The sequence below is a fragment of the Desmodus rotundus genome, chromosome 5 (assembly GCF_022682495.2).
Source record: "Desmodus rotundus isolate HL8 chromosome 5, HLdesRot8A.1, whole genome shotgun sequence".
Classification (NCBI taxonomy): domain Eukaryota; kingdom Metazoa; phylum Chordata; class Mammalia; order Chiroptera; family Phyllostomidae; genus Desmodus; species Desmodus rotundus.
In genome coordinates, this window is record NC_071391.1 from 163,394,124 (window position 1) to 163,535,115 (window position 140,992).

Sequence of the window (140,992 nt, forward strand, 5' to 3'; positions counted from 1 at the left end):
CACTCACGGAGGAAGGAGCCACAAACCCGGGGTAGGTAGGATTCCATCAACTGGCTGTTCGGCAGTAGGTTTGCTTGATGGCAATTCCTCCGGGAAGATTCTGTGGCCAGATGAGTTTGCTTAGCTGCCCATACCTGTTGCTCTCTTGCCTGACTTCTTACCACCTTCAACATTTTCCTGTGCGCGTGGTGGGCGGGTGAGGGAGATACGTGTGAGGAGAGAGACAGGTGTTGCTGCCCAAACTTATCGTAAATAAGTGTATTGCATATAATATAAACATAGAAACGTGTAAACCCCTTCTTATTGCAGACACCTGTTACCACCCCCGCAAGCCAGGGTTCCGTGGCATACGGGTTGGGAAATTCTGTAAGAAGTACACAAAAATGACAAGCCCCTGTTAAAACGGGCAAATCCAATGTCTGGATTTCTACGTGAGAATTTTTATAGGAAAAAAAAAAGACTTTAATTTAAAACTCTGACTAGTTTTAACTTTTAAGCTAAAAAGAGCCAAAGATGAAACGATGTGTGTGTACTGGAGACTCGGACCGGCGAAGCGTCCCAGGGCAGTCAGCGAGCCCTCGGTCAGATGCTTTGCAGGACCTAGTAGTGTGCCCCTAAAATGATTTAAAAATGCCTCCTGTCTGTTTTAACTCGTGAGCGCGGTCAGCTCCTACCATGCTAAAACATGACTGCATCTTCCAATGTCACGACAGATGGCTGGAGCCTGGGGGTGGGCAGGGGTGGAGGGGTGACGCCACCAGGCAGGCCCCTCGGCGGTCAGCCCGGCCGGCCACGTCCACAGAGCCCAAGCCCGCGGGAACCACCTCCTCTCCTGAGCCGGGAGGCAGAGACAGTGAAGTGACAGCTTAAACCTAACATGGCTGTGAAAACCTGGAACTGAGATCTTATTCTCGGCCCGGCACAGGGAAACTGTGGAGACTGATGGACCAACAAAGAAAGGTCCCCTCGAGGCCCGTGGGCCGCCGTGGCGGGGAGACGTTTCGCCACCCGCCTTACCTGAGTCATTAGGAATAATTGTAAGGTGGGCTGACACCTGCCAGCCTGAGCTGCGGCCGGCACTACACGGAGGACCCGTCTCATCCTCACCCCCGTCCTGGCAGGCTTGCAACTCACGTTTCACAGAGCAGGAAAGGCCCGTGGGGTCGCAGACGTGATCTCACGGAAGTGAAGTGACCAGCCACCTTCAGGAAGCTGGCCGCCAAGGAGAGGGTTTCAAAGCCAAGAGCCCCTGCCGTGGGTCTGTGGCCCTAGCCCCTGCGCCATGCGGCCCACTAAATCCATCATTTTTACAAAGCCCGCCTTCTACCGCAGCTCGTTTCGCCACGCGCCACCGCTCAACTACACAATAATGTTCTCGAGGGCGGGAGCACATCTCATTTATGCTTTACACTTTTTAATGAGGTACCACTTACTATCACAAACACAAAGGATCGAGCGTGTGAGAGTAATCGCCCATTCGACAAATACAAAGCTAACAAAACAGATGCCTGAGAGGTGAGATTTCATACTAACCGACTCACTCACTCAAAATGACTTTACTGATTTGAGTAGAAATGGCTCCTGTCCTTAAGGAGATTGCAATTTAAAATCAGGTTCCAGCCCCATCTGGTGTGGCTCAGTGGATTGAGTGCCGGCCTGCAAACCAAAAGGTCGCCAGTTCGATTCCCAGTCAGGGCACATGCCTGGGTTGCAGGCCAGTTGGGGGCACATGAGGGGCAACTGACCGATATTTCTCTCCCTCTCTTTCTCTGTCCCTTCCCCTCCTAAAAATAAATAAAATCTTTTAAAAAAATAAAATCAGGTTCCTAACTGGGAGGTCTCCTTCTCTGGGCCTCAGCTTTCTGAGCACTAGAACCAGAGTGACCTCCTAGGTGCAGCCCGCTGATGCTGCAGGATCTCACCTTTCTCACACCACAGCCACGCAGCAAACATGGCGGCCAGTCTCACCTGTGGCTCCTCTGCTCCTCCCCACCCCCATTCCCAGGACTCTGGGACTCCTGACCTTCACACGTGACCTGCGAGTGGGCGCCCGGGTCTGAGCACCTGATCCCCTGTTCCTGTGTGTTTCCTTTCATTCCAGACAAAGTTGCAGGGGGAGAGCGCACCCCCAGGACTTTGTACACTGCTGGGGGGCTCCTCCAGAAAATGCCTCCTTGTTACATCATCAGGTAAGGGCGGCATTCTCGCCCTGGCTGCACAGGTGAGAAACGGAGCCCAGCCTAGAGAGGCGGAGTCACTGTGTTCCCAACCTCAGGATGAGGATTCCTGAATGGCCACGCTGCCCTGGGGGCTCTCTTGTAAGGGCTTCGCGTGGATTCCTTCTACTCCTCCTCACAGGGATCCTCCCAGGCAGGGAACAATTTCACTCCCCTTTACGGGGCATGAAGGCACAGGGAGGCCAAGCAATGTGGGCGCTTCCCCCAGCCGAGGGGCCGAGGAGCTGGTACCAGTCAGTCGGTCTCACTAAGCCGGCGCAACGCCGCAGGAAAATCATCCTGCCTCTCATTCCCTTGCTCAATCGAAGGCACAGGTGGCAAACACAAGGCCCGTGAGCCGAATCCAGCCCTTCACCTTGTTTTACCCGGCCCAGCACCTTGTGTCTACCCAGCGGCAGCACCAAGCTCCTTGCCCCTGGTTAGGGAGTAGTTACATTTACACAGTCCTAAAGTTACATTTGGCCCTTTGGAGGCAACCGTGAGGCTGATGTGGCCCCCGGTGAAAATGAGTTTGGCACCCCCGAATGGAATGTTATTTTCTGTGACCCTCACTAATGCCCAGAGTTAGGGATTATCAGCCGTGTGCTGGCACACACACAACCACCGGCTCTGGGGCAGAGGGCGCTGGTCGCAGTGTCTGCTGGTTTCCGTGGTGCTCACGTTCGCCCCCCTCCTCTCCGACGCACGTGGTTTCCATCCTGCATTTGCAGGTCACACCAGTGGCTTCCTAGATAACAGGGCCAGTCATCACAAAATGAGCAGTGAAGCAATTACAAAATAGGAGTTTTGAGTATTTCTTGCCTTTGTTTTTAATAAAGTACCTTCAACTGTAAGTGAAAAAGCAAGCTGTAGAATTCCTACAGCATGTTCTTATTTTTGTATAAAAGTGAAAATTCCCCACTCCGTGTATGAATATAAGTGATATTTGACCCAAAAACCGAGGCTGCTCATTCCTGGAACCCGTGCTGATTCCGCACCTCCCTCCGCGGCCACACGGAGGCCTGAGAGCCGCGTCTCACCTGCTTACGTTCACCTTTCAGACAAGAAACTGAGGCTTTAACACAGGAAATGCAGGGAAAACTGAACATGCAAAAGAAAAATAGACCTATTTGCAAAGATGAACTTGTGCTCAGAAATGAAAACCAGGGTGAGTCGGGTCTGCGGGCTGGGGCTCCGGAGGTTGGCCGACTCCCCCTGAACCTCCACCAATTCAAATCCAATTACTTCCTCCCTCCAAATTTCCCGTGAGCTACCCATGGACGTGCTGCCTTCCTCCCTACTGAACGGGGATCCGTAGTCTGTCTTCCACCCCGAGCGGCAGAGGTTGGCAGGCCACTAATTAAGCCTGTGAGGACGTAACACAAGTTGGTCTCGGCGTCTGTGGGGGTGACCTCCGCACCAGCGTGACAGAGAGCTGCTGTGGCCTCCAGGGTGCTCCGTGCGGCCCCAGATCACAGTCAGCGTGTCTTCTCCTGGACTCTGCCACCTTCCACGTGCTGGAAGCTCTGGTGTCTCTCAGAATCTTAGATTCCTCTCCCCCATGTGCTGAGTGGAAGCTTCACATAACTGGGTGGTTTCCAGGGCAAACTGACGAGAGAGAAAATAAGCAGGATTCCCCCGAACTGCGGAACACAAGGCCCCCTTTCCCAGGCCCTTGCCAGAGATGGGCTTTTCCTGGGCATCTCAGGAGCGTCCGCCCCGGCCATGGCTGCATCTTGGGGCAGGCGCAGGGCCAGGAGAGGAGGAGCGGGAGGGGTGCCCACAGCCCCGCTCTGGCTCCGACAGCCCCCGTCCAGTCCTTCCTGCGTCCTTCCCGTCCCGCCCGGGAGCTGTGCTGAGACTCACTGCTTTCGGGACAGAGCTGAGGTCCAGGCGGGGACCCACCAGCCACCGCCCTGCCGGTCACTCGTCCAGTCTTGACTTCCGTCCCCAGTCTGCCCACTGCTGCTCCACCCAGGGTCCGTGGACCCGGCTTCTGCTCTGTCCCGAGCTCGTGTTGTCATCAGGGGGGACGTCTGGCTGTGGACCGGCTCCACGTCGTGGCTCCAGAACGACGTGTTCTCTTTGAGAAGAGAAAGGGGAGGAAGAAAGTGAGTCTGGGGAGCAGGTGGACTAACTCTGAAGAAAGTGCACGGGGCTGTCTTCACTCACAGTCCTTTGAAGTGCTGCGTTGGGTGGCATGGCACGCTCTCATTTTCTTCTCTCCGGTTATGCTTCCTGAAGACGGTGGACGGAGTGGGCGGCACAGAATCCGGACAGGAAAGGGGGCATGCTGTCCCGGACGCCCCAGACACATGGTGTTTGTGCTGCGCTGCGTTTCCGAGTTGTGTGGTTTGGGTCTGGCCAGAGGCGGGACCCGCCGTCGGTGGCCCATCCCGGGTCTTCCTGACAACGCCTGTCCGTCTGTCCTGCTGGTCTGTGCCCCTCGCCAGCTGAATGAGGAGGGGTAGCAGGCCTCCAGGGCACTTGGGGAGCCCCAAGGGGGGAGAAGCTCTGGGTGCCTGAGTCACTATGTGCAGAGGGTGAGCCACGGCGGCTCCCTGGCCCACACTGTAGGACGTGAGGAGCAAGTGGGATTCACTGGGTTCAGACCCTGAAAAGTCCGTTGTGACAGCTCCACGTTGTTCCCCTCAGGACAGTCTCTGAGGGGCAATTAGACTCTCCCTGGCTTGACCACTGAGTAGGTGTCAGATTTTGATGAGTCACTTTCTGTCCCTCATCTTCATTTAACCCCCAGTGGAATGCGGTGTGTTCATTTCACCCACCAGCATCACTTGCCCCTTCTCGCAGCCACGCTGAAGACAATTAATTGGAGCCACCTCTGGAAGGAGCGCACACACGAAGACCAGGTAGCACTATTACCATCATGGTGAGCACCATTCTGCCAAGTGCACAGAGAGAATCATCCCTTACCTTTGACAGAGAGTGCGAGTATGGTCTCTGCAGCTGTGACCTGCAATCAACAAGCACACGTCCTGCGGATGGTGCCGCCTTCCATCCGATCATCGTGTGTCCCCGAGCAGCGTCCGTCAAGCACGTCCCCTTGACAGCCGCCAGGACCCGGCCGAGGCTCCGAGAAGGTCTTTTACGTACTTGGTTAAGTTTATTCCTAGATGTTTGTCTTTTATTGATGCAATCGTAAATGGGATTGTTCTCTTAGTTTCCCTTTCTGATACTTCATAGTTGGTGTATAAAAATGCAACTGATTTCTGCGTGTTTATTTTCTACCCTGCTACTTGACTGGATTCATATGTCAGTTCTAGGAGCGTCTGGTGAAACCTTGAGGTTCTCTACATACAGAATCTGCAAATAGTGGCAGTTTTACTTCCTCCTTTCCAATGTGGATGCCTTTTATTTCTCTTCTTGTCTGACGGCTGTGGCCAGGACCTCCAGCACTGTGCTGACTGAGAGAGCTGAGAGCAGGCACCCCTGTCTTGCTCCCAATCTTGAGGGAAACGACTTTAGCTGTTGTCTGTTGAGTATGATGTTGGTCGTGAGCTTGTCACAACTGGCTTTTGTGTTGAGGTGTGTTCCCCTTATTATGACTTTACCCAGAGCTTTTATCATAAATGGGAGCTGGATTTTGTCAAATGCTTTTTCTTCACCTGTTGACATGACCGTGTGGTTTTCATCATGTTGTTTATGTGGTGAATCACGTTTATTGATTTGCAGGTATTGCACCAGCCTTGCGTCCCGGGGGTAATAAAGCCCCTTGATCGTGGCGTGTGATCTTTTCTTTTTTTATAGCATCTATGTTCATCATGGAATTGCCTATAATTTTCTTTCTTTGTAGGGTCTTCATCTGGTTTTGGAATTAGCATAATGCCAGCCTTGTAAAAGGAGCATGGGAGTCTTCCCTCCCCTGGAGTTTTTGAGATAGTTTGAGAAAGACAGGGGTTAGCTCTTCTTCGAATGTTTGGTAAAATTCACCTGTGAAGCCATCCGGTTCGGGACCTTTGTTTCTTGGGCGTTTTTGATTACTGCTTCAATTTCATTCGTTGTAATCGGTCTGTTCAGATATTCTGCTTCTTCCTGAGTGGGAAAGGTGGTATGTTCCCAGGACTTTATCCTGGAGACATTCGTCCAGGCTGCCCCGTGTGTTGGCGTGTGGTTGTAATGTTTTCTTACACCGCTTCGTATTTTGGTGGCGTCGGGTGTTACTTCTCCTCTCATTTCTGATTTTGTCTATTTGGGTTGTCTCTTTTTTATTTTTTCTTTTCTTTTAAATTGAATTTTAGATAAAGAGAGGACGGGAGAGAGAGAGAAAAAAATACCCATTGGTTGTTCCACTTATTGGTGCATTCATTGGTTGCTTCTGTATGTGCCCTGAACAGGGATCGAACCTGCAACCTCGGTGTATCAGGACAACACTCTAACCAACAGAGCTACCCAGCCAAGGTGAGTCTCCTTCAGTTTTAAATAACAGCCTTGCTGGGTAGAGTAGTCTTGGTTGCAGGTCCTTGCTTTTCCTCCCTTTGACTACTCTGGGTCAATCCCTTCTTGCCTGAAATGTTTCTGTTGAGAAATCAGCTGACAGACTTGTGGAAGCTCCCTGGTGGGTAACTGTCTTTCTCTTGCCACTTTTAAGATTCTCTGTCTTTAATTTTTGCCGCTGTAAATGTGATGTGTCTTAGTGTGAGCCTCTTCGGGTTCATCTTGATTGGGGCTGTCTGTACCTCCTGGCCTTGTGTATCTTTTTCCTTCTCAGGTTAGGGAAGCTTGCTTTGTTTCTGTTTGTTTGTTTGTTTTTTATATCCTCACCTGAGGACATGCTTGCAGAGGGGAAGGGGGAGACAGAGAGACATCGATCGGCCGTCTCCTGCACACACCCCGACACGGGCACAAACCCACAAGTTTTTTGGACGACGCTCCAACTAACCGGCCCGCCCAGCAGGGGCAGGTTAGGGAAGTTTTTAGTCACTATTTCCTCCAATAGGTTCTCCACCTCACGCTCTTTCTCTTCCGCTACAGGCACCGCTGTGACGTGACGTGGGTGTCGTTACGCTTCATGTTGTCCCAGAGGTCTCTTAAATATCCTCATTTTTTCTTCTTTTTTTTGCTGTTCTGATTGGGTGTTTTCTGCTACCTTGTCTTCCAAACTGCCGATTCGATCCTCTGCTTCATCCAACCAGCTGTTTATTCCTTCTTCTGTAGTCATTCCAGATGCTGTATTCTTCACTTCCGACTGGTTCTGTTTTATTGCTTCCAGTCCTTTTCCATGCTTCCCATCTCTGTGTTGGGGTCCTTACTAATGTTGTCCATTCTTCCCTCAGCTCCTCGAGCACCCCTATAACCATTGTTTTGGACCCTGTGTCTGGTCGAGAGCTCACCTCCACTTCATTGAGCTTTTCTTCTGGACATTTCTTCTTTTCTTTCACCTGGGGCAGGTTTCCATAGTCTGAGATCAGCCGTGTGAGCTGAAGGGCTCCGCAGAGTGTCCATGGGTTCTCAGAGGCCAGCGAGCTGCTTCCCGCTGTGGGCGATTCGTGGGTCCCTGGGATGCAGCCATGGGGCGAGAGCATGCTGGGGTCATGCAGCTGCCATCCCACCACCCTGTCATGAAAAGGTTAGTCCCCTTGTGCGTGGCGGATCCTAGCAGATGCGTCCCTCCGTTTCCTTCCTCAGAGAACTGCAGCTCTGTTCCGACATCTGACCAGATGCATGGTCACTGGCTACCCGCACAGCACCCTCCCTGCCTTTCCTCCAGGACTGGGTGAGCCAGGCTGGCTGGGGTGCGTGGGAGGGTGGGTGGGTGCATAAGAGTCCCTCGGGAGGGTTGAAAATGCTATCAGAACCATTAAGGTTTCTTTTTTCAATTGTTTTCTGTGTCTGCTCCCACTCTAGAATGAGGCAGCCTGAGTGACTGCTTAGCACACTCGCAGGGAAGCACAGCTCTGCCTGCACCAGGGCCAGATGCCCCCAGACCAGCAACGGAGGCACCGGAGGCACCGGAGGAGACAGGCCACTCCCCTCCCCGCAGTGTGAGTCCGTCCGGCAGCGAGTCCGTCTGCACCGCTGACTGCGGCTGCAGCCAGCAAGGCTTTTCGGCACGAGAAGGACAGGATCTGATTTATAGTTTTTAAAGGTCACTCTGATTTACATTTTTATTTCTATCTTTTAAAAATAATTTAAAATATTTCAATTAGACTTGACCTTCAGTATTAGATTCAGGTGTACAGCATGGTGGTTAGACGTTTTAAACTTACGAAGTGATCCCCCCAATAAGTCTGGGACGGGGTGACTTTAAAAAGGGTGTTAATCCCATTCATGAGGCCCCACCTTCTGGTCATATTCACTTTACCCCGTCGGGGTGACACTGGTTGACGAAATGATGCGGCGCAGCCGTGAGATCCAGGACACGCTCAGTGACCTCCCCGGGGCCTCTTCTACCCCGCCCCCTGCCCCCCCACCCCGGGTCCCTCGGCAGGCACACCTGCGCGCTGCGAGAATCTTTAAAATGTGCCCCACCTGATGATTAACCCAGGGGCACTGGCCCCTTTTCAGGGCGGTCGTTTTCTTTTTCTTTTTTTTCCTTTCTTTTTTAATTTCTCTTTTCCCCTTTCCCCCCTTTTCTCAGGTGTTTCTCTCTGACGAACGGACCATTACACTCCTAAGTTGTGGAAAGGGCAACAGACATTTCTTTCGGCTCCAACTTGAAGCCACGCTGCCAGTTTTTGGCAGCCGAAGGGGCCAGGCCAGTGCCGTGTCCGCACGGCCAGGCGTTGTGTGTTTTACAACTGTGCAGGCACCCCTGGTTGCTGCGGCACGCGGCGGGAACTCGCCCGTTCAGACAGGAGGGTGAGGCGCGGCTCAGGTGCAGAGGGCGGGCACGAGGCCGGGAGGCAGGAGAGATGGAGACAGGGGCCCGGCACAAGCCCCACAGAGGCCAGTGAGGGCGGGCACAGGACAGGAAAACAGAAGACCCCGCAGGAGGGAATGCAGACCCTCCATGGAGGGGGCAGGACAGGGTGGAGAGGGGGCCCAAGGAGGGACAGGCCAGGGGGGACAGGAGAGCACAGAAAGGACAGGGCAAGGGGGACAGGGCATCATGGAAAGGGGTAGGGAAGGGGGGCTAGGGGACCCTCCATGAAGCCGGCTGGTTTCCCTGTCTCTTGTCCCTCCCACACTTTTGCCCCAGCCCTGCCTCCTGGATAGAGTCCCCTACCCCTCAGCCTGCCCCCTCCATGGAGGGTCCCCTGTCCCCCCTCTGCTCCCTCCTCCATGGCGGGTCTTCTGTGTCCTTTCCCTGTCGTGTCACTTACAGGTCTCTTTGGGGCCTGTGCTGTGGTCTCCGGTGATCACGTCTCCTGTCCCCAGGACACGGGCTGTGCCCACCGTCCGTACCCGAAGCACACGCCTCACCCTCCTCTGTCCCCACTGGACCTGCGGTCTTAAGACTCGTCTCAAATACCAGTTCAAATGTCAAGTCACGGAGTGACCTTTAGAAAACATAGATCAGGTCACGCCATTCCCGTGCCTACAACCCTTCATGGCTGTGATGGCGTTTTCAACCCACCTGAGGCCCTTTTCCTGCCCGTCCACCCTGCCCTGCACCCCAGCCACTGGCTGCCCCCACCCTGGGGGCACTTGCTGTCCCTTTGAGGGTGGCTTCACCAGTTCTCCATGCCGCCTTCTCTGTCTCAACAGCCAAGTCTGAGTTTGAATATGACAAGGTCTTAGGAGCCCTTCCCTGACCCTGCTGGGGAGCCCTGCAGAGGCCCCAACCCAGCACTGTTTGGTATCACAATGGTAGCAACAGGTCGCAGAAGTAACACAGGTCACAACGGTAAGACAGGTCAGAGAGGTATCCTAGCAACCATCCCAGGGCGGTCAAGGTAATCAGCTGAGGCTGGACGAAGGGACCACGGGCCAAGGTTTTCTGGGCCCCCTGGAAGCTGGGAGTGGCTTTGGCAGGGACACAGGAGGAGACTGTCCCATAAAAAGCGGATTCTGTCAGCACCCCACGAGCAGGGGATGGGGCCTCCCAGAGCCCCCGGGGCGGGGTGCAGCCCCATGCACCCCCTCAGCGTTCTGACCCGCAGCGCCTGAGAGCGCCCCTCTGTGGAGTGGGCCACTCGGTCTGAGGCCCTCTGTTAGGGCCACGGTAGAAAACCAGTGTTGTCCCTATCGCCGCCCAGTCACACGGCCTCAGTCTGCTTTCTTCATGGCTCCCAGTGTCTCCCCAAACACAGTGCAGCTCTGCCTACCTGTCTCCCTGCCCCTCTCAGTGCCTGAAGGGGGGCTGTACGGCCCCGCACCCGAGACCAGGCACAGGGAGGGATGCAGGGGAGCGGGCAGTGGACATGTGTCTGCTTTATAAAGTTTTATTTTTGTGATAAAGCTGATTCATGAATATGATCCTCAACCCTCTTTAGGACATCTCAAATAAACTCCGAAATCTTTAGACTTTTTTGTCAAACCCGCATCTCAGTTTTTGGTTCAGAGATGTGGCTGCCGCCCTGCGCGCCGCCTCACGAGGGAGCAGGTCCTGGCTGCAGACAGACTCACCCAGGGACATGCCTCCTGTCCTTGGCCCCACACGCCAGCCCTTTGGCCTCTGGTGGCCAGTTGACACTGCTGTTGCTCCTGGCGGGGCTGTGACGGCCCTGGTGATCTTAGCTCCCCGGGTTAGAACTTTCACTCATTTCTCACTTGGGGACATGGAACTATGGCCACTGATAGTGGGGACAGCTCAGGTGCTGTGTTGTGTGGCTGCCGGCGGGCGGGGGGGGGCAGACGGTGTGGGGGGGTCCTCCTGAATCCCCCCACTAAGCTGGTCCACTGCCCACCCACCATCGACAGCAGCTCCCCTCTGGTTCCGTGTGACGTTCCCGGGGAGAGTTTCAGGGACACAGTGAGGTCAGGTCATGATGGAACAGTCTGTGACCCTGGCCACAGGGGTTGCCAAGGTGGCATCTGTGTCCTAACCTTGCTAACCTTCAGCTGTGGTCCTGGTGGTGAGGGCTGAGCAGGGGGTCTTGGGGGCCTCCGAGCGGGCTAAACTCTGGACGCTGGAGCCGGACTGAGGTGCAAGGTCCTTGGGTCTTTGGGCGTGAGCGGTGGCTCCACCAGGGGTCCACAGGCCCTCACCCTGGGGTGGCCTGGGAGCTGCCCCTGCAGCTCCTGACCTGCCCCGGGGCTGTGCAGGCTCAGCTTCATGGCTTGAGAAGTAGGGCTGCCAGATACAGCCAATCAGACATAAATATTGCAGGAGACACGTGAATATGGAAAGGTTATTTGTTGTTCATCTGAAATTCAAATTTAAATTCAAATTTAACTGGGTGCACTATTGACAAGGTCTCCGGATGCAGGGTACCAGGAACCCCGCCTCAGACTCTGGAGCCTGGGTGGCTCAGAAAAACTAGGTGGTCCTGCAGGCCTCAGTCTCCCTGTTTGTCAGGTGGGATGGGCCAGACAGCTGCTATGTAATTCAGGCCCAAGCAGCTCAGAAACCAGCTCACGGAGGCCTGAGGGAGCCAGACACCCAAACTCAGGAGGGCCCTCCCAGCCACGGCCACCAGGGGGCAGCAGCACCCAGTACTTGAGGCTCTCTGGGGGGGCACCCCCCCACCAAATTGTCAGGTCCTCAGTCACTCTGCAAACGCTGACAGAGCCCATTGGGACAGGAGGGCTGTGGGGACAGGAGTGAGGCCTGATACAGGTAGACCCAGGGCCTGCCACATCAGGGTACCCAGGGTTTTGAGGAAGGGGCTTCCAGCAGCCTTGTTCCCACACCAGGCTAGTCCCCCCCTGAAACCCTTCCTGAGCCCGCACAGGGGATGCCAACCCCAGCTCAGCCCTGGCCTCCTGCCTCAGGCCCAGTGAACAGTGAGCGGGTCTCTGCAGCCTGTCTTCTTGCTGCCCCCTGCTGTCAGGAATGGGTAACGCCAACACTAGTCACCTGCGGAGGTGCCCTCAGGGCCCTGCCCTGGCTGTGCAGCAGGTGAGGGCGGGGGAAGCGGAGGGTGCTGCCCTCACCCATCCCCTGCGCCTGCCCTGAAGCCAGGGTCCAGGTCCTTACCCCTACCCACCAATCCCAGTGCCACCTGCTCCCCATTCTGCACGGCTGCGTCTGAGCTCTGCCCACCCTGGGGCTGCCCAACAGGGGCACCTGGTCCCAGCCCCAGCTCTAGCCCCTCATCTAGAGGAGCTGGGGCCACTCCCAGCACTTGCTGTGAGCCAGAGTCGGGCAGATCCTGGCCCATGGCGGGGCTTTGCACACCTCCCGGCCCTCTGCCAGCTGACATGAAAGGTCGAGGTCAGTGACCCTGGCTCTCTGAGTCCTGTCTTACTGGTGGGACAGGGAGGGCCTTGTCACACATAGCCAGGGCCACATAGGCAAGCTGGGCCTTGTGTGCCAGCCCCACACGGGTGCATTTCCCGGCAGTGGACGTGGGTGGGCCAGAGGCTGGCTCGCTCACTGGTCACTCACTCCTTGCTGAGCTACTCACTCAGAGCCGAGCCTGGCACTGGCTGGGGGGGCAAAGGTCAGCATGAGCGGAGCAGCACCAAGTGAGGGAGGTGGGGAGTGTGGGGAGTGTGCAGGGAGGAGTGGGGACTGCTTCCGGAGGAAGGGACATTTGCAGGGAGGTCTTAGGAACGGACTGGCATGTGAAAGGGGGTGGGAGGAGGTAGGAGCCGATAAAGGGAAATAAATGGTGATGGAAGGAGACTTGACTTGGGGTGGTGAACACAATACAATGCGAAAGTGATGGGTTATTGAATTGTGCACCTGAAGCCTATATAATTTTATTAACCAATGTCACCCTATTAAATCCAACAATAAAGTAATCATTTTTAAAAAAGGAATGGCCTGGAACATGGACGAGGTGACATTCAAGGAGTCACTGTCAGCCCAGTGGGGCCGGGGCAGGGCGGGGCCTACTGCAGGCCGGGGCAGATGAGCTTGGGATTCCCACGCCACCCACTGGAATGAGCTTCCAGGGCTGCCGCTCAACACAGCCTCACACACGTCCCCAGGAGCCACGTGTCTGCCGACACAGACCGGGGCCAGACGCTCTGGACCCTCGACACCGAGTCCTGCACAGGATGTGCCTGCATCTGTGCCCCCCACACAGGAGAGACACACTTCCAACCGGACCTGTCCCACAGAGCCACTCCTGCAGACTCAGCCACTGACTACACCGATGGTCCCTCCTCAAACACAGACACACGCCCAACCACACGCACGTGCAACATGCACACGCCCCAGTGAAAGGGGTGCATGTCAGGGGCGGGGGGGTCAGATGATCTCGCTAGTTTGGATCCTGCCCCTGATGTCTGGGACGGAGGAGCCCCGAGAGGCCCGGCTGTGGCTGGTGAGGGGTCTGCGGGCAGGTCCCTTCCCGTCCCCGCTTCCTGGCCGCCTGCAGGTGGAGCACGTGAGCTGTGGAGGCCCTGGTACAATGTCAGCTGGTGCCGGCAGGACAGCAGTGCTGGGGACTGCGTGTGCGACAGGCAGCAAGGGCATGCGCTTGTGCCTGGAGTGTGCACGAGCAGTGGGCACGCCCAGCTCCTCTGGGCAAGGCCAGGACGGGCTCAGTGTGCCCTTTTAGGATGCAGGAGGGCAGGTGGCCTGGAAGGCCCTTGGAGACGGCCTCCCCTCAGGTCTGGGCCCCAGGGACGCCCACCCCCCCTCAGTCCCAGAAGCTGGGGAAAGAGCATGCAGGTGGTGAAGAGCAGAGCCCCACTACTGTCCTCCCTCCTGGCCCAGGCTCCTGCGCTCACCTCCTGGCTCCTGTGGCCCCAGCAGTGCCCTGCGTGGCCACACCCCAGGCCCATTCCCCAGAATGTTCACTCCATCAGCACCCCTCCATCCAGACCTGGGTTCACAGCACTGCCTCACTGCGGGTCTCCAACACCCCACACCGCAGACAAGCATCACTGGTTGCTTCCCTGGAGGGTTCTGCTGGGCAACATCCCTGCGGCAGCACCGCCGACCCCTGCCAGCACTGCCCAGTCAACGCGGCCAGTTCCACTCCATACAACTCAAGCCCCTCTCTGTGGGGGGGAGGGGTACCGGCCTCCAGGCAGGGCTGTCCAAAGCACCCTCTTGCCTCTGGGTAGCAAACCGGGCCCACGCCCAGGCCGCCTGGCCTCCCCGCCCACCCCATGCTGGCACAGCTCTTTCAGGCCATGGTGTGGGCGGCAGTCAGAGCTGCACCGCCCGCCAGCTTGGGAGGCACTTGCAGGCGGGCTTGTCGCTTGTACTCAGAGGCATGACATCTTAGAAAGCAGTAAGAACACTAAAGTCAGCAGGACAGCAGCCATCTCTGACAGCCTGCCGGGAGTCCGGCTCCAGCTACAGGCTCGGACCCCTTACCTTGCTCCCCCGCCTCCTGGTCGTGCCTCTTCTGCAGCTGAGGCTCAGAGGGCGCCACGGGCAGGTGGGACAGACGCTGGGGGTGCCCATCTGGGAAACAGAACCCCATCCTGCTCACTTCCCCAGGGCCACACCCTGTGCGGGGGTGGTTGGGGGTCCTCAGCCAAGAGTGCATCTTGACTGGCTTGTCACGGTCACCTCCTGCTCCTGGCCAAGGCCTAGCCTGGGTTTTGGCCAATGAGAAGTGAGACTGCTGGGGAGGGAAAGTTCTAGAAAGTTCTCCTGAAGGAAAAACAGAAGACAGGTCTGCTTCTCTTCCTGTCTGGGGAAGGCTCCCACATCAGCTGTCCCACCGAGAACAGTGACAGTCCTGAGGGACACCGAGAAGACAACTGTGTGGACAAATCACAGGACAACTGTGCTGACTCTGAGGCTGGGGGGTGGCGGGGTGGTCTGGACAGAACCTGGGGGTCCCTGAGCTGCAGAATCAGCCGCGCCTACAACGGGCCGCTTTGGACAAATGTCCCTACAGTTGCAACTTCCGCTGAGTTTTCTGGGACTGGAAGTACCTCGATGTTTGCCCCCAGGGCCAGAGCTGATGCCCCCAGTGGGCCCTGTCCTCAGTGGCGGTACATGCTGTCCTGCTACCTTGCTGATTAAACCACAGGGTGGGGGGAGGCGGGGGGGGGGGAGGCAGAAGCGTCGCAGTCCAACCTGCCAAGAACAGTCATCTGTTATTGCCTCCTACAGTTCTCGGCATTAAACAGATATTGAGGGACAGGCTGCACAAGATTTGCAGACACAGTGATGACTCCAGGGAGACAGGAGGGGGCATGATTACAAACGGCAGCTGTGCCTGCTGGACCCCCGTCACCGGGAGCAGTGGGGTCCACGGGCAGCAGAACGGGGCTCGCACAGGCCAACACGCCACTCCGAGAATTCTGTTTATTGGATCGTCTCAATACAGGAAATGCCAAACCGACCAACAGGACAGACCTTACACAGACGCCGCATTCACCACGTGGACGGGAGCGTCTCCACAGCAACGGGCACGCATGCACTTCCTTTTGAAAGGGGCAGACTGAGGGCATAAATACCACAAGAGAACCGGGCTCAGAGGGGTCACAGGCCACGAGGGAACCACGCTTCAGAGGCGATCGAGGCATTAAATACGGGACCTACACGTGACACGCCACATCACCATACGCGTAATTTGTGTGTTCAAAGGAGGGAGACCACAGTATACAGACGTGCAGTGGCTTTGGTCAGAGGACACAGACGAGCTAGGTGGTGCCATGCACGGGGAGGGCCTGCCGTCTCCTCTCCCTCCGCTCGCTCCTGTCCTCACCTTACCCACGGAGGCACCAGCAGTCACAAAATCAATCAGCTGGCTTTGGTGCCATCTTGCAAAGTCCCACCAGTGTCCTCGGGGCCCCCTGCAGGTGGGGCAGTGCCCTGGAGGCGCGAACACTGAGCCCTGCAGGTACACATCCCTGGAAGTCACACTGGACGGGATGGGGTTGGGGGCGGGGAGGCTGGGCAGCGGAGGCAGGCGCAGCCACGGGGCCAGGCAGGTGCTACAGGTCACCTGGCCGGCCCGGGAGAGCAGGAACGGTGGAGGAGGCATCCACTTTTGCAGGCAAAGCTTCAACAGCGGGACAAGCCTGTGTTTCTCTGCCACCGTCCAGACATCGGCCCCTCAGAACTGGCTCGCGCTGCTGGGGTCACACTGCAGCAGCCGGACGATGGAGGGGTCACTCTTGGCACCTTTAATGAACTCTTCCAGGGAGAGTTTGCCTGTGGGGGGGGCACGGGACCGGGGTGTGAGCCGGCGCTCACTGCACTCCACCTTCCAGAGCAGGCGGTAGCCCCCAGTCAGGGCTGCCTGCTCCAGTTCCGCTCCTGAGCCTTCCCGAGGCGGATGCTCTCCCAGCACCACTTGCTCCGTGGGCTTTTCTGGAAAAACTCTCTTTGCTTTCAGGGCTGGCTGCAGAGCACCGGGCCACTTAAGGACACGCCCAGCATGACAGCATGCACTGGCGGGCGGGCAATTTGTGCCCTTTCAGAAATCACCCTGCTCTTCACCTAAGGAAGAGGTGACTTGCCTGGGAAGACCATGGCCTCAGCCGCTAACCCGCAGCCAGCCCAGGGTGGATGGAGCCCGAGGCCACCCAGGGCCCTGGGGTAACTGCCCGCTCTGGCGGCACAGGCCCAATGGTGGCGGCCGGGGCCTGCTGGGAGAGCCACCGTCTGCTTCTGCACCATTTGCCCCTGGGTGGGGGCAGGGGGACTAGAGCGACTGCCCCACCGACCCTGCCACTTCTAGGATCAGGAGACAGGAAAGAGGATTTTAAAACTAAGGTGCTGCAGAAACTCCAGTTCCAGAGGGAGCTGTGCTGGAACACACACGTGCCCCGTCCCCCGCCCCCGGCAGTCCTTGTCCTGCGGCCTGTGCCCCGGGAGCTGCCTGTGTGCCTGTGCTGAGGCTCCACAGCTGTGGGGGGAGGAGTGACGCCCACTGGGGACGGCAGGTGCTCAGGAGTGGCCAGCTCTGAACCCTCCCCTCCCCTGCCCTCAGGGACTCCATGGGCACCTCCCTCAGAGGGCCACCAGGAGGGTTCCCGGGGAGGAAGCAGCAGGGCCAGCGCAGGCCCGGGCCGGAGGACGAGCTCAATCAGTGGGCTTCTGCCAGCAGCCAGGGACAGGCGGCAGGGGACAGGCACAGCTAGTCCACAGGGACCTTCCACTGTGCAGCGGAGAGGGGAGCCCCCCCCACCTGCCCCATGGGCCCACAGCAGGGGACAGGGTGTCTGGCCCAACAACAATGCCCCAGCTAAGGGGTAGAGTGGGAGGGGAGGGGACAGCCGCCCTCCCCAGGAGAGAAGTTCTGGGGCCCTGCACCGAGGCAGAGGGCTCTGGGCCTTCATTTTTCTCCTTCAGCTGGTGGAACTTGTAGCTGCCTCTCCCCAAACCCTCAGGCTGAGCAGCTTCTGAAGGCACGGCCCCTCCTCCAGGGCCCAGGGGGCCAAGCCCACAGGGCTGCTGGGGTCCCATTTAGAAGCTGGGAGCCTGTGGCTCAGGGGTGCGGCCCCACACAGGAGGACAGAGCCAGGATGCAGCCCCAGGCTCCCTGACCCCGACTCCCGGCTCCCCGCTCGGCACAGCAGAGGGGTGGGTGGTGGCGCTAGAGGCCGCCGTCCCAAATGCACCTGTGCTCCCTACAGCGCCGCACAGACACATGGGGACCCGGCACCCTACCGTCATTGTTGGTGTCCATCTGCCGGAAGATCTTGTCCGTCCGCTTCTCCGGCGTGGACTCGTCCTCGGGCATCTTCATCACGGAGGACACCATTTTGTAAATAGCCTGCAAAGCGGGTGGGGACGCGGGTGCTCAGAAATTCCAAAATGTTGCTGGCTACGTGGGGCAGGTGTGAGCCCCACCCAGCCCATGTCACTGCATGGGGAGGCCGGGGTGCTCACGGGCCCTCAGGACCCTTCCCCACAGGGAGGAATGTCCCCCACTGCTCCTAACAACTGGGGCGGACACCGCAGATGAGATGTCGGGCAAAGGAAGCCAGACACCTCTATGGGAAGTTCAAGAGCAGGCAAAACAGGAGATGGTGCATCTCCCTGCAACAGTCAGGAGATGGGGGCTCTCTGGGGGTGGGGCTGGGGGTGGGACGGTGCCGGGAAGGCGCTTGAGGGAGCCTTTGGGGGGGGGCCGAGGCTGGGAGCACTCGGTGAGTCTCCGAGGGCGGGGGGGGGGGGCCGCAGGCCTGCACTTGAACAACCCATCGCTGCCCGCTGGGCTGTGAGTGCATCACCGTGGGGTCACTAGACCCCAAGCACAAGAAAGACTCAGGCCCTGAAGCCCCCAGGAGAACCCCGGGCAGGGCGGGCGCTAGGGTGGCACAGGGCGCCTCAGCAGGATGTCGAGCTGCCTCCTCCCTAAGGGCCCTGCTGCCTGAGAGCTTGTCCAGGGTCCTGGCCCAGCAGTGACCCCCACCACCACGCAGCGGGGGGGCGGGGTGTGTGCATGAGATCCAGGGGGAGAGCGGGGCAGCGGTGGGGCCCTGCGGGGGTCTGGGAGTTCTCACATCTTAAAGGCATTAAGAGCATTAAAAAAGGCATTAAAAAACAAACAAAAAAAAAACACCAAGCAGAATGATCCCGAGGGAGGCTTCTAGAATCTACTGTCCTTTCCCCTCCACACCATCTCCCAGGAGCCTCCAGATCAGGCAGCGTGGACTGCAGGGCCTGGCTGCACAGGGCCGTCCCTCTCTGGGCCAGCACATCCTGGGCGGTGCCTGCCCCAGGGCAGAGCAAAACCAGGACCCTCTGAGGTCTCTCGTGGGCTCGGAGGTGCATAAAACAGAGAAAGGTGTGGCAGCTGGGCGTCCCAGCCAGCAGGTGAGGAGCCACCCGCAGGTACCAGGGGAAGGTTCTCATGGTTTGGGCACTTGGTTTGGGGTGCAGCAGCCAGACCCCCTTTGTACGGGGGTAGCCGCCCCTCACTGTCCCCAACAGTCCTACCAGACTCTAAGGTTTGGCCAGGTCCACGTGCGGAGCCAGGGATGGACAGGCCCGTTTGCAAAAGGGTAAGGCTGGCACGTGGCCTCGGACAAGTGACTTCTGGGGAGGGGAATTCTGACTTCCACCAACGCCACAGCCACCGGGAGTGACACCAGCCACGGAGTTCCCCTAACTGGCGTGCTTCAGTTTCACCGAGGGAAAGCCACCCTGGGAACTGGGCTGGTCACGCCTCAGACCACTTGCTGCTGGCCTAGGAGCTCACGGGTCTGACACCTTAGCTCAGACCCAGCCCCGAGGCCCCTTACCGGTGGACAACGCCCGGGCTCTCCGCCGGATGCCACACACCTAGGCAACGGGATTTGGTTTCCTTCTAGAAAACAGCCCACCGCCAGAGCCGTGGATAGGCGTGAAGGCAGAGGCAGAGGTCTCACACGGGGGCCTGAGCTCACGCAGAGACGACCCACGTGTTTGCGTTTCAGTGTAAGTAGCACTGCGCGTGCCTGGGGATGGGGCAAGCTCTCTTGGTCTGTGGCTCTCAGACCCAGGGGCCTCTGCGAGTGTCCAGGGTCCCCGACATTACCGGAGTTCTCAGCTCTGCTAATTCTTAGGACACCGCCTCTCTGAGACTCAGAGTTTGTGAAAGGCAGAGAGCAGCCCCCCTGTGGGACTGTGAAGACCAAAGCCGATGTATCAATAGATAGATCGTGTTTAAATCAAGCCTGAGGGCTAGCAAGGAACTCTTATTCTCACTGCTGGCCAGGTGAGCAGCTCCCTTTCGGAAGGGGCGGAGCAGGGGGTGGGGGAGGGGCAGGCAGGAACCTGGTGGAGATGACCCACCGGTGCCACAGGGACAGGGTGCTCAGTCTCCAGGGGGCCTGCAGCCCAGCCGCCCCGCCCCCACCCCCTACCCCCAGCCCTACCTGCACGATCTCCAGCATCTCGCCGCGGCTGATGTAGCCGTTGCCGTCCAGGTCGTACATGCTGAAGGCCCACTTGAGCTTCTGCTCCAGCCGGCCCCTCGAGGTGACGCTCAGCGCGATGATGAACTCCCGGAAGTCGATGGTGCCGTCACCATTGGTGTCGAAGGTGCGGAAGACGTGCTCGGCGAACTTGGAGGCATCGCCGTAGGGGAAGAAGTTGGCGTAGATCTTCTTGAACTCGTCCACGGTCAGGTGGCCGGTGGGGCAGTCCTTGAGGAAGCCCTTGTACCACTCCTGCAGCTCGTGGTCCGAGAACTCCGTGTTCTCCCGCAGGTCCTGCAGCACCTCAGGCCGCAGCTTGCTGTTCTGCTTGCCCATGGCGCGTGCGACACCTGCAGGACAGGACTCTGCTGGGGGCGCTGGGACGGGGCCTGGCTCCCGTCAGCAACAGCCACTGAGCAGGCAGAGGGAGGCCCCCAGCGTGCCCCGTGCCCAGGGATAGAGAGCCCCACAAAGGGCCATCTATCCCTGGGCACGGCCGTCTCAGCCCCCCCAGGACCCGGCAGGAAAGGGGTCATCGTCCACCAGCACTGCACCCTTCCCTTCCCCGGCACACGGCCGCATGGCACCACCCAGAACCCCTTGCAGCCTGGTGGGCATGGCCGTGTGCTGGCAGGTGGAATGTGGGTGGAGTGAGTGTTTCCACCACTTCCAGGCCGGGCCCTCGGCTGCTCTCCTGCCTGCACGCTGGACAAGGAGCGCCCAGGGGAGGACTGGGGGGCCCCAGAGAGACCCGTAGTCTCTCTCAACCGGGCTTCCTCCTCTGACCACAACCCCTTCTCGGTCCTCTGAAGGGTGGTGCGTGATAATCAGCACCGTTCTCGGTGCGCACGAGAGAAGTTGTACAGCAGCCACCTGCTCTTCCCTGGCCCCCAGCTGAGACAGGGTGTGGACAGCAGAGCGATGACACGGAGACCCCTAAGCCCCTGGGCGACTGGATGGAGCAGAGCTCACCTCGCCCCCACACCACGTGACCCTGGACCCCGATCAGGAAATGCACCTGCACCCGGTGGAGCAGGGAGATCCAGGGCTGCTTGTGCCAGCAGCTAAGTGGCCCCTCAACGCGACAGTCAGGCTACTACTCCCCCATCCCCAAGGCAGGAGCCGGTGGACGACCCCAAGCAGGGGACAGGAGGCCCAGGGAAGCGGGGTGAGGAACCAACCCAAGAGTTAAGGGCTCGCCCACACACCGAGCGCCCCGGCCCACTCCCCTGCCCTCACCAGCACGAGGCCAGCCTCAACCCACAAAACTGGGGGGCCCTTCTCTGGAGGAACCGAACCACCCCTGTGCCCCCCGATCAGACCTAACAACACTACACGTGGGGTCCTCCACAAAAAGCTGGGCGCCCTATCAGCGGCTGCTATTTTTGTTGTAAGGTGCAGTCACAGAGCATGAATGTAACCCAGTGTTGACCATCTTTGAAAATCTCGGAAGAACTCTGAGCAAATATTTAATATGAACAAATGTTTAACGTGAACGCAACCGCGGCCACCCTGGCTGTTTCGGGGAGACATGGTCCTGCTTCAGAGCCCCGAGCAGCCCAAGCACACCGCGAGTCACTCACACGGGTCCGTCTCCGCAGCAGATACACCAACGGCGGCAACACGAACTGCAGCCACCGCTCACCCGGCGCTGTGCCGTGCAGGGCCTGGGCGGCCGTGTGACACAGGGTGACACTGAGGCCCGGGGTGTCAGGGAACTTGCCCAGGGCCCCACGGCTCAGAGTGCTGGGACGTGGACACTAGCCCACCCTGGGCTGGACCACGGCTCTAGCATCGACACTGGCCCCTGGGGGGTGGGCAAGGCAGGCAGGCAGCACGTCCGGCCGCACAGAGAAAGGCTGGGAGCGATCGAGTGAGGGGTCCAGGAAACAAAAGAGATCCATTTTATTTTGGAGAAAAACTGTCAAGAAGTGATGGGTGGAAAAGCATGTTTTCCGGCCATTGTCTTGAACGTGGACCGAGTACAATCCTGGCTGACGGGAGACCACATTTTTGGGGAGGGAGGTACAGAACTATATCGCTGACTTTCCAGCCTCCCACATGGAGACCCCACAGCTCTGACCTGAGGCCCCCCCTCTGGCATCTTGACCACCGATCAAGATGACCACCCAGTCAGCCGAGCGAAAGGGCTATAGAGCACAACCGGTTTTCAAGCTGGGGACATTAATTCTACCATAGAAAGTTCACGACAACTGCAAGGAGCAGAAGCCGACCTGGGCACCAGGGGACACTCAGAGCCAGGGAAAGACAGGCAGAACTCCCCGAGAGTGCAAGCTGAATTTACACGGAAGGGCTCTTCTGGAGGCCGGTCGCACAACAGCGTGAGTGTGCTCGACACTGCCGAAGCGCACACGCGAAGATGGCCGATTTTATGTTGCCTATATTTCTCCACAATCGAAAAAGAAGGACTCGGATTCCCGGTGGGGGTTGGGGTGGGGAGGGAGCCTCCCTGCAGGACTGTCGCCTTCCTCAGCCCCGTCCCGGTCTGACAGCCCAGCTCCCTGGGTCTGGAGGTCCCAGGCGAAGACCCCTGTGTCCCTATTTGAGGTGTGGGAGCCTCTCATCATGAGGGCGACCCAACCAAGCTAAAGGCAGCAGAGTCCGGGAAGGTGGCACAGCCTTCCTTGGAAAAACCTAGGAACACACTGTCTGGAAATCCCACGTGCCTCATCAACCCCCCACACCGTGTCCTGCGTCACTTTTTTGTGTGGGGACACTTGTGCACGCGTGTCCCTGCTGGTGCTCTGCTCCCCAAGAGCCTGAACCCAGGAGTGCCAGCCGTCCTCTCCCCGATGTGTCCCTGGGGCACCATGCCGGCTGGTTCCTGTCCAAAGCCTCTGCGTGCCTGAGGATGCGGGCCCGGGCTCTCACAGTCCTGGGCTGCTTAGGGATGGGGGCAGAAAGTGACATGAGGTGAGGGTGCTCGTAGGAGGAATCTTTCATTCCCACGGGGGCCGAGACAGGGTGCTGAGGAAGCCGGCAAGTGGGATCAGAACTGAATGATGAGGACTTGAAAAGGCCCCTGGGGGTTTGACCCCCGCTGGCCACCTCTAGGGAGCACTGGCCAATTCCAGGCCCTGGGGAGGTGTTGGCCGTGCTTGTGCAGGCTGGGAGGAGGCAAGGTCACCTCTGTCTCAGAGACAAAGAACTGAGGCCATTCTGGGTTCTAGGGCACGTGCTTGTTTGCTGCGACCTTCCCGGGCCCTTTCAGGCCCAGGTCTTCAGGCAGCATGGAAGCCACCAAGGGGCTCCCAGCAGGTGTTCACCGCTGCTCCCTCAGCAATAAACTTGTTGGCCAGGACAGTTCACAGGCTGCCTTGCCCCTGGGACTTCCACGGAGCATGAAGTGGGGCCCATGAACGCCAAACACAGCCCCACACGCAGCCCAGTCCCGCGCCAGCCCGGCCTGCGAGTGCTTGCCGAAGGCTCGACTAAACTAGTTAATGGGGAACCCCATTTTCAGTCTCTCCTGGAGGGTCTCGGCCCGGAGTAAGCAACCTCTCAGGACCAGGGCAGTTGGACTTGGGGTGCTGCGTGCGTGTGACCCCTCCAGTGTCAACTGAGCCAGTGAGCTATCTTTACTGACGACTGGCTGGCTGGGGAGACAGCTGACAAAGAGTAAGCTTTTCTGCAGGACAAAGCCACCACTCCGGTTTCAAACAGAAGTGGCCCCACACAAGTTCTCCTCCAGGACGGGGCCCTGTCCTGGGAGAGGCAAGCGGCCTGCAGCCTTGGCTTCTAGCGCAGCTGCTCCAGGGAGGGGCCGGCTTCCCAGAACCCGAACTGGAGACCCCGCCTCCTGGCTTCCTGGCCCTGCCCCTGCCCCGCCCTGTCCCCCCCAACAGCTGCCTCAGTATCTCCATCTATAAGCTAGATTTGTCCCATGTCCCATTCTAGTAGTTACTAGAATTCAGTAACTACCTGAATTCATACACATGCCCTAAGAGTAAAGTACATACTGGATTTTGACGGCTTGTTTTTGGAAAAAATAATGTGAAATTTCTTACAAATAATTTTTCCTATCCTGAGTACGTGTGAAATGAAAAATGATACCACTTGAGATACAGCAGGGTTCAGTGAATCATATTGGTAACATTAATGTCATCGGTTTCCTTTTACTTTTGTAAACGTGGCTCCCAGAAAAGTTAAAACCACACACGCATGTGGCGCTGGATTTGCAGTGGCTGCTCGGACCGGGGTGATCCCTGGGACACTACAGATCTGTGGTCCCAACAAGGGACTCTTCAAGGCCCTTGGCACCCTGTTGGCAGGCCCAGTGCTACCGGTAACCCAGCTGGGAGAGGGGACCTTTGCCTACTCCCCTGCTTGGCCCCTTCAGTGAAAGATAACGGTGTTTGCCTCTCACAGGTACGTGTGAGCCCACGGGCTTCTACCTCAGCGGCTTCAAGAGCTTTGCCAGAGGCCAGCTGCTATGAGGACCGCGGAGCCGATAGGCACTGACGGGCGTGCCTGGACCCAGCCCTGCGGCCGACCCGGGGCGTGTTTCCGGAGGGCTTCCCGACACCCTGTTTCAGCACGTTTCACCAGCTGGGTGGGCCCCAGGCCAGTGGCCTGTGATTGAGAAATCCAACGGAAAACCCTGCTGACTTCTGGGCTCACCCCAGCAGCTGAAAGTCCCCACGGCTCCCCAGAGCTTAACAAAATACAATGAAGGGAGCCTGGGGGCGGGGGGGTGAGGGAGGGATGCAGACGGGGCAGGCCCAGAACCGCCCCTGCCCCTTCCCCAGCCATCCTCCCAGTCCATGCTTCTGAGGTTGCAGCGCCCTCTCTGAGGCTCAGGGAAAGGAAGAGGTGGAGGAAAGAAAAATCCCTAAGAGAGTGTTCTTTCCCTGCAGAAATGGCTACCACCACGGGAAAAGGACCTGGGGGTCACTATCTCCACACGCCCATGTCCCTGAAAACACAGGTCTGTCCATCTATGGGGCTCCTCACCTCAGTCGCCCAGCAAACTCCTCCTCATCCAGCAAAGCCCAACTCAAAGGTCACCTCCTCGGGGGTGCATGTCCCGGTCCCCCTGCCACTGCGCTTCACTCTGCATTCTACCAGCATCATTTTGGCCTGTCTCTACTAGGACCCCAGCTTCCCTTGCGCCCCTCACTCGTGTCTTCCCTCATTAGACTGAGCTCCTGAAGGGAAGAGAACTCAGCATGCATGCCAGTCAGGGAACCTGCTAAGCCTGTTCCAGCCCCCGTGGAACCTGCTAAGCCTGCTCCAGCCCCCGTGGCTCGTCCTGCCCTTGGCACTTGGTGGGTGCATTTGTGGGCCGTCAGCCTCCGTGTCCTCTGCGTCCCCACAGCACCCAGAGCATGGACTGGTGTGACCAGTGCTCAAAAAAAGCACGGGAAACAACGGCTGCGTGTCCCCAGGGCTGGGCCAGAGCCGGAAGGAACAGAGAGGAGTGAGTGACGGCTTCTCCTAGACCCGCTTCGCTCTAACAAGTCAGCCCGTCCCAGGACTTGGGACAAGGGAAGGAACATCAGGGATTAGGGTGGCAAAGACATTCTGTGATTGAGACTTGGTGTTCTGGAAAGCTCCATTTACCAGCACAGGAACATCGGGGTAGAGCAGAGGGCCTGGGGCTGTCAGCCTGGGGGGCTTCCTGCCCTTGAACCTCTCCCTTGAGGGGGAGGTACCATCCCAGACCCAATGCCACTTGAGTGCTCCAGGGAGAAGCTTCCCAGTGGGACAGGCATAAATAGGCCTCTGGGGACAGAATGGGGAAGGAAGGGGAGGGGAAGGCGTGAAAAAGTGTAGTGTGCCTGGGACGGGCTGGCTTAGGGGCACACAGCTGCGCAGGCAGCTGCGCCAGCCCTGCACTTCACCCTGGGGATGCCCCTCGGCTTCCCTGACCCCCAGACCCGAGTCTCTGGAGGGACCATGTCCAGCAAGTGCCTCGTCCCTGCTCCACAGCTCTGGGCCCGTGACCTCCCCAGGCACCTCCATGCGCAGGGACAGGACTAACTACAATGAAACAGACCAGTACAGATCAGTATGGGACAAACGGACAGATCAACAAATGTATTAGGGAGGGGCGGCGAGGGGAATGAAGGAAAACACCTTCAAGCCCTAGGAATCCCGTCTAATCTCTAGAAGGACAGCTCAGATCCCTGAGAAAGGTGCCTGTGAATTCTCTTTCAGGTAAAGGGGAAGGACTGAGATGACAGGCAGGTAGATGAGTGGGCGGCTGTAGGAAGCAGGTAAGAACTGGTTGGTATTAGCTCATCTGTCATTTCCCCGGCAGGACGGAGTCGGAGGCCTGTGTGACCCCGATCTGTCACAAGTGTCACCGCTGACTTCCCTCATCTGTACAATGTGACCTTGGGCAATGTGGTGCGAGGCACGCGGGGGCCCTCCAAACTGTCCAAGTCTCTCCCCACTGGTGGCTTTCACAGCGGCTGCGGAGTTCGCTCACTCAGCTGGGATTTACACCCCTCCCCCCAGAATTTCGGCTGGCAGGTTGCTTGCTCACTTAGCTCTCCTCCTGGTAGACGGCAGAAAGCTAAACTTCTGCCAAGTTCCTGCTTGGGTGGTGACTAAGTTTTCAATTCATGGGCCCCAAATGAATGGAGTCAGGCCACGTGCTAAGACATCTTGGATAGAAACTGCAAGCAATGTCATTACAAGTGTTAGACGTCAGTGGCCCCCCAGGTGCTGTGTCCGCTGACAGTGGGCTCTGTCTGCAGGGCTGGGTCCGCCCCGCGGGGGGCTGCCCAAGGCCGAGTGCCCGGAGGGAGGGCTGCTGCCAAATGCCTGTCTGGCATCACGTACAGCTCGGCATACCAATCCAAAACATTCCTTTTCGTGTTTTTACACTTGGAAGAAAACTTCCAGTGACTCATCTCATATGCTTTTTGATTCATGTTTAATGTCTTTGGGAAGAAATAAAAACAGTAAGTCATTCTCAGTAAAAATGGCATCAGCCAGGAGCAAAGGCCAGGCGCCCGGACGGTCCCGTGCCCGCTGCCCCTTGGCGGCCTCAGCAGCTGCAGCTGACAGTTGTCAGCAGAGGCTGTGTTTAGTGTCAGCAGTGAAGACAGCTCATCAAAGCTGCCTTCTGCCATTGAAAAAAACCACAGCGCCAGGAGCCAGGGATTCTGCAGCGACAGCTGGCGCCAGCGCACAAAGTCGCACTCTGGAAGGGTGCACACACATCAGGAAGCACACACCTCTCACCGACTAGGTGAGAACCAGCGCTGGGGGCGGGGAGCATAATGTGTACACTGCTCACAGCACCAACAGCCTCGCCTGAAGGCCAGGCATGGACTTCCTCTCCTCTGCACCGAGGCCTCACCTGCTTGGGGCCAGGCACCCTGCGCAGGTGCCGCACGGCAGAGTCCACAGACCTGGCTGGGGCCGAGCTCCCCTCCTGGCCCATTTCCCCAATGACCTGGGGCTGAGTTCCATTCACCGGGGGCCTAGCGAGGGATCACCCGTGACCGATTAGCCCAGAGCCTGAGACGCAGGCAGGACCGGTAACTGAAGTCGGGAGGCAGGGAAGGGAGGCAGGTCCGGTTGACATGGGGGCTCCTTCCAGCAAACCCCAACTCCTCACAGGCCCAGCGGTTTCAGCGTGGGTCTGTGGGCACAGGCCTGTCCAGGGTGCCCTTGGGGGCCCGCCTTCCTCACAACCCCCCCACCCAGGCCTCCAAATTTCCATCGGACACTCCCTGACCCAGATCGTCCCTCACATCAGTGACGCAGAGCAAGCGTTTGTTTGCTGAGCACATTCCCTGCGTAACTTCTGAGCTGAAAACTTGCACACAGGGTCTGACGGGGCTGAGACTACTCAAGTGGTCAAGGACAGAAAGTGTGGAACCTGGACTCTCCCAGCCAGGTGGTGAGGCCGGGCTGGGTCTCACTCAGTCGGGACCCACACAGCAAGTCACACAGAAACGCCCCAGAGCAGAAGCTCAGGGCGCCAGAAGGCAGCGATTCCCTCGCCTGGGGCTGGCAGGCCTGCGGACCGGTCCCGTCCCCCCACTGACTCCACAGTGGATGAGAATGCAAGCTGCCATGCAGGCCCACACTGTGTGGGTGTGTGTGCCCACGGTGTGCGCATGTGCATACCCAGTGTGTGCATGTGAGTGCCTACTGTGTGCCCTGTGTGCGCCCACAGTGTGCGCATGTGCATACCCAGTGTGTGCATGTGAGTGCCTACTGTGTGCCCACAGTGTGTGCGTGCATGACTACAGTGTGTGTGCTCACACATGGACGCGTGTGTCTGCCCACAGGAAGGGACACTGCAAAGTCATCCTGAGCCACTGTGAAAATAACCCTCAATCTCCCACACAGGCGGGATTTCCGCCCCCTCCAGCCCTGCCTCGGCCACCGAAGTGCACCCCTGGCTGGCCGGCCAGCCGGGCGGCCCTCTGAGAGGCCACCTGGGATATGCAGATTAGTCAGCACACTGGGGGCCAGCCAGCAGCCCGACACCCAGGGGACAGGTTAGTTGGGACCATGCCCTCCTGGCCTTTCTCCTGCAGAACCCTCATTCCCCGTTAACCTAACACCTTCTGGAAGAACCAGAACTAAACAAATCTCTATGAGCAACAAGGACCTTTGAGACATATGAGGAGGGGTCACTATTTCAGGGACCTGGAAGGCTCACCATTGGGGCGACTTTGGCTGTATGCTTCTCACCTGTTTTTCTCGACGGGTTAGCACTTCCAGGGGCCTGCCCCTCAGGTAGGACCCCTCCCGCACACGCCTGTCTGGCCCACCTGCACTCCCCTCTCGCTCATCCCCGCTGGTGACACTGACCTCCCTGCTGCTGCTCAACCACGCGGGTGCCCTAGGCCGCCGGCCCTTCGCGCTGGCTGCTCCTCTGATGTAAGACCGCCTCCTCGCCTCCTGCCCAGACGCCTGTCTGCCAGGCCTTCCCCGAGTGCTCTGTCCAAGATGGAAGCCCAGGCACAGCTCTGTACCCGCTTTCCTACTCTGGTTTCCCTCTACAAATGTTTGAGGTCCTGGCCTCCTGCCCCGCGACTACAATGCAAGGTCCTGGGGGCTGCTCCACTCTGGCTTGCTCTCCGTGAGCCCAGAAGCTTCGCGGCACAGAGTGAGCGATGAGCAAATCCTTGTGCAGTCGATGAGCACACGGCTGCGGGGGCGGGGAGGGGGGCTGGGACCCATGACCGAGCGGGCTGGAGCCTCCTGTCCGGAGCCCAGACCAGGGGCAGCAAGCGGGGGGCCTCCCACTCACCATCCCCTGACCATGGATGACCATTTACACCCATGCTCGTGGGCCACCTGGTTCCCAGAGCTCCTCACCTCTCAGTGGCGGCGGGGGTTGGGGGAGGCTGCTGAGTGTTTGCTGTGTGTGCCGTGAAATACCGGTGGGGGGTCTCCGGGCCCGACCCAGCAAGCACCTTCACAAAGGTGAGCAGGAGACGGGGTTATGATAAGCCAGGACGCCTGGCAGGAGAAACAGCCCCTCAGGATCAAGGTGGGAGGCCCACCCCACCATCCAGACTGAGTGAAAGGAGAGCCCCACCCCGAGCAGCAGCTTCCAGGGTGACAGTCGGCAGGAGCAGAGCGCTGGCCCTGGAGGCGCCGGTGTGGGCACGCCAGCAGCTCCGCCCTGCTGGGCGCCTGTCACCTGACCCGCAGAGCCACACCTCTGCTGGGGGTCCTCACATGGAACCAGCAACCTGCCACCTGTCCTCTCCCTCGCCACAGCGGCTGTCATGCTGGGCCACCAGCAACCTCTGAAATTCAGGCGGTGACATGCCGTCGGGCCTAGACCTCAGCCCTGGGGCTGAGCACTACAAGGTGATTCCCTCCAGGTGAAGATGAGCATCACAAAGAGGCGCCCTCTGCTTCTGGTGTGGCTCAGTGGACTGAGTGCAGGCCTGCGAACCAGAAGGTCACTGGTTCGATTCCCAGTCAGGGCGCATGCCTGGGTTGCAAGCCAGGTCCCCAGTAGGGGGCGTGTGAGAGGCAACTACACATTCATGTTTCTTTCCCTCTCTTTCTCGCTCCCTTCCCCTCTCTCTAAAAATAAATAAATAAAATCTTTAAAAATAAAAAAATAAAATTATTAGAAAAAAAAGAAAATTCCAGAGCATCAGGGTGGGCTCTCCGGGGCTGGGCTGAGACCCAATGGCCCCTCCCCCAAACCTTCCCCCATGGCTGCCTCCCCCAACACCCCCAGGCCTGTCAGGACTCCCAGAGTGACTTACCCAAGGCCAAGTGAAGGCAGAGACCAAGCAGGGATCAGAAGCTCCAGGGGCTGGTTCCTCGACCTGGGCAGAGCCACTAGACCATGCCCTAGAAGAAAGACCCACCGGTCACTCGGACTGTGGACACCACCCCCCCCCAGAGCCCTCTGCCTTTCCCTCCGGTTGCTTCCACATGCCCTTTGGTGGACCGCCGCTTCCACCAGCCCCACTCCAAGCCCAGAAAGACCCTGGCTCCTGGCCTCCTTCCAGCCATTTAGGACAGGGACCACAGCGCATGCACCCCCCGCACCAGGAGGGAGGGAAGGCCACCGCAGTAGTGACAGAAGTCCCCCCAGTGAGATGCTGGCTGTCTGCTGGGTAGGGCCGGAGCCAGAGCGAGGCATGACCTGGGGCCTCCGTTGCCTGCACCCTGAGTTCGGGTGCCGGTAGCACCGCAGAGTCACTGCGGCCCATCACGCCTCTACCTGCAGCCTCACCAAAGTCTCTGTCCCTCAGGGTCACAGTGAGGGCCACCTGACACAGGGCCGGCTCTCAGGAGCACTCATGCCAAACTCTGGCCCCTGCATGCAATGAATGGTCAGAAGGCACCACGGCCAACAGGCTCAGGAACCAGCCAGCTCCGTGAGAGGGGACAGCATTTGTAGCCACAGGGACACCTTCTATCACAGCCCACCCTGTCTCACTGAGACGCACGCCACTCTTACAGGGAAAGCACGGGTCCCAGGTGTGACTCTGCCTCTGAGTGGCTCTGGGACAGGCACGCCCTGAGGTCCCTGCCTGTCAAGTTTCCCATCTGTGACAAAGCGGGCGGGCTGGATGCCCTGGAGGCTGGGCCAGCTGGGACCCAGGCTTCCCCGCAGGAGGAGGGCCCGTCTCTCCCAGGGTTTTGAAGGTGCAGCTCCCAGGCTGCACAGGAGCCAGGCTGGCTCTGTGGCTAAGCCATGGGGCTCGAGGGCCTTCCTGTGACAGATAAAGGCTGCTGTCATTGCTCCAGGCGGAGTGAGTAGCAAAAGCCACTATGCAGAGTTATGCCTGGTGGCGCCCGATTTCTGTCTAGCGGCTGTCCTACAAATGGTCATGGCTCTTCCTCTCCAGGAGAGCAAACCGCGGAGGCCTGGGTGGTTCAGGCAGACCTGCTGGGAGGCCCCCGGTGACATGCTTTCCCCCAGCACTTGGGACAGGAAAGGCAGAAGAGAAAGCCCTGGGAAGGCCACACTTCCAAAGTCACCCATCCGGCGCCCCTGCACCAGCCTCTCCTCCCAGGCCCAGTTCACGCCCAGTTCCTTTTCTCCCTGGGGTCCCTCCTGACACCCCGATTTTGTGAGCCTTTGTGCACGCTAGGTCTCAGGCTCCCTCCTCTCCTAGGGTTGAGGTCTCTGGGCGGTGGCCTGGGCAGTGACCAGGTCTGACCCAGGCCCTTAGCAGAGCAGGGCAGGAGAGCCCAGAGGGCTGTGTGGCCGGACGGCCCGGGCTCGAATCCCAGCTCGACCCTGTCCTAGCTGCGTGACCCTGGCCCAGTATCTGACTTCCTAGCGTATGAAATGGAGGTGATAATCCTGCCCGGCTCATCGAGTTCCAGTAAAGATTAAATGAGCTCGTGCGCTGAAAGATGCTTGGCACACGGAACTCAACAGGAGTCCACCACGGCTGGAAGCAGAGGCAGGCCCTGAAAACCTGTGGAAGAATCGAGGCCCACTAAGGACACAACCCACCGCCACAGACTCAAGAAGAAATAGACGGTCCGGAATAAAGATGCACAGTGGACCCTGAACAATGCAGAGTCACCGGCGCAGGGGTCCCCCCAGTCAAAACCCTCGTGCGACTTCGACCCCCCCAAAACTTAGCCGCTAATATCCTGCGGTTGATCAGAAGCCACACTGATTACATAAACAATCAATTAACACATACTTTGTGTATTTTATTTATTACATACTGTATTTCCACAATAAAGTAAGCTAGCCATGGCTGGTGTGGCTCAGGGGATTGAGCTCTGGACTACGAACCAAAGGGTCGCTGGTTCGATTCCCAGTCAGGGCACATGCTTGGGTTGTGGGCCAAGCCCCCCAGGAGGGGGTGCACAAGAGGCAACCACACATTGATGTTTCTCTCCCTCTCTAGCCCCCTTCCCCTCTCTCTAAAAAGAAATGAATAAAATCTAAAATAAAGTAAAGTGAGCTAGAGAAAAGAAGATCTTATTAAGGAAATCACGAGGAAGAGAAAACTCTCTCGCAGCGAGCGGCACAGCATCAATGCCGTAAGTCCACACCGTCGGTTTACGAGATCGGCAAGATTGCCGGGAACCGCCTCCGTGTACCAAAATCAACTGTGTGTCCACAGAGACGCCATGAAAATTCGAAATGACATTAAGAAAACAACTGCATTATGAATAGCCTCAAAAAGAATAAAATGCACAGGAATAAATTTAACAACACAAGTGCAAAAGTTACACTCTGAAAACTACAAAACATTGTTGAAAATTTTTTTTAAAGCTCTAAATAGCTGGAAACTATCACACATTCATGGATCAGAAGACTTAACAGCATCAAGAGGGCAATGCTCCCGAACCAGCCCACGGATCTGATGCAGATCCAAGCTCACTCCTCTGCAGAAACGGACAGGCTCACCCTAAAGTCCCTTCGGAACTGCAGAGGGCCCAGACCAGCTGAAACAGTCCTGAAAAGGGACACGGGGGGACTCACAGCTCCCCATTGCAGAACCTAGTACAAAACAATGACCAGTGAGACAGGGAGATATTGGCACAGGACAGGTGCACAGGTCAACGAAATAGGTCTGAGAGTCGGAAGTCAACCCACATATCTGCGGTGAACTGATTTTCAACAAGTGTGGCAAGTCCATCAGGTGGAAAGAATATCTGCTCAGCAAATGGCGCTGGGACCCCTGGGCAGCCGCATGCAGAGGAATGAAGTGGGACCCTCCCCTCACACCACATGCAAAACTTAACTCGAAATGGGTCGCTGACCTAAACATCTGAACTAAAACACAGGGATAAACCTTCATGATCCTGGATTTGGCAATGGATTCTTGGGTAAGACACCAAAAGCCCAAACAACCAAAGACAAGACAGACACATTGGACTTACTGAAACTTAAAGCTCATGCCCTGGCTGCTGTGGCTCAGTGGATTGAGTGCTGGCCTGCAAACCAAGGGGTCGCCGGTTTGACTCCCAGCTGGTACACATGCCAGAGTTGCGAGCCAGGGGCCCGGTGGGGGGTGTGTGTGAGAGGCAACTACACACTGATGTTTCTCTTCCTCTCTCCCTCCCTTCCCCTCTCTCTAAAAATAAATAAATAAAATCTTTTAAAAAATAAGACAAATAATAACCCAATTAAAAAAGGATCGAATGACTTAAACAGAAATGTCTCCAAAGAAGATATGAGGGGCCCATAAACACACGAAAAGATGCTCAACACCATCCGCTGCTAGAGAGACGCAGATCAAAACCACAACGAGACGTTCACACCTGCTAAGATTTCTAGAACCAGAAAGTCGGGCCAATACAAGAGCTGGTGAGGGCGGGGGAAAGCCAAGTCCTCACTCACTGCTGCTGGGAGTGTGAGTGGTGCAGCCCCTTTGGAACGGAACACAGTCTGGCAGCTCTTTCAATGATCAAACACACAGCCATCGTATAGCCCAGAAACCCGCTCCCAGGCGTGCACACCCGAGAGACTGAAACGCATGCTCACACAAACCCTCGGACCCAGGTTCACGGCATCATTATTCACGACAGCCAAAGGGTGGAGACAAGCCGAATGTCCATCAGCAGACGGAATGGAAGAGCAAAATATGGTCCACTCGCACCATGGAGTATGACTCAGCCACGAACAGAAACGAAGTAGGGGCTGTGCTGCGGCAGGGAGGAGCCTTGAAAATGGTAGGTGAAGAGGCCAAGCCCCGAAGGACAGCTACTGCAGGATCCCCTTACATAAAACGCCCGGAGGAGGAAATTACTCTAGAGAGAACAAGATTAGCAGTTTCCTAGGGCTGGGGAATGGGGGGTGGGGGACCCGGAAGCAACCGCTCTAGGGTACGGGCTTCCTGTGGGGGTGATAGAACTAATCTCGGCGTGACCACAGTGGTAGGTATGTACCTGTGTGAGTACACACCTGTGTGAGTACACACCTGTATGAGTACACTAAAAACCACTTCAGCGCGTTGAGTGAGTTGTGTGATATGGATACTGTGTCTCAATAAAGTCGTTTTAGAAAAGGAATCTAAGCCAATGCTCTTGAACTTCTCTATCCCAGGGGCCAGAAGGGCAAAGAGCAGGGTCACAGGTGTGGGCAGGCAAACCGCAGGGTTTCCCAGCGCTGCCACCAGGGGCATCTGGGCCTCCACGCTCATCACCCCAGCTGCCCATGAGGATCTGGCCGCCTCAGGTCCAGGGGTGTGGCCCGGTCCCAGTGTGTGTTAGGTGCAGGGACAATCTGAGGCAGCCACGGCCCAGTGGGGTTCCCTCAGGCATGTGCTAGATGTCAGGGTGGGCTGTGGGCACAAGGTCTGGAGCTCTCTGCACTCACAGGGGTGGGGGCAGTCCCTTGGTGTAACCCTCCGCCCTGTCCAAGAGGAGCTTCCGATGACATCAGCTCGGTTCCTGGAACAGCCCAGGGTACGACAGTGGCCACCTAGGAGGTTCAGTTCTGGGGCCGTTTCTGGGGTCAGTTCCTCCTCTACTGGCCCAGGCCTGGAGGGACTCGGTGCCCATTGTCCTTCCTGCCAGCCCTTGGGAGAAGCAGCTAGAAAGGCACCTCCTCCCAGAGCGGGACAGCCTCTGGGCCAGGTACCCACGCAGACTCTGGTCTGCAGGAATCCGAAGTCTCTCCCACCCGCCCACACCAGGGCGCGTGTGTGCTCCAGAGATGACCGATCATTTCACTATGTCCCGAAGCCCAACTTCAGGAAGCAAAGCCCCTGAGGGAGGAGAGCAGAGCGGGGTCCAGGTCAGAGATGGACGGGCTGGGGACCATGACTCCGTCTGAGGGGACTGTGGCTTCGGGGTGACTGATCCCTCTGCGGGCCCCTGGAGTGAGGGCAGGAGCGTGCAGAATACTTTCACGCAGAGTGTGCCCTCCCTCCACGGAGGCATTTTCTTCCACTGCCCGATTCCAGCACCGAGTTAGCGGGGCTGCAGGTTCTGCAGATGTCACCAGGGTGGGTCTGGTCTGGCAAGAGCCCCAGAACACACTGTGGACGCCAAGAAGAGCAGGGGAGCCCACCCTCACTGCCAGATTCACCCACGGGTCCCTGGCTGGAAAGGATGGCCAACTTGACAGTGTGCTAAGCCCTGAGCCCTGTGTGGCCATGACCAGGACCCAGAGCCAGCCCTCTGGTCCCCTAGGGCATCGGGCACTGGCCGAGCACGTTCCCGACTTCCAGGCAGTGTGCATGTCCACTCCCACGACCAGAGTGTTGGAGCTCTTGTCACCCAAGGAACCGACTGCCCCCAACCACTCTGTCGGGCACATTTCCTAAAGATGACCCCACACACCCCATGACCCAGCAATTCAACTCCTTGATCTACTCCCAACAGAAACACAGACCATGTCCGCCAAAGACACACGCAAGAATGCACAGGGCTGCACGGTTGGCGACAGTCCCCGCCAGGAAATGTCCCCATGTCCATCTGCCACAGACAGACAGAAAAGACAATAGCGTGCCCACCCCACAGAAGTCACAGAGCAACCAGAACGATCTCTGCGTGCCACACGCAGCGCAGACGGCTCTCCAGACGCGTTGCTGAGTGACATTGCGGCCAGACACAAAAGGCTACACACATACTGCATGGTTCCACTTACAGGGAGACTGGAAACAGGCGTATCTGGTGGGGGGTGACGGAAAGCGAGGCACTGGCTCCCCGTGCTGGGGGGTAGTGACCAGAAAGCGTCGTGGGAGGGGGGCTCCTGGGTGCTGGCTACACCGCTTTGCTCATTCTGTGAAAATTCGACCAGCTGTACGCCCATGACGTGTGCACTTAAACGCACGCAGGTTCAACAGCAGTACAGAGATAACAACAGACAGGGAGGCTCCCCTCCCCCGTGCCTGCCCACCCTGGCCCCACCCAGGCTGAGGCGCTCACACTTTATTCTAGGTACAAGTGTTGAGGAAGAACAGGGAAAACCAGAGAGCACTACATCCAGACTGCTGGAATGCCGCCCGAAAATCAGCCACCTAAAAGCAGGTGTCCAGGGCCTGGGGCATAAAGGCAGGTTCTCCTGCCTGAGCCACGCATTCAGCAGCCGATGGCTTATCCAGCTGCCTGTCTGTGATGAACTGGTAAGTCATCTGAAAACACAAATAAATTATTCACTCCCCACCAATGAGCAGCCTCTGGTCTCCCGCAGCAGCCCCTGCTCCACAAACACTCAAAGTCTCAGTGCGTCCCACTCGCAGCACCGCCGGGCAAGCAGACCCGGATGCTGCCGTCCCCCGGCACGCAGACAGCTCTCGCTGTGATCTGCCCACGCTGCTTTCCATCCTGCACTGTGAGCGAAATCAGCGCAGCGTCTGACGGAAAATCACAGCCGGCCCAGCCAGCAGCAGGCGGGGCTCTGGAGCAGAGTGCGTGTACCCCAAAGGGGTCAGTTTCCGGAGCTGCCCTTCACCCACGGCTGCCCCAGTGCTCCCTCCAGGGTCTGAGTCACCTTCCAGGTCATGGACACAAGCCTGGGGTCAGAGAATGCAGATCCCTGGGCCCCACGGCCTCCAGGGTGCCACCCGGACACTTGCCTGTCTGACAAGGGCCGGAGCAGAGGCCACCAGGAGGAAGGGCTCAGGTCCCAGAGTACCCCCGGGTCAAGTCCAGTTGGGCGGCCACACCGGGCAGGCAGCCCCTGGTCAGGGTCTCAGCCTCAAGGGCTCCAGATGCTCCAGTGGGTTTTCGATGACAAGAAGGAACATTTGCAAAGCAACTTTCCCGCACTGGCGCTCAGCAGAGGCCACTCACGGCTGAGTCTGCCCATAGCCCCTCGTCTCGTCTCCATTTTCCCGTCTTTGATTCCAGGAGGCTCAGCTCATTTCATGACTGGGAAGACAGGTGATGATGTTTTCAAAGAGTGCCAAGCTCTGGCCAACCAACGGGCCACTTCCTGTGCCTGGAGCCTCTGTCCCTTCCAATCCCGGCTCGATGCCCTCCTTTGGGATGCCCCCAAGTTCCGGGCTCCTTCCTTTTCTGGCAGGGCACTTGGCTGGGATTTGGGTTGGTGTCTGTGGCCCCACAAGGGGAGGGACAGCAGAGGGGACAGGGTCTCAACCGGAACCCAGCTCACCATGGGGCACACAACCCCATCAGTGTGGGGAGGGAATGGTGAGCATGTGACTCGACATGAATCATGCTCTGTCCTTGCAGAGTTGTCCCATGTGACGTGAGGAAGCAGGCTCTGTCCCTCTGTCCCTGTCCCTGTCCTTCCATGAGGGGTCTTCTGCAAGAACAACACTCACAGGCTTCCAGCCCTGGTCTGCTCCTTTCTGACCTGACCCAAGAAAGCAATGACTTTCCAGCCTGGTGCTCTTCTCACCTCTTCTGTCCCAACAGCAGAGGTTGACAGCTGCTCAGCTGTCTGCCTTTGATGGGACACTTATTTTAAAGATGTGGACAAGCAGAATGAAGGGGATTCTGGCCAGAGAGTCAGCTTGCCCGTCCAGACTGCCAGCAAGAAGGCAGGTGTGTGTGTGTGTGCGTGCACACATATGTAATCCGTGGTTCTCAACTTGGGCAGTTTTGCCTCCCCGGACATCTGGCCACATCTGGAGACACGTTTGGCTATGACACCTGGGGTCGTCAACTGGCATCTAATGGGTGGAGGCTAAGGATGCTGCAGACCACCCTTCAAGGCAGTGGACACCCTCCCATGCAACAAAGAATCGCGAAGCCCAAAACGTCAGCAGTGCCGAGGGGGAGAGACCCTGACACGAGCACTTCCCGTGTCACCTATCCACTGGTTACACAGGCCAGTGCAAGGGGAACACTGATGGAAGCACCCCCAAGGGGACTCAGGCAAACGAGGACACCCCACATTTGACCCCGTTTATTGGAGTGGTGGGCAGGTCTTTGAGCTAAAATTGAAGTCTCATTTATGCATTCTTTTCTCTAGTTCAAACACATTTAACTGAACTCTCAGTAGGTGCCAGCCCCGGGCTAGGTGTCACAGGTGCCCTGTGGACATGAACGACTCTGGCTTCCAAGGAGCTAACGTGGGTGCCCTAGCAGCTGAGGGGGCAAAGTGGCACTGCCGGTGGGGGCGTGCAGGATGCTGGGCGGGGAGCACCGAGGCGCATACAGTCAGTCCTATTAAGGACCTGGCAACGCTTCTTGGAGGAGGCGACATCTAAACAAGAGACCTGAAGGATGAATAAGAGTTACCCAAGCAGAGAGAGAGAAGAAATGTGGAGAGGTGGGGTGCAGGGGGCAGTCTTACCAGGGACTCCCCAAGAAACTCCCACACCCAGGCAAGGGCAGGCCCTCCAGTGACATGCCACAAAGGGGTGGGGTCCACACGGTCAGCACCTCCAGCTCTCACAGGAGAGAGGCTGGAGTGCATCACAGCAAGAAGGGCTTTGCCCAGGTACCCACAGGGCTGGCCTGGCTGGAAAACGCCCAGGGGGCTGATCATACTAAAGACGCAAACAGCATGGGGGAGGGGAGGGAAGAAAATGCAGACAACTGTAGTTGAACAATAAAATAATTTTTTAAAAAGGAGAAAAAAAAGAAAAAGTGTAAAAAAAAAAGACGCAAACAGCAAACCCTCACCCACCCCCACCCTGCCCGCGGCAGAGCCCCTGGGTCAACACTCTCTGATTCTCTGACATCAGGGGCTTTTCCGCAGACCTGCCCACATGCCTCTCGCCAGCCCCGGAGGGCAGGCGCCTGCTGTCTCCAGACCAGACCTCACGCACTTCCTGACTGAGAGCTGGATTGTTTTCCAGTGCAAATCTGCCGCCGCCAAGGGAAAAACCGCCCCAGAGCTGCACCACCAGCTCCCGGCCGCTCGGCGCTGTGGGCGCTTGCACAGTTAGGACTGTTCAGGGCTTTCCCGGGCACTTACAAGTCCTGAACGCACCTCTCGGTGGACGCAGCCATGGAGGCCACCTGCCCTTGCCTTAATAAGGAAGGCACCCCTAGCTCCCAGAAGCTTTGCCCCAAGGACCCACAGCCCGGCTGCCCCTGGTTCCAGCTCGTCGGCGGATCCGCGCAAGCGCACAAGCTCCCACATCCATTTTTTTTTTTTTTTCCTCAAGCGTGCACACTCATAAATGAATGAATCTTTACACCAAAGGGCAAAGCTTGCCTGCAACCTCTTTCATCTTATTTTCAGCTCATCCTTTCAATCTCCCAGAGCTCCTGGAACTTAATATCTGCCCCGCTTTTTTATCCTCAGCCAATCAGACAGACACGCCACGGCCCACAAAGCGGAGGATGAAAATGCCGTCGGGTCAGGGCCAACGATGCAGCACCTGTCGTGAGACGTCCGGGGCAACTGTCGCCAGCACTCAAGGCCTTTGGGTCCAGTCGTTTGCCCGTCCTTGAGACCACCCAACTACCATTGCTCAGCTCCGTGGCCAGAGGCCCGGCCCGCGCCCCGCCCGCGCCTGGCGGGCTGAACTCCAAGGGCTGAGCGCCTGGCTCTCCTCCCGCAGCTCCGCCCACTAAGAACCGAGGCCCGCTCTGGTGCCCCCCGCCTGTGGCCCCCCTTCGAAGTAAATCCCACGAGTAACGCCTGCCTCACCTTCACAATCTTAGGAGACTCACACAAAGAGGGGGAGGCAGGGTTTTGAGCGAGACCGCATCTTCAAGTCCCGTCTCTGGAATGACCCATCGCATTGGCTCAGGTGGACGGGCCTGCGCAGTAGAGACTGGAACACGCGCCCAGTAGATAGAGGCGGACCATTCAGGTGGGGAGGACACCAGGGTGGTGTCTGGTCCCAAGTCCCGGCTCTGCCCTGACGTCCCGCGGAGGGTGCTGAGCGCCCAAGGATCACCCTCCAGGGACAGAGCAGACTGGACTGAATCATGTCCAAGTCCAAAACCTTCTGTGACTAGCCATTAAAAGTGAAGTCTACAAACACTGTTTCAGTGACACAGGACAATGGGATGATGATATGATAATAGGTAAGTGGGACATGAAATGGATGTGTCACCAATGACAACCGTTCTCTGTGTCTCTGAGACTCTCTGTAAATAAATTCCCGCTGGAAGAAACAGTCCCAGATGTCAGCTAGGGCTTCTCTGAATCATAGAACTGGGGATTATACTCGCTTTCTTCTCGTCCGCACTTCTCACCTTTTTGATAAAGGGCAGGTACCACGTAAAAGCAGACCGGAAATATTCTGAAGGACATGCTCCTCCACCACAGGTGCGCCTCAGAGAGCAACCTCATACTGCCACGGTGTCCAGGACCAGGCGGGCCCTGCTCACCCGCCCCTCGCCCCGGTGCCTTCTAGAAGGACCAAGCGCTGCACAGCAGGGCAGTAGTTAAATAAACTACAGCGCAGGCCCAGGAGTGAGGTACTGCCAAAGCCTGCAAAGTCAGGCCACAAAGGATGGCTTTAATAAAACGGAAAAATGTATTCGATAAGTTATTATGTTAAAGTTAACTCACGGTCTGTAAAAAATATGCCTCACCACGGGGAGCTTAAATTCTGTGGCATGCAGGGGAGCAGGAAAGATGAGACAACTGAGGTGGGGCTGCCCTGCCCGGCTGGGAGGGTTTATTTCCTCACTCAGACTTGCAGGCTTTCCAAAATTACTCCCCCTGCCTCCCCTGGAGCCCACCAGGCCCCCTCCCACCTGGACTGTCTGGGCCACACTCCCCAGCGGCAGTCCCCACGCCTTGCTCAAATATCACCTTCTTGGTGAGGTCTGCCACCACCAACTTAGCTAGAATTGCGAGGCCCCCCTACTGACACGCCCACTCCCCAGTACCCTGCCCAGGCCCCTCCCCTGGCTCGTGCCCTTAACACTGGCTGTCAGCTGCTTTTTCATCGTGTTTACTAGGCATGGTTGTTATTTTGTATTTTTCAGGCCTGTCGTGCCCGGCAGGTAGCAGGCGCCCAATAAACACCCACTAAATGATGAATTTAACACATGTAACGTTTGTAGTAAGAAAAAACTTAGCAATGGCAAAATATTTTAATGCCGTTTTTTTTTCTTCATCTGGGTCAGGCACATTTCTCCTTAATGCTAGACCAGGGTATTTTCATATGCTTTGTCAGCATGAAGACCGGGGTCCTTTATGGTGAAGGCTTTAAGGTGTAATTTACATACAATAAAGGTCACTCATTTACATACACAGTCAGCGAGTTTTGACAAGTGCATACCTACCCTCGAATTTCTGGCACAAGAATGGGATCTTTGAAAATTATATGTTAGTAAGTGGTCTTAGCTTCTGTGAATAGTTATCTTCTCTCCAACCACTCTCCTGACTTGTTCTATTAAGTGATCGTTTTTTTCCAGACACAAAAGAAGGGCAGAAAGGGAGCCAACACCTGCTGGATGCCTGAGGCTGTGGGAGAGGCTCTGGGGACTCTCGGAGGGAGGCCCTGTCCCCACCCTACATGTAAGTAAACCACAGTATGAAAGTCAGCTAACTTGTCCAAGGTCACACAGCTGCTAAAAGGAAGGTCTGGGGTGCCTTGACTGCTGTGGCTCAGTGGGTGGGGCATTGTCCCACAGAGCGAAAAGGTCACCGGTTCGATTCCTAGTCAGGGCTTGTGCCTGCGTTGTGGGTTCAGATCCTGGTCAGGGCGCATACAAGAGGCAACCAATCGTTTCTCTTGCACACTGATGTTTCTCTCCCTCTCCTTCTCCCTCCCTTCCCCTCTAAAAAATGAAATAAAAAAATTAAAAGGAAGATCGGAGGCTTAAATCCAAGTCATTTCTGACTATGGAATTCACAGTCACTCCGAAGAAGAAGGTATAGCTCGTGTAATAGTTGTGAATAATGGTATAGCTGTTGGAATTGGTGTTCTTACTTCTGAGTCTGGTCTGACAGCTTTGCCCTTAGTTTCTAATTGATAGGAACCAGGAGTGGCAGCTGTTTGCCTTCCCTCTGCCCCTCTTTGCTGTCTCTTTTCCTTCTTCACCCAGATGGCCGACATACAACTCTGGACCTGAGAAAAGCCCCCGACGCCCCCAGCCCCGAGACACACAGCAGCAGCTCCCAGCGGAAGAGGCTCCTTGCCACTCCGGCCCCGCCTGGTGAAGGCCGCGAAGAACAAGAGCTGCCAAGTAACTGTGTCTCTCAGAGCTGCGCCTGTGCACAGGCAGCCTGGGGCAGGGCGTGCACCCAAAGTTACCCCTTGTGCTGGGATTACAGGTAGCAATTCTCCCCTCCCCTCCCCCCACCTCTTTGTTCTTAGATGACTTCCTAATTTTTCTTTCCAAAGACAGAGACCCCAGACTTCCCTGTGGGCTCAGACCCCCACCCTTCGGCGGCCAGCCCATGGAATTCTACCGTTACACGGGCACCCGCCTCTTCCTCCAGGTCCCTCCATCCTTCCATCTAACACTTTCAGGGCATCTATTCTATGTGGTGAATAAGGCCAGCGAAGTCCCATCCCAGGGATGGCCTCCCCCAGAGCACATGTAGATAAGGTAATTGCAGACCTGTCCGGCCAGGAAGGACCCCACCTCTGTGCCCTGGGGAGACACGTCTGCCACCTCCCCTCCTTCCAGACCCTCCCACACTCACGCCCAGCTTGGTCTGGGCCCTCAGACCCACACAGCAGAAGTGCCCTCTCCCTATCTACCCAGCCCCCACCCCAACAGCCACTCCGGCCTCCACGGGACCCTGCCACATGCTTTGTTCTGAATCAAACACCTGTGTCTGTCTCCCGGCTCACTGCCCAGAGGGCATGCTGGTTCAAAGCCACAGGTCCCGGGAACCCAGCACAGCCGGGAGGCAGCAGGCACCCGGACTTGCTCCACCCAAACCACAGCACCCCCCTGTGGTCAGCTCCCCGAGGCGGGACTGGGTCCTGTGCTCCACACAGTTGTGGAGAAAGAGCCCCTCACTGCAGTCCTTGAAGCCTGCCACAACTTCCGGGGCATCGGGTGGCTGGGGAGGAGAGCAGTGCCAGCGGCGTGACGAAGACACAGGCCAGAGGAAGCACGTGGGGCCGAGTAGCCGAGTCGGGACGCCATGGTCAGCGACTTTTTTTTTTGCCCTGTATCTTGCCACTTTCTGATATAATGTTACATAACTCTTCTAATTAAAGTAAGTGTTTTAACTGCCCACCCTCCCCCAGGCTCTGGCGTTCTGCCCCACTGACCCGGAGGACATGGCCCAGCAGCTCAGGACAAGATCCAGGTCACCCTGCAGGGAGGAGGGAGAGCATGGGGACAGGACAGGGGAGCCAACCCAGCCGGGTGGCCCCAGCGCCTGGAACAGCGGTCAGGAGACCGGGGACTGGAGGACCTGTCCAGGCTGGATTTTCCTAGAGGCTCAAATGCATTAGAAAGTCAGCTCGGCAGGAGCCCAGGTGAGGCGCATGGGGGTGGGCAGACCAGGCGTTCTGAAGGTTCAACCCAGATAAGCTCCTTGGGGACAAAACGGAAAGGGGTCCCAAGTGCTGGGGCTGAGCCTCCCATGGAGCAAGGTCACCACAGACCTGTGGGGTGATACTGCTGGCCGGCCGGGCCAGGGCTCCCAGCTCATCTTGGACACGTCTGGCCAGGAGGCCTTCCTGGTTCCAGGAGGCTGAGGGCCAGGTGGGAAGCAAGTCTGAGCCCCAAAGCTGGTGGGGGGACTTAAGTGAGAAGGGGGCTTCAGGTCCCAGGGCGTCCAGCTCTGGTCCCCAGCAGGGGAAGGAGCCCATCCCAATGTGGCTGAGCTGTGGGACTTGGCCTTGAGCCGGGACACAGGGGGAACACCCAGGGACCTCCCAGTACTGCTGGAATAAAGGAGCCCTTTGTCCTTGGCCCAGCGGTCTGAACATGGGAAAACCACCAGCTCCAGGGGGTTTGGGCTCTGACAGCATCTATGCTGAGCTCTGCTCTGGCACCCAATCTCTGGTTTCTAGGAACGTTTCTGTCACTTGTCACTTCAGATCACTTTAAATTTTAATTTTTCTATTATCAAGTCGGATGAGAATGATACTTGAAGGCCTCTGCTGCCTCATGTCTTATTCATGCAGGGTGGCAGGGAGACTGGAGAAGCTGCAGGGGGCCCACCCGGGGCTGCCCCTTCCTGGACGAGCCCCTCCTCCCAGGCCTCAGTTTCCTGGGCTCTCGTTCCCATGTGGGGGGTGGCCCTGCCCACCTACCAGGCCAGCTCACAGGCCTTTCTGCCCAGGGCATCCTCAGCGCTCAGGCTCCGCCAGGCTGTCCTCACAGGCCTGGCATGTGGCTGTCCCTCTGAGCTGCCTGAAGTCACACCCGTTCAACACCCTCTTCCCTGGAGAATAAGGACAGCTTGGCGGACAGTGGCAACCCCCCCTTCTGGGGGTCCCCGCAGCGCTGACCCATTCCCTCGGGAGGGAACTGAAGGGATGGGGGTGAGAAGAGGGGCCCCCACACACATCAGGGGTGACACCCAAGGCCCGGCCATGGGGACTTCCCGGGCAGGTGTCCCACCTTTGAGAGGAAGAGGCAGAGGGAGAGCCTGGCCCAGGAGACAAAGGCTGGTGTCCACCACCATGGCAGGACAGACGCAGTCTCGTCAGAGCTCCTGCTCCCTGCTGACCCCTCCCCACAAAAATAGGACGTCTGGGCCAGCGCTGAGTGCGGCAGGGGGCCAACAAACACCCGAGGCCACCAGCTGGGAGGCCACCCTGTCACATGCGCACAACCTGGTGAGCTACCTGGGGCTTCAAAGCCCAGGTGAAACTCTGCACTCAGAGGAAACAAAGGGCCCCCAAGTAACCGAGGTGGACGGAGAGCTGAGAAAAGCTCTTTGCAGAAGAGAGGTGTAAACTGGGTCAAACAGGGGTGGGTACAGGCGTCAGCCCTGCCCGGCCACCCGCCACGGGGACCGACAGATATTCAGACTGGCTTTGCCTCCCAGCCCTGTGGCAGGCCAGACTGGCCACCCACCCCCAGGCTACAAACAGCAGGGCCACACACACCCCTGACCTGCCTCGCCGTCCCCTCACCACTCAGCCACTCCGTGGCCCTGCTTTGCCTACTGGTCAGCTCACAACTGTGTCTCACAGGCAGGTAAAGGGGGTAGCCCCACAACACGTCCAGTTGATTCGGTGACAGCCTCCAATGGGCCCCCCACCTGACTGTGGGGGCCCGTGGGGTGGAGGCCAGCCAGGGGCCGGCGGCAAGGCGGGAAATGGAACCCCAGTCCTTCCGCACGCAACAGGGCTGCTGTCTGAGAGCCCTTGAGACCCCCAGGAATGGGGCACCACTGACGAAGGAGCGTACCCCAGCATCATTCAGCATTAGAGGGGGTCCCACTGCACCTTTTTGGGTGGCCCTGGGTCACACCCCTGGCAGGCTCCTGTGGCCTGCCACAGTCCAGTGCTTGTGTCCCCTCGTTGTCCGGGGACTGATCTCAGTGTCTGGGCATCACAGGGCAGCCTGCCCAAGGGCCAGCCCCTCCCCGGCCCGCATGGAAATCACCACTCCTCAGAGCAGCAATCCAGCCCTGTATGCGAGGACCACAGATGCGGCAGAGTCACAAAGCGGGCCCAGCCGGGCCCAGCCCAGTCCCCCACCGCCCTCCCCGGTTCCGTGGATGCGCTGTGGGCACACGCAGATGCACACGTGTTCTCCAGCCCACACCCCGCCCCGCTCAAGAACAGCTGGGAAGAAGGAAACAGAGCCAGAGGTGCCTCTGTGATGGCACAGTGGTGGCTGCTACGGGAGGAGAAGTCCAGGAGCAAACACAGCAGGTGGCCCCGGACTGGCAGCGTCGGGGCTCCTCCTGGGCAGAAGGCAGAACACAGCCCTGAGTGCCCAGTGCCCCGGGGCCCCGCCCCTCGGCTTCCTGAAGGGAGGTGGACCGTGTGCGCCTGCATGTGGAGATAAGTCTGTATATAGCAGGAGGAAGTTGATTTCCCCACCATGGTAAAAAGCACATTTGAAGGCATGAAAGGGCTTCAGGGACACCCTGGAGGTGGCCTAACGAGGCCTGAGCCTTTTCCTTTTTCAAAATCCCCACTTGACCTTCTTAAAGTGCAACTAACTGTCCGGTTGAATCCGGGCTCCCTTTAGCCCACGTTCTGCTCTTCCCGGTGCATCCAAACGCAACACGTGCGTTACTATTTGATGACTAGGGAAGCAGTGACAGAGTCCGGTGACTGTGCCCAACAAAGCCAGCTGGCTCCACTGCCGCCTCCTCCAAGAAGGCCTCAGGATCCACGTCCAGGGCTCCCGCTACACCAGCTGCCATCCCAGCGCTGTCAGAGCCCCAATGAGAACCTCTCCTCTCCTTCTGCCTGTGAACCTGCAGTGGGGTGGGTCTCCCAGCTCTTGAACTTGCTCCTGGCACCACGCAGGTGCTTACTAAGGTTGTCAAACGGAGGGAACGATGAGGCAACCAGGAGGCGCACAGGCACACGTATCTACAACTGCTCATTAAGCAACCGCACACAAAAGCGTGTTTTAGCAACGAGCTGCCTGACTCTTATGTTGGCCCGATTCTCCTTCCTTAGGCAGAAGCAGGGCCACCCTCACAGAGCCGGGTGCCCAGCACTGGGTGGGAGACAAAAGTGGGGGCCTAGCCGCAGGCCGAGCCCCCTGCAGCAGCTTCACCCCCCACCCGTAAGACCACCCCAGGGCAGGAGTCCAGATGACTTCCTCCCTTAGACAGCCAGCGGGTGGGTGAGGAGGGAAGGCCCTCGCTGGGGCAGGGGGCCGGCAGAGGCTGAGGGCTGTCTTTCTGCGTAGATTCTCTCCATGGCAGGCCCTTAGAACTCACTTCTTTCTGGAAGCAGCGAGGGTAGGAGGCACACCCGGGCTTAAACCTGCATCCTGTCTCGCTGTGCTGGGAGGGGAAGTGTGGCTCCCACTGCTCTGCAGCGGCAGACAGCTCCTCATTCACACCCCGGGCCAGCTGCACGCAGCGCCAAAGGACGCACAGGGCAAGCACTGCAGCCACCCACCTGGCCCCGGCCCCGGGCCCCAGCTTCCTGCCTCTGCCGTGCAACTGCTATGGACTCGCAAGGCAGGAAGGCAGTGCCCTGCAGGGCTAAGAAGGGCAACCTGCGACCCCCGGGGTTCTCTCTTGGCTGAGGAAACCCAGAGAGAATTCCCCAAGGGGCGGACGAAAGAGCAGCTGGCCACCAGGGCAGCTGAGGTCAGGACGAAGCATGAGCCCCGAGGAAACAACCAGCCTCTGATGGGCAAGATGGGGCCCCAGAGACCAGGCTCAGGAGAGGAAGATGACCTTCTGAAGCTGTATGAGTTGGCCCCCTCCTCCTGGCCCTGAGCTGCTGGAGGGAAGATCCTTGCTGGCAGCCATCACCCCGCAGCGACATCCTCAGGGTAACTGCGCTGGCCAGGTGAGCAGGGCAGGTCCTGCCCTGGGAGTCAGGTGGGTGGCGGGTTCGGGCCCTGCAGGAGGTGCTCTCCAGTCCCTGGGCTTCTCTGTCCCTCAAAGAGCGGCGGGTTGCTGCCCGCTCAGCGGACGTGCTCTGGGGAGAAGCCCGTCAGTAGACCTTGCTCTGCCGTCTGCCCGCTCGGGACAGATGCTGGCTAAGAAAACAAAGCCCGCGCAGCAATGACTTCCAACAGATATAATCAAATTATCTATTTCTGAATTGTTCGAGTACTGAAACGCTGTAATTCGATTCCTGAAATGTCATTTGGAGCTGCGGGTGCAGGCGGTGGAAACGCTCAGTAAACACATCATCATTTAGACCTGAACACGCCTGCTGACCTTGAACCCCATGCCGGGCACTGTGCTGCAGGACAGCTCCAGAGGACACTGCAGCCACGCAGGGCCCGAGGAGGGTGGTCGGGGGGTGGGGGTGGTGGCAGCACAGACTGGACATGAGTAAATATTGACAAGGCCTCAGGAGGTGCTGCTGGAAAAGCGCTGAGGACGCACGGAGCTCGGGAAACAGCACTCCCTGCGTCCGGGCAGAGGCTCCCGGGGAGGCCACAGGCTGTCACCAAAGCACTACTGACCACTCGATTAAATGTCAGGCCTGCGCTGAGCGCTGGGGACAGAGGTGAGAGGGACCCACCCTGCCCTCAGGGGCCTCCAGTCTAGTGAATCTCCTCCTGTGGGCAGATGCACGAACACAACCCGTGTGTGCACGCACAAACACACGTGTGCCCACACAAGGGCATGCATGCATGTGCACATGTGCACCCAGGCACCCATGTGCACATGCACAGTCCCAGGGCAGGCAGGGCGAGGACCAGAGGAGGCAGCGCGGGGCTGTGGGGAGAGAGGGAGAGAGGCAGAGGGCTGCTGCCCTGCGCTCCCGCAGCAGCAGAAAGGGGATCCTGCCTGCACAGACAAGCGTCTGGGACAGCTCCCTCCCTGGTCAGGCTGCCACTGGCAGAGCGTTACAAGAGAACATCGTGAAGGCCTCGGCCTCCTTCCATCCCCACGGCTCACCTTTCTTTCCTGAAGGCACGAAGGCTCATCTAAATAAGGAAACGGAGGGGCGAGCAGAAACGTCTCCCGTTCTCTCCCCCACTGGAGGCCGGGTCCCACACACTCCCAGATGTCTCTCTGCAGAAGCAAACCCCGAGAACCCCTGCCTGACCACTCAGGGGGCAGGACCCGGAGGCATTCAAGTGCTGCCTGTTGTCACACTAGCCTCCCACAGGTGCCGTCCCCACCCAATGGGCTTAAGCACCTGCCCATACACCTGCCACAGCTCCTCCCCTGCCTGGGGCCTCCCAGTCTGCAGCTGCCCCCACCCTCCCAGGCCAGGGCCCGAGCACCAACTGCTGAGCCTGCTCTCCTCCACAACAGCATACAGCAAGCGCTCAATAGAGACTTGCTGGTCGAGCAACCCAAAGTCAATGGCAGGAGAGTCAAGCCGCACCCGCCCCAGCCCTGGTCTACCACACACTGGCTGTGTGCCCTTGAGTCCAGCAGGTAACCTCTCTGAGCCTCGGTTCCTCCTCACAAAGGAGAGGTGATGAGCCCCGTTCATAGGGTCACTGCGAGGCTCCAGTGAGCTAATGAAAGCACTTGGCAAGAGCTGGAGAAAGGTCAATGTTATCGTCAGAAGCCAAGAGCCACCATGAGAGAAACGCTAGCTGCCGGTGTGATAGAGTAGTAGTTACACCGCGGAAGGTGCTTCACGAGCAGTGCTAAGCGGGGTGGGCAGGGCTGCGAGACCAGTCCAAGGTGACTGGGGACAATCGATCATCTCAGGTCCCCAAACAGGACCGGTTTCACAACACCAACGAGGAGCTGGGGCTGGTCACCATCCTTTGTTGGGAGCTCTCCCTTCCAGTTGCTGGTAGGTGATGTTTGAGTTACAGAAGCAACAGTGCCCTGGGTGGCCAAGCACCAGGCATTCAGGGCAGTCCCACCACCCTGAGTGTCGCAGGAACAGAGTCCCCAGCCAACGTGAAGGAGGGCCCACACCCGGCCCAGGTTCCCATGTGGCCCTGCACCCCGCACATCGGGGCACGTGGGGAGGCCTCCTGGGATGGGAAATGAACTTAGGGCAGCTCAAGGGTATGAAGAAGGACAAGAAGGGAGGAGGGAAGAGGAGAGGATCTCCAGGAACCTTCTGGAACATGCACAGGGCTAGGCCCTTATACTAGGAAGATGGCTGGGTTCCTGGCACAGAGGAGGTGTCCAAAGGAAAGTTTGATAAACGTCCGTGTTGCATTTGGTTTTGCTTTCCACGTTCCAGTCGTTCACGGCCAACCACTCAGGAACTCTGTGGGACGTCTCTCGTGAACAGGCGGTCAGACCACCTCCCAGCCCCGCTCCCCAGCCCGGGTATCCTGGGGACCAGACCTCAGACAGCCCCTTCCAGGGACCCTTCCCATCCCCCCCACCCCATGGGGTTGGGGTGTCGGGCCCTCCTCCAACCACGCTTCCCCAACCCCAGTGGGTGAGCATCAGACCAAGAATGAAGTGAATAAACAGATGAAGAGTGAATAATGGCGTTCCTCTGCCCTCAGGTCACACGGGACGATGGGGGAATGGGGCAAAAAGCAAATTCAGGGTCCCCCAAGCTGCGGGAAGACAGCAGTCACCCAGCTTCTCCAAGAGGGAAGAGGGGGTACCCTGTGTGTGCCAACACATCCACAAACGCAGAAATCAAATCGTCCCCTACCGCTGGGGTCTGGTGCTGTGGTCACGCACTCGGGGATTGTACTCGGGGACGGGCACCTTACTCAGAGGGAGGAGCTGGCCTGACCGCCACCCACAGGGCAATGAGTGACTGACTCAGGGTCCCTAGAGGAAGGGAAGTGAGGGCTGGGTTTGTGTGGGTTTGGAGGGTGGGCCTGGCAGGCCAGGGCATGTTCATGGTTTGGGGACATGGCTTCCTTCCGTCTGTGGCCCAGGGCTCTAGCCGAGGAGCTCCCCCTGGGAAGAAGGCTAGAGAGATGCTCCCCACCAGCATGGCTCAGGGGCTCCCCCAGGAACAGACGGCAGGAAGAAGGTCCCCTGTGACAACTCTCTGGCCTCACTGCTGCCACAACATCCACGAGGACAGGCAGGAGCCGGACATCTGGGAACAGGCGTCTCTTCCAGCCTGGCCGCTGTCTGCAGTAAGCTTGCCTGCAGGGACTACGAAGGAAAGCGGGTGCAGGGAACCCAGGTGCAGGGCAGCCCCGGGACTCCTGCAGCGGGGACTCCTGCAGCGGGGACTCCTGCAGCAGGCACCGGGCCACCCAGATCTCCCCACAGGTCTGACTCTATCCTGAGGCTGCCTGGAGTCCCTCGTTGGCCAGCCCGCGGCTCCGCCACCGTGTGGGCACTATCCCAGTCACCCGGGATTTCTGAAGACAGCAGAAGGCTCTTCTAATGGTTACTGCTGACTTGTTCCTGCATTTCTCCTCATACTTTCTATTAAAAAATTGGGCTTGACCCCTGCTATGCTGGCAACCTGACATGCCATCTGTCGCCCGTTTATAAAGGGGACCCGAGTCACTGCAATCAAGGAGCCAGAAACTAAAGCCACACTTCTTCCTTCCAGCGAGACCCTGTGGCCCAGGAGAAAGGCCCCTTCACCCGGGCTGCACACAGCAGGCCACAGAGCGGTGTCCTATGTTTGAACCAGGAAAGGAAGAGGGTTTGAGGAAGATGATGAGCAGGTCCATGGTCAAGGGCACAGCTAGCTCTTCCAAGGGGCGGGAGTCCCGGGGCGGGGAGGCGGGTGGGCCAGGGAGGCCCGGCAGTGGCTTCCCCTTCCTACCAAGCACAAGAGCACTCATCTGCCTGCAGAACCTGCTGAGAGCAGTCTTGCTCTTGTTACTGCTGGGACAGGACTGTGTGGGAGAACAACGTGACTTTCTGGTTTTCTTCTCTACACGGCAGGTAGGGAAACAGCAAAAGCAAACCACACGGTTCTGCAAACAGCTCGTGGGGAGGGCAGGTCGTGATGTTTACAAGAGCACCCTGGTTCCGTGGGAGCGCAGTGGAGGGCGAGCTAATAAAGATGCAGGCAGCCTCTCTGCTCTCTCTGGTGCAGGCCCTGGAGGAAGGCATCCCGGGGAGGCTGAATCTGCCCACGCAGAGCCCCACTCACTGGCTGCCCCCGCCCCGCCTCCACTGGGGTCAGCATCTGCGCTACAGAGGGTCTCACAGCACGCTGCTCATACCGTGATGAAGGAAGGGATGGGAAGGCTGCAAAACCTTAAGGAGAGTGCAAGGAGAAGCACCAAAACCTAAGACAGTACAACGCAGCCCTGGGCTGTGAGTTCCGCCCTGTGGCTGTCCCTGCCAGGCGCTCTGTCCTGTCCCCTCTCCCCAGTCGCATGGCCCCTGTGTGCCCTGCACACCTGCTCCACCCCACTGGGCCACCCTCCCGGCGCAGGTCCCTGATGGACAGACGGCGCGGGTGCTCAGAGGAGCAGGAGGCACCGTGGAGAGCATCACTATTTCAAACAGCTTCACCGTCGAGGACACACAGCCCCGATCTGCGGGGTGGGGGCAGTGAAGGGGCGACTCCTGAGCGTGGTCAGACCTGTGTGCGGAAGCCCACAGGAACGCAGGGCAGGAGCCGGACCCAGAGGGGGTGGTCAGGCTGAGACCCCAGGGGAGGTGCTCGGAGAAGGCGAGGGTTCTTTAGGGTACCTGATCCTGGCTTCAGGACACAAACGCTGGGGTGCTGGCCTGGCCCCAGGATGGCGGGGCTCCTGGGCACAGGCTTGCTATAGAGCCAGACAGACCAGGGGCCCCAGCCGACCTTTATGACTTGGACCGGTCACTCAGCCTGAGTGGCTGCGGCACCGAGAGGACAGTGTATGACAGCCGCCCTCCCCCCGTCCCTACTGTCCCGGCACACACCCCTCCTGCCTCAAGCTCTCCCTCAGCCTGCCCTTGGAGACCCCGTTCAAAGCCACCCCACAAATCCCACGTAGGAGAAGGGGTCTCCCACCATGGACGTCTGAGCTGTGTGACGTCAGGCAAGTTCCCTGACCTTGCAGGGCATCAGAGTATGTATGGGAGAGACAGTAAAACCTGTCTCACAGGGTCGTTGCTAGAATCCTACGAGCAAGTGACAGTAAACGAACAAACAAGTAAACAGAAGGGCCTGGTGGAGTGAGCAGTCGGGGGTCAGCAGTTCCTAGTCTGCACCTGTCACCAGCTGGGGCGGGCAGGGGGGGGGGGGGGTGGCCCGCACTGATGGCCAAGTGCACACCGTGTGTGAGCACAATGCACATTTGTGCCCACAGTACCTATCACAGGGTTTGGTGCAGGATAAACGCTTGGTAATGGTTGGGGGCGGGGCGCGGAGTAGAAAGCTGACTTCCACCAGCCCAAGGGCCCAATGCCAAACTGATGTCCCAAGGAGAGAAAAGGGCCAGGTATGCGGGTGACTATAAGGCGCTGGCCTCGCTGGCCTGTGCTCCTCCTCCCCCCTCGCTGTCTGTGCATCGCTGTCTCCCTCTCTCGGTGTCTCTGTCCCCACCTGGTCTTTGCCCGTCTCTTCTGGGTCACTGCGTGTGTCCCCCCCCTCTCTCCATTTCCCTCCCCCTCCTCTCTGAAGCCTCCTGTGTGTGTGTCTCTCTCACTCTCTCCCACCTCCTTGCTCTGTCTCTTCCCCCGCCAGTCTCTCTCTGTGCCCCTCTCCCCCACACTTGGAGAGCAGGGCAGGACCTCTGGCTGTGGACCAGGCTTCATATGGAATGTCTTCAGGCTGGTTCTCCTGCCAAAAAGCCTACAACCCAATACCATCCCGCTCCATGCAGTTCCTGAGGTCAATTCACTGGCTCATGACTGATGTTCCCGGGAAGGGAACGCACCCTCCAAGATGGAACCCAAGGCCCCAGTAGGGGCTCCATCTCCCAATAGGAGACCCATGTAGCGTGCTCTGCAGGCCCCCACATGAAGCCAAGGAAACCTTCCACCACCATTGTTCTCTATGAAGAAAAACTGGGTGTGTCTGTGTGCCGTGTAACCTGCTGAAATCTTCCCAACGCTAGCTTCTCAGTCCCGGTGAGCCCAGGGCGGTGAGCGGCGACAAATGAAGTGAGAGGGGCTGAGTTGCCCAGCCACTCCCGGGTGTCACCGCACCGACTAACAAAGTCACGGCCAGTCTCCAGGAAGAGCCGTGGTGATAAACACCCATGACTGCTCCTTGTCTACCTGTCAGCATCAGTTAACTGTGTGGCTATCCCAGCACAGGCTCATGCACCCTTCAAAGCGGGGTTCAAACGTTCTCTCTCTGCCACTGCTGCCCTCCTCAGGAACACCCCGCCCACTGTCCTCTCGCCCTCCAGAGGCTCGGGGCATGTGCTCGCTTGCTCCCGACCCCCTAGTCTGTGAGTTCCCGGGCACGAGGCCACTGTCGTCCTTATCTTTGTCTACCCCTCGCCTCCCACAGCACCTGGTACATGGAGGAGGCTCAGTGGGCCCCTCAGTCGGAGGCCCTATGAGGAGACGACCACAGTTTGCGAACAAAAATGCCATCCCCAATTCTCAGGGGGCTGCCTATTCAGGACCCGATACTTGTAAAAAAAACCTGGGGTGCCTGCCTGTACGGTAAACCCCCGTCCGTAGTCTCCGTGCGTAGGACCTATGCAGAACCCAGAAAGAAGCCAACAGGAGCTCTGAGTAGTTACAACCCCTGTCCCTGCCGTGACAGTGGGTAGGGGGGTAAGGGAAAGAACGTGAGACGCGCAGCCAAGAGACCTGGCTTTGCATCCCAACGCCTGGGCCTCTGTCTGTGCAACGAGCCCTGGGAGCCTCAGTTGACTCCTCGGTACCAGGAGGAAACGGTGAGCCCACAGCAACTTGGCAAGTGAACTGGGAAGACGGCGGGCCCGGGGCCCTGCCTTAACCTGGGGAGGTCAGCCCCAGTTTCAGCCTAGAATTTCTGAGAAGAGACTGGAGGTTCTGTTCAAGTGAGCAGTGAAGTCGCCACCTTACAGTTAAGGGGAGAATGAAGGCGCCGGGAGGCTCCCAAGAGGCCTTTAACTGTCTGGCAGGTAGGGGCACTCAGAAAACATTTGTGGAATGCGGAGGGAGTGGGCGAGCACACGGCTGCAGGGCTGGACACGAAGATTTGTGAGCAGACACGTCAGGGAGAGCCAGCCGGGGAATGATTGAGCAACGGAGTTGCGCAATGTTGGGACGTGCTGATGCTGGGGGTGAGCACCCCATCACGGGAGGAATGCAAGCCCAGAGCAGAGGAGAGATCGTGTCACAAAACTACAGTACAAAGGACCCGAGCATCGTGTGGGGGGCACTCAGAATAAAAACTTTTACAAGGACTCCCTTTTCTACCTGGGTTCAGCAGTCACAGTTAGGCCGGGAGTTGGCAGACCTCTATAAAGGGCCAGAGAGGAAATATTCCAGGCTTACTAGCCACATGGTCTCTGTCCCCACTCCTCCACTCTGCCTGCCAAGCAAGAGCCACCAAAGACAATGGAGTACAGGATGAAAAAAATGTGGCTATTCCAATAAAACTTTATTTACAAAACGAGCAAGGGGCCAGGGGTGGCCCATGGCTCCCAGCTCTGGACCGGAGTCTCATCAGGTGACGCTGTAGGCAGTTACCAGCGCAGCTTCGCCGTCCGCCAAATGTCTAGCGGGTGATGGTGAACCCACGTCTCTGCCTTCAGGCCCAATTTAGAGCATCCCAGATACCACCCGCCAGTTTCTTCAAATTCCACCACTCGTTTCCCTGTTCCTGCTGCATTTGTGTATGTTTGAAACTTTCTACAATAAAAAGTTAAAGAAAGAAACCTCCCCAGAAGGTGGGCCTACCTGGAGAGCTGACCATCTCTACCCTGGCTTCTCTGATCCCCACGAGCCACAGCACCCGGAACCAGTGTCGGGCCCGAGGGCTTCCACGCACCCGAGCTGGGACCAGATGCAACAAAGAGAAGAATAGTGACCGTGGAGGGGGCGGTTCAGCGAATACACACTTCTTCTGAGAGTACACGTTTCCTTGTCACTTTTGCTATGAAAAGTTCCCTTCTACTACAAAAGAATACTAATAGTAGATGAGATGTCTTATAACCTTATTGGGCAAAGTGTAAAGTTAGCAGCCCTATATTGGTCCTAATTTTTTTTTTTTAATTTTAATCTGTTCACAGAATCCTGATGTCTGGGAACCACTGCCCCCTCCTTGGGTCCTAGAAAATGACATTCCCTCAGGCTGCCCTAATCTCCGCATGAAGCAGAAGTGTGACACCCCCGGGGCCCCCTGCCAGCCCTGGGGTGAAGCAGAGGTGACCGCAGCCTAGGAAGGTCACGGTGAAGGTGAGCATGTGCTGGGGACCTCCTCGCCATGGGACCCACCTGACCCCACAGTCCTACACCCGACAGGCCTTTGTTGGTCCCCAAACAGACCTCGGAGATTGGCAGGGCAGAAATATGCCCCATCTGGCAGATGACAGCACCAAGGTGCAGAAAGGCAAAGTGACCTTTCTAAGGTCCCCCAGCAAACCAACAGCAAGGCAGAGAGAACTACACCGTCACTGGTGGCCACCACCCAGGGCATGGGCTACCTCTGCCCACACACAACCACCCTCTCTCTGCAGAACAAACGCCATTTTCAGGAAGAGTCCTCCTTTTCAGCGACCAGTTCAAACCAAGAAGCAGCAAGTGCGTAACCGGGTCAGAATGTTGGTTTGTGTTTAAGTCATCCAAGGATGTTTATTGATTTTAGAGAGAGAGGAAGAGAGACAGAGAAGGAAACATTGATGCGATGCCCACTGGGGATCAAACCTGCAACCCCAGTAGTGCCCTGACTGGGAATCGAACCTGCAACCTTTTGGTGCACCAGCTGACACTCCGACAGCCAAGTCACACCTGCCAGGGCCGGCATGTTTTTTTTTCAAATGTCAAGAATGGTCTGCGCCTTGAAAGAAATTACTCCCTGGTCAGAAAGCCTGGAAGATTCCTTCCATTCTGCTACAGAGAGTGCAGAAGGCCAGACAGTCCCCACTCCAGGGCAGAAGCCTGGACAGAGCTGGGGACACAGGCCCCGGGCTCCATCCCCACATCCTTGGGGAGGCCGGAGCTGGGTGCTGCGGGCTCTCCTGACCCTTGGGCAATGAGACACCTCTTAGACGTCCCCAGAGAGCTACGGAGGAAGGGACAGGCCTGGGTCTTGCCCATGCCCCATGCCAATGGCACCGCTGACGGAGGATGCAGTCAATTACACGAAGCCACTGGGAAATCAGCCCATTAAGATAGAGGAGGAGATCCGAGGCTGAAATGGAAAAGTTTTAGTAGTGAGTGCATGCGGATCAAGGTGGGTTCTACATCCTCAGCAGGAGTTTAAAATAGCAGTTTTGTGGAGAAGTAACTCACGTACCACACGACACACAGCCCCAAAGTATAGGGCGCAACAGCTGCAGAGGGCAGTGCAGCCACCGCCACGACCAACCCGAGAACGTTTTCATCTCCCCCAAGAGAAGCCCCAAACCTATTAGCAGTCACTCCCCACTTCCCCCCAAGCCCCCGGCCCCGGCCCCAGGCAACCAGAGTCTACTTCTGTCTCTGCAGATTTGCCACCCTGGGAATCTCACACAAGTGCAATCGCACGCTACGCAGTCCTTTGTGACTCACTCTGTTCACTCAGCATGTCGTTTTTCCGCTGCATCCACGTTGCAGCAGGTGCCGGTGCTTCATCCCTTTTATTGCCAAATGTGCCGTGGATGTGCTACTTTTCGAATGGACATTTGGGTTCTCTCCACATTTATGTGCACGGTTTCATGTGTCCATAAGGTTTCCCTTCTGTTGGGTGGGTCAGACGGGTACTCTCTGTTTAACCGCGTGAGAAACAACCAGACTGTTTCCCAAAGCAGCCTGCGCCATCTCCATTCCCACCAACAGTACAGTAGGTGAGGGATCCAAACGTCCAAATCCTTGCCAACACTTGTATTTATCCGACTTTTTGACTCTCAAAATCTCAGGGGAAAGTGGTATTTTATTGTGGCTCTGATTTGCATTTCACTGACACTAATGATGTGAAGCATCATTTCATGTGCTTATTTGGCCCCTCATGTATCTTCTTTGGAGAAGTGCCTGTTCAAGGCCTTTGCCCATTTTTAATTAGTGTGTCCTTTATTATTGGGTTGTCAGAGTTCTTTATATAGTCTAGATACAAGTCTACAATATTTATGATTTGCAAATATTTTGTTCCACTTAGTGGGTTGTCTTTTCACTTTCTTGATAGCGCCCTTTGAAACATAATAAATGTTTCTGATATTGATGAAGTCCAATTTAACTATTTTTTTTATTTTGGTCATTTAGGCTTTTGGTATTATAGTTAAGAAACAATTACCTTAATTCAAGGACAAGAAGATTTATGCCTGTTTTTCTTCTAAGAATTTTATAGTTTTGGCTCTTAGATTTAGGTCTTTGATCCACTTTGAGTTAGTATTTTTAAAGGCTATGAGGTAGGGGTCCAAATTCATTCTTCTGCGTGCGGCTCTCCAGTTGTACCAGCACCGTTTGTTTTGAAGACTGTCCTTTCCCCATTGAATTACTTGCTATCTTTGAAATCAGCTGACGGTGAATGTGAGGGTTCACTTCCAGACGTCCAGTTCTTTCCCATTGGTCCATATGTCTAGCCTTGTGCCAGCACCCCGCTGTCTCCATCACTGTTGCTTTGTGATAAGTTTTGGAATTAGGAAGTGTGAACCCTCCTCCTACATAGTTCTCTTTCAACACTGCTTTGGTTCTTCTGGGTCCCTTGAGTTTCATATGAATTTTCAAATCAGCTTGTCAATTTGTACAAAGAATCCAACTGGAATTTTCATAGGGGGTTGAGTTGAATCTGCAGATTCAACGCCATCTTGACAATATGTAGCTTTCTGACCCATGAACATGGGGTGCCTTTACATTTACTTAGGTCTTGATTCTTTCAAAATATTTTGTCGTTTTCGGAGTGTAAGTCTTGCACTTCTTTTGTCAAATTTATTCCTAAGCGTTCTATTTTTTTGGTGCTCTTATAAATGGGATTATTGTCTTAGTTTATCTTTCAGATTGTTCATTGCAAGTGTTTAAAAACGCAACTAATTTTTTCTATGTTGGTCTTATATTCTACAACCCTGCTGAACTCACTTATAAGATCTCTTGGTTTTTTCAGTGGATTCTTTAGGATTTCCTATACACAGAATCATCTCTTCTGCTAAGAGTTTACTTCTTATGTCCTAATCTAGATGTCTTTTATTTCTTTTTCTTGCCTGATTGCTGGGGCTAGCACCTCCAGGACAATGCTGAACAGCAGTGGCAACACTTGACACCCTTGTCTCATTCCTGATGTGAGAGAGAAAGCTTTCGGTCTTTCACCATTACATATGGTGTCAGCTGTTGTATGTTTAAGTTTAAAAACTTCAGCCTGGAACTGATAACATGGTGAGATTTCTCCAAGTAGTTTAGAGAGGGAAAGCACACACACCATTCTGTATATAAAAAGGAGCACAGGTGGAACACACACACACACACACACACACGGAGCTTCCTCGACGGCCTGTCCTGAACTGCCCCTGGACCACGGGACGCGCTGGGCACCCTCAAGGCCTGCCAGACTGTCGGGGAGGGCGGCTCTCTGAGCTCACCAAGACTCAGGTGTGCTTTTCATCAAACCTACGTACGCCACTGTACTTGTTACTTGTACACTTGTACATGTAACATCATTCAGTTACATGTTACATAAACCACTGGGACAGGGGTTAAAAAGGAATTGTTTCTATGAAGCAAGAGTTAAATGCTTGGGGATGATCACTTGTAAGTCGGGCACAGACGATATAACTGCATGATATGAGGGATGCACGAAAACCAGCACTCGGTTCCTGCTCACCTGAGAGAGACAGAAACCGAGACGCACAGAAAACACAGCAAAGGCGGCGTAAGGAAGATGGCATGGACACCGCCCAGTGGGCCCGCACTCCAAGAAAGGCCTCGGCCCAGGACACGTCAGGAGACAGGGAATGAAGGCGTGTTTTATGTTCACATGAGATGTTCTGTATGAAAATAAAACACTCAGGGGACATCTGCGTTGTTTTTATGATCCTCTCTTTAATAACCTTTTTCAACGGCGCGCCTCCCTGCCAGGGCCGAGGGTGCCAGACGGGGGCTTTTATTGGACGCACATAGAATGGTGGTCACGTGGCAGGTATGACATGATGTCATTTTTTCTATCTCCTCCTACCATTTGGTATTTCAAGACGTTCTAATGCATAGGTACCGTTTTTATAGTAGAGAAAATGTGTGATAAAATTTCTTTTTTAAGATTCAGATTCCATGTCTTCCTGCTAAACAGTGGGAGGAAGTTCAGAAAGGCTGCCTCCCACTGGCCGGTGTGGTCCCGGAGCCAGTACAGTGCCCCGGTGCCACAAAGCTGAATATGGAGGAGACGCGGGTGAGGAACGACACCCACCTACAGCCTCATCGGGACTCCCTGACTCCAGTGCACCACTGCTTTCCCGAGAGCTAAGAAACAACGGCAGATTGCTTAGCTCAGCTGAAACTAAGACCAGCCCTCCCCGAGCTCTTTGGTGCAGCCCCGAAAGGCAGGCTCACTTCTGGAAATCAGGCCAGGCCGCTGGACCAGACAGGCGCGGGTAACATCGCACCGCACAGCCCTGGAGTTCTGGGGGAAGGCCAGCACTCAGAGTATTCTGAAATAAACACGAAGTTGCTGCTCGGACAGAGGCAAACTGAGAGGGTTCAGAGGTCAGTCTCTCTGCACCAAAGTCCCTCCATCACTGGCCTGGCTTCTGCATCCCCTCACTGCTGGGGTTCACAGTGGGCAGCAGTGGATGGAACAAAAGGATGACAGAGTGCTGAGTGGCAGGGCCTTCTCACGGAGACAGGGCTTTGCCTTCCCACGGAGACAGGGCTTCTGACGGGGCGGAGGCTGGAGCTCGGTCCTCCGGTTACACCCCGGCCCCTCACATTCCCATCATTACATTTTTGTGTGAAATACAGTTTGCTGAAATACAGTAAGCCAGGGTCCCGTCAGACCCAGTGAGGACACAGAAGTCAAGGACGGGGAGCGGAAGGCAAGTGAACGCGGCCCGTGCTTGGGCCTGGCGCATTAAGGCGACCTCGGGAATCCCCAAATGAACACCCAGACAGGCATAAACACCTGGGTACCGAGGAAAGAGGCGGTAATCAAAGTGTGCTCAAACCTGGAGGGGAACAGGGGCCAGCAGAAGGTCCCAGAGCGTAGGAGCTGGGCTTGCAGGAAGGGCAGGCTATTTGGGACTGACACCCCGCCCCCAATCAGATCCTGGAACCCCAGGGTGGCCAGAGGCACTTCCAATGAGGGGTGGTAGGTGTGGCCATTTGAAACCTGTTTCCCTCCCCCACCCCCCTCCCCTGCCTCTGTCCCACCTAAGGATGGGTGAGCACAGTTTGCACCTGACATGAGACCCAGCCATCACCAGCTCCAGAGGGAGATTTCCTTGGATGTCCCATCCCCGTCCCACACGGTCCCAGCGTGACATGAAGGAGGAGCTCAGGGAGCAAGAAGACCAAACCAGTGACCCCGTGAGCAGGTCCTTCTAATAGCAGGGACCCCAGAGCCCCGGCGGTTGGACACATGCCCCTCCCTGAGGCTGGCCTTCACCTCCCATAAACAATGGCTTCCACCCCAGCCAGCACCCGGGTCAGGGGTCTGGAGGCTTCTGAATGTGAATTCCAGTAATGCAATACTCGGCCTTATCTGCGAACACTCTGTGCCTTTGCGGGTGAAAACACTTTGCGAGGCTCCAGGAGCAGATAAAAATCCCTCAGAAACCAGTCTGGGCGGGTGGGAGGGGCGGCGGGGGTGTGGAGAGGGAGAGAGGAACAAAGGTTTAAATCGGAATGTTGGCCGTCATCAAAATGGCCTGGACCCTCAGAGAGGCGGGGGAGGGGAAGGCCAGCCTCTGTAAACGTGCTGCGGAGACTCGGGGGACTCGGGGGACACAGAGGCCGGGAGGAGAAAGGGGAGGGGGCCGCAGTGCAGAGAATGCAGCACAGGTAGTTCCGCTCGATGGCAAGGACGCCGAACACCTTCCAGCACCCAGTCGATACAAACATGTACCCTGTCGGGTGGGGCCCTGGCTCTCAGCTGCCTGCCCAGTTATCCCAGCGGGGAGCACTCTGTCCCGGTCATTCACACACCCACTGGCCCAGACCTAAGACACAAACACCCCCAAGGGTATCTGGAGGTTTGTTTTGCTCAACTGTCTCTAGAAAACAGAAGTGATTCCTGATTCAAAACGGAAAAAAGCCACAAGGGATGCAGTGCGGTGGGGGGTCGGGACAAAGCCAGCTTTGGGGGTGAGGGAGCAGTTCCTCCCAGACGCCAAAGGTGGGTCCTGAGTGAGGTGTGGGGGTTGTAGGGCTGATGACAGCTCCGCATGTCCCCTGCCACCTCCTGGCAGCCCCAGGACGAGGGCTTCTCTGCCCCATCCCAGAGCTTCCTGGCCTGGCCACTGTGGCTGCCGTGCCCACCGCGCTGGACCCCTCGTCTGAGCCCTGCTCAGAGAGGCCCCTGGGGAGGCCAGCACGTCCCCCCACGTCCGTCCCCCGCACCCCCCTTCCTCTGGGAAAAAGGCACGAAGGGAACTGAGCTGCTGCCCTGCCCAGGGAGCCGTGGGCCCTGTTCCGACCACAGGCGGGCTCAGGACCCCAAGGCTTCGCACACACGTGCACACCCCCCTTGGAGCACACACTGAGACACAGCTCAGGCTCACACCCCATTCACGTCCACATCCCTCCTCGTGGTTGGGCACACGGGGCATCTGTGTGCTCAGGCTTCCCGAATATGGCCTAGCGTTCTCGGTGGCTGCCCCTGGGGGCAGGGAGTACTGCAGATTAGTAATCTGTGTTCTAGTCTCCTTCTACTTTCTAAACGGTCTACGGTGAACATGCATGTAGCAGCAGCAGAAGTTCAAGTACACGGTGTTTTAAAGTCTAAGACAAGTCGACAGAGACACACATACAAACCTCATTTGATTCACAGAGCAGCGCTGAGCACTAGGGCCTCCAGGTCACAAAGAAACAAACCGAGGACAAAGACGACAGAGCTGCCCAAGGTCGCCAGCTAGATGCACCCCAAGCCCAGAGCACAGTACCGTCACTCCTGGGAAAAGGCTTCTCCGATGTTTCCGAGAAACAGAGAGAGAGAGAGAGAGAGAGAGAGGAGGAGGGGGTGGAGGGGAGCCGCGTATGTGTGGCGAGCGAGAAGCCTGTCTCATTCATTTGGTTATAAAATATTTCTGAGCCACCAGATGGTCCAATAGCGGCCGCAGATGCTCCGATAGCTTTTCTTAATTTCTTTGCACAGGGCTCCATTTCACGGACCTGCCGAGTGATATCCAAGAAGCTATTCGGGAGTTCCGTAAAGACAATAACTATACAATTTAAGAAACGCCATGCGAGGCGTCCGCTCAACAAATGGGCGTTCATTCGTGCTTCCCAGATGAGCAGGCCTTAGGCTAACCCCCAGGCACCGGGGGAGCAGCGGGGGCCCTGGGCAGCAGGCTCCCAGGCTCCTTCCCCGCGGGCGGCCTGCCCAGGAACCCAGGCTCTGTTATATAATTAATCCCTGGCACAGAGGCACGGCGCTCCCTTCACAGACTCACCCGGGGACCACGGTGCAGAGAGCGAACATCAAAGACCGTGTCTTCCTGGTCCTCCAAGATCAAAGCCGTGGGGTTGATGAGTTCACTTGCAGCGCTCAGTCTTCTGCGTGGCCTGTTCTGCCTTTTCGGGTTTTGTTGAGCTTTTAATAAGGGCCCCTTCACGCCTGGTGGTCCACAGCTCCATAACCTGGTCACAAGGTGGCCACACGTCGGGGCTCTGAGCCGCACAGCCCTCTGCTCCCCGCTGGGTCTGCGCTTCAGAGAGCTGGCGCACCGACGTTCTCCGTAACCATGGGGCTTCCTGGACGCCCAGGCCAGGCTGGCTGAGGCTCACTCTGGAATTAGTTGCTTAGGAAGAGTGCGGCCATGGGCCAGTCGTCCAGCCAGCCTTGGCAATGCGGAGACACCCTCTTCTGTCCTCTCTGGTCGCCTCTGGCCTCTTACCGCCTACCCGCCCCCCACCCCCTGCAACAAGAGGACAGCAGAAAGACTTGACATGCCATCAGTGGCCAATCTAAACGTCCCTCTGCAGGGACATCTTTTGTTTCTGGCCTCAAACTTAGTATTAGTCGGTTCCAGCCAGACCTCTCCGAGCCGGCAGCGGCCACGCTCCACCCAAGGTCTGCAGTCCGAGACAGTGAGCCGCAGCTCACAAACCCATCCACCAGAGGCCCCAGCCAAAGCTACTCCTCACCCTAAAAACGCTTCAAGAAACCTCCAAAGTCAGAAGCAGAAGACAGGACAACTCTGAGAGCAGGAGAAATAGCTTACATGGAAGTCTGCAGGCAGATGCTAGGCTGGCTCACCTGCTCGCCTGGTGGTCCACCATCCAAACACCCAGGGGAAGACTCCATCAGTCCTTCACACACTAGTGTGAATTACCACCAGGCTGCATTCATCTCCCACAAGAGAGAGCCAGCACTCCCAGAATGGGCCTTCTTAGTGGAGGGCCGGGGACACAGGGATAAGTAAGGAGTGCAGTGTGTTTCAGGGGGTGGGACAGGCCTCCGTGGGTGCTGGAGTAGGCACCTTAGGGAACAACAGCCTGGCAGAATGGGCACACTAGGGAACGGGGCATAAAGAGGAATGAAAAGGGGCAAACATTTCCCTCGTCCTAAAACTCCGCCGCCCTCACCCCACACACACAGGTAGGTGGAAGGAGGGAGAAGGAACCTGGTCCTCCCCCGCTCCTGTCCCACGCAGGGCTCTGACCGGGAGCCTCTGTCTTAAAGCCCACACTGCTGCTTGTGGCTCAGCCACAGCCAGCTTGAGCATCAGCCTGCCTGTAAGTGGGACGGGCAGTGTGGGAGGGGAGAGACGCAAAGGGCCACTTACGCACCACAGCCTTGGACTCAGGCCATGGGACAGACAGACTGAGAGACTCCTCAGAGGCTGGGCTGGAACATTCTGGCCAGCCTCTGGGGGACGGTAGCCCAGTCCGGGAACACACTGTGCCTCCCCTTGCCTGGTGACAAGGAAACGAAACTCAGCTACAGAGAGGACGAGAGCCACAGACAGGAGCTTAACACATGGCTGAAACACAACTGGCTCTTTACGGCCCAGAGGCCTTAGCACGTGCTGTTCCTTATGCCTGGAATGCATAAAGAATGTCCTCCCATGCCAAGAGCCTAGTGCCCCTAAAAGTCCAGGCAAGTGCACCTCCCAGGCTGGGGAAATTGCTCCCCCTGAAACTGCCTGGGGGCCTGCCCCACGGGCTCTGACTTTTAGGATGGTCCACCCCCGCCCGCCTGTGGGCCAGTGACTACAGCTAGCTGACTTCTAGGACCCCGAGATGTCTGGCAGCACAGAGAGAAGCAGGGCCGGGGTGTTCCAGCTGAGTGTTCCAGGGAACGCAGCGTGCACCCTGGAACAGACCGGCCCAGGGACGCGCCCCCGCACTCACCCTGGGGGAGTCACCAACTCCTCACCAGCAATATAAGTTCCGTCTGAGATCGTACAACGCCGCCCCCCCCCCCCTCGCATCTAAACGAAACAGATGTCACAACTTCGAAATGCAGGACCCCTTAAACTTTAAGCTTCTGGAGCTTTTCAAAATACTAACTTTCCCCAGGGACTTCCCCGGTGGTGCGTTCGGGAGAGCAGCCTCCTTCAGGAAGCGCCGGGCTGGGCCAACCTCTGCCCTACACACTTCTCCCAGCCCCTCGGGAATTCCCACAGCGCAAAGCCAGCAGCTCCCAGACAGGGTCCTGAAGTCTTCCGGCACCTTCCATGTGCCTAGGAGAGAGTTTCAGTCCTCACAAGCCCCATCCCACAGTCACAGCAGAGGAGGCCCGAGAGCACACCTGGACGTGAGTCTCTGGCACAAATTCCATCATAAATCCGGACCGCGGGGTAGTTAAGCTAGGCTTTAAAAAAAACTGCCTGGGCCAGCCGGGTTAAAGCAAGAACCCGGTTAAAGCAAGGGGCACACACGGAGCTCGGTGGAGCAGGCCCCCAATGGACCATGGTTGTACTTATTACACATCCCATGAGCTATCTAGAATTTATAACAGATGTCCCCTCTGAGCCTGTGTCTTCATGGGACGAACGGGTGCCCACCCTCCGCAAGCGTTCCGAGGCCCCCTGTCCACTTCTCCACTACTGTAAGTGACATTCGGTGTCACCCAACATTAAAGACACATCAGCAGAACGTGTCTGTGCCAATCCTGGCAAACATCAACCTCACCAAGACTGGGAGCAGGTCTAGCCACAGGCCTGTGGCAGAGCAGCTGTGCCTCACGGGGTCGGGCTCCAAAAAGCCATGAAGGAAGAGCTACCATCCTTCCCCGGCAAGTGAGGAAACTGGGCTCAGAGAGGTTAAACCACTTCCCCAAAGCCACACAGCTGGCTGGGGGGGCGGCATTTCACCTGCAGGCCTATGTGTTACTTCTGGGGACCAGGGGGAGGGAGTGTGCTGAGAGGGGAGAAAGCGGTGCGGACACACACACCCCCACATCTGATCCCTGAAGAGTTCGAAGGCACAGTGTGAGAACAAAGCGGTGTTCCATGCCGGCAGATTCCACCAGATCAACACGATCAGGTGAAAGAACTTCATCCCAGCGCCACGAAGCCCACCAGGAATGCGCCCGAGTTCTCATTTCTTCAACACTTGTCATGGCCCACCTCTTCCATCCCAGCCCTCCCCCCGTGGGTGGGGAGGACCCACGTACAGGGTGCACATTTGCAGCTCGCACCGTCCTTCTGTGAAAGCTCCCAGGCTCCTCGCAGCCTCTCACGGACGAGTGGACTGCGGGCGCAGAGGAAATGAAGAACATGACTAAAGAGGACAGGATGTCACCTCACCCGAAAGGAAATCAAAAGCGCAAGGTGCTGGTCCCGGCTCAAATTCTCCTCTGGCCCGGAGACAGAGCAGAGGCTGGGAGTTCTGCGAGGGACTAAGGAAGGGGCCCTGTCCTTGCACTTGGCCCGCTGTGAGGTTCGGGGACTTGAGCGCTTACACAAACGTCCCTCAAACCAGTCTCTTAAGAAAAAGTCAGGCTCCCCAAGACACCACCTCCTCTCTTCATTCTGCCCGCTAAGGGGATTAACAAGGCTCCCTTAACTCTTCCTAAAAATAGCACATCCCCGCCTCCCACCACGCCCAAGGATGGTCAGCGACACCTTAATACAGATTGAGCGGCTGTAGCTGTGGCCGGTTTGTCCCCAGGAATGCCGATGGGACCTTCCTGAGCACGGACTGACCGGCACTGGGCACAACTGGACATGCACCACGAGGGACACCTTTGTCATGGCTTCCAAAGGCCCGATGGCAGAGAATGAGCCCAGGAGCCAGGGCCCCTCCTCCTCCCAGCCGTGCAGCCCAAGCGAGTTCCTCAGCCTCTCGTGACCCTGGGGCCCTGTCTGCACTGCGGCGAAGGAACACCTGCCACATCAGACCTCACAGGGTGGCGGGGAGAAGAAAGTAGAACATGAAAGCGACCTAAAACGATCAAGCTAGAGAAGACCTACAGTTTGGGGGGGCGGGGGGTGCAGCGGAGTGTTTCACCGTGACAGTACTTTTGTCCTTTAGAAACAGTATTCAGGACTCATAATTACGCACAACTTCGTACTAAACAGCAAGATCTCACAAGCGTGCATTTTCCTAACCTATCAGCAATTCTAAGAATTTGTCCTGAGGCAAAATCACACAGATTAGGAGGGGAGGGGGGCATGGGAATGCTCATAAACTGTAGGACTCGAAATATTCACTGTCCCTGAGGCTGGAGACACGCCCCCCCCCCCCACCACCGAGGGCAGGCCAGGCCACAGGTTTGCTTGAGCCAATGACATTCGAGGGGACTGATGAATGTCCCCTCGGAGAGGACTTTGCCTCCCAGCCAAAGCAGAAAGAACCATCATATTGTTCTGCCATCATTTCTCTTTCTGCCCGGAGACCAGTTGCGTCCCCAAGGCTGCCGTCAGCCTGGATCCCAGAGGGACAGGCCCAGAGCAGGGTCACAGCCAGCAGTCAATGGTCAGGTAACTTGAGCAAGAAAGAAACCTAGGGTATTGCAAACCATGAAGGTGTGGGGGTGTCATTTGTTACTGGAGAGTAATGTAGCTGTTCCTGCTAATGCAAACCTGCAAACAACCTACACAGTCAGCCAAATAAATCACCACATATGTGTATATATATGTACACACCCACATACATATAACTATATGACACATTGTAATATATACAAATATATATGTATCGCTACAATAAAATGATGTATACATTGGCATAGAAAAATATTCTCAATATGCTGTTAAGTTTAAAAAGCAGAGTGTAAAATAGTATTGCTGACAAAGGATTAGTCTCTGGAATATTTTTAAAAATCTATACATCAATAAGAAAAAGATAATTTGCCGCCCCGTAATGGGCAAAGGAAATGAACTTGCAATCCACAGTGGAGGAAACCGGAAGACAATAGACACTGACAAAGTGTTCAACCTGGCTGGAACTCAGGAAGGGGCAAACTGAAACAATCAGATACTATTTTACACTCATCAGATAAATGAGGTAAAATGGCAACCTCTCATGTATACGTGCCGCAGAGAACTGCTGTGTCCTTGCAGCAGGGAGAACAAACTCGGAGATCAACCCAGCTGTATCAGCGAGCACGAGCAGACGGCAGGATACAGAGATGCCTCTGCTAGATCGTTAGGGTGTCCGAAAAGGTGTGCCTGTGCTAGCTACCTACAGCTGAGTGAACTCAGCAGTGTGGAGCACCCGACATCATTATCTCGAAGGTCCTTTGGGTCCTGCATCTGGGTGCAGCTTAGCGTGTATCCCTGGCTCAGGGCTTCTCATGAGGTTCCGGCTGGGCTGTCGTCTGGGCTGTGGTGTCCCGTGAAGGCTGGGCTGGGATGGGTGCGGACATCTGTCCCCAAGCTCACTGACAGCATTGTTGGCAGCCTCCCTACAGGGCTGCCTGACCACATGGTAGCTGGCTTCCTCCGGGGCAAATGACCCGAGACCAGCCAGAGAGTCCCCAAGATGGAAGCCACAGCCTTTCTTCATAACCTACTGTCAAGCTGATAGCCCTTCCTTCTGCTGTTTCCTAAATCAGTAAATCCAGACCACACCCAAGAGGCAGGGATTCCCCAAGGGTGCAAATACCAGCAGGCAGGGAGCATGCGCACTGTCTCCCAGGCTGCCTCCCACGGTGCTCAGGCAGAATCCCGCATTCACGACAGCATCCCGTCATGCCGAGAAATGGAAACCACCGGCTGCACATAACTCAGGAGATGGGGAACAGGTGGCTCACTGATATGACGGGACTCCACACAGCAGTTCACACGGGAGAGCAAAGAGCACCACGGCCCGTATCTGGGTATCAACACGGTCAAGCTCAAACACCATGGGGCAGGAGCCGTCAAAGGCAAACTACAAAACGACATGCACAGCAAGCACGCTCACACCCGATGGGCACATCTAACACATGCACACGAATGTTCTGCCTTGGGCCATGCACACGGGTGGTAAGAACACCACACGCATGGATAGGAGCCCCACTCCCTGCGGGGAGGGGCTCCAGGGGGAGGAAGAGAGTAGAGAGGAGGACAGGTGGGACTTCGTCTGAGTCTGCCGTGTTTCCAGGTCTTTATAGAACAATCGATCCGAATCAAATGGAAATACGGTCTTGTTGTTGCTAAGTAGCCACATTCCTACTACGTGCGCCTGCAGGGTATCTGTAAAATGTGGGCACCGCGGGCAGTCTTTCGTCCCTCCGCAGGCTGAGGCTGACCGTGAGGGCACTGTGTCTACCCACCTCGGTGTCCGGCCTCACAGGAGTGAGTCCTCAGGGGCGTACGTCAGAAGGCGGGCAAGAGCTATGGGGCGGGGGGGGGGGGGGGGCATTTGCTATTCTCTGCTTTTCTGTGTTTTCCAGTCTTACCAAAGTGATGCAGAATTCTTGTGTAAAAAAATAAAGAATGTCTTTATTTCCTCTCAACCCTGTGGGGTGAGAGGAAAACCGGGAGACGCCCCTGCCCCTGTGTGGCCAGGTGGAAGAACACCCGGCCAGGCCCCTGGGGAGTGGCCTGGGGGGCGGCAGCCAGACCCATTCCCCGGAGGGACAGCCTTCCCACTGCCTGAGCTGCAGGAAGGAGGTTGCTGAGACCAAGGTGCTGGCTCCCTTGACCTGAAGCACAGGCGAACTTCCCCCGGAAGGCTCACTGAGAGCAGGGCTCGCCGAGGACGAGCGCCACAGAGGCTCCCAGAGCGCAGGCACGAGCGTCTGCCATTAACTGTGACCACATGATCGATCGTGACCGTGATCTAGGCTGCTCTCCGCCACCCGAGTGAAACAAACCACTCCTGTCACAGGAGAACACAGAAGCTGTAAAAGAGAAGTGCCTTCGTCCATGTCCATGATGCCCAAGCCCAGCGTGACCCTGCTCACACAGGGGCTCCGCACCTGCATGTCCAGTTACACCTCGGCCCTCCCACAGAGCCCTGCTGTCCGCAAGGGCTGGACCTAGGCCTCGCCCCTGGCTTCAGCCCGCCCGGCCAGGTCAGTGTAGCAAGAACCCCCCACCCTGATGTCTGATCCCCCTGAATACCCAATCCAGTCCCCTCCCCCACCCCTGGTGCAGAAGTCCCAGACCCACCTGCCTGCAGCAACCATCCAGTCAGGCAGGTCTAGCACCACCCCTGACCTTGCTGGCCTTCTCGGTACCGTATTTTGCCATGTATAATGCACAGTTTTGCCCACATTTTTGAGGGAAAAATAAGGATGTGCATTATATATGGGTAGTACCTGAAATACTTTGTATCTGTTCTGGTGCTTTGTAATTATTTGTTACATAAAATTTCTTGTGTCATAATATGTTCAAAAATAAATGCTAAAATTCCTTTATAATACAAAAAAAACACCTAAGTACCTAAATATAAATAAATAAATAATTTAATTTAAAAGTTAAAACAGAAGATTTTTTTCCCCTGAAAGTTTGGGCCAAAAATGGGTGCGCCTTATACATGGCAAAACGCAGTACTTTTCCACCTACTGACCCCCTCATTCAGTTCCTTGGCTGTGACCTTGACCTTACTGTGCTCCCCCCCACCCCGGCCCAGTCGTTCTGAGTGAAGTCTCCCCAACACTGAACAAGTATCAGGATCACTGTGCCTTAACAGCCTGCAGCCTGGGGAGGGGGTACAGGGGCCACTGCACCTCGGCCCCACCCACTCACCCCGGCAGGAGCAGCCTGAGGGAGGGGGGCAGAAAATAAAGAGAAACCTTGGGTGGGGGGGATGGGGCTGGAGGCAAGGGGGGCAGCCACCAAGAAACCAGAAACCGCAGGGCAGAAGGGACTTCAACACGCTTTTCAACACAGGCCAGAGAACACGAAGAAGTCTGTGATCCGGGAGCGAAGCCTTGAATGGAAGGAGAGCATAACCCCGCATAAGAGCAGAAGAGAAGAGAAGCCACGAAAAGGAGGTGAGCTGGAGGATGCGTGGGGAAGAGCAGGAGGTGACCGGGGCTCGGGTTCCAGTCAGGCACTGTGACCGAGGGCAGGTCACTTGCCTGGAACCACCCTTGCCGTCCTTCCCAGAAGTGGGGGAAGAGCAGGGGGGTGAGATGCGAAGCCAGTCTCTGGCTGTTCACAAAACAAAGAAAGGAAAAGCCACAGCCTGGCCCGGGCACCCTGGGGCCACTCACCAGGCGCTTTTAGGCTTCAGACTCGGGGGTCAGAAAGCCCGTTACAGGCTGCAATTCATCTCGGGGCTGGTCCACAGGTCCGCGTCCTGCTGTCTCACGGGGCACCCTCGCTGCCTGCCTGCCTGCCGATCAAACCCCAGGGAGCCTCAGGCTCCGGCACCTGCCATCTCCCGTCAGCTCACTAGTGGACCACACACGTCACCTTGCTCCCCAAAGCTGTGGTCATACCCCTAAAGCTTAGTCGCCTGGCTTATGTCCACCAGGCCACAGGATGAGGACAGCTGGAATCCAAGGCTCAGCCACGTGGCCTGGAGCGGGTGCCAAAGCTCCCTGCCCGTCGCCTCAGTCTTCGAAGTGACCAGTGGGGGGTTGCTGTGGACACTCAGGGCCAGGACAAATGCCAATCCACTTGGCACACCAGGGAACCCTGCCTGCCGCCCCCCAAGCTGCCTTCCCTCTTAGCCATGCCCTTCCTGGGTGGCCAGGACAGCTCTCAGGGACAGCGGGGACAGGTCCACCTGACCTTAGTGGCCCCTGGTACACACATCTAGAGTTCTAAAGGGGTTGGTTCTGTTAGCCAAAGAAGGTGAGCACTGGGAGGGCCTTAGAGATGGTCTAGGTTAGGGCTCTCACACATTTTGACTAAGGATTTTAAAATGAAACCTTGCCCAGACCCTCAATAAAATGCAGACAGGGAGGCTGCAGGTAGGCAGAGCAGCCCCGCCCCCTGCTCAGTTCCTCCCCAGCCCCTCCCATCTCCAGGTCCCCAGCGGCTCCTCTGCAGAACGGTCCATAGCCTGCAGAGGAGCACCCACCAGGTAATAGCACAGCCACGAGTCCGAGGGCCGGAAGTACAACAGGTGACCTGAGCTCCCTCAACAAGCCCTGCTGAGGGCACTCCACTGGCCAGGGGCCACCACGATGTGGCCGAGCAATCAGTGGCAGATGATTTATCTCCAGGTCCACAGATCAGAAACAGGAGTCGGAAGGAGGAAGGAGTAGCTGGAGAAGACACAGAGCCTGGCACCGAGGAGGGGACAGGAAGCAGGACAATGGACAAACGACGGGAGCTCACGAAGGTCTGGGGCGCTTGGTGAAGGGCAGGTGGTCGGCACCCTGAGTGCGGACGGGCCCAGAGAACACACCTGAAAAGGCAGGGTGTCCCTCTCCACTTTGCCACTGGTTGTGGCACAGCCTTGGAAAGGGTGCTGGGAGCTCATTTCCCAGCCGGGAAAATCGCTTCTGAATCTTTTCAGCCAACCAAGATTTCGTGAGTGTGTCCTGGGTTTGGAAATGGGGCATGACATGGGGGTCCCAGCCCTGTGCCTGAGAACTCAGGCGAGAGGAAAAGAAGCAGGAGGGGTGCCCGCTGGGTCCTGGGCAGCGGGCAGGGCGTGGGCAGAGCTGGGGAGGCCGGAGGGACGGGCTGTCCAAGGCTGGGGTCAGGGCACCCAGAGAGTGGCATGAGAGGTGGGCAAGAGCGCAGGCAGGACCAACCAGGAGGCCAGGCTGGGCTGCCCCACCGCAGACTCCTGGCAAGTCCCCAAAGTGCGCAGCATGAGGGCGGCGCGATCACGTGTCTCAGAGAAGCTACTCCTGCGGCTGGGAGAACAGATTTGGGGCGTGAGATGGGCATGGAGCCGGCCACAGAAGTGGACAGCCCAGTCCGTGGGAACTGGGTGAGGAATGGACCGAGGTCACAGGACAGCAGATGAGAGGGGCGCGCATGGGCACACAGTACCGAGGAGGGACTGACCAGGCTTCGGGCAGTGGCTCTCTAACCACACTTCGAGTGCCTGGAGTCCTTACTTAAAATGCAAATTCCCAGGCCCCGAGCCAGTAGCTTCTGACTCCGAAAGCTCCGGGTGAGGGGGCAGAATCCGCGCTTTGAGAAACTTGGCACGGAGGGCAACTGTTGTGCGCGCCGAGTGAGGGGACATCCACGGAGATCCTAGACCCGGCCTGCAGGATGCACTCAAGGAAAATCCCTCCTCCTTGCCATCTCTTGAGTAAGCTAAGGAAGCACTTCAGTACATCGTCACTTAAATTAACCCCTCACAAGCTCACTAGCTGAGCACTGTCCTTGCCGTAGGCTACGGGCTGAACGGTGTTCCCCCAGACCCACACTCTGGCGTCCTCCCGACCCCCAGGACCTCAGAATGGAGCTGTACTTGCAGGCAGGCTCTTTACGGCGGTGATTCAGTTAAAATGAGGTCATGTGGGTGGACCTAATGCGATCTGACCGGTGTCTCTCTAAGAAATCAGGACACAGGCGCACACAGAGGGACGGCCGTGTGAGGACACAGCACGGAGGGGGCCGCCTACAAGCCAAGGACAGAGGCCTCAGAAGGACCCAGCCCTGCCGACAGCCTGACCTCAAACCTCCAGCCTCCAGGGCTGTGAGAGAGAAATCCCTGTTGTTTAAGCTGCGGCAGTGAAGTAACTTACCCGGCAAGAGGTGGGGAGGGGAGGAGGAGACCCAAGGCCCCCAGCCCTCCAAAGGCAATGCTGCATCACTCTCCGTAAAAGACTAAATCAGAATATTCCTGGGAAAGCATTCTGTACACGGTAAGCGGCCTCCCAAAAGTTCAGGACGGACCATCTTTCCTGCTCATCAGAAGTGTCTAGACTGGGACCTTCAAACAGGTCTCCCCGACCCTCATCCCCCGTGGCACCCACACAGGACCCTCATCAGACACAGGGGCAACTCCGAGAAAGAAAACGCTTCTCGCTCAGACACTGCACAAAGTCAAGTCTTTGATTCAAAGGGAGAGAAATCAAAAGGACCAAGACTTAAATAACAGGAAGTGTTTTTGAGGGTTGAAGACCACGCGGGCAGGGGAGGAGGGGGGCATCCGCCGCTTCTGCGCCTCTCCTGCAGCCTCGTGCCTGATGTGCCCCTGGCCTGTGTCCCCTGACACGCAACAGGGCCTGTTGCCGCCACTTCATGTAGAAAAGACGCGGCAGATCTGGGGCCGGGTGGATGGGGCCGGCATCGCCTGCACACGGTTAGCGAGATTAACTGAGAGTTCCTGCAGCCGGGACTCTGGCCTGCGTGGGCGTGGGAACAATGGTCAGGAGGGTAGGAAGGGGGGACATACTGCAGGGAAAACATGAAGAGATGAGGAAGAGACCGTTCTCACTGGGAGGGAGGTGTCACAGGACTGCTTCCATCTCCTTGCCTTTTCCAGTTTCTGCCAACCGCCCACGTCTCTCGGCTTGTGGCCCCTTCCTCCACCTGCAAAGCCAGCAGCAGGGGTGCATCTCTGGCCCATTCTAAGTCCCAGTGCCGTGGGACTCACACGATGGCATTGGCTCCACCCAGATAAGCCAGGGTACTCTCCCCACATCCAGCTCCGCAATCTCACACGGCGAAGCCCTTTCCGTGTACGGCAACATCGTCACGGATCCAGGGATTAGGTCATGGAGCCTTTCGGAGGCCACTAACCTGCCTGCCACACGGCAGTCGCCGACAGAGATGCAGTCTCCGAAGGTGGGGCAGTGGCTTTCGACCTCATGGGTACACGAAGCCCTGGGCAGCTCCCAGGCCTTCAGAGGCTCACCCTAGTGTCCCTGGTACAGGAGATGTGGATGGGGCCAGGAAGCTGCACTTAATAATCTTCCCATAGGCTCCCCATAGGCTCACCCGTCAGGGGCCCAGAGCGTGCAGGTGGGGAGTAACCCGGATCTCAGTCAATAAAACTCATCCAGCAACCTGTTCCCGGCTGGAGCCAGACTCGCCGAGTCCCAACACAGACGGCCACTTCGGAGCTGTGGCCCCTCGGAGAAGTCACTCAGCCGTCCCTCCCCAGCACACCAGGCTGGGCTGCGCCGGGACTGTGTGAACAGCTCGAGGACAGAAATGGCCTCCACTCGAGTCTTTTTATACTTCCTAAATCTAACAGGCCATTACGAAGGAAGCTCCTGCCACGTGAGTCAGGAAATGAAAAGTGACGGGTCTGGTGTTAACCATAAATCACCCACTTGCAATATAAATATAGTAAGTCATTAGTGTTCACGCCATCTGCAGAGAACGCTGCCCGAGAATTCAGTCTGGCTCTGAACAGTACCATTCGCTACCAGAGTAAGACGAGGCTCTTGGCCAAAATTAAGTCCTGGCTGAAGGTGAGCGTATTCACATCCACAGATGACTCTGGGAAATTGGCTCCTGCACAGTCTTAAAATAAAGATGAATCAGAAAAGAAAAAAAAACCAACTGAGCCCCAACATTAACAAAACTAATATGGATAAAGAACTTCAATATACAGAAGCTTGCATCATCCCCGTGACAGCCTCACTGGGCCACGCCTTCGACACGTGAAGAACCAGGGCTCTGAGAAGTTTACGGGACGTGGAGGGATCTCGGGCCACCGAGCAGACCACCAGGGCCCGACCCCTCGGCCGGTCACTGCGCAGGACTCACAGAGGCAGCCTCGCGTTTGGGGGTAACAGAACTAGTGCCCACAAAATGCACACTCTAGAATCCTGTAACATGATCTGGAACAAGGCAAAGTACCTCCCCAACTCTTCAGACAGCCGCCCATCCCAGAGAGGGGGAAGCTGAGCTCCCGGCTGAGCTCCCGGCTAACTCAGGGGACAGGAGCCTTCTGCAGGCTGGAAGATGCGCTGGGCTGGGGCCCGGGACGTGCTCAGCTCCTTGGGAGACGCTGCGGCCCAGAGGCTCTGACACCGTCTCCCTCTGAGATACGGGGCCCACGGTTAAAGTCAGGGTCAGCGCCATGTGCTGGCGGCCAGGGCCAGGAGCTCTTGCAGCAGCCTGGCAGAGAAGGGCTCCCAGAGGGGCTGACGCCTGGGGCTGAGCCGAAGGGACAGCTGAGACGACAAAAACACCCCGATGCGTTGGGGGATGGCGGCAGTCCAACCCAGCTGGAACGAAGGGTGGACACGGGGCAAGAGGCCACAGTGGCCCTCGGCCCAGGCCGGGAGCCCGGAGCATCTGTCTGCCAGTGCCAGCCAATTTCAAAGTGCATGTGGAGGGGGAGGGGCAACTGTTCTATAAATGACCAAATCTGTGTCAAGTGACACTGCCCCAGTTGTCCCCAAAGGGAGAGGCCGCACAGCATGTGAGCCGCTGTGGGGAGAGCTGTGAGCCCCTCACACAGGCTCAACCCGTCCTCTCCCTGCCCCCAGCTTCGAGTCACCTGACCCAGGTAGCTCGCCTGCCTGCGTGGCCTCACCTCACTTCTCAGGGGGCGGAAGGCAGGCAGGCAGCACCTACCTGCTAATTCTCAGCCCCAGGGCCCAGCCAACTCCACTTGACCCTGACCGGCCACCTCTCAAGAGTGGCCAGCCAAGGTTTTCACAGCAGGATCAACACAGGGGTCCCACCCACTGTGTACGAGTCTGAGGATGAGGAGGATGAGAGGCCAGGGTCCTATAGCACACACTGGAACCAACATCCCACCTCCCAGCGCTGTGCTGGGCTGACCTGCCCGCACTCACTCCTGACCCCTGGGCCAGTGGCCCTGTGAGGCAGGGGCATGCCCTCTGTACTTACTTTGGAAGCAACCCCTGGAGAATGTGGCTGAGGTGATACCCTTTACACCCTGAACATGACCGTCCTCCAGTGGGAACCGCCGCCCGCTGGGTGTATTCCATCCAGGATACACTCAGTGAGCACTGAGCTGGTGATGGTTCCGAGACAGCCCTGCCACCACAGAGAGGATAAATGATGGCCCATGGCAAACACCCAGCCTTAGATCTCAGAGCTCTGCACTCTCCTGAGCCTCTGGTTCTGGCGCACATTCAGGCCACTCTGCAGCAGGTTAAAGGTCAGGGCAACACCCACGTCCTACACAGAGTTTTAACAGCCCCCCCTCACTGCTTCATCACAGCCCAATCCCTGCCCCCCGCAGGGCAGATCTCGAGCAGCAAGGACCCGGAGTGCAGCCCCACACAGGCACTAATTAGCCCTGATTCCGCAGGACCCGGCTGCCGGGTGGCACCTGAGCAGACAGACGGTCCCAGCCCTGCCCCCAGCTGGAAGAGCAGACCTGAACCAGACCCTTGCAGTTCCAGCTCTTGACCTCCTGAAACCGAGTACTTGAGCAGGAAGCTTCTCCGCAGGGACATCCCGGGAGAAACACCACAGAGCGCTGGGCCTGGGGCTGGAAACCCGGGCCTGGTCAGCCAGGCGCTGCGCGGGGTCAGGGGTGGTGGGCCTCTGGGGCCTGCAAGGAAGAGGGTGTGGGGAAAGCCACCCCAGCCTGGCACCCGGGGGCCCACAGCAGTGCTGGGGTGGCCGCCTTTGCACCTGAGACCTTGGCTGGTGGCAGTCTGAAATCCAGGGTCCTCAGCTGCGAAACAATTATGGCCCCAGGACAAACCCTGATAACAGGTGATGAGGGCAGCTAAAGGGTTAAAGGCACTCCGAGTTTAACCTAACAGACCCCTACGCACACCCCCAAACAAAACAAACCTGAGCTGGGCTGTTATTCACCGCTCATCAGCCAAGATGATACGGAACATCTTCATCAGAGGTCCACTGAGACCACGGGCGGCCACCCAGCAGGCCAATCAGCAACCCCAAAACTCGGGGCGGCGGTTTCTGAGAAGGGCTCTGTCCCACTCACACTGGCGGAGCCTCCCTGAGGCGAGGGAAGTGAGGCAGGGAGGTCAGCGACTCTTCAGAACCCAGACCAGACTCCAGAGAGTCCCACCCCCACCAGAGAAAGGCGCAGGGAGCCTGAGCCAAGCCCAGGAGGGATTTCTGAACAACAGGCCACTCGCAGATAGTGCGGTCGTCATGGCAACCGAAGTCTTAACAACTTTGGCATTTCCACAACCTTGCATTGATCCAGTTCTCGAAATTAACATTACAATGAAACAGTATTTGCATTTAATTCATTTTAATTGGCTTTTACATAACAACAGGGTGAGTGAGTTATTAAGAGCAGGACCCTTAAAACAGCAAGATGGAAGCTAATAATTTAAAATTTTCGTGTTTGGAAGAATTCTACACTGACTTTCTGGGAGTGCATTTTGCTTTTTTTTTTTTCCTGAGAAGACAGCGGGACCTTTTGCACGTTGAGAGTCGTGGTTCAGACTTTGCTCATCATCTCATTTAAAATTAAAGATCAGAGTGGTGTGGGCCCGATAGCTCGAGGCGTGTGAAGCGGCAACCATGGAAGCATCTGTCTGAGCTCGGGGAGGACATAAGTTCTGTTTGGGGGCTTGTCTTCCGCGGACGTACCCCGGAGTGCAGAAGAAACCCTGGCAGGGAGCAGGCCCTCAGGAACGGTGTGTCGAGTGAATAAACGTGGGCTAGTTCTCCAATCTGAGCTACGTGTGTGCTGTGCGTAGCACCACTTAAGTGAGCTTTTACCGTTTTCCTTGTGAGTGAGGTGTGTTTCCTGCCTAGAGAGGGCGGTACCCTTACCCGGTGAGGGTAAGGGGTGCGGGTGGGAGGGGAGGGACCTCCTCTGGGAACCAACACCTGTCCCTGCCTCCGTCACCCAGCACCCCCCACAGTTCCACTGAACTCCCACCTCCTGCCGGGGCCAGTTACAGTCCTGAGGCAAAGCCCGGCGCGGGACAGAGGGACGGACACACATTTGGTCTTTGTTTATGGGGAAGAAAGGCGTATTTTTTTGAAGCGATTCCCCCGAGAAGTGCTCAAATGCTGACGGTCAAATACAGGTGCACAGGGCACAGGCAGGGAAAAGGGATCAACCAGCAGGAGAAGCCCTGCCCGCTTCTGGAAGGATGGGCACGCACCAGGTGTGGGGGAGGCGATTCCCAGCAGAAGGACCAGCACGTGCAAAGGCCCATAGGAGTCAAAGGGTGCCGATCGACAAGGAACTGCCAATCAGCACAGTTCCGGATGTGGGTGAGGGGACGTGGCGATGAGGGGATGGTAAGGGAGGGGCACTGCGGGCCACGCTCGGCACTGGACTTTGTCCTTGCAGGCCAGAGTTGACACTGCGCGGGCGAGAAGGCTCCTGCCGGGTCTGTGCAGGGAATGGGCCTGGAGTCAGGGGCTGCAGACCCTGGAGACCAACAATAATGTAGGCAGGTGACAGTGAGTATAGCACAGGTAAAGGGTGGAGAGACTGGGATTGGTCCAGGATCTTGATCTCCACGGCTAACTTAGAGATGGACTGGATGGGCCAGAGGGAAAGGAAAGCCGAGAAGGGGCCACAACATCTGCCAGGCTTGCCCGTGTATGTGGGCAGGCCGTGGTCAGTCACGGCGGCTGGGGGACATGTGGTAAACTTGGTTTGGATATTCCATCAACGTAAGACCCAACAAGCGTTGCTGAGACAAGACAGGGTTTTCTCTGTGCCCCGGGCTCAGGCAGCGGTTCAAGAACACCATCAGAAACCCAGAGTCTTCTTCCGCTGCACCGTCCTCCGCCCATGAATTTCAGCCTCGTGGTCACAGGCTGGCTGCCCTACTTCCAGAAATCGCATCTGCTTTCCAGGCAGGAGGAAGATGTATGGACCTAAAGCCTTCTGTATTGGGACTCGGGCTTTTTCTTCGAGAAGGGAGCTCAGACAGGAGAACACACCAACAGTCTGGAACTCACTGGGCTCTCCTGGCTAGAGGGTGAAGCCTTCAGTCGCCCAGCCTCGGAGTGGAGGGGCCCTCGACTTGCTGTCCCCTGGGCCTGCTGTCCTCCCGCCCAGCTTCCACGGGGCTGACTCCCTCATTTCTTTCCAGACTTTGCTCAAATGTCACTGTCTCACGAGGCTTTCTCTGACCACCCTGTTTAGTGTTCCACGCTCACCCACCCCTATCTAATACCCTAGCCCTTCCCTAATTTACTTTTTCCACGGTCTTCCACCTTCTGGGTCTGACTGCATTGTACCTACATAACTGACTTGCAGAGTTTACTGTCTGTTGCTCCCAGCTATGGAGACGGCAGGACTTCTGCCTGGATCGTTCTTAGCACAGAGCTGGGGAGCGGGAGCTAAGTGAGTGAGTGAGTGAGTGAGTGAGTGGATGAAAGACAGCAGCTTTCCCTACCTGGGGATTCTCTTTCCGGGCCCAGACTCTGCTTAAAGAGAGACTATTCGATGCATAGTTCCCGCCCTTGGGAGGAAGGAAAAATGAGACCCACGTTTAGGAGCCTGGGCAGCAGTGTGCCAGGAAAAGCAGGTGGCCAAGCAGACCCAGGAGGCTTCTTGGTGGAGGCGATCCCTGGGCAAGGCTGGGGGCTATGAGGGAGATCTGGGGAGGGGCCAGATGGGCTAGCACACATCCCTCTCCCCAAAGGATGGCACCAAGGACCACGAGGAGTTCTCTTTCCCACATTACCCAAACCCAGGGCCCACGATGGGGTACACTCTGCCATCCAGGACCAGCCCCCCTTAGCTAGGCACAGTCAGATATGGACAAGCAAGTTCCTGACAGTCTTGCATCCCAAGTCCCCACCCCACCCCACCCCTCTGGCCCTTGGGTCCCGACAGAGGTGACTGCACCACAGGCTGTCACCCAGGAGGCGGTTTAGGGGAGCTGCTTGCTCAGTGCATGGTCTGATCTGAGCCAAGCTGGCTGTATCCAAACAAGTGCTTTTAACCAGGCAGCTCACTCCCAGGCTGCCCAGGCTGCTGATGCGGGTGATGGTCCTACATTTCCACAGCGTTCCAGGATCTACGGGAGGTCTGGTGACTGTTGAACAGTAGTCCAGGAGGCAGGTTTTGTGATCCTCACCTGACAGACGGGGAAGCAGATGCACCAGGGCTGCGCCCAGGCAGACCCCGGGGACATGCACGGAGAAGGCGATGGCAGTGCCCCGGGAAGGGGGCAGGACAGGGACGGAGCCCACAGCGGTGCCTTCTTCCTTTAGTGAGAATGGTCTGTTCCTGTCCACCAGACAGTAAGTCCGTCAGTCCAGCACCAAGAAGAGATCTCTCTAGTCCACGGCTGGAGCTCACGGAGGCTGGACTCATCTGCACCCAGGGCGCTGGGGGCCGAGGCTGGTGTTCTTGTTCAAATCGCGGCCTCCTCTGCCGGGAGAAGCCCAAGCCCAGTCGCAGTGGGCACAGGGGCTGCAGTCTGCCCCCTTCTCATGCCGCCAACACCCAGCACAGCCAGCAACCCTGCTCCGTGCCCACGTGCCGCCCCTTCAGTCTGCGAGGACCCCGCTCAAGTCCCCACCACTTAGCAAGCCTGTGCAGCCCAGCCCCCTGGCAGAGGGGCTGCCGGAGGCCTTTGCTTATGACAAACGGCAGAAAGGAGGGAAAAGAATGGACGTGCCTTTTGCTGATGCCCAGGGCAGGAGAAAGGGGGGATGCTCAGCACAGCTCCCCCGGCAGCTGGCACTGTGGACGCTCCGTCTCTGTGGGCCAGAGGCCACTGAAACCCAGCTGGATGAAAGGAGAAAGGGAAGTGCCAGGAGTTTGACAGGACCCAAGTGCAAAGAGCTTTCCACACAGCTAACCCTTGAGTGACTGCCTTTGGAAACCATTAGGTGGGGCGCGGCCCGAGAACAGGCAGGGATTGGGGTTTCTTTGGTGTAGAAATGTATGAAAGGCAGACTGGGAAAGCACTGTTCTGTCTAAAACATCGATGAATCGTAAGGACAGACCCAACACAACAGCTGGTGTAGCACCCTCCACCAAGGCCTGGGCCCACCCACCCCCAGGACATCTCGGGCAGTTCTGAGCCTCCAGGTAGCCGATGGTGTCCACGGGGGGGCGGATCAGCCATGGCCCCTCCTTGGGTCCTGCTGTCTCGCCTGGGTCACACCCATAACATAAGCTCCACTAGGCCAGGGCCCCCCACACTCCTGTTCACCGTGTACCCCCCGGGCCCAGAACAGGTGTGGCGTGCTCCATATAATTGCTGAATCGCATGGGCGATCACTTCGCATGCACTAAGAAAGCGGCGGGCCTGGCTTTATTAAAATAGTTCGTTCTGCTTGCTGTTTTGGATAGGCGTTCCCCAGACGCACATAAGTGTTCTGGCAAGAAAGGCAAGCTACGTTAATAATTAAGCAAATAGAACAGAGGGCAAAACTATGCCACCAATCACTCTAAGTGAACTCAAACATATGACCTTTGTTTAGGAAAATTTAACTCACACCTAATTTCAGACAGGCCCTGCAAAGGGAGGCGTGTTTTTTTCTGGGACAACTGGGAGACCCAGGTACCCGCAGGGGCACACCCAGGCTCCATGGTAACCTACCCGCTCCCGGCGGCAGAACTCCCGTCCTGCTTCCACGCGGAACCCTGCAATAACCTGAGGACCCGGCTCCAGAAAATAATGATTTTGAACACTAGAGCCACGCTAATTTTTTTAAATACGGTTTCCTGATGATGAAGATCCTGAAATAACTCACCAGATGTGTGTACGGAATTTTGCTGACAATTATATTTCTCTCTTAAGATCATAAATACGGACGGCAAACTATAAAGCTGTGATTTTTTGTTACATTTCTCATCCAAGAAATGTAAGCGACTGCTGACCTAGCAGCAAAGGCAGCCCACGGTTTTTCATATCTTACGGCAATATTATTGGCCTGGAGAGGCAGCCCAGTCCCCAGGCATCTCTCTCCTTCATTTACCCTGGAATTAATCTCTCGTATTAGCCAATTTCTTTGATGGCCGGCCTCATTTTCAGCACCTTTCCGCTGCTGACTCAATATCCTGGACTCAGATTAAACCTCTGAAAAATGATGGGAATAACAGCCTAAGAAGTCTTTGGAGGGAAGTCACCGCACGTCAGGAATGGCTCTAACAAGAGCCCGGGTGGCCCTGCTGACCAGCCGCTCACTACACAGTCCATCAGCCCCATGTCGGCCTCTGGCCACCCCAGGTCAGCCCAAGGCCAACCTACAGTCAACCCCATGGTCAACTCCATGTCGGTCCGGTATCAACTCCGAGTCGGGAGCAGAAGCAGCACAGCAAGGGGAGACAGACCCCCTCCAGCCCTGCCCCCCCACCCCCCACCACGGGTCCTACAACTCACTGGAGCCAAAGATGAGCAGTCTCACTGTCAGGAGGTCAGGAGGGAAGAGCAGGGATGGGGAACGGAGAAGTTATTTTCAGAAAGGGATCTGAAAATCATCAGCCTGAAGGACAGACAATAAGGAGATTACGCCTGGAATCAGGCCACTGTGTGAACACTGGTAATGACAAAAGAGGAAAGCAGGGGGCCGCTGGGACAAGGACATCCAGTCACCTCATGAGAATCTCCAAGGTGGCGCCGGCTGGTGTGGCTCAGGGGATTGGGTGCCAGCCTATGAACCGAAGAGTCACCAGTTCGATTCCTGGTCAGGGCACATGCCTGAGTTGCAGGCTGGGTCCCCGGTGGGGGCCACGTGAGAGGCAACCACACACTGATATTTCTCTCCCTCTCTTTCTCCCTCCCTTCCCCTCTCTCTAAAAGTAAATAAATAAAATCTTTACAAATAAATAAATGAAATTTTTAAAAAATAAAATAAAATACCCAAGGTTTACAAGGAACGAGCCACAAAGGCTCCTTCCAGGTCAAGAAACAAAGAAAACGCCCAAACGCCAGCAGACGACAAAGAAGAAACACCGCCCAGGCTGTACACTAACTCCGCCCTCTGCCACGTTGAAACGGTGACTTTCTTGGAAGACAGAGGACGTTTTTCTTTATGTCACTGTTAACAGAGTTACTCAGTATTGAATTTAGATGTGATTAACAAATTCTAATGATGCAAAAAAAGAATCCTAATGATGCATTGTGATAATTTTCCATTAATGCAAATCATCACAAGTATGGAATTTGTGGGTTCCAGCCAGTCTGACCATAAAAAGACTTTGTTAGGCAAATAGAGAGAGTAAACAAGGTTATCAGAGGACTGTGTTCTTGGGTTCCTTTTAAAAGCTTTTTCCCGCCTAATTGCACAAGTCATGCATACCCAACGGTGAAAATTTAGAACGTAGAAAAACACGAAAAAGCAGGAAAGAGAAACCACGATCCCATCAGCATCAACCCACACCAGCCATTTGGTACATTTCCTTCCCGTCCATTTTCTCTCCCGAGCAGAAGTGAAATGAAAATCCACAGTCCTACACCTTGCTTCTCGGCCCCACGGTTCGGAGAAATGTTGACAGAGCTTATTTTCAGCTCCTTCGGCAAGTACCTGCTACCTACCAGCCTACTGGGACAAAGGCACTCATTTCAAGAAATCCTCCAAAATTCATTAAAAAGACCACTTTGACGTGAAATCTGGTCAGGAGTTTGCACGAAGACAGATAACTTTCGTCAGAAAATAATACAGTGAATACTCCCTCGTTCTGGCTTTTCTCTAATCCCCAAGGAGTCAAAAGGAGAAGTTCAGGCCACCGGTTTCTGAGGTCAGCAGTGGTCAGACCTCCCAGAAAGAGCAGAATTGCATCATCACTGCGAGGAGGCGACGCCCTCTGCACGGGTTTGTCTCACCGTGGTCCCCTGAAAGGAACCGTTGGCAGCTGCTACACAGAGCTGGGAACCTCGAGTCTCTGGAGTCAGCCCGGCCGCCAGCCTTCTTCCGAGCTGTGACCCACCCCCTCTGTACCGCAAGTCCATCTTCTCGGTCTCCCGTGCCTTAGCACGCTGCGCCATTCCCAGCTCAGGAAATGATGAGAAAGCGTCACGTAGATGGATGGGCAGGTGAAGCACACAGAGCTCCCCTCCCTCACTGCAGTGCCCTCTGCCCCTACCCCTCTGTCTCCTCTGAGCTCCACAAGTTTGTTCCTCTACGTCATCGGTTTCTTCGGCACGAGGACGTCAGCTCTCAATGTGGCAGTTACTAAAGCATCTGTGTTTTCGAAGAGGGTCATTTTTTAAATTTTTTGCAGTCCATTCAGCTATGAAAATTCTCTCTCTGCTTTAGGTTGGATGTGCCCTGTGACTCAAGTGTACATTTTTAGACGTTCGTGCTGAATTGTTGAGCGGACAGAACGTAGAGGGTATCTAGCCCTGAGCTCCCTTTGACGAATGAGGAACCTCAGATGTGGAGATAAAAAGCCACCCACGCCAAGTTAAAGCCAGGCATCACAGGACAGGGGTCAGTCCCCCAGCCCCTCCAGGCTCGCCGGCTTCCAGACCACTGCCCTGCAGTTTCAACGCTCGCGCAACATACCCTCGCTAATCAGCCACGAGCAGAGACAACAGCGCTGACGCACCGACCTGCCCCACTCACATTCAGGTCTGCAAAGCAAGCCCCTCGGCACGGACGTCCAGGCTCACGTAGACAGAGCTAAGTCCTCCTTCCTCTGCCTTTGGGTTCTGCTCAGGCCCTCAACCGATCAGGTGATGCCCCCCACCCCCCCGCCTTGGGAAACATGGTCTGCAGTACTCAGTCCACTGCTTCAAGTGCCGATCTCGTCCTGAGACGCCTCACAGACGCACCCAGAAACGACGTTGACTGGCTCTCTGGGCGTCCCTGAGCCCAGGCAAGTTGGCAGATAAAATTAACCATCACAGCTGGGATTTTCCAAGAATCTTCCAGATCATTCTCATGAGACCACTTTCAGAGTAACATCATCCACCCGTTCGGGTTTCCTCACCCTACATATCTTCCTGTCCTAAGTCCCCTCAGGACCCCCTAACAGTGCCCGCCCCCCACCATCCCACCCCGGCGGCAGCAGCTAATTCCATAGAAACGGGCTCTGTGAGGCGGCAGCCCACAGGGCGGGAAGCGACGCAGAGACCTGGTGCTGATGCTGGTGCTGGTGCTGATGCTGGTGCTGACGGTGATGCTAGTTGGTGATGATGAGGGAGAGGGTGGTGGTGATGGTAAGAATATGGATGAAGATAAGGGTGTGGTTGTACTAGAAAGCCAGCAACTGGCCCAGGACAAGACACAGGGGGAAGGAGCTACAGGCCACAGTGAGACCTTTGCACAGCATGGGGTCCCTTACAGAAAGAACCTGGAACTCCTTACCTGCTGCATCTCCCCTCCCCCCACTCCCACCAACAATGGTGAAAAGAATTCCCAAAAGCATACGCATTCGCCTCACAGCTAGCTCTGAGGACAATCAGCCCGGCCATGTTACTTTTAGGTCAGGCGAGAGCACATCACCGAGAATACACGCCAATAAAAGCAGCAATTCTTTATCCCGTCTTCAGACAGAAAGGAGGAAGAGCTCTCCCCTGAGAATGAGGAGGGATCAAACATGCCAAAGGCCCGGGCCTTAGCATCTGCCTGATCCCACCTTTACTTACTGGGCAGAAGAAAGACACCAAGAAGACAGAAGACAAAGCGGCCGCCACGTTTTGTCTCCCACCCCTGGACGCAGGCTGCCCAGGCTGCGTCACCAAGCATGGGATGGGCACTGCCCGACTGAAGGATTTTTAATAAAGTCTGGTTCCTGCCACTGCCACCCCACGCTTTGGTGAGGGGAGAGGGAGACAGGGAGAGGGAGAGAGGGAGAGGGGGAGAGGAAGGGGGGAGAGGGAGAGAGGCTGCAGTCCTGCCCGCCCACGGCCAGCCTCGGCTCTTCTGGACATCCCACGCTCACTCTGCCAGGAGTGACTCTCCAGCCACACACACATAAATACAGAAAACAGTACGATGTTGAAAATGACTTTTTTAAACCCTAGTGATTGATTTTGAGAGGTTCTCACTTCCCTCCAAAAATGGATCACAGAGCAGCAAAGAGAAAGGATGGGAGGGACAGGGAAGAGTGGGGAGCTGTCGTCAATTCCGTGTTCTGGAAGCGTCTGTTGATGGCACAGGAAGGAAGCAGAGACCTGAGCATTTTGCTGCAGGGGGGCCCAGAGGGGGTGGGTAGGGGACTCTGTGATCACACACAGCTGCACAGACCCAGGACCCCGCTGATGGTCCCGGGAGTCCCGGCGGCCCGCTGGCTCACATGCACCCAAACTCGATAACTGCCTTCCAAGCACTCGGGGAGGGTGGGGGGATGAGGGGTCTGGGCCTCCTTATTTTGTGCTCCCCCAAGTTCCAGGTCACTGCGGCTTTGTCATGGACCCTGAAAGATGCTTTTCAGAAGACGTGAGCTGTGACAACCCAAACCGGCAGCTCCCAGACTCCACGTGGTGCCCCTCCCTGGCTGGCTTCCAGGGGCCTTCTCACACACATTCACAGGCTCTCACATCAGATGCCTTGCTACTACAGTCTGGGTCAAAACATGCCTAAAATTCTCTGAGTTTGAAAAGAAATACTTAGGAACAGAGGATGCGCTGCTGCCCCCCCCTCCCGCCAAAAAAACCCAAAACATTTAAATAGTCAATAGCAGCCACCACCGTTTACTGAGGCCACGTGAGCAGCCAGATGCGCTGGACACTTTGCCTCCGACCTCAGGTGAGGGACGGAGGCAGGTCCAGAACCAACCCTCCCTGCAGGGGCTGCAGGGGGGCCTGCCTTTCTTCTTTCCCCACTCAGACTTCATCCGGCCTCCTCCCAGACACCCGCCCCCATCCTGGGTGTTGGCATGGCGATGACCCTCCCAGAGGCCCCGGCCCTAGCTGGGAGTGGGCCTCCTCCCCATCCCCCTGCAGCGGCTGCCCTGATGGATGGACCAGTCCCAGCTGAGGCAGGGAGGAGGCCAGGGCCCAGCTTTCCAAGGAGCAAGGCACACAGCCGCTCTTCAGAGGAATACTTACTGAGGGAGAGAATGGATGGGGGTGGGGGTGTTGAGTGAGATGACAAACCCAGTCAAACGCTGACCAGCTGACAGCATGACTGCAGTGACAGACTAGAAGGCTTCGCTCCTGGAAGAGGAGGCATGGGGCTGGGGGAGGTGCGGGGCAGGCATGGGGAACAGGGGCAGGGCAACAGAGGATGGACCCATTAGATGGGGGCAGGAAAAGGGGGCATGAGCACGGAAACACCCCTGAGAGGTCAGGCTGGGGCGGGCAAGTGAGTAGACGGGAGTCGCCCAGGGTCTCGGGTTGCAGAGGGTCTCGGGTTGCAGAGGGTCTCAGAGCTGGGGGCCACTTCGGGGCTCTGCTCTGACGTGCCCAGGAGGACTGCACTGGGGGCGAGCATGGGGACAGCTCGAGTTGCTCACCTGAGCCCTCGGCACTGGGCCTGATGCAGGGACACGTCCCTTGCTCCAGGGCACACAGAGCAACAGGCAACCTAGCTAAGGCAACAGGGTGTGGAGGCTGTGGGAACGACTCCCCAGCGGGGAGCCCTGCACCCCGAAGCCTTCCTCCTGACTTCAGGAGCGCAGAGTCAGCATTGAACAACCCCGCGTGTTCTTAGCCAAGGGCCGGAGACCCACCCCTCACTCCTCAGGCTTCTCTGTCCAGCGAGGCAGGGGTGCCGATGCAGGAGGGTTTCCCCAGACTCCAGGCTTCCTGCCTCCCCAGGCTGCACCTCGGAGTGAGTGCTCAAAGAAACACACCGGGAAAACACAGCCTAGGATCGCAAGTGTGGGGGTGCACTTGGCTTATAAAGGGGCATGAAAAGCGCCCCAAGAAGGCCCCTTTGCTGCCCCGATGCAGGCAGGGAAGGGCTGCAACAGGAAGAGAGCCTGCAGTCTCTTGGAAGGTGTCTAGTTAGCCATGCCTCATAAATGCAGAGATATGAAGCTCTGCCTCAGAAATTCAATTATACTTGAAAGGACAGAACCAAGGTAGGGCTCTCGTGAAGGATTTACTGTGCTTTTCAGATGATTAAAAAAAAATTCTTTAGACTTGCACCTTGCTCACCAGTGCCTAAAAAACGGTCCACTTGTCAAGCAGTATTGATTACCTGAAGTCACATTAAACCCCACGCCATTAGTTCCCAACCTTTTTTCCTGTTGTTTTAGTGGAAGGGGATTTGAAAGAAACCACTTTTCCCCAAGGGGCAAGCAGCACTGAGAGAATCCCTAAGCCCCCTCCATGATCCCCACACACAATGAGAAGCTCAACCCCAAGGGCCACACGAGATGCTCAGCTGTGCAGCCTCACATGTGGACGTGAACCCTGAAGAAACCCAGAGAGAGGGTGGTGAACGGAGCGTCCCCAGGCGGAGAGCACAGGCAGAGTGTCCAGTTCCCTCTTTCCCCAAACACAATGACATCAGGTGCTACAAACTAGCAAATGACACATAATCCTCCATCAAGTCTGGGCTGGCAACTCATAAATCGGTAGCATTATCCCACAACAAACAAGTGTGATTTAGGACTGGCTGGAATGCTAAGTTCTAATACAAACCTGATCCTTATCTCGGTAACGTTCCAGCTGCCAAGTAGCTTACTCTTGGGTGCCAAATAAACTCTGAAGCTTCTTATGAGTATCCTGGATTATCACTGGTTCGTAAATGGGTGCTGTGAATTTGGCACTTTATCACTTAGGAGTGGCAAGACAAGGTCTCAGAATAAGTGTGGGGGAAGGGCCACAGGAGTAACGAGGAGACAGGCCGCCCAGATGCCAGGCACTCTGCATGGCATTTTACGTGAACGGCGACCCTCGGAACTGCGCATGCGAGGCCCTGGAAGCAGGGGGTGCCGCCCTGGGAGAGAACACTACTGCTTCACCCGGATGAAACTGCACAGTAGCACCAGGTAGGAATGCACCCAGGTTTGTGGGGGGGGGGGGGGCCAGGGGCGGGGCGGGGAGGGGGGAGGCCACTCCTGGCCCCTCCTGATCTGTCATTTGGCACAGCCCTTGGCCAGAAGAGTGCATTAGATAAATTCTGAAGCAATCTGTCCAAGCTTTTCTTCTCTTAGAGTCTCTCCCTAGGAGGGATTATTGGGAATGAATGGATCATTGGCTAGAGTTGGGCAAATCTCTGTTCTTCTGGGGTTTTGAATTATTCCTGCTTCTCAAGTCGAATGACCTTCCAGGCACCTGAATACCAAGGCTAAGTCTCCCAAATTACTGAGGCACACTGACATCTGTTCCCCACCTTACAGAAAAGGTGAAGTGGAACATCAAGGGAACAGGCAGGGCTGGAGCTCAGCCCCACTTCCCAGGGCGAGCGCAAGGCACAGCCCCTGGGCCTTCTCTCTGGCGCATTATTCGATAAAACCTCAAGAGCTCAGTGATTACAGGCCCTTTCAAAAGTGAAACAGAAATAGAGCGAGGGCGAAAACTCAGGATTGCTCTAGACCAAGGGCTGGCTGTAACTAGGGGGAAAATAGCCCAGCTCTTGGTCTCTCTTCTAAGAAAGCCAGACAGATTTTTTTTTTAATGTTACTATGGAATATGATTATGGGGAAGAGAGTAGTATTCAAAGCCCCTTCTATTCCAGGACACTAAGTCATTTTACGAAACAGGCTGCATCCTAAGTGTGGCCCCTGGCATCAAGCAGGGTGAAAACTTCGCTTACTCGTTTCCTCCCACCGCGCCATCACGGCTGAGATCCTGGTGGAAAAAAAAACCACAGGAACCAAACCAGAGCTTTCCACCGCTGTGCCATGAAAGCTTGCCTCGCATTTGGGGTTCCCTGAGAGCCCCAGCGGAGCACCTGTCTCTGGAAAACGCAGCACGGAGCCAGAGGCAGCCCTACCATGGTCCCCTAGCCTCTCCCGGGGTCAACCCAGTGCCATTTCAAGAGCCTCCCGCACGGTGAGGTTGGCTGCTCCCTTGGTGAAAGGTTATTTGTTGTTCGGACTGGGCAGGGTCCTGAGGAGAAGAAACCGGGAAGCCAGAGGGAAGGAATCACTGGCCCTGGCAGAAGGCAGCTGCCAGATGGCCCTGCAGGGCCTGAGCAAGCCTTTGGCGCTGTCCGCAGGGCTCTCCCTGAGAGCGCGTCACCTCCCAGTTAGGACAGTGGGTACGCTCACTGCGGTGCAATGTTACCAGTAGCAGGTTTCCAAACTAAATATTTTTAAAATTAAGGTGTGGCACTGGTATGCAGGATCCCACGCGGACCCTCGGCCTCCTGCCTGAGGCTGGTCAAAGGGAGTGGGTTGGGGGGAGGGGAGACCCAAGGGTGTCCAACAGGGAGGCCCAAGGCAGGACTCGGCGGCGTACTGGCAAGCACTCTCCTCCAGGGGGAAGCAGGCCCAGCCAGGATGCCCCGGGAGCCCGAGATCCGGCCCTGCGGGGAGCGCCACTTTCATCCCATGGCTGTCAGATTCCACGAGCTGCACGCACTAGGCACTTGTTGAACAAAAGGGTTCCGGACCCTCGCGGCCGCTGCTCGGCCAGAAGCAGCGCCCCTACTAGGGCGCAGGAGCCTTCGTGGCTGGAGACGCGCCAGAGCGCCGCGCTGCACACTCCTGCACACCCAAGGCGGCACTGTCGGGAGGTGAGACGAGGAGGAGGAGGCGGCGCCTACCCACCGAAACTTTCTCGAATCTCGGTGCTTCGCGGTTAAGTTAGGGCCGTGAGAGAGGCGCAGAACACGCGCAGAAGGGGAAATGTAAGAGCCCCACCCACGATAAATTAGAAAAGATTTTATTTTAAAAAGAGACCCCAATTAACGTAGCATCTACTGTGCAACAGAGCTATCTTGAGTGCGTTCTCATTTTAACTGTCACGACAGACCCCAAGGGAAGATCTGTCCCCATTTGTGAAGCAATTTGCAACCCAGAAAGGTGGGGTGTGGTGAGGTGTCTGACCCAGGTCGCAGTGCACGTCCCCGAGACACCAGGGTTCCTAACTCGGGAACAGGGCTCTTGTCCGTCGCCCCTCCACCAGGGAAGAAGGAAGCGGATGGCCGACATGCCCCCTCCCCTGGTCAGAGCGCAAAGACGACCCACGTGGGCCGCGTGGACCTGCCTCCCGACGGGGCTAGTACAAGCTGCCCCAGAGCTCAGCGCCAACCCCTGGGGATCCCAGCTGTCTCCGCGGGCTCCGGAGTTCCGCACTGCACGGGCCAGCGGGGACAGGGCTCCGAGCATCGAGTTGGACCGCCCCCGTCCACTCCGCCACTCCCGCCCCACGCACAGCCGCTCGCATTGCACACCCGCCCGGCACCAGTCACCACCAGCAACTATCCCTGACACAATTCCACAAACGCAGCCCAAAATGTGCACACACGGATCCCCACGAGGACACACCATTTCAGGGACACACCAGGGTCCTGTTACCCACAACTCCACCACACAGAGAAACACAGGCACCCCCCCCAACACACACACACAAACATGCGCGCGCACACGCACACGCACACGCACACACACACACACACACGTAGAAAGCCCGGTCACAGTGGACGCCAGGGCACACGCCCGCAATCCCGCAGCCCGCCCCTTCCCTACCTGCTCCAGAGCAGGACGCAGTCCGCAGGCTTCCCGATCTCAAGTTCGGCGCCGCGCTGGGGCAGGCGCTGGCCGCTGCCTGGGATGAGCGCGCCGAGATCGGGAAGGGTGGCTAGGAGCTCGGGCCTCCTTGCGCCCGCAGCCGCAGCACCGGCCCTGCGTTCATCGCCGTCCAGAAAAACAAAAGGAAGCCGTCAGCAAGGGAGGGAGCCAGCCGGTCCGCCCGTCCGCCGCCTGCAGACGCAGAGGCCAGCCTGCCAGCCACGGGAAGGAAGGGACGCGAAGGCGGGGCCCGGAGGGGGGCGGGGGGCGGGGCACGCGGCCCAGGGCGGGCGCTCAAGTTTCCTGCGGACCTGCCCCCCCCAACCACGCCTCCATATTAGCCCCGCCCGGGTCCTCGCTTCGGCCACGCCCCAGCTGGTCCCTTGGCGCAGGACCCCTGCACCTTTCCACACTAACCCAAGCTCCTTTAGGCGCATTCTCGGCGGAGCCGCACCCCAACCCAGTTCCAGCCCCGCCCAGATTTCGGATGGGGGAATCCTGCTTCCGCCTCCCAAACCTTTGGCCTCTGGCCCGCGGGTGGGGGAGAGGCCGGGAGGCGGCGCCCAAGAAGAGCCGGCCCTGCGCCAGATCCCCCGCCTCCCGAGGTCTCTGCAGGAAGTGCAGCTCTGGGTGGCCCAGAAGGGGAAGAGGCCGAGTCGCCCCAGGCCACCGGCTAGGCCCCTCTGGCCACCCCACACCCCCATCCCCCGCTGCGCGTCCGTGAGCAGATACTACCAACCTTCCTGCGCCTCCTGCATGGCAGGATCCCAGGGCCCGGAGCAGGGAGACAGACCGGCCAGGGCTCTGGTTGACTGTGCTACCTCCAGGCTGTTGGGGCAGGCCACCCGGGGGCCCCGGCCTCTACTCCCCTCCCGTAAAATGGACTGGAGGAGGACTGGGCTTCAGGCCCTTCCCTCTCTGACGTACTGTGGGTCTTCAGTCTCTGCCGAGGAAGGGACTTGGTTGATATGTCAGCCCCAGGGACAGGTGGCCTCCTGGGTCTCAGGGAGAGGCAGACCGTGTTCCTGGGGGACTTCCTCCACCCCCCGGCCCATGGCACCTGCACCAGAGGGCAGGAATCAGGGATTTCTGGCCAGCAGCTCCTGCAAATCGGGGCCTTGGAAGAGCTGATACACACCCACACCCACCACTACCTCCACCGCCCACCCCAAACATCCCTGAAGAAAGGTAACCACAGAAACAGCCATAAATGTGGAGCTGGGCCTTAGTGTTAGGCTGAGACAAACTGTCTTGCTAGCGCATCTAGGGAAAAACTCAAATCCTCCTCCACAAAAACACAGTGCATGAACTCCCACTACCCGGGAGGCAGCAGAGAGAAACAGCAGTGGGTGGCTTTCAGCGGGCATCGGGTGGGGCCTGAGCCCAGACCCCTCTCTTCTCAGGCAGAGGGCAGGACCCCCGGAGCGAGCCAGTCTCCTTGTCGGCCCTGCTGTGAGCACTAAGGACCAGGAAATAAGGACTGAGCATCAGCAGGAGCAACAGCCACGGTGCCTGCTATGCGGAGCCAGCTCTGGCACTAGGCTGCCACCTTTCCTTCTCAGCAGAGACCAGTGGCCGAGGTCGTTGTGGAGGCTTCCTGTAGCATATCCACGCCAAGGGTAGCGTTCCAGGGGAAGGGCCCCCCGTCAGGTGTCCGGACCGGGCCCATTGGCCAGGTGGCTGCAGTTACTAGGTCAGTAGGGGTAGCTATGTTCTGCTGCGGTCACATACCTGACCCCGCTTCAGGGCAGGTTGGTGGGCATGGGGAAGACTCCACACAGGTGCTGAGGAGTCCCGGCATCTTCCATATAGAGATTCCTCTCCTTCAGGGCTCCCGAACTTCCACTGGCTTCTGGACTTCCAGCCATCTCCAAGAGGAGAGCTTTAGCCATGTCTCTCCTTCTCGAGGGTCATGAGGAGCCAGGCCTGAAGGGGGCACATATCACTTCTACTCACATTCAGGGATGGGAATTGATCACAGGTTCCCTGGATGCAAGGAGTCTGGGAACTGCAGGCTTCCATTTGCCCAGAAGCCAACAGCCGCTTCGGTGAGCACACCACGTCTCTGCCACGGAAACGGGCCCCCTTCTTCCACACGCAGTGCCACGGCCACAGGTGTCCACACAAAGCTTGATAATTACGATCACTGAGACCTGAGCGCTGACCAGCTGCAAACCCAGCTCATGGGAAGAGGGTCAGGAAAGGCTCACAGGGCCACGGAGGCCCTGGCCGGTGTGGCTCAGTTGGTTGGAACGCCATCCTGTGAACTGCAGGGCTGCAGGTTTGATTCCCCATCAGAGCACGTGCCTGGGTTGCAGGCTCAGTCCTCAGTCGGTGCTCCTACGAGAGGCAACCGATCAGTGTTTCTCTTTCACGTCGATGTTTCTTTCCCTCCCTTTCCCTCTCTCTAAAATCAATAAGCAGGTCCTCGGGTGAAGATTGTTTTTTTAAAAGCCAAGGAGGAGAGAAGACGTGGTGGATGCAGGCAGGAGGTAGGGTGGATGGCGAGGAAGCTCGGTGGGAGCGCAGAAGCAGACTGAGCGAGTGCCTGGCCTCCGCCTCTCCCACGGACCTCCGCACCAGGCCTGGGGCTGTTCTCTCACCTAGCTAGCCTGCCTCTCTCTCCCCAGCAACCAGGAACCCACCTTACCCCTCCAGGCTCAGTTCAGCGCTCCACTCGCCCCCAGCCTCTCAGCTCACACGTACCTCTCCCTTCTCGGGAATTCTGAAGAAGGCATGTGTCTCCCTCGGGTGAGACACTGCCTGCTCTCTTCCTTCTTGTGTCTACCTCACCTTCAGGGCCAGGACTGTAGACCCCCCATGGAGCTCCGTGGAGGGAGCGCATGCAGGAGTTACTCTTTAAGTACCTTGGCATTTAATAAACTAGAGCAAGTAAGAAAGCCATGTCAGGGAACGGTGCCCCATTAGTTTCCTGGGGCTGCTGTAACAAAGTAGCACAGGCCAGGACTTGAATGACAAACACATATTATCTCAGGTTCCGGAGGCTGGAAGTCCAAGATCGAGGTGTCAGCAGGGTTGCTTCCCTCTGAGGACCATAAGGTAGAATCTGTTCCAGGCCCTTCCCCCGGCTTCAGTAACCTCAGGTGTTCCCAGGCTTGCCGGTGGCTGTCTCCATCCTGTGTCTTCACACTGTCTTCGCTCTGCGTGTGTTGGTCTCTGTCCCAATGCCCCCTTTTTGTAAGGCCACCAGTTGTGGTGTGTTGGAGCCCACCTCTCACCCCCCAGCGACCTCTTCCTGACTGCATCATCGGTACATACCCTATTTCCAGATGAGGTTACTCTTTCACAGGTACCGGGGTCACGCCTTCAGCATCTTTGTGGGGGAACAATGTGGCACATAGTGGGTGCAACACTATATACAATGTGTATTGTATGCAACTTGTCTTCCATATAATGGCTGTAGAAACTTAAAGGCAGGAATGACTGATTTAATAATATCTGACTTAGTTTTATGATGTTATTTTTGAAGCACTTTGACATGCGTCATCTCTGCCATTCTTGAAATCAGTCCCATGTTTTACAGATAAGAACACCTACAGTTGGAGACATGAAATGTCCAGGGTCACGTACTGGAATCCGTGACAGCCAGGTCTAAAAGCCAGACTCAGTGTCGCTGTGCCAGGCCCACATGGGCTTTGGAAAAGATGCTACTCAATAAACTGCACTTGAAGTACTGTGATGCCCCTGAGGGTTGCTCCACTAGAGGTTCTTTCACATCCACATGGCGCCGGCTCACAAACGCCCACTCCCCAGTGTTTGAGGAAGTGGATCTGTCCAGGTCCTCTTCTGGCTCTGTCACGGTTTCGCTTGTAAGGACAGAGGGGAGAAGAAGTGTGGCTGCCGGAAGAGAGTAGGCGATGTTCCCTTGGGCTGGAGGTGGCACCCCTGGCAGCCTGTCCTTCCCCTGACCCCAGAAGCTCAAAGCAGAGGAAGCAGGCAGAGAACGGGCTGCAAAGAATCACTGGATTCGGCCTTGAGTCAGTAGATGTGTCAGAAGTGGGGAAATGGGATCATTAGGGCATCTCGCTTACATCTGAGGTCTCCCCGTGTTCACGCCCCAAGGGTCACCCAGGAAGTGTGACTCAGAGGTACATACGGGTGGATCCTCTTCCCTCTTCATCCTGTAAGTTCCAGGAGGCACAATAAACTAGAGTGTGTCTTCTTCTAGGGCAATTGCCCTGCGAGGGACTGAAGTGTGTCCCCCCCTAAAGTCATACATTGAAGCGCTACCCCCCCCCCATGTGCCTGTCAGGACTTTTAGTGGGAGATGGACGTTAAATGAGTTCATAAGGGTGGGGCCCTAGTCCGATAGGATTGGCGGCCTTATAAGAAGAGGAAGAGAGAGTCAGATCTCTCCCTCTTTCCACAAAGGCCCTGTGAGGACAGACAGAGAAGGCGGCCATTTGCAAGCCGGGAAGAGAGTCCTCCCCAGGTTCCAAATCAGTTGGCATTGATCTTGGACTTCCAGCCTCCAGAGCTGTGAGAAATGGACGTCTGTTGTTTAAGCCCCACCCCCCAACCTAGGGTATCCCATTGTGGCAACCAGGTCGAGACATGCCGTGTACCTCTCATGCTCTGTTGCCCATCTGCCCCACTGCCCCTCTCCAATCTCAGGGCAGGGATCCCTGAGCCCCTGTGTTCAGAACCAGGGGCTTTTAGGGCCTCGTTTTGCTCCTTGAGCCATGCATCGCCCTCCTGCCCCTACTCCCTGACCCTCTCTCCAACCTTGGCCTCTAAGGAACAGGGTGGGAGTGTGGAAGGGACCCTGGCCTGGTGGTAGGGCTCAGGGCCGGGTCCCGTCTCATCGCCAGAGGAAGGAGAGCAGGGTTCCAGGTCAGGCAGACTGGGGGTGCGTTCTGGCTCCTGTAGTCAGTGGCATCAGGGCCTGGGAGGTCCCTTAAGCCCATTTGGACCTCTAGGACTACCTCATGGGGTAGAGGCTTCAATGAGCAACATCAGACATCCTCGAATTCTCCCTCTCCTCTCCCTGTCCTTTAGCAAGCCTAGAACATTCTCCTCAGTAACCTCACTCCAGCCCTAATCCAGGGCTCTGACTTCCTAATACGTAAAACCTGGATATTACTGTCTCCCTCGGACTAAAAGAGGCAACTGATGCGTGTGAAGGGCCTATGGTGTGATAGGTCCTCAATAAGTGACACGTCCACGACCTTCATCTTCATCAAAGGCTGGCTGATGGGTACAAGTGTCTAAAGAAAACCACCCAGGTACTCTGTTGGGAGACTCGGGGTCTGGTCCCAGCTGCGACGCATTCCAGCTGTGTCACCTGGACAAGACACCGAACCTCTCCGAGCTGTTTCCTCGTGAATGCTCTGTGCTGATGTGACTGGGGTGGAGCGGGTCGGGGTGCCCAGCAAAGGGAGGGGGCCTTGTACGCCATCGAGGTGCTCACCCAGGACTGCCAGTGCTGAAGGAGCCTCTGCACCAGGAGCAGCTGGGTGGGTGGGACTAGACCCCCCAGGGCAGATGTCTGATGCTGGTTTGCACAGCTGGACGGACGAGGGCCTGTGCCCATTCCCTGTGTAAGCCCTACCTGTACAACATAATTGCCCAGTGCAACAGGGGGCACTTTGTCAGCAGCCCGCCAGCCCCCCGAGTGTAAATCCCCAGCCCCAGGCCTGATGCCTTCTCCGTGCCGCTGAACTGGGACAGGAGCAGCCCAGAGTCCGTCTGGCTGCACGTTTGTGCTACATCACAAACCCCAAGCCAAATGAAAGCAGCCGCTTTGACCACTGTTCCAAACCAGTTCGAACCAGAAAAGGTCTCTTGCCTCTTTCCAGCTCTGCTCCTGACGGCTTCTCTTCTGGAAAACAGAGCTCCGGTGCCTGAGAAACCAGCCCCTGCCTGGAGCCGGAAACAGGTGAGTGTGCTCGAAACAGGTCCAGGACTAAAGTGGGGCGCAAGTAACCCCACAGCCCCGCGCATCGCCCATCGTCTCCCAGCCAGCACCCCAGCCAGCACCGTCCAAATTCCAGCAGAAAGAAATGCCATCCACATACGGAGACACATTTTTTTAAAGTAAAAAGACACAGGTGGAATTAATTGTAATGATACATATTACTTAATCCAGTATATAGAAAATATTAGAATGTCAACATGTAATCAATGTAAAAATTACAAATGAGGTATTTTGCATTATTTTTTCATTCTAAGCCTTTGTAACTCAGAGTGTGTTCTCTATTCACAGCACCTCTCACCTTGGACTAGCTGCAGTTCAAGTGCGTAACAGCCACATGTGGCCAGTGCCCGTTGGTCTCAAACTTCCCAGCGCATCAGAATCCCTGGAAAGGCTTGTAACAACTTGGATTGCTAGGCCCCACCCCCAAGCTTGGGGGTTGCCTGGGAATGCAAATTTCTAACGGGGGGTCCTCAGGGGACGCTGACTCTGCTGGTTGGGAGACCACTCAGAAACACCGCCTCGCCAGCCTCTGGGGCCAGCAAGGCACGTGTGTGCTGATTTACAGCTGGGAGAACTGCATCGTGGCTGCCACGGTCAGCAGCACAGAGTGGTACTGGCTCAAGGACAGATACAAAGACGAAAGGAATTAAAGTGAAAGTCCAGCAATAAACCTTCACACGGATGGTCAGTTGCTTTTGACAAGGGTGCAAGACCAAGAGGGAACAGTCTGCCCGCAAGTGGCTGCGCCAGGGTAGGTACTGGGCCAAACTGCTGGCACACACCAGCGTCTACACTGCCAGCGCACACCAGCATCCACACCATTGGAACACACCAGTGTGCACACCGTCGGCGCACACCAGATCCACACTGCCAGCGCACACTAGCGTGCACACTGTCGAGGCGGGTCAGGGTCAGCAAAGATCGAACGCCCTGTGTAAAAATCACTTAGTTTTCTTAATGGATGTGTGATTTCCTGGGGCTGGAGGCAGTGATTGGAGTGAAATGGGGGGGTTGCTCCTCTAAGATACAAGGGTCCTTTTGCGGGGGGTGATGGAAACGTTCTGCCGTCAGCCACGGTGGTGGTCGCACAGCTCTGTGAATATACTAGAAAGACCATTGAACTGTGCGCTCTAAACGGGTGAATCGCATAGCACGTGGGTTATAGCTCAATAAAGCTGTTGCCAGAAAAAAAAAGATTTCATTTGCCTGTATCTTCTTGGGGAGTCAACTGAATAGCGTTCCTGCCTCTGGGCCTTGTCCCCACTGTGCCTTCTGCCCGAGATGCCCTTCCTCCCCTTCCTCCCCTGGAAGCCCCGAGACAGTAACTGGTTCCCTGCCTGCCTCCACCCTTGGCCTGAGGTGGGCGCTCCGCCACTGTCATGCGGTAGCCCCAGCCCAGCAAACACTCGGTGGGTGAGGAGGGGCGGGACCTCTCCAGGCCCCGCAGTGGTCCCTGAGTCGGCTTGTAGGCAGCTGGGCAGGATCGAAGGGGCTGCTGGGAGCCCTGGAGAGTGGAGGGCCCAGCGGTCACCACAGCCTGCCCCACACCAGCCAGGGGCCAGAGTGACTCAGCACTGGAGACAGGCTTCCTGCTGAGAGCGCCACTGCTTCCACCGCAAGCCAGCCAGCCAGCTGGCCAGCTAGCAGGGAGCTCCCATGCCTTCTAGGGCCTGGGCCCAAGTTTCTGAGATGCCACCCTGGACCAGGCGTCAGACCTTCAGACTGGCGCTTCCCATAAACCATTCTCAGCTGTGCAGCAGAATGGCTAGATGCCTGTGGGCAGGGCCCAGAGCTGCCACGCCCTCCGCAGGTGCACCACCCCAGCAGGGCCACGTGTCCGCCCACCTGGCAGCCCTCCTGGGCTTTTGGGTTTTGGAGGGATGCTATTATATACGTTAGGCATGGTTGATGCATCATTGGCTGTTGGGGAGTGAATTCAATCTCCAGCCCCTCTCCTTCCCCCAGAGGTCAGCGGGGAAGGACTGGAAGTTACCCTCTACTCAGGGGTTTGGTTTTCCTACCAAAAGTCACCTCAGTAACACCCACTGGTGTGGTTGAAAGGGGCTTGTTATGAATAACAAAAGATATCTTTATCTCTCCTATCACTTAGGAAATTCCAAGGGTTTTCAGTAGCCTCTGTGCCAGGAAGTGGGGGTGGGGGAAATGAAGACCAAAGAGATATATTTCTTATTAAAAATCACAATGTCACAGGCTGCCATGACAAATCGCCACAGACTGAGTCGCTCAAACAGCAGACTTCATTTCCCACAGTTCTGGGCCTGGAAGTCTGAGGTCAGGATGCTCTCCTTGGCCTGCAGAAGGCTGCCAGGGAGACAGACAGACAGACAAACCAACAGAAAGCTCTCTGTCTCTCTTTCTTATAAGGTCGCCAGGTCTACGGATGAGGGTCCCACCCTTGCAACATCATTAACCCCAATTATCTTCATAAAGGCCCCTCCTCCAAACACACTCACCCTGGAAGCTGGGCTTCAACAAAGCAATGCTGGAGGGACACCCACATTCCGCAGCCACCTGCTCTTATCTCTCTGACTCCCAGCACCTCTCCGTGCTGGGGCCCCCTCCCCTTCGGACCAGGCTGAAGCCAGGCCACTCCTGCAGCTTGACCTGCCACCCTGATCTCCAGAGGGCTGTGGCTGAGACCCAGCGGCCCCTTCCTGAGGCCCAGGGGCCGGAGGGAAATCAGGAGGCCTCGATAATGCTGGGCTGTGCAGGAAACTTGCCAGTCAGGGTGACGGACATGAGGGAATGCCCCCTTCCCACCCTGGACCGCCAACCTCTGCACTCCTTCCCTGACCAAACAACCTCCTGGGAATCAGAGACCCTGTGGGTGTTGACTAAAGCAGGGAGCTTGGGCCGCTGCAACAAAGTGCCCCAGACTTGGTGGTCCAGACCACTGGTAACTGTTTCTTACAGTTGCGGAGGATGTGCCGGCAGACTCGGCTCTAGCTGAGGGCCGCCTTCTCACTGCGTCCTCACACAGGCACTACCCCCACTTCATGTGGGCTCGACCCTCGTGACCTAATCAGCTCCCCAAAGCCCCATCACGTCTGGTGTCAGCACTTCAACATAGGGATCTGGCGAGACACAGACACCCCCAAACCCAATCCCAACTGATACCCACCCTCTGTTCCCCACATCTGAAAACCGGTAACAACAAATCCTTCCCAGAATTCCATGCTCCTTTCCATTTATTGTCCTATCTTTCTCTTCCATTACTTTTTTTTAAATCATCACTGAGGACATTTTTTCACTGCTTTTTAAAGAGGGAGGAAGGGAGAGAGAGAAACATCAACGTGAGAGAAACATTGATTGGTTGCCTCCTGCACACACCCAGACCGGGGATCACACACACCCTGACTGGGAACCGAACCTGCAACCCTTCAGCCACGGGACAACGCTCTAACCAACAGAGCCACGCCAGCCAGGGCTCTCCTCTGTTATTTTCTTCAATGTCTTATGATTTCCAAGGACTCACGGCCTCACTCACATACCTCCCATTCACTCCTGGTCCACTGGTGTTGACCTCCAGCGGAGGCCCCGTGCCTGGAGGTCTGTGACACTCTCCCATATACTCCATCCCATCCGCCGCCCAGTCCCCACGGCCTGGCATCCAGAACAGTCCTGGCACCTGTCTGTTTCTGTCCCTCTCTGTGGCCCCTGCATCTCACCCTCAGCCATCAGGGAGAGCCTCTCTCTGGCTCTGATACCTACTCTTTCCTCACCACCTGCAGAACAATTCAGTTCTCAGATCACGAGCAGATCACATCTCTCCCCAGCTTAAAATTCCTCAAAGCCTCCCATCGCTCTCAGAAATGTGGCGTGGTCTACAAGGCCTGGACCGAATGCCCACCGTGACTCACCAGCCTCCGGGCCCCCTCCCTTCCTTCCCTACACGGCAGAGACCACAGCTGCCCCTTCCTGCTCCTCCAATGCCTTACACGCAGCCTCAGGCAGCCCACCTGCACCATGCTCTCTGCTGAAAGGCTCTGGACCCCACTCTCCTCCTGCTGAGACCCTGCTCCTTCTTCAGGTCCCCACTTAGGTGTCACTGGTCAGACAGCTGGCCTGGAACCTCCCTCCAGTGGGCAAAGTCTTGCCTTTCATATGCTAAGAGCACCCCTGCGACTGTGATCGGTTAACCAGGTGTGCGATGGTCAGATCACTACCCACCCCCTCCGCCCGGCATGACCTACCGGGACAGGGGCAGTGTCTAGAGCAACACTGAGCACACAGCAGGTGCTTTACGTTGCTGAATGCGTGGAAGTGTTCTTCCATGAGGGGAAGTGGAGGGTCAGCGTGGGTAGAGGTCTGCCTGAGGTCCCACAGCTGGTGCCCAGCAGAGCAGGGGTTGGGACCCAGGTCTCATGGCCTCGAGGCTGCACTCTCAGTGGGTCCTTGGGGCATGAAGGCAGAAAGAGAGAGGAGTGGGTCGATGGGGTGTCGAAAGGACTCTGCCCTGATTGGAGGGGAGGCAGCAGGGGAGAGAAGGGGTGAGAAGGCCAGTCTCCTGACTCGGGACTTGGGTGGATGTGTCTCTGTCTGCTGGGGGGTGGGAGGGTGCAGGGGCAGAGCATGAGTAAGAGGGAGAAGAGGGTCATGGCAGCTGGGGGCATCTGCAAGACACCCCACAGGGGCTGGGTGTACAAGAAGAGGTCTGGGGGGAGGGCGCATGCGGGGTGGCAACCAGGGAGGGGGGGCGGTTGAGCCTCAGTGAGGAGCAGGGGGAGATGTGGGGAAGCAGGCTGAGCCCTGAGACTGTGAAACCAGTGACTGCCGCTGGCCTTCCCGGGGCAGCCAGGCCCCTTTCGATCCCTTTTCAGTTCCTGACAACATAAAGGAAAAACCAGGCAGCTCTCTCCAAGAAACCCGCCAAGCCAAAGGGCAGGTGGGGACAGCAGGACCGAAGAAAACAGCTCTCGGCAGGAACACCCTGATTTCCGGTCAAGTCTGCTTAGAAGTCGACCCTTTTAAGCCACTGCAAGACCTGAACCTAGATTAGGTCCAGGGACTATTGCAGGCCCCTTCTGTGTGAAGCCCCGCAATGGGACACCGGAAATGGAGCTCAGGGGTTTAAGGTTTGACCGGCTTTCAGTCTTCAGGGTCACAGCCCACAGGGCCATCCCCTCCTGGTGCGTTCAGAACCCTCCAGAAGCAGCCCTCTCCCACGCTTTCAGCACCAGTGGTTTATTTCATCAAAAAGTTGGTACAAGTGGAAAAGCATTTTTTAAAACATCCAACATATCTTCAGCTTTGTGTTTGTAACTGAAATCATACAAAAGCACAGCCACCAGTGAGCCCTGAGGTAGGGGAGGCTCCCGGGCACGGGGCGCTGGGCCCGGGGCACGTGACCGGAGCGTGGTGGACTTTCCCGCGGCAGCAGCGCCCACGCTGCCGGAGTGCAGGCCCCGCTGATATTTTCATCCCTTTTTCTCTGGTCCTTTTCCAAAAGGCCTTCCCCGGGTGTCACACGTCTCTTCAGCACTCAGAGCTCACAGCAGCCAGGATCGAGCCCCCGCTGTCACCGCAGGCACTCAGGAATTCAGGCCCTGGGTCAGCTCTGGGTTTCTCAGGGGCCCGGTCCAGGGCTGCCCTCATGCGGAGGACCCACTTCCACATCTGCTCACTCGCAATGACTCAGCTCCTCTCCACATGGGCCTCTCCGAAGAGGCCCGCCTGTCATGGGTCAGCGGTTTCCTCCACCGCGACCACGCCTCTCCGGCTGCACCTCAGAAACCCTTCGGTCCACTCGCCCCGCGTTCTCCTGGGCTCCCGGGCCAGGCTTGGCTCAGTGAGGGCGAGGACTCCACAAAGGCATGAATGCCAAGACCATCGTGGAGACTGGCCATCGCCCCAGGCTTCATTCACCAGCAATATTTTTGAAGCAACTCACTTTAATGAGTTTTTCTCAAAGCATTTAGTTCAGTGTTCACGGAAAAACTCTCTCTTTGAATTCATATTTTATCATTTATGTGCATTTCATTGCACAATGTCATTATAATAATAAGCATAACAAACCTGGATTGGGGGACACAGCTGATGGCCAGGGGAACAGGTACCGCCAGACGTACCCAAGGACGTGGCACACAGGACGATGGCTGTGGCCAGGAGCAGGGGCACCCTGTGGACACTGTCAGGGGCTGCAGGCATCCGTTAAGCGGAACCTAAGACCGTGGCTGCCCCGGCGCCCTCGGCAGGGCTGGACGAAGGACGTGTGTGTCTGGGCCCAGGAAAGTTCAGTCCGCTCTAAGGTGAGTCCCCTGAGCCCCTGAAGATGCAAGCATTGAAGGGGTGGAGAGGGGCTCTTCTCCAGGGAGGCCACTGTGGTAGGGCTTCGCAACCAAGCCTGGGGCGTGTAAATGCTTCTCTCTCAGTTCGGGAGGCCAGAGGGCAGAGATCAGGGTGTCAGCAGAGGTGGTTTCTCCAGAGGCCTCTCCCCTCCACTGGCAGATGGCCGTCTTCTCCCTGCGTCCTCACACAGTCACCCTCTGCCTATTCTTGTCCCTGGTCTCCTCTTCTGTTCTCTTAAGTACACCGTTATGCTGGATTAGGGCCCCTTCGCGTGACCTCCTTTTACCCCAATTACCTCGTGCAGGCCTTGTCTCCAAAACCAGTCACGTTGTGAAGTGCAGGGGGGGGGGGAGGGGGGCGGTGTTCACTGTCTGAAGTGGCTCGGGAGGGGGGGGGCAGGGGGGGGGGACACCAGGCAACCCTAGCATCCTCTCCGGACTGGGAGATGGGTGGGATCCCAGAGCAGGCCCTGGCCCAGCCGACTCCTAGCAAGAGAACAGGAGTTTTCCCGGCGAAGATGGGCTGGGGCGGGCAGATGCGCTCTGCTCTGCATGCAGAGCAGCGGGAGAAGTGGGGGCCACAGCCATTCCGGGTGTGGGACTTGGGGCCGAGCAGAAGTCCTCCTCCTTGCAGGTGGATCCCTGGGTCCCCTGCAGCCAGCCCCGCCTTGTGGTCTCCCACAGCCTCAGCTCCCACCTCTAGGAACAGAGGGGTTGGGAGATCCAACCCCTAGATCTCAAGGCACCGCCAAGGCAGGAAACGATGTTGGCACTGCCGAGGGGGAGGGGTGACTGGTGTGTAGTTTGGCCTTGAGCTTGGAAAGTTCAATCAGCTGGAAAGAGTAAAAGGAAGTTGGAAAAAATGTTAACCCAGCCCCAACCGCAGAGGCGATAAAGTTGGTGAGGTCACTGGGCCTTCTGGAAAAAGCGAATAGACCCATCAGAGGAAAAAGAGAAAGCAGGGCCTGCGAGCCCGTCTCTGGCCGGGAGGTGCACGTGGGGGGATGGGTGTGGGAGCCTGGGGAGAGTGTGTTTGAGAGAGCCTTCTGCAGGAGGACAGCTGTCTGCTCTCGTGGCCTTGGCTGAGGGAGTTTGACCCCAGCTCCTGGGAAGGAAAGGCAGGTTCTGAGGCGATCCGTCCCACGATCTGAGCCTCGAAATGGAAGCACCCACAGGAAGTAGAGGGAGTGGACGAGCACACACACTCACACCTCCCACTCGGCCTGAGGTGCTAGGTACGCAGGACCCAGGCAGGGTGTGCGGGCAGGGCTGGCCTGAGAACTGGCATTGGCACCAGGTGGGGCCAGCCAGCAGGATCCGCCCACCAGATGGAGCCAGGCGGCCCCTGGAGGAGCACCTAGAAACCTGGGTGACATCCCCCACGGAAGGCTCCTGGCCACGGCTGACAGGCAGAAGCCCTGCAGAAGGACATGCCCAAGGTCACTTGGCCAGTCAGCAGAAGCTCCTTCCTCTCTGTGCCCGTGTGTCCAGCCTTGGGTGCCCAAGGACCCCGGGGTGCAGAGGCTACCACAGCAGCAAGACAGGAGCAGGAGGGGGGTCCTCCCCACTGCCAGGCCTTCCTGGCCTGTCCCAGCTCCACTGGGTTGGGAACATTCGCAGGACTAGGGACCAGACAAGGAGCCCACCCCTGGCCTGCCCTCTGTCCTCACTCCCTTCCCACCTTTTGAAGTGAGAACACCTGGCTCACCTGGCTTCTCCCAGAGCTTGGGAGCCAGGCCAGCACCTGAGCAGCCTCCCCCAGCAGGGTGTGTGTGTGTGTGTGTGTGTGTGTGTACAAGGCCACTGCTGCCTGCCATTTACACAGCTTCTTGTTGGTCACAGGCTTCTGATAACCGGGGAAGCATGAAGATCAACATGAAAGGTAATAAAGTCATTTATGTGCACAGAGCTCATAGCCCCAAAGCCACGCTTTCCTCTTCCCCACACGTGGCCTTGGCCTGGATCTTGTCTGGGGTCTGGAGTGGACTTAGCACCCCCCTGGGCAGAGGGGGAGACAAGGCCCTGAGAGATGGCAGCTGAACCCCCTGCCCCTCCATACAGTAACATGTGTGAGATCCTAATACATTAGGCAATTGCAACTGCTTTGCCCCCCAGTGTCCTCTCGAGAGATGAATTGCAGGTGCGCCTCTCAGAGGGCGGCTCCTGGGACTCAGGGACACTGTATGATAATCACTGTCGGACGATTCTGCTCTCAGCACAAGGGCTCACACACAGCAGCTGGACTGGAAAGGGAGCCAAGCTGGGGAGCAGGCACTGGGTGGCAGGTCGGCAGGGGAGGGACCCAGACTAGGCCAGCACACAGCTGGCAGGAGAAGCCATCCCGCCCAGCCCGGCTTACCACCGCCCCAGCAGCCCTCCCTGCTCCACAGCCCCCACCCCACTGTGGGTCTCCCTGCCTCCTACTTGCACGATCAGTTTCTGGGTCACCCTCCCCATCTGGCTCTGGCCACCTAGAGGGACAAGGAACATCTTTTCCATTCTTACAGCCCCGTCCCCAAGCCCAGGACCTGGCGCCCAGGACCTGGCACCCAGCCCACTCTCCGGTGCAGTGAGGAAACTTAGTTCCCACAGGCCCATCCCCCGAGCAGGTGGAGAGCAGTTCCAGGAGAGGGGTGCACAGCGCAGGGCAGCTGCTGGGCAGCAGAGCCGCGGGGAAGCCCTGCACAGAGGAAGTCTGCTTTGGCAGCTTATCAGGCTTCTGAAGATAAACTGCATTGCCAGCAGGCGGGAAGCCCCGCCCTACAAGCGGTGCCGTCTGGACATCCTCCCAGTGAAGCCAGTTTGGAGGATCACAGCCCCAGGGAGCGCAGGGGATGTCTTCTGCCCCGCGGCACCCCTCAGGTGGCGCTGCCCGACCTCGCCTCTCACAGCACGGGCCCCAGGAAGGGTGTGTGGAACGGACTCTTTTAAAGGCATCGGGAAATGTGCAGTGAACGGAACTTCCAGGCGCCTTAGCTGTCAAGCGTGGTTTCCACCTGTACTGAGAATGTCGGGCCTTCTCTGACTCATGGGTTTTTCTACGTGGGCCCACAGGGGACTTGTAGCTGAGGGGGGCAGAATGTTCAGGAATGCTCAGCAAGTCTGGATAGGATATCTTCAGAGGGGATGAGCTGGGTTCTTCCTCCAGAGGAGGTGACCCCTTGAGGATGCCCAGGGGGACAAGCCCCTGAGCAAAGAACTGTCCAGGGGCCTGTGGAGGGGGCTTGGGGCAGCCCCTCCGGGGTTTCCTCCTAGAGATGCCAGCTGTGAGTTGGAAAATTCTAGAAAGCTCACAGGCCTTCAAGAAAGGTGAAAGGCAGGAAAGCCAGAGACTAGGGCAGCCTCCTGGGTCATTCTAAACTGCTCAGGCCCTGGCCGGGTAGCTCAGTTGATTAGAGCATCTTCCCGCTATGCCAAGGTTTTGGGTTCAATCCCTGGTCAGGGAACATACAAGAATCAACTGATAAATGCATAAATAAGTGGAACAACAAACTGATGTTTCTGTCTGTCTGTCTCTCTCTCTTAAAAAAAATCAATAAAAAATCAAATTGCTCATACCCCAGCATAGCAAGGGGGTCTGCCTCCAAGGTCTGGGTCTTCATCCTCATTTCAGGCAAGGCGGAGGGGGGTGGAGGAGGGAGGTGATGTGAGAGGCACCCAAAAGAGCCCCCCCACGCACACAGGTCTTTCTACCGTAACCCTGAAATAGTTTATACAAGCCCCGTATTAATGACTCACGTTTGGGGGGAAGCTCTGCTTTACAAAGAACAATGCTTCTGAGAAGTCCAGGCATCAGTGCCTTTGTGGGTGGGCCGTGGGGTGTCAGGAGCACACAAGCCACCTGCTGGATGTCGGGTCTTCTTGGGGTGTCCTTTGCTCACAGACTGAGCAGGGAAGCATGATTTTTACATTAAAACAAGCATGGATTTCTCATGGAAGTGAATACCAACGTGTGGGGGGGGTTCAGCCTCAAACCAGCTGGCGGGTGGAAGGAACCCCGAGATGGACAGACACCCCACCCTCCAGGAAAGCCACCCACACTCTTGCCATCGGGGGCCTTGAGTGAATGTTTGGGAGGGCACTTCTTTAAGTCACCGAAAGCCAAGAACTCATTCGTGCCCAGCGCCAGATCCAGTGTAGAGCTGGCGGGTCACGGGCCCTGGGGGCCGGCTCTCGAAGGAGCTCACCGCCCTGCAGCAGGAGGGAGCCCCAAGCTCCCGGAGGCACGGCAACTTGCCTGAGTCGGCTGGCTCCACCCGGACCGGTGCTTTGGATTTCGGGGAGAGAGCCCGAGGTCCCGGCCTGGCCACCAGGACAGGCGAGGCTGGTGTTGAAGACCCAGACCCCCATCCTGGAAGACTCTAGAACAAGCCGGCACAAGGGCTCAGGGGAGGTGGGGAGGAGAGCCCGTGTCTGAGCCCTTCGGACAGAAGCCCTGCCTGCGTTTTGGACAAAGAGTTGCAGGTGTGAGTGGAGGGCCTCGGGCCGGACGTGGGCTCTGGGGTCAGGTCCAACCTGCCATGCTTTTCCAGCTGGGAGGCTGTGCCCTTGTTCCCCAGACTCTAGGTGGTTCGGACAGGCTGTCAGAGCATCTGGCCCTCCCCTGGCCTTGGGGTGGATGTGTCCCCCAGGCCTGGCCCATCACAGCGGGTTGGCCCAGGTGCACCGGGCCAGTCATAGTTACAGTCAGTGCCTGATTGGCCCCACCCTTCACCCCCCCTCCCCCAGCCCGTATTCATAGCTTTGCCACACGGCTTTGCAGGCTCTCCCGTGACACCGATCCCAGGGTCTGGCCCTGCGTCTGCTTGGGCCGCTGTCAGAGAAACTAGACCCCAAGCCTGTCTTCGAAGCATCCAGGGTCATGGGTCATCGAGGCTGCACTACAAAATCAGCAAAAATGCCCAAAGGCAATTGGGAGATGGCGACAATGACCAAGGAAAAAGGAGCCGGGATGGGGAAAGCTGGGACGGGCGTGGGGTGGGCAGGCAAGCCACCTTGCAGGGCTCGGCAGAAACGCAGGACTGTTCAAAAGGTGATCGTTGGTTCTGCTCTAATTGTGGGTCTCTCCAGCCAATGGGGGCTCTCTGTGTCCCTCGAGAAATTTAACAGAGCAGTGCCAGTTTCAATGACACCCCTCCCAAGACTGGTCGCCTCACCTCCGGGTGCCAGGTATCAAGGTGTGCCCTAGAAAATGGGCATTAGCCATCCTTCCAGAGAGCGGCTGTGAGCTCTAGCACGGGGGACTCCCTTTCACTTTTCCTGTACGTCTTCACAGGAGATGTCCCGGGGTGGGTAAACCGAGGCAGGGCACAACTTCCCCACCACACACACCCATACACCACACATAGCCCAGCAAACGGCTCCCTCCTGGCGAATTTTTCAAGGGGAACGGCCGGTGCCCCAGCACATCCAGCATTACAGCCCTTGGCAGCGGCTCCCGGACCCTGCTGGGCTGTGACTCATCCAGTTGCCGTTGGCAGCAGCCCTGCCAATTAAGGGAGAGGAAAGCCGTCCTGGAGGCAGCAGAGCCGGGAGTCCCCTCCACTGAGACTGGGGGTGGGGAAGGGTGGCGGGGGGGATGTTGAGAGGCTGCTCTGAGTGCCACCCCTGCCCAGGGAGGTGACACTGGGCAGGACCAGCCAGGTGCTCATCAGAACCCAGGGGCTCCACTCACCCTGCTGAGCTGGGAAAGGACCCAGAAAGCAGAGGTTTCGGGTCAATTTTAAGTGAGAGGCTGGCTCCAGGGCAGGAGGAGGGAGGCTCCCTTAGGCCAGGGGCGCTCACCTGAGGGCAGTTAGTGGTGTTAGGACCACTGGCAGGCCGAGCAAGGGCCAGAGGCTCAGCCAGCACCGAGAGGAGGGAGGCTGGTCACTACACGCCGACCCCACTTCTCCTGGGGCCCTTGCACCTCAGCTGCCTAGAGGAGTGCAACCTCAGTCCCCGAGGCCGGGGTCAAGTCCAGCCTGGCACTCACTGGACCGCTTCCTCCCGGGAACTTGGAGCCCATATGCCACCCGCATCCGGGCCTCGGGTGACAGATGGCACAGGCTCAGTGACCGCCACTCCCACGGCCCTGTCCATGCTTTTTCCTTTCCTAGATGCCACCATCTCTGGAGGGCCTTCCCGACAGCCCACCTGACCACCCCCACCTGCTCTCGGCCTCGCTGCCCTGGTCACCATCAGGGCCATGTTTAGCACCTGGCGGGCCCTCCTCCACAGCTGTGGGGGGAATGAATGGGAAAATGCATGAGAAGACAGGGCAAGTGCACAGACCCCCGCGCCTGGGCTCCCGGGCTCCTGAACCCTGGTCTGGTCAAGGTGTGGGAGACTCGCCCTCCTTCTGGAGTGAGCCTGCTCTCGGTCCGGAGGCGGTGGCCTGTAGGGCCCCTGCCCTCGGGGCTGTCATGGAGGTGGGTGTGAGCCAGTCTGGGGTGTGGACAGACTGTGACATTTTCCACTCTCAGCAAGCAGCTCTCAGACAAGCTCTTCCTTCCCACGGCCCACAGGTGCTGCCCCTGGGTCCCTGCCCTCGGCTGGCTGCTGGGGATCGGCCTGGGGGGTGGGCGGGAGCCCCTGGAGCAGCTATCCATCCCCCATGCCCCACTCCCCACCGAAAGTACCCTCGGGGATTCAGGGAGGACGGAGTGAGATCAAACATGGAAAGCCAGAGCGGCCTTCTAACCATTGTTTGCCTCAAACCCTCCATCTCGCTCGGAGCCAAACTCTCTCCCGTGGTCCACATAGCCTGGCACGACCTGGCCCAGCTCACCCAGCTCCAGCCTCTCTGCTCCTTGACTTCTCCCAGCACAGCCTCCTCAGGGCCTTTGCACGTGCTGTTCCTTCCACCTGCAGTCCCTCCTGCTGCCTGGCTGTGCTCGGAGAAGGCCCCCTTCTGGCCTGTGGGCTGGCTTTATTTCCTCCTTACCCGTCGCACCACCTGACAGGTTCTACCTTTACTTGTCTATTTATTTCCTGCTCCTCCTTCAAGTGCAGGTGCTGAGGGGGCAGGGTTTACACTCCATGTTGCTCCCTGCTGCATCCCTGTCTCCCTGCAGAACGGCCGACTGTGCCATGGAATGGGTGCTCCCCCCGCCCCAATATTTATACATGGAACAAAGAGCGGAGTTGAAAGTGTCTACTCAGCAGAGTACTCGGCTTCCAACAGGCACTCACTGGCTACCCTGGCTGACCTCCTGCTCACGGGGTTCCCGGATTAGCAAAACTCCGGGACATCCACACACTATATGGGACACACACAAAACAATGATTCGGTGTTTGCCTGAAACTCACGTTTCACTGGGCATCCTCTATTTATCTGTCCTGCCCATGCAGCCCCTGCTGTGACCTCTGGCCCCTTACCTCGCCCTCCCTGTCCCCGGGGACACAGTGGCAGTGACCCAGGGCTGGGATCTGAATTTCCCCACAGACAACCTCGGAAAAAGAGTCGAGCTTGCTGGGCCAGCTCTCGGCACCCTGGGCTGGTCACAGCACCTTGTCCCACTGCCCAGGAGGTGTGCGCCCCACGGCCAGCCCTGTGGCTGTGCCCCAAACCATCACCCTACCTGAAAGGTGGGAGGCAGACGTGCTCGGCGGGAGATTGTGAGGTCCAAAGCTGATGAAGACTCTGCATTTGGAGGGAGATCCTGGAAGTCGGAAATCAACCCCACAGCCCTCCTCCCAAGACAGGAAGAACATGGGGCGGGGGCTGGGGCCAAGGCCTTTGAAGGGAATATCCCAGCACCCTGTTCTCCCCCATTCTCACCCCCACCAGGGGCTGAGGTCTCCACACCAGCCAGGTGAGGTGCCCCTCCCTTAGGGATGGGTGGCCAGACTTCATCCTCCACAGCCACCCCTGGGGCGGCCACCCCACGTTCCCCATGCTCTCCCCAGGCCCCGGGAGCCCTCCGGGACTGCATCAGAAGACTCCAGGACACCGGACTCCAGGTCCACTTGCGCTGGAGTCCTGAGGCCAGCACAGACATCCGGAATCAGCACCCCTGAGGTCACGGCCACGGCTGTCACACCGCTGGAGTTTGAGAACCCCCACGCAGGGCACCAGCGGCTGGGAAAGCTGGTGTGAACCCAGTGAATAATCCCTAGTGAGTAACCGCCCACGAGCCCAGGGGCTGACCTCAGTGCCCCCCACTCCGCTCAGCCAGGACTTGCACTGAGCATGGTCCCCCCCCAGCGTCCCAACGGCGCTCCGCCCCGCCCTCCAAAGGGAACATGCCTGGCACCGCCTTCTACTCTATTTCTTAAGCCAAAAATACAGGATTCCTCTCTGTTCCTCACAAGTCCCATTGGCATTGACCTCTCGGTGTAACCTGGATCTGACCAGGTCTCCATCTCTCCCCAAACAGCACTTCTTCCCCCGCCCACTGCCCCGGGCCACCACAAAGGCCCACTGTTCTCCGATCCTCTTCCCCCACCGGCCCAGTCAGCTCTGCACACAGTAGCCTACGTAGTTTCTCCAAAGCCTCCTTTAGTCCACGGTCGCCCGGACCTGGGAACTGCCCCGTGCTTTTCCACAGGCTGCTGGTTAAATAAACTGCGCTACATCCGTAGCGTGGGATCTACTCCGCAATCATTGGGTGAATTACTGACCCCCACAATGTTGATGGAACTGGAGGAAATTGTACTGAAGGAAAAAGCCAATCTCCAAGGGCGCGCACAGCGCGATTCCCGGTGCGGAGCGATCCTGAAGCGACAGAACCCTAGAGATGGAGAAGAGATTCGCGTTTGCCGGGAGGGGGTTGGGAGCGGAGGGGACGCGTGTGGCTGTAAACCACCAACACAAGGAGCCTCGTGGGAGGCACAACTGAGTTGACGGTGGCGGTGGGTGCGCACAGCTACACGTGGGACAACATTGTGTAAACCCACGTGCGCGCACGGGCGAGTGCGTGAATAACGGTCCGCTGAATAGGCTCTGGTCGGCGCCCCCGACGGCCGCTGGGCTCTGAGGGTGCGCTGCAGCGGTGAGAGAGCCCACACCGGGGGCTGGGGCAGAGGGCCCGTGGGGCCTCCTCCTACAGTGCTTTTCCGTAGCCAGAGTTTTGCAGTTTCCCTCTCTCACGCCAAACTCTCCGTGCACTCCAGCTCTAGCTCCCCTCAGGGGGGCCTGTCTACAGAGGTGACATTGAGACCTGAGTGATGGGAAGAACCCGGCTGGTCAAGGTCAGAGGAAAGATCCTTCTGGTCAGAGGGAACAGCGGGTGCCTAGGCCCTAAGGAAGAGGCGGCTCCGGGTATCGGGAGAAGTCAGGAGGAGCAGGGACAGGAGAGGAGGCTGGAAGGGAGGAGAGTCAGCCCGACTCACGTCTTCAGTGGCAGTAGAAGTTCAGGTTTGCACTGTGCCTGAAGCCGGGGAAGTGGCAGAGGAGAGGTGGGATTTAATCAGGATTTTGAGTGAGCTCACAGGCTGCTGTGGGCGCCATGGATCTCCGCCGGGCACGAACGGGCTTGGGAAAGGCCCTTTGGGAGCGTTTGACAATAATCCAGGACGGGGGGGGGGGGGGGGGGGGGGGGGGTGTCTTGACTACGCAGGGACAAGGAAGAGGGGGCACCATTGTGGGTGTTGGGCAGGGGGCCTGGCCAGACTTGGTCACTGATTGTGGTGGGGGTGGGGCTGTGAAAGAGAGGGCAGGGGCACGCAGGATGCCCACGTCTCCGTGGGTGCAGCTGTGGGCTCCAGCCCTGCTGCTTCCTACTGCCTGTGTGAGCTTGTGCCCATGTGAGCTTGTGCAAGTCACCGAACTCAGTGGGTCCTGTCCCACCAGAGCCAGGGCCACATATGGATAGGATGCTAAATGATCCCTAAATAAGCACAGGAGTACCTCCCCGCAGATTCTCCAGGTCTAGCCAAAGCCATCTCCTCTGAGAAGCCCTCCAGGGCCCACCCTAGAGCGGCCTCCCTCTTTTGGTCCCAGAGACCTCAGTGCCTTTGGTCCGTGTGTCTTCCTTGGGTCATGCTCTTGGCGAGCTTGCCTTTCTCTACCAGACTGTGACCCCCAGCAGGTCTGTTTTCATGGTCCCTGGTGTCATGTCAGCGTGGAGCCCGACATCTTACAGGAGCTCCATCTAGCCTCATGGGACTGAAAAATGGGCCAAGAGCCCCAACAACTCGTCAGGGCTTGTCAGTCCCTGTCCCCGGGTCCCAGCTGGTAGAGCAGCCTTTTGTGCCCAGGAGGGACCAAGCCCACATGTCATCATCAGCGATGACCATCTTCCCGAGGGGAGCCAACTGGACCAGCACATCCTGTGCTTTCTCAGAGCCCAGGCCCCGAGCCCAGCCCGGCTTTGATCTGCCTCGTTGGTGCCCCAGTGGGGGGCGGGGGGGGGTTGTCTGTTTTGTTTTTTCCATAAAATAAAAGACACATTTTCCATTTTTACCAATAACTTTATTGATTTGGATACTTTGAGTATGTCGGCTGTCTCCCGCTATTGGCTTCTAGTGGGAAAAGGCCAGGGGGGCTGCTAAACATCTTCCAGTGCATAGACAGCCCTACAGCAAGGAATTATTTGTCCAGAATGTCAATAGTACCAAGAAACTTCGCAAACCACTTCTGACACGTTCAATCAGTCACACCACCTTCTCCACACACTGCACAAGTCTTTTTTTGCATTTCATTTGCATTTTTACCTTTCTCAAAATAATAAAGCATAATATGCCAAAAATGTTGCGTATTTTCTTCCATCTTCAATATTAAAATGGCTGCACAAAAATTAATCAATTTTAATCAGTTTGTTTAATGCACGTGGATATGACAGCTGTCACCATGCACTCTGAAAAAATTGTTTCAAATGAAGTTAAAGACAACTAGGCGCTCCTAGAGCCGTCATACAGAAAAACCAAAAGAACGTTTTGGCCAGCCCAGTATTTCAGATAGAGACTAACAGAGCAAACTGACTGTATCCCGTGTCAGTTAGCGTTGGGTTTTGTTATTTGCAGGGGAAGGCACTCCAGTACACGTCCACATTGTACGGACAAGTCACCTGGAGCCCAGAGGGGTGGGTGCTTGGGGCTAACGAGGTGCTCCCTGCACCCCACGCGCCGTGGCCTCTCTGTGTGTAGCTCCTGGGGCAGGGACAGCGGTTCTGTGTCCATCCTGCTGGGGTCCCAGCATGGGGGAGCGAACAGCATGGGGGTTGGAGCTTGCCCTAGACCAGGAGAGTCTGCCCAGAGGGGGTCATTTACAGATCAGGAACCGGAGGCCTGGAGGGAGCCTGCAAGGGGCCAGTGGAGGGGGGTGAGGTTTCCTACAAGCAGGAGGTGAGGCCTAAAGCGGCAGCGGGGGAGGGGCGGGAGGCAAAGCCTTTGGGGGTAAATGTCGTCTCAGACCAGAAGGCCGTGGGATCCGATGCTGAGAAGCAGCGTGTGGGAGGGGCCATGTGAGGGCTGCAGGGAGGAGCTTGGGAATGTGGGGATGCCACAGAGCCCAAGGATGGCTTGAACTGGTACCCCAGCCCCAGTCCCCATCTGTGAAATGGGGAAGGAGACTGGGTCGTTGTGAGAACTGCGGGGGACAGACGTGCAAGGGAGAGCCCAGCATTGTGCCCACAGCTGGCAGGTGCCCAGTTAGAGGTCGCCGTGGCTGCCGTGGCTGCTCTGGCATCTGTGAACCCTGGCATCGCTCCGCCCTCACCTCCCTCGCCCTCTGTCAGCCCCTCTACACCCTCCTGTTCCTCTCCCCTCACCCCCCACCCGGTCTCTGCCTGGCCCAACCTGGGGAGGGGGGGATGTGGTCAACCCCCACCCCCGCCCCCGCCCCCGCGGGGGGACTGCCCCACTTTCCTCCAGCCACTCAGACTGGAGAAATCATTTCCTGCAAACCCTGCACTCCCATCACGCCACTGCACTGGCCGATGTTAATAACGAAACTAATGGCCCGAGTTTAGTAGGCACCTACTGTATGCCAGGCAGGACTGAGGAGGGAGCCCCCCTTCCCCACCTGCAGCCCATTCCTCAGGGACGGAGGAGGGGGTGGGCCCACTTGCCCAGCTTGGGCTCATTGTGTGTGGCCTCAGACAAGGGACAGGCAGCAGCAGGGGCTCCTGGGGCCCCTCCCGCCCGCTTCCCCCAATTCTGCTGCTGAGATAAGGACTCCCCCTTGTGCGCCTCCTGCCCCTCGGAGCCTTCCTTTCCACCGCCGTCTCCGTTAATACGTGCACGTATTTTTAACCTTCTCCAATGCCCTCAATTCTTCTCATTTCCATCCTCATTTTAATCGCCCCCTGGGACTAGGGGCCTAATTTGAGCGAAGGTCAGATGCAGTTTTGGGTGGCCGCCCCCCTTCTGAACACAGATGCTTCAGGCTGTTTCTGCCCCTGCCCAGTGGCGGAGGACTGGGCTCAGGGTAGGGGGGCCTGGTGGGGGGCCCTGTACCTGGCGAGGACTTACTCAACTGACCCCCACGGAGTCCTGGCTGGTGAACGCTGGCCTGCGCGTCCTTCATAAAGGCCCAGAGCTGCGAGAGGCTTCAGCCTCCTGCCTCGTGGTAGGGAAAACCCAGGCACAGAGAGGGGCCTGGATAACAAGGCCAGGATTTGGCTAAAATCTGCCCTGAACCCCAGATTCAGCGCCAAGAAGAACGGCAGTGGGGTCACTCCCTGTACACACAGCACGTGTGGAGCACACCCCAGCCTCCACAGCAAACCAGCAGCCCGTCTCCTGATTGGGAAACACAGCGGGCACCTTCCCCTTCTGCAGGCGGAGGCTGGCCCGAGCTGGGCCGGGCGGGGCCCTGGACGGAGATCAATGGCGATGATTCCCGCAGCACAGGCCTGGGTCCAACCTTCGCCGGTAGCACTGCGTGTGAACTTGGGTATTTCTTAGAAACACAAGGCAGAGTCAGACGTGCCCTTGGTTGACCTGCTTTTCAAGATCCTTGTGCCCAAAGGAGAGGCCACCTGCTTTGTTCAAGTGGCCAGTTGGGTTTGAACGTGGACTTGCTCGCCTACTATCTAGCCCCCTACCCAGTCCCCTCTGCGAGCCCCACCCTCCACGGTGGCCATGAGGGCAAACAACTCACAGCACCGAACCTCCAGACTCCAGGGCCCCTGGGCTTTCCTCACCCTCACCCCAGCCTACTCCGGGACACCCTTGGGCAGCCTTCTGGGACCTGCCTTCCCGTTCCCCCATGGGGAAGCCAGTGCCGTGGCTCACACGCAGCCGCCAGCCGAGAGCATGAGTAGGCCACGTTTGCAAATAGTCATCGCTCTCCAAGGCCAGGACTCGGGAAGATAAAACTGCAGCCAGCAGGCTGGGCTCTTCGTTATCGGAGGCCTGTAAGGAGCAGGAGGCAGCTATTCCTGGGAAGCCCTCCGGGATCGGGATCAGGGGTCTTAGGGGCAGTTCAACGTTGGGGAATGGCCTGGAAGAGAGCACTGGGAGACCGAGGGGGCGGAGGGCAGGGCAGAGGGGCGGAGCTCCCTCAGCAAGCCAGGAAGGGATTGGCAGCCAGCCGCCCCACCCTCCGTGTGCCGCCTCTTCCGAACCCTGGGCCTAGAGGTGGGGAGGGCCTGTCCTGGGGACAGCTTCTTCACTGCTCCCTCCCGATCTGGTCCTTGTCACTTGGACACAGCAGGAGGGGGGTGCTCCGGGATAGCTCAAGGACAGAGACACACATCGGAAGATGGGCTTCCAGGAGGCTGGCGGCCACAGAGCTTCAGCTCATCCCAGGGCAGCTCCACACCAGGGATGGGAGCTCCAGGCCTCCCTCTCCAGGCTCCCTGGGCACCCCCTCCTCTCAGCCCCACTGCCCCCCAACCCCTGGGGACATGCCGCCCAGGGCCCACGCACTTGATCAGTCTGATCTTGCAAAATCTCCGCTTGGCCCTTCACTGCCTTGGCCAAGACGTTTTAAATGTGTGTGCAGATGCGTGTGCACCTGTGTAGATGTGTGTGTGTGTGTGTGTGTGTGTGCTGTGCATGTGTGATAGCAACAGCTGCCCTTCCAGCTCCTTCCAGCTCCTTGTAGCCAGGCACCCCCTGGCTGTGTGTGCACACAGGCTGATGGGCTGCTCCCGGAGCTGAGGCAGCCGGCTTTATTTGACCCAAAGTTAAGGAGCCTGCTGCTGACCCCCAGGCCTTGCCCCCCACCCCACCCTGTCCCCTCCATATTTCTTGCCATTGGGTACAGGTTCAGTGTCTGTCAGTGGGCGTGTGTGGCTCTCAGCCAGGCCTGGCACTGCCCAGGCCCCTGCAGCTGTCTGCCGCACTGTGAATCCCCATCTGACAGTGAGTCAAGGGGTAGCCGGGATGGGGGCTGATCCTCAGGGGTGGGCTCTCTGCTCCTTTGACCACTTGCCTCAAGAATTCAGGGACCTTCAGGGCAGGGAGTGCCACCACTCACCCCTGTGCTTTCTACAGCACCCCCATCCCGCCCAAGGGACCCCCTCCCCTGGGCCCACACCACAGCAGGGAGGAGGACACGATGGAAAATTCTGCCTGTGACTTTCCTTCTGCGAGTAACCTCTCCCAGCACTCCAGCCACCTCCTCCCTGCTCAGCTGCCTAATTGCTCGGAGCTGCGAGAGCCTTGGAGAGCTTCCAGGAGCTTCCTTTGCTGTGTTTTCCCTTCCATTTGAGAGAGGATGAAGTAGGTGTGGCAAGTGCAGCCTGAACACCTAGGGGTGGGGGTAGGGGGGAAACCCGCTGGGAGCCCCCACACCAGGGAAGCCGGCCTCCGAAGGGGCCCTGCTGCCCGGGCCACCCCAGGGCTGCAGAGCTGCGCTGCAGAGCTAGGGGTTTTTAGGACCTTGTGGGAGCTGACCAAAAAGTACAGCTCATTCTGGGGGCCCAGATGTCTCATCAGGCAGCTCCGCTGTCCATCGAATCATCCCCCAGTGGGGCGCTGGGCCCCAAGGACTGGGTAGGGGTGGTCACAAGAGCCAGTGCTCCTTTCTTCCCTGCCTTTGCCCGGTGGCTTGTGGGTACAGAACACGGAGCCCTCTGACCTTCTTCGGCAAGGTGGGGGATGGGACGGCTCTGGCACTGTGCCCCTAAGGAAGCCACGACACTGGGCCTCCCCAGGGCTCAGGACCGATGAGGGAGCCTCAGGAAAACCCACGCCAACAAGGTAGCCCATGGAGGCTGGGCGCTGGCACGGGCAGGGCCATGGACGGACCAGAGCACACTGCCCTCACTGCCCCAGCCCCGGGCACTCGGGGGGCATAGGGACACCTGCCCAAGATGGTGGACCTTCTGGATGATTCTGCCACCAGTTCTGGGAGACCTTGGGCGAGTCCCCACCCGTCTAAGCTCAGTTCTCTCCTGAGCAGGGACAGCGAGTGGAGTTGGGAACCTCCAACCCCCAAGATGCCATAGCTGCCATCCTGTCTGTGGTCATGCAGAGGCAGGAGACAGGGTTCTCATTTTAGGGGGGTGGGGAGCATCTCAGCAGGCCTTCTGGCACATCCATGCATCATGGTGGCCTCAGAGGGTGCCAGTGAGGAGCAGCCAGTGGGCAAGGAGCATGTGGCTGTAGCTTGTCAACCCTGCTGTGCTCTCCAGAGGGACAGTGGTCTGCAGCTGCAACTGCCCTGCCATTTAGAAGCTGCTCAGAAGGAGCTGTCTTCCTTCTCAGGACGGGCCTCCTGCCGCTCCCAGACTCAGCCGTGGGGAGGAGCTGGGGGGCCCTAGAGACACCTCAGCTTCCCCGTGCCCTCTCCATGGAGGGGCCCGGAGACAGGGATGCCTTCCCAGAGGTCTGTGTCCAGCGGCTGGGAGCCAAGTCAGCCAGGTCCGTTTCCTCCGAGCCAAGGTTCTGCCAAGGGCCCTTCAGCAGGTCTGTGGCACAAGGTCAGTCCTGGGAGGAGCCCGGCCCAAGGGGCGGTCAGCAGAGGAGGTGCCTGGGTACACAGAGGAAGAGCAAGCATAACAATGTCAAGGTCAAGGGCCCAGCACAAGCGGGCGAAGGAGGGTCTGCTCAGCTCTGCCCAACACCAGATGGGTGACCTCGGGCAAGGAAACACTCTAGCCTGAAAAATGGGAGGAGAGCCAAATCTACTGCAGAAGAGACAGGCAGCCTGGTGGCCCAGGCCACACGCGTAAAGAACAGAGTAGACACTCTTACTGGGTCACTGGGGCAGGGTGGGGGGCGGGCAGAGAGCCCAGGAGGGCCAAAAACTGTCCCCCACATATTCCCTCTGTTCAGCTCTTCCTCAAACAGGTGGCAAGGGCAGGGAGCTTGGGGTGGGGTCACAGGGCTGCGGTGGGTGGGTGGGGGCTGGCCTATGGAAGAGCCCCTTCTGTTGAGAAGGCTGGGTGGCACTCCACGCCCAGGCAGCAGCAGCCCAGCCACCCAGCTCCTTCCTGCGTGGTGCCAGGGACAGGGACAGCCACAGGAAGGCAGCAGCCTGGGTGTCTTCACAGATCCGTGCACAATGCCAACAGGGACAGAAACCTCCGACCCACCCCCATCACCACTGCCACCTTAAAAAATAAGAAGGTGGAGGGGACAGACTGGACCTGTTCTTACATTGGCCATGGCCCCCGACGCCCTGGCCCTGCCTCTCCCTCCACTGGCAGATAGCAAATCTCCTCCAATCAGATTGTTCAGCCTCACAGGCCCCAGCAGCTGGCAGCGTAATCTGCAAGGAGAATTGTCTATGTGTTTGGGGAATGAAACTAGAAAGCACTTGGTTTGATCAATGTCACCCACTGGACGCATTTTCAGAATCGTCCGCAGCCGCGGAGGCCCAGCAACAAACAAGGGATGACAAAGGAGGCCGAGGTCAGAGACCGCGTGTAAATAAGTGCTCTGTGCTTTTCCAGGACACTCCTGGGATCCGTCCCAGAGCCACATGTGACTCACCGCGCCCATGGCACCCCTTCCCTGAGCTCAGCCAGGAGCGCGTGTGTGCCACGGGCCCCCTCTCACGGCTGTGGACACTGTTCTCTGGATTGGGGACCCACCTTCTATGACAGATGGGGTCCCAGGCTCCATCACACCCCCAGCAGGCTTGGGCTCCAACTGAAGGGGCTCCCATCCCCCTTCCCTGGTGCCCCCAGATCTAGAACATCCGTCTGATGACCCATGGGCACAATGGGATCCTAAGTTAGTCAGACAGGGCTGGGAAGAAGGGGGTGGGGTGCCTGGTGATGTCTGGCTGGCCAGATTGGGGTGTGGGGGGCCCGCACTTGGATGAAGATGGATCCCCAGGGGTGAGGGATGGAGCAGGGCAGGCCCAGATGGGCCATATCACTATCTTTGGACAGAGCTGTCCCTGGAGAAGGCCCAGTGGGCGTCATCTGCTGAGGAGCCCGCAGTAGACCCCTGCATGACCGTGGGAGCAGGTGGCCAGGGCTGCAGGGTCCTGGGCAGATGAAGAAGGAGAGGGAAGAGCAGAGAGGAGGATGGTGGGCAGGGACATGCTTGTCACTTTCTGCAAAAGGCCAGACTGAGAAAAATCCACCTGCAGCAGAGGTCAGGGGCGCCTGACTATCTGGGCCCCTCTCCACGTCCCCCCACCCATTGCACAGAAAGGGCTGTGATCCCCCTTTAAGCCAAACCCCTTCCAATCAGCTGGCACGTAGTAGAAACCACTCAGGCATTCGTTTCAGGCCATGTGACGTGGACTCCAGACGCAGTGCTCTAGAGTTTAGAGCATGAAAGAGGGTCTCTTGTCGTCCCGGGGCACCCATGCACCCAACCATCCAAGATGCAGAGCGCCCAGCCCGCCCGCTCTGGGAGACCTGGCCTCGCCTGAGCCCGGCCCTTACGGGCGGGGTGCCCCGAGCCAGGCACTGACCCTCCGGCCCCCAGTCTTCTCGAGTGTGAAGTGGGTACAATCAGACAGCCCCCGGGTGCCTGAGGGCAGACGTCTCTGCACACTCTACAGCACTCGCCAGAGCCCCGGCCCTGTCCTCTGGCCGGGTCCCCGGGTGGGGACCTGAGATGTGGTGATGGGCGATTTTCCTGCTCTCTCCCTTCTGAAGACGGTGAGCTGGCGGGGGGAGCCCCTTGGAAAATTCCAACTGGTGGCCCAGAACACGGGCACTCGGTCACGCCTCGTGTTTCCCTGGGAAACCCTGTCGCACGGTCACCTCCGGGACAGTCCCTGCAGTCCTGCAGCAAACTGGTCCATGACGTCCAGCTGCGAATGAGGAAACTGGCCCCACAGAGGCCACGGGCTTGCCCACCGTCGTCCCCAGCTCGAATCCAGACCCCCAGAGCTGCGGCGAGGCCCATCCCGCACCTGCCTCCCCAGACAGTGGGCATACTGAGCAGTGCCTGCAAGCCACACACTGGCCAGTTATTGTCCCATTTGACGCTCACCCAAGAGGAGGTGTCATATTCTCCATGACAGGGAAGGAACCAAAGTCCCCCAAAGTTGAATTCCCTGGTTCCAAGGTCAAGTGGGGCTCAGAGCCCTCTTCTGCCCGACTCCACTGCACAGGGCGTCCCTCTGGACGTTCCCAGGAAGGTAGACAGGGCTGTCTTCCTGCCCCGCTGACAGGAAGCAGCCGAGGGACACCCGTATGACTTGTGCTTCCTGAGAGTTTGATAGATGATGTCCACAGGCCCCACCAGTAAGTCTGACCGTCCCCTCCTTCCCGGGCGACCTCGGGTGACCAGGTTCCAGCCTGGAAGGCTGGGACGTCTCCCCTCCTGGCAGAGCTTCGGCCTTGACCCGCCTGTGGTAAGACTCCCCCACCCACCCCTACCTCTGCCCTCCCAAGTGCTGCTGAGCTCAGCCCTGATAGCAGAGGGCCCCATGCTCACCGGGCCGGGGGACCAGCTCCAGGGCGAGGCTTTGGTTCCGACTCTCCCCTAACTCTCTTTCACGTGGTCTCACTCCTGCTGAAGGCCCGGCTTCCCTGGAGGCCTGGGGGGCTCAGCACCCCATGCCCACAGGCAGACTCCTTTCCTGAGTCCCACTTCCCCACAGCACAGAGCACCTTCTTACCTCTCACCTCTCATGTCCTCGTTCAGTCTGGGCCCCTCCCTGCCATGTCAGCGCCCACCCAGCAGGCATCCAGGCCTGGCACTTTCTAGGACCCCAAAACACTCATCTGGGCCCCCTGCAGAACTCCAGACAATAACACCCCATCAGAGCCCCTTGGCCTCATAGGCTTGACTCCACCCCCCAACACTAGGAGCCTCATCATCCCTCCCCCCACACACCTCGACCCTGAAGCTCCCACTGCCCTCTGCCCTTGCAGCTTCCGAGGCTGAGTATGGTCATATGTGTTTAGCATGCCACCATTTGCAAAGCCCCGCCCCAATTATCCTCCTTGGATCTCCCCACAACATGGTGTTATGACCCCTTCTGGACAGATGACACTTCTGGGCTCCGGAGGTCCCTGACTCCCCCCAGGGTCCTGACTGCTGCCCCTCACAGCTCTGGCTCGCCACCCCATGGCTGCCTGCCCAGCACTGGGCTGTCCTTACCAGCTTCCTGTGCCCGCCCGCCTTCCAGAGCCCACGGCGCAAACACAGGCTGCTTCTTCAGAGATCGAAGATGGCTCTCATGACCTCGAGTGTCCCCTTCAGCCTAGAACCTTCCCAGCTCCTTCACAGGCTCCCCCATGCCCTGGTCATCCCTCTGGCCAGCCGGAGGGTCAGGACTAAGGGGGTGTGTCTGGTTTGGGATTTTAGATGGGGCCTGGAGACCCTGGTGAAGCTGCCTCGTGATAGTCACAGCACAGCCTCCATCGCTACAGCCCTGTGGGTGGTGTCTGACATCTCAGTACCCAGCCCCTAGCTGCAGTGTTTGGGGTGACGGGTTTCCTTCTTAGCTGGGCGCTGAGTTCACAGGCATTGCTCCGGACCACCACACCCACCTCATGTGACAGCCTTCCCGTAGAGCGAGCTGCATTGGAGGGGAGGCGAGCTGAGGGGTGGGCAAGAGCTGGGAGGCGTCCTCTGAGTGCCGGGCATCCCTGAGCCTGTACGTCCCCCTTGGGGTCCTGGCTTTCGTTCAGTGACTCATTTTGCGTGAGCCAGGTACCACTTAGCGAGCTCCAAGTATCGGAGATTGGCACCTTAGAGACTGAGTTCCTGACACAGTCTAAGCTTCCAGTAATCACACAGCAATCCTAATACAGCTCATACTAATTAATAATATAATTAGGAAAGAAGTAACCCAACGTCTAGCGAACACCCCTGCTCTCTGTGTTCCAGGCACTGTGCTAGGCATGCTCATGCAGTTCATCTCCTCTTCCCAATAGCGCCGCCGTGAGGCGGGGCATCACTGAGGACGACTCTGGCTGCTGTACACATTGGCCCAGAATGTGTAACGGCTTGACATTCGCAGGAGCCTGCCTCTCACTCACACCCACTCAAGATGGGTGTTCGACCCCCCTATTCCTTCCATCCTGGAGCTCCACCGGCCAGGGGGCCTTGATGTCACCTGCATTCGGCTGGCACAGGGTGACAGCTTGCAGGGGCACACCTCTCTCTTTAAGTCATTGATGAAGGCCATGAGCACACCTATGCGGTCACATCCATCGGCTGGAACTCATCCCTCGCAGGACCACACTGAGCTGCAAGGAGGCCAAGCAGGGTGCCCAGCCAGGAACGCCAGGAGTGGGATCAGGGAGCAGCCTGTGGTGTCTCCTCTGGGGGTGTCCCCTGCCCTGAGCTGGATAACGAGAGGTCACGTGGCTGGTAAGGGACCGAGCCAGGACCTAGATCAGGTCTGAGCCCCAATGGCACTCCCTCACCCTTTCTCCAGGCTGCCGGGTCAGTGACTGCGAGGACCCCATGGCCAGCCTTCCTGTGGGGTTCACAGTCCTCCTCAGCCCGGGGAGAATGATCCTGCATGGAACGAAGGGGAACGGCAAGCGCCAGCATCAGAGGGCAACTCGTGGGGTGGGTCAGCCGTGCTGCTCTGAGGGACAGTGGCGTGGCCCCCAGGTGACCGTGACATAAGCAGCTGGCAGGGGCCCGAGGTAACCCCAGCACCGGCCCCAGTCCCGTCTTTGAGGGATCCCAGAGGTGGGAGGTAGGAATGGCTGTCGGCCTTGGCACTGGTGTGGGTGCAGCTCTCCGGGGGGCGAACTAGGGGGCATGATTGCCTGTTGGTGCCTAGGCCTCAGTTTCCCCAGCAAGGTCTTCCACCTCAATCAGGTCATTTCAAAGAGAGCTTTGTGGCTGTGCCAGTGACAAGGGTGGAAGCACCCCCAAACATCAGGCTCCCCGATTGTCCCTCAGCCCTCCAGCCCCACCCCAAGCTGCCCACTGAGCCCCTTGTCCTCACCTCCTGGGCATACTGTCCCTCAGGGCCTGGAGTAGAGCCTGAGACGGGGACCCTGGAGGCCACAGCTCAGAGGCACCCTGGAGTCTGGAGGGGCGGGACTCCAGGCCCAGCCCTGCTTCCCAGGTCCAGGGTCCTGGGCACCTCCACCCTTTCTGAAGGCATCTGATCCATAGGGTTCCAGCCTTAGCAGCCTGCTGGGCACAATGGGAGGGGCCTCCTGGTCTCCCACCTGAGCCCCAATGCACACCCAGGGACAGAGGCCCAGGTACCGGCAGGACTCACCCAACGTCACCAGGCTGGTTAACACACAACCGTGTTGGTGTTTCCCGGGAAAGGCTGCTGGCCACCCCCCACCCAGGGCAGAGTTTCCAGGTGCTTTCCATTGATCAGCAGATAAAGAGCCAGTTGCCAGTAAGTCTTAGGGAAATACCCAGCTTGGCATATGGACTCAGAGTCTGGTCTGCGCACCAACCAGCTTTCCTCAGTCAAGGAGGAGTGGCTGCTGCCCGCTCCCCAGACAGACCAGCCCTGGGCTGGGCGGCCGCCCGTCCCTCTGTCTGCTGGCAGTGACAGTCTCAGAAGAGGAGGGGCCAGTCTCAGCTCTCACCCTGGGCTCTGCATGAAAAGCTCTGGAAATTAAAAGCACCAGCGCAGTCCTGGCTGGGTGGCTCGGTTGGTTGGAGCATCGTCCCTTGGACCAAAAGGTTGCATGTTTGGTTCCCCATCGGGGTACATACCAGGGTTGCAGATACAAGGAGGCAACTAATTGACATTTCTCTCTCTCCCTCTCTCCCTTCAATCTAGAGGCATGACCTCAGGTGAAAATAATACATAAACAAAACACAACTCCTGGGAACTAAAAGCAGCGATGCACAGGCCCCAGGCCCAGGTGGCCGACCAGAAAGACCCCAGGCGGCTCCAATCCCCGGAGCGAAGCCAGGAAGACCCAGGGCTCCGGAGCCCCGTGGCTGCGCCTGGAGCCGAACGTCCAGCGTGCAGAGTTCCCCACTTTCTGTGGTGGGAACATGCGGACAGCCGCTCACGGAATCCCTCCAGGGTCACACAGGGCCCCTGCCCTCGTCCCCCAGAGGGCGTGTCTGGGGTGACCTTTCCCTGCCAGCAGGACCCCTCGAGAAGGGAAACTCACAGGCAGTCAACACACAATCCTGAACACAACGCCTGGGAGTGGAGACAAAGTTGAAGCGCCCGGCAGTGGAAGTCGGGGAACAAGCCACAGAACGGGGTCATGTAGAATAGACTGGCTGAAAAGCAGACGGGAGGGCTGGCTCAGCCACCGACTCTGAGGGCCGACGGGTGGGGCCCGCCCAGAAGGCACATCTCAGCGTGAGTCTCAGGAGACAGAACAGCTGCATTCTGGACGCCGTCAGATGCCTCCAGACGCTCCAGCCAGTGGGGGTCACTGAACCAAATCCCAGGCCACAGGCTCCAGGCCTCCAGCTCCCTGTCATCCCCCCCACTCAGGTTGACAGCTTTTGATGAGCTTGGGGTTCCCACCTATAAAGCTGGTGGCCTTTCACAGCTGGGAGGGGACAACAAGCTGAGGGCAGGGGACAGGACCGGCAGACACCTTTCCCAGAGGCAACCAGGGTCAGTGACTCATGGGTAATGCCGTTGGGGCGCTAGGCCTCGGGGCCCTGCTCCCACCCTGGGATAGGGGTTCTGGGGGCGTGCCGCAAAGGGAGAGCCGTGACTGCAGGGTGAGCTTTCCTAAAGCTGAGCGTGTCCAGCGTGCAGTTCAGGCCCCTGGGCCGAGATGCATAACCGTGTCTGTTCTTCCACGAATCGAGGGGAGAGTGGGTGGCAGGGGAGTGTTTGGGGCCATTCCCTCGCTTGGTACAGTGGGGAGGTGGCGGCTCTCTGTGGGTCCTGTCCAGCTGGGAGAGTCTGAGAATCCCAGGATCTAGAAAAGGTGGATATGGTTCGCCTTCCTCGCTCACAGACAGGAGGACACAGGGGTGGTGGGGAGGGAGTGCATGTCCAAGGTCACACGGAGACCTCCTCACAGCCGGGAACTGGGGTTCAAGAACACGAGGACTCTTCTGGGCTCCAGCTCCTCCAGATCCAAGAGGCCCTGGGTGCCGGGGGCCATGGATCCGTGTCCACAGGCTGCTGTGACAAACTACCACAGACACACAGACAGTGGCTCCAAACCGCACAAATGTGTTCTCTTCGAGTTCTGGGAGGCGGAGTCTGAGACTGCCCATTGGGGAGGCCTGTCTCCTGGCATCTCCCAGAGCCTGGTGTTTGCCCCAACGCTTGGCTTCCCCCGTGTCGCTCTGACCTCTGCTTCCATTGTCCCACCTCTTCCTCCAGCCACCCCTTGACCTTCATGAGTCGGGGACGTGTAGGGGTGACCGGCCACATCCTGGCCATCCTTGCACAGGATCAGACCCCTGAGTAGCTCATGCCCACTGGGATCACCTGAACAGGACCTGGGTCAGCAGGAGGGGGTTCCAGCTGTCAAGAACCAGGCTGGGGACAAGGGAGAGGCAGCCTTGGAACAAAGCAACAGCCAGCAACCACAGGAGCAGGTGAGGGACAGGTGAGGGAGGCCAGAGAGATGGTCCCGATTCCTGGAGACCAGGACTAGACACGTCAGAAAAAAGGGGCCCATCCAGATTACGCCGTGTTCAAAGGCTCGCTAACGCACTTCAAGACCAGCAAAACGGACTTATAAAAAACTCTGTTGAGGTAGCACTGAGACAGGAAGAGACAGGAACCCAACCAGATCCCACTGGACAGGCCCCCGGGGCAGCTCAGGAGGTGAGGGACGCTCGCCTGATCCAGGGCATCACCCGCCGTCTGAGGACGGACGCCGTCGCTGTGTGCAGGGCGCTTGGCACAGAGCTGGCACCTGGGGAGTGTGAGGGAAAGTGTTCATAGGAGGAGTAGGGGGAGAAAGGGAGGAGGACGGAGGGGCTGAGGGCCCTCCACCAGGGCCCCCGCACGGCCCTGCAGGCCTCTCCTCCTCGGCCAGGCCACACCCAGGGCCGAGAGGCTGGGCCTGGTCCCAGCTGTCTTCACAGCCCGGTGCAGCCCCTCTCTCCGGCAGAGCTCCCCCGCTCACTCGGACCCCCGGGCTCTGACGGGCACCCCCAGGCAAACTCCCTGACTCGCCTTCTTATCTGTGAGCACTGGTTACTGAGCTGCCCCCTAGTGTGCTGTGTTGGCCCCTGGGACCCATGGGGATGAATGAACTCCTGAGCATAGGGCCCGGGCGCAGCCACACCCCTGCGTGGTGGCCCTGAGGGGGTTCCAGTGGAGGGGGCTATGGGCCACATCCTAGCTGCAGGACCTTGGGTGTGTCCCTCACCCTGTGAACCTCAGTTTGCTCCTCTGTGAGATGAAGGTGGAATCCCTGCACCTACCTCACAGGTTCCTGCAAAGAGTGCTGCTGATCACTGCCCCTCCTGCTCCCCGGGCAGCACAGGGTTAGGCTTCTCCCGGCACCGGCGGCCTGGGGCCGCACTGTGCAAAGCTGTAGGAAGGGGTCGTTTTAGACCCCCTTCACCAGGGAGGGGACTCTGTCTCCCTGCCAAGTGCCCTGTGCCCCTGGTGCGTTCGCCTGAGGTGCAAACAGCCCAGAGTGCAGTCCTTCCTGCCCGCCATGCTGGCATGGCTGTGTGCTTAACGAACGTCTGAGTCCTTCCTCAGGTCCTGACCTCCCGCCTCCTAAAGCAAGCCTGTGCTCCCGGCCCCCTGCATTCCGCTCGGACACGCCCTTTCAGGGGGGTGCCCACTGCACTCTGTGATAGGGCAGCAGGGACGCCCACTCTCCCACAGGCCTCGCGCTCACCCGGCACTCAGCAGCCGAGGGAGGCTGTGGTCAGGATGGCGTGGTGGTTCCCCTCCCTCCCAGGCGTCCTGGGCGGCAGGTCACGCTGAGCTCACCCAAGCGTGTTCATTTCCCGGCACTGCCCCGACAAAGTCCCACAAACAGATGGCTTCAAACATCCAAGATGCATCGTCTCCGTTCTGGAAGACAGAAATCCAATCCAGAAGAGCAGGGCTGTGACAGCCCCAGGGTGGGCCATTTCCCCAGGGTCACTGGAGCTTCAACTGGCGGGGCGTAGTGGGGGGAGGGGGGGGCTTTGCTGGCCAAAGCCTTCCCCTCCCCAGCCAGGCCTCCCCCAGGCATGTCGGACTGAGCAAGCCCGCCTTCAGTAAGTGCTCCTCCACTCAATTAGGGTTTTTCTACGAAACAGAACATTTAATTAAAAGACCTGAAGATAAATGATTGTCAAGCTCTAATGATGAAATTTAAGAGAGCGACCCATAATTTAGAACAGGTTTAAAGAAGCTAAAATACCTAGTGTATTTTTGGTTGGAAGGCTTTGGTTGCTAACAACAGAAACCCAGCTCCATCTAGTTGAAAGGGAAAAGGGAACTGATTGGCTCCTCCTGCCGAGGAGCCCAGGAGGGACGTGGGACTCAGACACAGCTGGGCCGGGGGCTTGGATGAGGGACGCCCTCAGGTTGTCTCTCTCTGTCGGCTGCTCTGCAGGCCGCTGCTGTCATTCTTCTTCTTCTTTTTTAAGGATTTTATTATTGATTTTTTAGAGAGGGGAACGGAGGCAGAGAGGGACAGAAACATCAGTGTGTGGTTGCCTCTCACATGGCCGTACTGGGAACCTGGCCTGCAACCCAGGCCTGTGCCCTGACTGGGAATTGAACCCGTGACCCTTTGGTTCACAGGCCAGCGCTCAATCCACTGAGCCACACCAGCCAGGGCTGGTCTCATTCTTCTTGATAGCAAGGCGTCCCTCAACCCCACCAGCCCTGCGCTCACTTCATCCGCCCCAGGGAGAGGCATGCCCGTCCCCCCACTCACCCAGCCCAAGTGGGAGGCTCTCCAGCCTGGGTCCCTCCCATCCTGACCCAGGGAATGGGGGCTCCAGTTGGCCAGGCCTGGCTCCCTGTCCACCTCTGGACCAGCTCAGGGTGGGGTCCCCACTCTGAGCTGAGTATAAGGATGGGGGGGGTCCCCATGGGAGAGAGGGCTCTGGCATGGTCAAGCTGGGAAACTCCTTTCCTGGGCCCTGAATCCAGCAGCCTTGGGCGACTCTCCCGGATGGCTGGCCCAGCTCTGCGCCGAGTTGCTGAGTTGCGTGCCCAGGCTCAGTCACGCTTGGCCGAGTGTCTGGAGCTGAAGGAGCCTGCGAGGTGACTCCAGGTCCCCGGGTCTGTGCAAACAAGCTCATCAGTGCTGCTGACCCCAGGCCCAGCGGCCAGTCACCCTGAGGGGCGAGTGCTTGTTAGCACGCTTCATCCAGCCTGACCACAGGACCCTCAATCAGCAGGCCCCCCGCAGCCTCGGCCCGGCCTGTCCGAGATGCTGCTTCCACTGAAACCCGCTTGATTGCCTCTCAGAAGGAGCCCCTCGCTCTCACCCCTTTCCAACTAATGATGACCAATCGCCTCTGGCATCTCGGGCCCTCAGTCCCATTTCCTGGTGCTGAGGGGGTGACTCACCGCCTCTGAATTTGTCCAGAGGGAGAGGCACACTGAGTCACCAGGGCCCCGTAACCATGCCAACCCGACCCTTTGTCGGATGCACATGGCCCTTCATGTTAGCATCCTCCTGTCCCAGCCACCGTATCTCTAGTCCCTCTCCTCAGGCCGGGCAGGGAGGTTCTGTCACCCCATGTCATGGAGGACAACAGGCATGCCACCCTGTGGTGGGGTGGGCTCTGTCCCGGAGTCACGTCGGCGTGGAGTGTCGTCTGTACTGCTCATCAATGAGGTGACGCATTTGTTGGCCTTCTCTGAGCCGTGCCTGGAAAATCAGGGTGATTCTTGCCCTCTCAGGTGCCGGCTGTAAAGACGAGATGAGGCATCGACTGGGAATGTGCAGCATGAACTGTGAAGGGCTGTGCACCTGGAAGGAGCCTTCATCATCATCATCATCATCATCATCATCATCCTGAGGAACCACCTCAGCTGAGACGGAGGCAACGGGTGCAGCCGGCCCCTGTGCTGACTGGCGGCTCAGAAGGCAGCTCAGCTCCTGCGGGGCAGTGAGAAGCCTGAGCCGAGCTCCCAACCAGGAGCCCCGTGCGGGGCCCCGCTGCTCGGAGGTCAGGGCAGCATGTCACAGTGAGGGCAGAGCGCGGGCTCTGTGACTCGATGTGGTCAGTACCAGCTGACTGAGTGCCTTCCTCTCCGCGGGTTCCTCTCCGCAGAGCCCCAAATCACTAGTGCTACTGACGGGGAGATGGAGAAGGCGGGGGGCTGATGGGAAAGGCGAAGCTCCGCCACAGGGACTCCGCTGGCCTGACGGTGTAGGCAGGAGACTCCTGTCTGTGCGAGGCTCCTGCCTGCGCCCTCCGTCCCCAGTGCGCCCTATCTACACTCTGAGGGCACCCAGAGGGGCTGCGTCCTGGGGTCCCACCGAGAGCGGGTGCGGGACAAGGTGTGAATGAGCTGGCCTGTCACCACCAGTATTTATTTGGCACTAACCCCTGCCACGGCCCCCACCCCGCGGGGAGTTGGCTGCTGCCCAGTCCCTGCGCTTCAGTGGCAGGCTCCCAGCCCCCCGCCCTACCTGGGAAGCATAGCTATGTGTTGTGTATTGTGGTAAAATATCCCTAATGTGACGTTGACCCTTTAATCATTTTCAGGGCAAGTTCAGTGGCACTGAAGGGCATTCCCAGTGTCGCACGACCAGCACCACTTCCATCTCCAGAACGCTCGTCTTCCCAGTCCAAAGCCCAGTCCCCATCAAAGCAACAACTCCCTACCCCTGCCCCGCCTGCCCTGCCCCCCACACCCACCACCCTGCTCTCTCTCTATGACTCGGGTGGCTCGGGAACCTCACGTGAGTGGGGTCAGGCAGTATCTGGCCTCCTGGGACTGGCCTGCTGCCCCGGGAATGACCTTGAGATCCATCCACATTGCAGCACATGTTAGGATGTTCTCCCTTTTCTAAAAATATTTTATGTATTTATTTTTAGAGACGGGAGGGGAGGGAGAAAGAGAGAGGGAGAAAGAGAGGGAGAGAAACACCAATGTGGTTGCCTCTCGCACGCCCCCTACTGGGGACCTGGCCAGCAACCCAGGCACGTGCCCTGACTAGGAATTGAACCCGCGACCCTTTGGTTCGCAGGCCAGCCCTCAATCCACTGAGCCACACCAGCCAGGGCAGAATGTCCTTCCTCTTATAGCTTAATGATATTCCACTGTCTCTAACACACACTGTCACCCAGTCACCCTTTGACGGGCCCTCGGGTTGCTTCGGTGACGGTGAACAACGCTGCTGTGAGTGCCAGCGCCCAAGCGTCCGCCGTGGTCCCGCTTGCAGCACTTCACGGTGCCTGCTCAGACACGGAGGGGCCGGCCATGTGGCAACTAAGTTTAACTCCCTGCGTTCCCACCTGCCCGGGGTTCCAGTTCCTCCACAGCCCACCCAACACTTGTCACTCTTCCGTGTGGGTGACAGCTGCCCTGGAGGGTGTGAGGCGGCACTTCACTGTGGCTGTGCTGCTGCGTTTTAAAGTCCGGCTTACACGTCTGTTTCCTGTTGGGTCCATGTTACAGGGACGAGAGGCCCCTGCACCCAGCAGGGCAGCTGCCACAGGGCAGGGCTGGACGTGTGCAGGGGTTACCATCCATCCAGCCTGCATTCATTCTGCCTGCCGCCCCCTCTTCCTGCCGGCCCCCACCTCCCACCCCAGGCGATGCTTCTTCCCCGCCCCCCCCCCCCCGACCACTTCCAGAAGGATGGCCTGACATTCTCCCAGCTTCTGCAAGCCACAATTTGCTCTTCAAATTGTCAAAATGTTTACCAACAGCCAAACCTCACTCACACCCTGCTGATCTGCAAAACCAGTGGTGGCTCCAAGCCCCGCCTCACCCTGATGTCAGCAGTGGCCCTGCTAGGACACCAGGCCGTGGCTCAGAGCGTCACTCTCCCCCAAAGGCACTGAGAGCCTGCCTCCCCTGCTGGGGGGAGTGCTGTGCCCACTCACCCAGAAGAGGGTGGGCTCCCTCCGGGGCAACACAGGGCTCCCTCTGAAGGAACCTGCAGCTCAGCCCATGGTGCCAAGTGCATCCAGTGGCCAGAGGCGAGGCCCCAGGCTCCAGGCTAGATGCCCAGGACCACTTTTCCGTCAGGACGGCTTCTCCGGCACAGCCAGGTCCTGTCCCCTTGCTCTGGCCAGAGGCAACCTGGAGTGGCAGGGGGCCCTGGACGGAGAGCCTCAAGGGCCGGGCTCTGCCAGGGGTGGGTGCTGCTGTGGAACAGCCATGCGGACACTGGCGTGGGTGTCACTGGGTTGACTTAGGTGCTCAGAGGCACAGGGCATGGGAAAGTGAGTGACAGCGGTCCCCGGTCTGCGAGCTCCCAGCCTAACAGGGAGGCAGACGCCAACTGAGGGTCACAGTAAAGGGTATTCGGTGTCTGATGGGACAAGAGAACAGAGGATGACAGGGAGGGCCTCGCCACAGCCTAGAGTCCCAGGGGGCTTCCTGGGGGTGGTCTTGGAAGGAAGTAAAAGCAAAGCAGCCAGTCGCCCAGTTAAAAGAGGGGCATGATGGTGAGAACTCAGGCTGGTCCGGGCAAGTATTTGATGAGTGCCCTTCCCACCCAGCCCGTGTCCAGGCAAGGCTCGGAGAGACCCAGAGACAGCTAGGCCCCGTCTCCCACACACACTCGGCAGGGCCACCAGCCCGAGGCTGCAGAGCATAAGAAGGGCTAGAACCCCGGGAAGCTGCCCCAGTACAGTGCGGACCGAGTGGACTGGCACTGAGTTGTGCGAACGCCACATCTCCCTGGAGAGGGGGCTGGGGGGCCACAGGCCAGATTTGTGGCCGCAGCTGGGCTCTCACTGGCACATCGGGCTCCCTGGGCATCCTGGGGCTCAAAGCAGACAGGCCTATTGTCTCCTGGTTCCAGTGGCCACAGACACCCTGTCCAGGGTGCTCTGTTTGCCTGCAGAATCACAGGCCTGGAGATCCCAGAACTTCCCTTTCATCTGCATTTCTACCCCTCCCAGGGCCTCTGCTGGGCAGTCCCCGCCGCAGGAGTCCAGCTTCAAAGAGCAGTAAGTAGGAGAGGAGGGGCGGCCCTCACCCCCAGTCGGGGAGCGAAAAATGCCGTGATTCATCATCACCGCCAACACGGGCCGGGCCGCCATCAATAATGGAGCAGATTCGGACGTGGTGACTCAGTGCCTCAAAATATAGAAAAGCCATTCAGTACTGGGGCCAAAATTAGATGAGAGGTTTCATTCCTTTGAATGAAGGAGATAGAATGGAGCCGAGAAAGAGAGAGAGAGAGACAGAGAGAGAAAGAGAGCCACACCTCAACACGCATCAAATGAAAGCCCGAGTTTCCTATAGCCCCACCAGGTGACCCCACCGGGCGACCATCCCAATCTGCTGTGACACAAGGCAGCCTTCAAGGTCTGCCCCCAAGACACCTCCCAGCGACCAAGACGTGCCTTGGTCGAACCGCTGCCCCTCCAGGAAGGAAGGAGTTACGAGCCGGGTGTTTCAGACCTGCAGTAAAACACTCTTTTCCTTGCAGGAATTTAAATAATTAAAATGTATCCTATAAAGGCACTCTTAACTGCATTCCAGAACAAGTAAACTGATTGATTAGAACTCGCCAAAAAGAAAAAAACAACTCACCCAAACAGGCCCGTTTCTCACTTACACTTTCCAAGCCACACTCGGGGAAGCCTCTCCGGCTTTGGGGCCCCCCGGGTGCAATTCTGCTCTCAGAAAAGTTAAAGCAGACGTGCCCCCCAAGTTCTTTGAGTGAAGGCCCCTCGAAGCAGCACTGCACCCGGGGGTCCCCGGGCCGCAGCCCTGCCCCCGCCGCCCTGGTGGTCATGATCACCCGCTGTCCCAATTGCTGCGCTGGTAGAGCTCATCTTGGGGTCTGCTGGGGTAAACCCTCCAGTTTTGTTTCTCTCTTTACAGTTGTCTCATTTGTTTTGGCCCATTGCATTTCCATAACAAATTTTAGAATGAACTTGTTTGTTTTCACGCGCACACACACACACACACACACCCGCCCCCATCGCTGCTTTCTACATCTGCACGTTGCTTTGTGACTTCAAGTCTGTCACCAGATGCGGCCACGTGTCAGTCGCTGGCCAGTCAGGAAACAGAAACCCCGCCAACTGTTCCAAGCAGAGAGGAATTTAATGCAGGGAGCTGGTGGCAAAGGCATGGGGAGGAACAGTGGCCAGGAGGGGAGCCGCCCAGATCCAGGTCGGAGGTGGGGCAGGGGCAGGAGTGCTCCACAGAGGTAAGGAGGCTGTCAGCCCCCTGGGGCGTGGCCCCGAGCTCACCCGAAGCTGCTGCACCCAGGGCCACGGCCGCCCCCCGGAGCACAGGGCTAATACCTCTGCCCACTGTCAGGGTTGAATTGTGTCGCTGCTGAGTTAGCATGCTGAAACCCTAACCCCAGCACCTGAGAAGGCGACCTTGTTTGGAACTGGAGTCACTGCAGGTGTGAGTAGTGCAGGTGAGGTCGCAGTGGAGTAGGGTGGCCCTAAGCCAGCCGAGGTGGGGCCAGCCCTTGGGGCAGCAGGGAGCGTGCGGTGTATAAACCCCCAGCCCCAGCAGCCCAGAAGAGAATAAAGAAGGCTGAGGGTGGCACACTAAACGTCCACCCTGTGGGCATCCCCGGGTGTCACTGGTCCATCCACCCCTGCGACAGACACCAGCTGGCCACCACACACTGTGATGAGCACCCTCTGACTCGGCTCCTTGAGATCTCTAAGTGGACGTGGAAATTTATCCAGGAGCCGGGTTTCTCTCACACCTCTGTTCTCTAAGGTCACGTCCAAGGTCTTTTATGACCTGGTCGGTCCCTGCTTCTCCCTGGCCTCATCCGCTCCCATGCTCAGCTCCAGCCTCCCCGGCTGCCTCCCTGTCTCTGAGAAAGGCCCAGCTCCTTCCAGCCTCAGGGCCTTTGCATTCGCTGCTCCTCTGCTCAGACCATGGTTCCCCATTTTCCACTAAAGGTCCCACCTCCCTCTGCCACCTCACCCACCGCTGCTGCCCCTCCTTCCTCCCTCTCCCCCTGCCCTGCCTATTTTCTTCATAGCGCCCTTCAGTACCTAAAGTGATAACAGAGTGTCTTTGATTTTGACCCTGGGACTGTGCCTGGCAGAATCTTGTCTGACTGGTTCAATTCTATGTCCTCAGAGCACATGACAGGCCCTGGTGCACACAACAGATCCTCGATAAACATCTGTTGAATGAATAAATGTGGCGACTTCCCCAGATCATGACGCGGGGCAGGTTCTCCTGGGCGTGGACTGAAGGGGAAAGCCAGCTCCAAGCAGGCTTGGCCTGAGGGGTCAGCGGGCTGCCCAAAGCGTGCCAGCTAACCTCCTGCCCCCTGGTGTCTGATCTCCTGCCCAAAGCAGCTCTCCTCACAGCTCTGCCCTCCCTTCCAGGGGACACATGGGTAGGAGGGGCAACAGGGGTGTGGGGAGATGAGTTTGGCGACCAGGCAGATCTGGACGGCAGGATGCAGTGGGCGGGAGAGGAGGTCTCAGGCTGGAGGGGTGTCGAGTCCAAGTGCACCAGCTTTGGGCATCGCTGGATGGGGGTGGGTGCAGAGGCCCCAGGAGGGTGTGCGGGTTTCTGGCTCGGCACTGAGTGACCAGGTCCTGAGATGGAACGATGAGCAGCTGGCTGAGGGAGAGTCGAGTTTCAGGGGCCTGGGGACAGAGACACCCAACAGGCAGTGGGTGTCGGGCGCTGCAGCTCAGGGGAGATCAAGGTCGCAAGTGAATCCACGAAAACCCTTACAAGATGTGTTCGCCAAAATTAAATACAAAAGCAGCTCATAAAGCAAAGTGTGAACCAACAACCCTTTACACACCTTAAATTAACAAAGACGTTACTCTCCAGTGCGGGACCCCTCTCCTCACGGGGCTCAGCGAGACGCCTGCGAAAAGAGTTCGGCTCCGTCGCAAGTGGCACGCGCAGAGGAAGCGTGTTTCTGCATGTCTGACCGTCACCCGCACGTCCGACGCCTTGATGATTTCATGACTCAGAATTGTCTATTCCCGCCTCCTGGGCCTCGCCCAGTCCCAGCGACGTGGAATGTACGTGTTCGGAATGGGACAGGCCCCGGTGACCTTTATTTAACCCGCCTGGCAGAGCCGAGGGGCTCCCTTTCCCAGCTGGAGCGGGGGTCTCAGCTCTGCTGTGTAACCTCAGAGGAAGGACATCTGCCGTCCACCCAGCACCACCCCTGCCTGCCTTTGTCTCCCCCAGGCGGCACCGGGGTGGGAAGTCACGACTCCAGCTAGGTTTCTCTCCCATTTCTTTCCCCAGTTCCCAATTCTTACCTTTTCCCATTATTTCCCAGGGTGCTGACTCACAATTCTCGTGGCTGGAAAAAAGAAGCGAATTTTCATATTCTAGAGTTTGCCAGAGGAGAAACTCCAGGGTGGAAGTCACCACGCACCAGTGCGCATGGTTAACAACCACTTGGTGAATGTTCAGTATGGGTCCATTGTATTCGTCCTGCAGATGTGTGGGCGGGCCAAAAAGAGGGAGGCTTTTACCTAGTGGACCTTAAAGACTGGTGAGGGAGCCAGACCATAATTAATTACACAAATGAATGGGAAGTGTCTCCTGTGACAAGTGTCACAGACGAGGGCACTGTGGTGCTATGAGCGCGTTAAGGAACGAGAGCTGACCTCAGCAGTGAGATCAAGGCAGACTTCCTGGAGGAAGCACCAACTGAACTGAGATCTGAAAGATAAGTGTCATTAATTAAGTAAGGAAGGAGGGGAAGGACCCTCTTCATCGTGGAGGCACGTGGGCAACAGTGTATGTGGGCAAAGCAGATGAACACCTGAGGGGCCAAGGAACATCCAGAGGAACCAGAGGTGGGCCAGGGGGCGGGAGGGGGTGGGTAGAGGTGAGCCAGAGAAGCCAGCAGGTGCTGCGCTGCACAGACCTTCTCTCACCTGTTAAAGATTTGTTTCCATCCCAAGAGTAACGGGAGGCCACTTCCTGTTTTAAACAGACGGGAGACCACGCCGGACTTGCATTTCGAAGGGACCACCAGGCTGCAGCGTGGAGGGCACATCCCAGGGGACGCTGACACCCGGAGGCTGGCGGCAGTCAGTCAGCAGACGTGGCGGCAGCTTGGCAGCCGGGGTGGGGTGGGGCTGGGGGCTCTTCCCGCTCTGCCCCCCGAGCCATGTGGTTTCACCGCTCCGCTCTGTTTCTCATGCCCGGCTTTCCAGCCCTCTTCACTGCGCCTCTCCCGCAGCCCAGCAGCCTTCCAGCCTGTGCGTTCCCCGTTCCACACGCCCATAGACGGGCAGGTCGTTTACAGTTTTCGGTTGTCAGGAGTGAAGCGGCTCTGAACAGTCTGAGGCGGGTCTTTCTGTGGACATGTCTTCTCGGCTCCTGGGTAAACACCTGGGAGGAGGATCTCGGGCCGCAGTGCAGACAGACGTTCGACCTCATAGGGCTCCCAAACTGTCGTCTGTCTTCACCTGGCAGCTGCGCCATACGCTTTCCCCAGACGCCAGAATTCCCATGTGCCTGAGAACGGCTGCGTTCCCACCTCATTCCCCGAGAAGTCGGAACCAGACGCCCCCACCTTCACAGCCTGGCCACAGGCCACGGCACAGGACGGACAGGAGAGAGGGTCGTGAGGTCCACGCGAGGCTGAAGCGCTCGGCAGCACCTGACTGGAGCTGGACGTGGCTGATGAGGAAAGTGCAGGTTGGCCAAAGTGCCGTGCAGGCCGGGAAAGGCAAATCAGAACGCAGTGGGGCGGTGATGGGAAGTATCTCGAACCCCATTTCATGGTTACTCCCCACTGGCTTAGACCGTGGGCAAACCATCAGTCCTGAGCCCCTCCCGCAGCTCAGGCCTCTGCCCCTCTGCGCTGTGCTCCCTCCTCACGTCTCCCCCTCCCATCCTGGTCCTGGCTGCCAATGTGAACAAGAGCTATGGTCAGGAGGAAGAAGAGAGACCGGAAGGGAAGGCAAGGACAGAGGAGCCATGGAGAGCAGAAAGCTCACGGGACCGCAGAGGGTGCAGGACTGCTTCTGATGCCAGATCTGCCCTTGCTCAGCTACGCCTGGCCCCTCAGGGACCAAGCCCCTTGGGTGCTTGGGTCCCCTTGGGTGCACCCCATGGGCCTCCCAGTGTCTGCCCCTGGTTGGGTTCTGCAACGGCTGGGAATGTTATCAGCACTCGGCGACATCTCTGCCCATGTCTCCAGTGCCACCGCCCCGGAGAAGGAAAGAGGACCCTGAGTTCTGTCTGACTCCCAGGCACAGACTGAGCGTCTGCACAGAATGATGCACAATTAAACCAAGTGGCTCACAAACGCCAGGCAGAGTCACGGGGCCCCATCCATTAGCAGCCTGTCCCCAGCAGCCTCAGCTGCCCCCTGAGAGCAAACCCCACCTCCCTGCACCCACACTGGGGTGGGAAATGGAGTGGATCTGGGCTGGTGGGAGCCCCACAGCCTGCTCCTTGGCCTACCCCACCACCACCCCCAGCCAGTGGGCACCAGTTTGCCTCACCCCCACCGTTTCCTTCTGTGTTCCATCCGCCTGGGTGTCCCGGGCCGGTGCCTCTTTATCCTTTAAAGTCACCCTAGGCATCACCTCCTCTAGGAAGCCTTCTCTGATCTCACAGGCTAGATGGGGACCCCTCTTCCAGCCCCCCACAGATCAGCCTCCCCTAGAGGTTGGGCTCTGCTGCCAGAGGTGGAGGCCAAGCTGCAGATGAAAAGTGTCCGGTCAGTGGTCCTCGGGTGCGAGCAGCAGAAGCCCGCTCTGGCTCAGTCCAGGGGAAAGAGGCCTAGGTGGGAAG

At 57.7% G+C, this 140,992-nt stretch overlaps 1 protein-coding gene across 2 annotated transcripts; it reads right to left on the bottom strand.

Moving 5' to 3' along the window:
• Positions 1-15,490: 15,490 nt before the first annotated feature.
• Positions 15,491-92,953, bottom strand: HPCAL1 (hippocalcin like 1). 2 transcript variants are annotated; one of them, XM_053924363.1, is made up of 5 exons: positions 92,665-92,952; positions 30,278-30,365; positions 20,013-20,404; positions 17,818-17,923; positions 15,491-16,356 (listed from the first exon to the last, which is right to left on the bottom strand). In XM_053924363.1, exons 3-5 carry the CDS (start codon positions 20,388-20,390, stop codon positions 16,259-16,261), a joined length of 582 nt encoding a protein of 193 aa, XP_053780338.1. In that variant the 5' UTR covers positions 20,391-20,404; positions 30,278-30,365; positions 92,665-92,952; the 3' UTR covers positions 15,491-16,258. The 2 variants fall into 2 exon arrangements, with proteins under 2 accessions (XP_053780338.1, XP_053780339.1); XM_053924364.1 differs by lacking the exon at positions 30,278-30,365 and having other exon boundaries at positions 92,665-92,953.
• Positions 92,954-140,992: the final 48,039 nt, after the last annotated feature.

Coding starts and splice junctions, on each gene's coding strand:
- HPCAL1 (XM_053924364.1), bottom strand. CDS start 20,390: ATGGGCAAGCAGAACAGCAAGCTGCGGCCTGAGGTGCTGCAGGACCTG. Junction 17,924..20,012: donor AGATGCTGGAGATCGTGCAG/GTAGGGCTGGGG, acceptor CCCGCTTTGCAG/GCTATTTACAAAATGGTGTC. Junction 16,357..17,817: donor GATGGACACCAACAATGACG/GTAGGGTGCCGG, acceptor CCCCCCCCACAG/GCAAACTCTCCCTGGAAGAG.